Genomic DNA, 143,885 nt, shown 5'->3' with positions numbered 1-143,885 from the left:
GAGACCTCCTGAGCCACAAAATCTCTGCACTTCCTTTCAAGGCTAAATCTGCTTGTCGTAGGAAAAGGGAGTTTATCCCAGAGGAAAAAAAAGACACCCTGTACTGGGAGAGGCGTCGTAAAAACAACGAAGCAGCCAAGCGTTCAAGGGAGAAGCGACGCATAAATGATATGGTGCTAGAGAACAAATTGGTAGCACTTGGCGAGGAAAATGCCTCCCTCAAGGCTGAGCTGCTGTCATTGAAGTTGAAGTTTGGATTGGTGAGCTCGACAGCATATGCCCAAGAAGTCCAACGGTTATCCAGCTCCGCCACTCTTAACCTCCACCAAATGTTTATTCCACCCAATGCTAGCCAGGGTTTTACCAGCAAAGAAAAGGAGCCTGTTCACCTGCGCAGCAGCTGCATATCAGTCATCAGGCATTCACCTCATATGCCCAAGACATTTACCGCAACTCAGGGTAGCTTTACTGTCTGCAGGAATGCAGAGGTCAAGCAGGAACCGGGAGAGAATGGCAGCTATAGACAAGAGCAAGGTAGTCCCTATGAACTCTACAAACCTGGCATAGCCAGCCCTTTGTCTGGAGTCTACACTCAGTCTGCATCATTCATGCAGATCATGAGGTCATCTAGTAACTCACCCAGGAGCTCAGATGATGGCGCAGTTAGCAAATCATCTGATGGTGAGGATGAGCAGCAGGTCCCCAAAGGGTTGATGCCATCTGTAGTAGACCCAAGAAGCATCATTGTCTCCACACATAAAGTGCCAGATGGTAGTTCTTCAGCTTTACCCCATAAACTGCGGATTAAATCCAGAACCGTCCAAATCAAAGTGGAGGCAATCGACCCCGAATACGAATCCTCTGGAAAGTCCTCTTCTCCTGTCAGTATTTCAGAGAGAGAATGCTACCAGGCCACTAAAAACACTTTTGGATGCACACAGGCTTCTCACTGCCCTTTGTCAGTACAGGTCACCAACATGCAAGACTGGAGCCAGCAGTCTGAGCAATGGCATGTAAGCCACACAATGACACTGCAGGGTGGGTGCACGAGTAATGACGAGTCCTCAAGCCCCGTGTCAAACAAAACCATTGTGGATGTAAAAGACTCTTCCTATGCACACTTGCATGCAGAAGACTGGTATGTAAAACAGAGCTTTGGCACCCTGTCTCCCAGAGCAGTCGCTTCAAAAAGAGAACAGGTACCTGGAATAGATTCTACCAAAAGCGTCGCTGATCATCATGAGACATTATCAAAAGGAAGTTTCTCTGAATGACAATTGTATGCTTAGCATTTCCATTATATTTGCTGTTTCACTGTGTGGACATTTGGGTTAAACAATGTTTTCTTTTGGTAAATTTTCAAATAAATGAGTTTTCATAAAATACTAGAGTCACAAATAATAGTTTTTGTGTATCCAGGCTATTTTCCAGTAAAGGCTGAGGAGAGATGGAATTACCCACATTGTCATATGATAAATTTAGTATAATATTCCTGTTCCTCTTACAAAGGTTATTTCACTTAATAATGCCAGTTCATTGTACTTTGGCTTTTTCCAATCCAAACTTAATGAAACCAACACTTTATGGCATTTTTTGTGTTAAATTACATCATTAACAGATGGGTTTTATGTCATTTAACAAAGCAGGAAGCTATTTAATGTGAAGTGAACAGTGGAGAAGACTGGAATGTTGAAGTGGTAATTGGAACTAGTCTATGTAGCAGCAGAGTGGTGAAAACTGATAAAAGTTAAACTGTACATGACAAATTATTCAGCATCATGTCCCTCCATGTTTTGCAAAGTAAAATAGGATCACATGCATAAGTAGCCTACGTAAGGATTTTCTGGGTACTTTGAGAATTTGCTATAGACTGTTAATCAAAGATTTGTTATAGACATTATTGTGTAAAACATTGTGAGTGAAAGGTTTTTTTGGTTTGTTTGTTTTCAAGAGTCCAAACTGTTCATGATTGCTATCATAGAGCGTTGCCTATTGATATGCACCTGCTGTTGCTGAGCGCTGCTTTTTTTTTTTTTTTTTTTTTTTTTTTTTTTGGTAGCGCTGAAAAAATGTTCCAGTTGTTAACAGCAGCCCTCCCCCCTGCTGTCAAATTTGTGGCCAGGAGCAGCCTGGCCATTATTTGCCTTAAAGCTGAAATTCTTAATGTTTTAAGTCATATTATTGGTTTGTATGTTTGTGTAGTGCCAGATTACTTTTCTTTTAAGGAAATTAACAACTTCCTTAAAGTGAATGAAAGTTTTATACTTCTTTTCAGAATTATTTTGAGGAATTGGTTTGAAAGTTACAGATTGTTAAGAGAGCATTTGTGTTCAGCCTTGTTCTTTTGATAATGTAAACCCTGCTTATTGACATTAAATATTCATTTAACAGCACTGGAGGCTTAAACATTTAGTCAATAACATTGTCACAACCTTCCACCAGTGGGCTGAAACACAGCCACATCCCTATTGGAGTTTAAGAAAAGAATGATACAGATTTTGACTCAAACTTTAGTACAACTTTTAAATAGGCTCTGCTTCACTCACTGTTTCACTGTTTGCCAAACTTTGTTTTGCTTTTTCATTATTTTGCTGATTACTTAAACTTTCCAGGCTGCTGGTTAAAGCGAGATTGTGAGTGACATTTGCTGGAGAATTGTAAATTTCCTTAACCTTGACAGGACTGTAGTTGGATTTTACAAAGCTTTGAAATATTTTGAATTACACAATGCTCAGTTTATGGAAGAAAGTATCTCAACCCTAAAGTTTCTGTTACTATGTAGAATCCAGAGCCATCAGTAATCATCATCATCATATATGCCTTGTTTGCTGTTTGTAGCAAATTGGTGTGGTCACATATTACTATGTGACTTTCTATATAGTTAATATAAATGACCAAGTTAAATCAAACATAGCTGGTATCATGTCAAATAATTCACTTTATTTCAAATACATCGTATGTGCATATTATGCCATAGTTGGAAATATACCAACAATGATAATCATAACTCATTTTTTTCCAGCAGCCTCAAGCTTTATTGTAATGTGAGCTCTTATTCACAATAAATGTCCTGTCATTAAATTGCATATGCTTTCTTTCTTTATTTTTCTTTCTTGAAGCTAATACTAAATGTGATATTTGTGAGTGAAAATAATATTTTGGCTATATTTTCAGCTATGTCCATTTTCTTTTATAGTATTAGGTCAATCATTAGGCAGTCATGTTGCCATAAGTCAGATCTCCCAGCATCCAAGTGTGGCTTTCAGTTTTTATTTTTACTCAGTGAGGAAAGACTTTCTAGTTCTTTTCACATAATATGGCTGGATTAGGAAACACACTAGAAAATAATGCTACAGTAGCAAATTCATTTAGATGTAAAACCAACCTCTTCAGTTGTATTAAGAATGCCTAAAATCCATCAGTCCCTTTGTTTTATGACAGAACAGCAAAGAGAAAAATTCTCCAAAAGTTGTTGATTCAAGCTGAAACTGTGTGGATAGCATACCGCCATTGGGAATACAGAACACTCACCAAAAGAAATGGGTTAGTCATGTTTGTAAATCATCATACGATTAAAAACTGTACAGTTAAAATAATCTGAGTTAGGATTTAGCATTTGCTTTTGTTTGTTACTGGTTTAGAGAAATCACTGCAATAAGAAACATAATTGTTACAGCTTTAATGTGTAATTTTATATAAACACTATATAAACACAAAATACGTTTTCAACTTAAGGGACTCTTAAAGTAGAATTTTCAGTTATGAGTTTAACTTTCCAATGAGTTCAAGAACAAGTGTAACTTCACCTACTTTTTCTGACATAACAGACCTTTTTTGGTCCAAGAGTTTTGAACAGGTAGGCAATGTACTACAAGCAGGGTGTGATTTGTGTTCCCAGTGTTCCCATATACTCATAGCCCATATAATTATGAGCTTAAACATAAACACAGCTTTTACAAGAACAAGTAACTATTTTTAATTAAAATTATATGTGCAATATTCCTGGTCTCACATTTTCCTCCTTAAACACAGATGATCTAATCAAACATAAGAACTGTCAAAGAGATTAAGATCCCACGGCTTATCTTTATCCAAAATATAAATAAAAGTACTTAACATCCAGTCTTTTCATCAATAAAGTGATACAGAGTGTTAAAACAGAGTTTATCTGAATGCAGTTTTGCTAATAGTTAATTATGCTTAATTCTAATCATACTATATCCAACTACAAGTTTAATTAATATCCATCCGGGGCATTCACCAGGGCATACCCGGAACACCACACCCAGGAGGCATCCTAGTTAGATGCCCGAACCACCTCCACTAGCTCCTTTCGATGTGGAGGAGCAGCAGCTCTACTCTGAGCCCCTCCTGGATAGCCAAACTCCTCACCCTATCTCTAAGGGAGAGGCCAGCCACCCACGGAGAAAGCTAATTAACGCTGCTTGTATCCACGATCTTGTTCTTTTGGTCACTACCCAAAGCTAATGACCATAGGTGAGGGTAGCAATGTAGATCAATCGGTAAATTTAGAGCTTCGCTTTTACACTCGGCTCTCTCTTCACCCCAATGGACCAATATAGTGTCTGCATCACTGCAGCCACAGCACCAATTCGCCTGTTGATCTCCAACTCCCTTCCCCTCTCACTCGTGAACAAGATCCTGAGATACTTAAAGTCCTCCACTTGGGGGAGGAACGCGTCCCTGACCTGGAGTTGGCACTCCACCCTTTTCGGGCTGAGCACCATAGCCTTTGATTTGGAGGTGCTGATTCTCATTCCCGCTGCTTCACACTAGGCTGTGAACCACTCCAGTGCAAGCTGAAGGCCATCACCTGATGAGGTGAACAGAACGGCACCATCTGCAAAAAGTAGAGATGAGATTCTGAGACCACTCAAGTAAAAGCCTTCTGTCACTTGACTACACCTAGAAATTCTGTCTGTGATAATTATGAACAGAATTGGTGACAAAAGGCAGCCTTGGAGGAGTCCATCACCCACTAGAAACAAGTCTGACTTATTGCTGGCTATGCGGACCGAGCTCCTTCAACTATTGTATGGCCCGTAGCAACGGGCCAGACTTCCCATAATCCCGAAGCATCTCCCACAGGACACCTTGAGGGTCATGGTCGAATGGCTTCTCCAAGTTCACAAAACACATGTAGACGGGCTGGGCAAACTCTAATGCTCCCTCAAGTATCCTCAAGAGGATAAAGATCTGGTACAGTGTTAAGCGACCAGGACGAAAACAGCCTTGTTCCTCCTGTATCTGAGGTTCGGCTAATGGACGGAATCTCCTTTCCAGCACCCTTGCATAGATTTTCGCAGCGAGGCTGAGGATAGTTGGCGCACACCCTCCAGTATCCTTTCCTGAAGATGGGAACTATGGCTGGGCATCGTCACTGATTTCTAGAATCGATTCGATTCCGATTCACAAGGTCCCGAATCAATTTGATCCACGATTCGATTTGATTCGATTCGATTTGAATTGAATACATTTTGCCTCAGACAGTCAGAAATATTATAATTCTGATCACTTATCAGTACATTTCCATATTTTTATGCTTGTGAGACTTTATCAAAGGTGTGAGCATCACAGCAGATGCCTTTGTGTCAAAGTAACTGAGGATAAAACAGAAAAACATGAAGGCAGTTTTCCTGGTCTGGGTTTTTATAGCAGATGACCTTAAAAATATTGTGCAGTCAAAAACGAAGTGAAGCAGAGCAAAGTTACAGAAGTTTGATTAGAGACACAGCTAAGCATTTTGCAATTTTGCATAATTTTAAAAAGTTTAAATTTGTTCAGTATTGAACAGCAGAAATGAGGCTTTCTTGTCAGAAGTAAGTAAAAACAACAACAACAACAACAGACAGCGGCCGACACAGTAGACAGGAGGGTAATAAGTAGGGGTGGGTTTTGATGATCGATTTGGAGAGAGAGAGAGAGAGAGAGAGAGAGCTCTACAAGAAGTGTGATTTTATCGTGGTGGAAGCAAAACAGCAAAAGTAAGAGGAAATTCGTGACAATGTTTATGTGAAGCGAAATGTGAAGTGTAGTTTGGATCGTCTTTGGCTGCTGGTTCAATCAATATTGTTTGGAGAGAGATAAAACCTGCAGCTTCTGAATCTAGCGCAAAAAGGACGTAAACACAAAGGCCCGCCCACCTCTAATGGGAACCACCACTCAGGTCTGCCAATCCAGAGGTACTGCCCCTGATCTCCCATGCAACATTACAGTAGCATGTCAACCAAGACAGCCCTGCAACATCCAGAGTCTTCATGAACTCAGGGCAAACCTTTTAACCAGAAAGCCAGTTCTAGACTTTCCTGGATTGGGGGTATGGGGTTGAATCCACAGAATACGAAAAGTTTAGCATGCAACTTTTCATTCCCCCTTCCACTTAGAGTTATTTGGCCAGCTGTACCATAATGTTAATATTTAATATTAAATAACATCAAGTTTGAACAGCAGAAAATGTTGCCAATTTAAACACCAAACAAAAACAAAAGTCTAAATAAATATTCCACTTATATATTAAATTCCTCCACATCTTCTGCACCTTTTTTTTAAATCAACATCCCCACTGTGAATTAAATGTTTTGTAGAAGCAGGGGTGTCTGGACTGGGGGTGGGGGTAATCCCTGAATGATAATTTGAAGCTGGGGGTCAACATAAAAGGTACTATTTCAATCTGTGAAAATCATAGAATTCAATGCAGTACACATACTGCAACTACCACAGCCATGGCAATCAGGGGCGTAATTTCCAGGGGGGTTAGGGGGGTTATGACCCCACAATAATCAGACCCAACCAATATCACCCCCCCAATAAAATTATGAATTATCTTGCGTAAATAGGCTGTTGATTTTCTTTACTCATTTAACTTATTATGAGCAAAATAGTTGCATATTTAATCATCTGGAAATTTACCCAGATTTATTTATTTATTTAGACAGAGGTCTTGACAACCCCCCCTAATGTTCAGCACAAAGTTGCGCTGATGATGACAAAACAGAAACAGTACAAGTTACAAATGATTTGCTCTCCTGCTTTTGGCAATATCTCTAAAATGAGAAGCATTCTGTCTCAGAGGGGTGATGAAAAACTACTTCATGCATTTTTTAATTTCTAGCCTGGACTATTGTAATTCATTATTATCAGGTTGTTCTAAACCCTCCCTGAACAGCCTTAAGTTGATCCAAAATGCTGTAGCGAGAGATTCCCAGCCAGTCGTGGCAGATGCTGCAAATCCCTGAGCCTGGTTCTACTGGAGACTTCTTCCTTAAAAGGGAGTATTTCCTTCCCACTGTCCCACTGTCACTTAAGGGCCAGGTCTTTCTTGGAGATGAGATTTAAATCTCAATGACACTTTTTACTTAGATAAATAAAGGATACGAAGAATAAAGAGGGATGTCTGACTGCTGGAGTTTTCTCTGTGTTATTGTAATGTCTTTTGCCTTGCAAAATAAAGCACCTTCAGACAACTGTTGTTATCTTCCTCTACAAATAAAACTAAATTGAACTTTTATTGTCTATATAAACAGGGAATCGTATGAATCAAGTGTAATTGTCACGTTCAAAAAGTGAGTAAATATTTTCATCATATGTACTATTGGGTTTTAAAATTAGTGATATATTTTGCACCACATTTATAAATTAAGACAACGCGCGACACGGATAAAATAAAATTAAGAATTAAATTCAATATTTTTATTTTTCTGCCATGCAGACCGCAAATAAGTCATGTGATCTCATCACGTGACTGGGTTCAAAGTTGAAAGTCAAACAGCATTACGGCTCCTCGGTATGGCGGTCTTGGTAGGTTGCAGATCCTTTTGGCAATCTTTTCGCGTACAGTCAGCGCATCGACAAAGTGCGTGTAGGCTAGCCGCTGCCTTCTTCTCCAGACGGTATGTTCTGTCTAACAGAGTCGTGCTTTGTCCTCGCCTGAACGGCCACGGTGCTGTTACGCGATACTACAGCTCCGACTCAAAGGATGACCTGCGCGTTAGATACCTAGACGGAGAAGACAGCGGTAAGTTCTTGTCACAGCCTGCATTACCTGGAATGCGAGTTTGTCAGGAGAAAGCTGGTGTTATTGTCGAAACGGAATTCCAAAAAAGTCAAAGTAAAAGGTGGCATTCACATCACTGTGTAGCATGATGTCATCCTAGACCGTAGCAAAACACCAGAAAAGGTTCAAATTAATTTAATGCAGGTACATTTCCAAAAATTAATTTGATAATCCCTTACCTTTAAGGCGAACAGAATGCAGTTTTGATATTGTTTACTGATAATGTTTAATAATTATGAGGAATTTCAAGTTAGTCGAATTTTCTCGAAAAAATTATCATTGGTAATTAAATAAAAAAAAAAATATGTTCATAAGCTCTCTGACCATCTCGGCTATGTCTGGCAGAACATTTGTCTATTTAAAAATAACAAAAAACAATTAAACTCTGTTTTATTTATTTTGGTATGTTCTTTCTAGTCATTTTATATAGTCCTATGATGCGACTATATACGAGCGATTCTGTTTTGGTGACATAAACGTGTGTGGCCTGGTCAGTCAGCAGGATGTCACATCTATCTTTCAGGTATTGTCGTCGTTGGAATAAATCGACCAAAATCCAAAAATGCCATAAGCAAAAATCTTGTGAAAATGGTATGTATTGCTCTGTGCCTTTTAATCTATTTTTATTTTTTTAAATTATGGTTAGAACTAGGGATGGGTATCGTTTAGGTTTTATCCGATACCAGTACCAAACCGGTGCTTAAACGGTGCTCAAACCGGTGCTTAAAGAATGGAGAACACAAAATTGGTCCAAGAACCTCTCATGTTCAGCTGTTTTTTTTGTAAAAAGATAATAATGTTAGCCTTTTCTGCAGTTATAGGGCATATATGGTATCACTCTTGGCTGGAAGCAGTGCTTAAACAATGGAAAAAACACAAACTTTGTCCAAAAACCTCTCATGTTTAACTGTTTTCCACTTTTTCTTTGGTCATTTTAGCCTTTTTGGCCAGAGTGAAGGGAGTATCTGTCATCAAACAAGAAGACAGCCGCATGTAACTACGACGGTGTTTGCTAGTTCACCTTACATGCATTAATGTAATAACGTGGTTAGCCTACTCAACGTAAATTACACACGAACAACATTAAGCTACTCACGCAGAGAAGAACGGCTGCTGCTGCCATCATCATCCGTCATCATTTCTGCTACACTGGCAGGGCTAGGGGCCAGGACTCTACTCTTCGGGTTCTTGGGGGTTGTTGCTAACTCCGGGTCCGATAACAGGCACCACACCCGCAGTAGATGTGCTCGGTGTGGGGTCTCGCAGCAAGCTATCAAATACGGTGCATTTCTCGGCTTTTAAAAAAACGCTATGCGTCGCCAGGTGTTTCATCAGATTCGAGGTGTTACCTCCTTTGCACAGTATCACAGTATCAGCTTAAAGCACTTGTTGCAGGCTGCTGGGTTTGCATCTTTTGCTGTGAAGTACAGCCAGACTTTTGACCGCTTTGCCTTGGGCATTTTTAATCTGTAGCTCTGCTCTAAAAGAACGTACGTACCTGGGCCCGCCTACTATCTTTGGAAATGTAAAATGATTGGCTAGAATCTAAAGTGTATCACATCTCAGGAAGAAAAAAAAAAAGCACCGAAATAAAGCACCGAAATGTGCGCTGCTTTTCGGTCTGGTTACTACCGTTTATGTCAGAACCGGTGCCATCATGGCACCGGATACCGGTACCCATCCCTAGTTAGAACCAAGCATACAATTCATAAGTTTCATCTAGGATTCTACTTACCTGCACTACACATAGGCTTCTTTGTGCTTAGGTCATTCAGAGAGCTTGGCTATTTGGGTTATACATTATATGTAGTTATAGGTCATTGTGGCTCAGGGGTGGCGATCTTTTTTTCATGTGTGAGTGAATCTAGTGTAAAAAGTTTTCAAGTGGTTAAAGATCTAAATGCCAGTCAATACTACAATTTCCTTTTCCACTCTTAATCTCCTCTAGTCACAACTTCTATAAACCAATTAACTTTCTTGATGTACAGTTTTAAAATTAAACAGGTTTAAGATCTGGAAGGAGTGCACACTTGTCTCTGTTCACCAGTAACAGCTAACTATGACTAAGCTGTCCATGTTGTTTATGTCCTCATATAACCCAGTAACAGAAAAATAGACTTCTGCTCTTTAAATATCTGCTGAGCCTAAGCACTCGGTAGAAACTTAAGAGCTCAAAACTATTTTACTAAACTTTTAATATTTCTTAAGTGTACTAGTTTATCCTGAACTGTGCTTCAAGTTATTTATTTTCAGTTGTCATAATTTATAAAATGTTGACAGACATTTTTTGTTGTTGTTGGAAAACATTTTTGTCTTTCAGATGTTTGAAGCTGTGGAGGACATCAAGAAGAATAAAAAAGTGCGCAGTGTAATTTTATGCAGTTTGGTTCCTGGTATATTTTGTGCAGGTATACTGTCCTTGCTAATTGGGCTATTTTCTTTTTGAACCATAATTGGAATAATAATAATAATAACATTAAAAATGCTCTACGTTTTACTTGTCATTCTTCAGTTGTTGATAAATTCCCACATCACTATGATCCGGAATCTGAAATACCCATCTTGGGTCTTGTGAGCGAAATTCGGCTTTAAATTCAGAAATGGTAGCAGATGCCAAAACTGTGTGTGCTGGTAATGCACTCCTCTGCTGTATGCCTCAGGAAGCCACTTACCTCTGGCTGAACGCTTTTCCTTTGTGTCTATTGGCAGGTGCAGATCTGAAGGAGAGGGCCAAGATGCACCAGAGCGAAGTGGGACCATTTGTATCCAAAGCAAGAGCCCTCATTACAGAGCTAGGTAAAGTCTGAATCATGCAAAATGAACTCGTGAATTGTTTTTTTATTGAGTTGGAAGTGCTTTAATGGTTGTTTGAGGTTCATGCCACACTTGTGGATTTAATGGCTAAGGACTGCATTTACAAATAGCGCTATGCACAAATCTCTACTTAAACTGTGCACACAAATAATTTATGGACAAATCCTACATTCATCAATATTTATTTACCAAAATTTGTAAGTAATGTGAATACATTTTGTTTGAACCAGTACTTTTCTTAAATTCAGTTCACTTTTTGTTATATATGGCAGTTCCCAATGATGGTCAGTCCTGTAATAAATACAGTGTGCATCTCCTTGATTAATAGAAGATCATTCTTTTCATAGGAAGCCTGCCAGTACCAACAATTGCTGCAATTGATGGTGCTGCCTTAGGAGGAGGTTTGGAAATGGCTCTTGCTTGTGACATCAGAATTTCCTGTAAGACTCAGAGGACTTTACTTTAAGCTTATAAATATGTGTGCTTGTGCCTGTGTTTACTAATATGACATTAGTAGCGCCCCATAGTAAACCTAAAAGGGCTACACTCCAAGGAATGTATGGAAATCAAATCAAATATATATTATGAAATGTGTTTGTAGTACATTTTACAACTTTTATCATCTTTGAGGAATAAAGTAAAATTCTTGAGTTTTGTATTTCCAGCATTCCTCTAGCTTTAAAGTAGATTTTTCCTTACTTGTGACAAATGGGTAATCATAGGTGTTGACCTAAAATTCACCAGTAGTATCAGCTCCTTGCTGCTCACTTCTTCCAGGGTGAGTGAGAACCTGAGTTATGGCATGCTGCTGACATGGATGCTAAACATGCAGTAGAACATATTTTAACCAACTTAAAAATCAGTTTAACTGTGGTTTGAATTTAAAGTTTACTTGGCACTTTAAGCTTTACTTTTATGAAGATCTGAAGCACTATTGGTCTCATTAAAAATAAAGATATGAAAAAAAAGTTTAATAAATGCTTTCTTAATCCGATGTGTTTGGGAAATTTTGCTGCACGTTTTCCAAAGCCACTAAATGCTACTAAGAAAAGTAGTAATTCTACCTCAGGATTGACCACTTGTGATTGGTTAGTTTATGTCACTCTTAAAATACATTAATATGCTGAGATGGAACAGAGTTGCAGTTCTCAATGTTCTTCACTTTAGTGGTTTTATTGTTGTGTGTTAAGAGCGTACATCAGTAGTAGTGGTAGTAATAATTTTTCTCTTTAATCTTTCTAGCCAATACTGCCAAAATGGGACTAGTTGAGACTAAACTTGCAATTATTCCTGGAGCAGGTACAGCATGTTTTATTTCATTTCTTTGTAAATTTTGTAGTTTCATTTTAAATTATGTTGTCTATAAAATGTAGTGTGTAGACAGAGCACTTATTAGATTTAGAAACCTTGGGAAAAATAACTTGGGGGATTGTTTCCACAACTTTATTCCTATAGTTTCTCCACAAGGTGCTCATTTTTACATTGAATTGCTACTACAGATGGAGGGCAGTATCAGTGTATCAATGGGTGAGGCCATATCCTATCCAGGTTTCTCCTGTGCCCTGTGCAGGTGGTACACAACGTCTCCCTAGGGTGATTGGTGTCTCTCTTGCCAAGGAGCTCATCTTTGCTGCACGAGTGGTTGATGGAACACAGGCGCAACAAATGGGTCTTGTCAGTCATTCTGTGGAGCAGAATGACAGTGGAGATGCTGCCTACTTGAGGGCTCTGGAGCTTGCACGGGAGATTAACCCCCAGGTAAAAAGATCATGTAACTGATAAGCAGATCTTTGTATCAATAATTTCAAGACCCTATTTTTACAATGCACCCTTACTCAACTGGACGCTACTCCTTCGAGGTCTGCTTGTTGCGAAATGTGAGCACTCCATTGCAACTGTTATTTTTAGCTCTCTTTCAAAATTGCTATTCTAAATACCTGAATATTCACACTTGTGTTGCATGCCAGATTTCATCCTCTCTGAAAACAGAATCTCTCAGCTTGACTTTGGGAAAGTGAACAGTCTCGGTGATTCAGATTACAGATAGTGAGTGGTCATTGTGCTGGTATGCAAAATCTTCTATTTTATTAATGTAGTGAGAGCAGTTCAGTTCAAGCTGTTTCACCCATAGTTGTCCCCTAGAACTCTCATCATGTTGCAGCAGAGCTCTTACAATGCGACCTAGGGGATGAAATTATGGTGCACAACCCTATAAATTTGTAAGAAAACTACAACCCTGGTGCTGGTTGGGCTTCTGCTCAGTTGTACCTTCTTCAGGCTTTGTCCCTGAACACAGCAGTTTAGACGTGGTCAAAAAAGGGCTTGAGGTGTTTAGTGCCAAATTGAAAGGATACATTTTTGTTTCCTTTGATCATTCATATTTTAAAAAATGAACATTTTGTGCAAAACAACCTGACTAAAAAAAACAAAACAGCGAAACATTTTCTCATATTAACCATTTCAACCATAGCATATAAAACTTATATACATTTTTGATTTTTTGACTCCACAGGGCCCAATTGCAATAAGGATGGCAAAGTTGGCAATTAACCAGGGGATAGAGGTAAGTGTGGTCAGTGGATGGGTGCCTTTACGGTTATTTATTTTGTTGTAATTCCGTAATAAAATGTACATTTTCAAAACTTTACACCTTTTAAAGCTCTTCAGTTTAACTCTTTGTGGACAAAGATATTTTTTGGCTGTATTGCAACCCTATCTGAGAATTGCCACATTCCCTTTCAGGTGGATTTATCTACAGGTCTGGCAATAGAAGAGGCTTGTTATTCCCAAGTGAGTAATGAAAAAGTGTGATTGTGCAGGTTGAAGATTGTTGGCATTAACGAAAGGTAGAATGTGAGGGTCAGGAAAACCTTATGTTATTCATCTCAATTATATAAAGTAGAAGAGATCATTTTGAGGCTATATTGCCCACCTCTGACAGAGATGTGTCTTATTTGTTATTACAACCAGCCAGTTTATTTCTTGCAGTAAACTGAGCAGTTGGGAATGTTACAGATTTTTAGTCACATTTGTACCTGGAGATCTGTCCATTTAAAAAAACAAAAACAAAAACAAAAAAAAACAGGAAGGAGCACAGAGGTCTCTGAAACAAGCCATAAGCCAGTCATGGATATAGATGCATGTGTGACCAGTGTGGGCTTGTCCAAAAAAAAAAAAAAACCCACAAGACTTGTGTTTATCTCTTAATCATTGTTTCATCATTGTAACTTTATTGTTATGATACTGTTGGTTTCTCTTACTGACTCTCATCCACCTCTTCATGTTTATGTTGTCTGGTTTCTTTTTCTTTCTTTGCTCTTCTATAAACATACATTACGATAATTCATTTCAGAAGTAGAATTGGGTATCTTTATCAAATGTTGAAATAATTTATTAACTGACCCTAGATCCTCCAATTAATCTTGGATATACAACTGTAGTTAAATAACAGCTTGACTACACAGAAGGCAGATCTGTTGTTTCTGGCAGAGCCATTGTGTCATTCACGTTTTAACCTTTGCAGGTGCAAAGGGTTTTACTTGCATACCTATATGACCCCAACTGCAATTTTTTGTTGTAATTCCTGCAGTTTTACATATTAACAGAGTGATGGTGTATTTGTTCTGAGTGTTGGCTAGGGAAGAAAAAAACCTGTCTAACCAATAGGGTATTGTAAAACCATTGGGAGGGTAATTTGTGTCATGTATATATACAAGAACACAGTAGTGGCCACAGTGCATGGTTTTTACTACTCACATGCTTTTGGTGTGTTTTAAGGTGATACCAACTAAAGACCGTTTGGAAGGCTTGGCTGCTTTCAAGGAGAAGAGGCAGCCTCAGTACAAAGGGGAATGAAGTCATCGTTCCAGAATCGATCAGTTCTGCCTTCAGCTCTGCTACTGTTCCACTGCTTCCAACATAAATTATGGGTCAGACTGAACTCGCCAATACATTAGCCCATACAGTACCCATAGGATAGTTGACAGCTGGACCTTAGGGGTTATTGTGGGCTGATGTTTCAGGCTAAAGCACTTTCTGACTTTGTCGATTCAATTCACTTTTATTTATATAGTGACAGTTTATGACAGCTGTCACCGCAAGGCGCTTTAAATTGTAAGGTAAAGACTTTACAACTAACCACATTAAGATTTGGAGAAACAAAGCAAACTAACCCAGCTAACTTAAATGTGTACTGCTGTGTTCATGTCTGCATAAAACAGTTTTTAATTCACTTTACCAAAATGAAGTGAATGGAGATGGTTTGATTTCTTACTTTTGGGGCCTCAGTGTGCTAGTAACAAAAAATCCTTCAGATCAACTGGTTGAAAATCATTGTTATTTTTCTACAAGTCAGTTTTTGGTGCCAAATTAATCTGATTAATTTTTAAAAAAAAAAACAGATCTGAGCAACTTGATTACTGCTCAGAGCTTGATACGTTTCCCCATTTGTTTCATAGCAAACATAACCTAAACTATTTTGTTTACGTGTCATCTTTACTTTCTGTCCAATTTTGTTACTTAAGACAACATCATATTAAAGTTGTTTTTGTTTTTTTTAATACAAACCTTCTTTAAACACATGAGGGGTGCTTAAAGCTTACACTGTCTGAAACGATCTGAAATCGGCTTGTCGCCCTTTACAGCAACTTTGTTCTGATTGGCTATCCCTTGAACAGGACAACAGTGGGTTGTGCTTCTCTGCTGAAAGCCAGAGCCACACCTGAGATAACGATATTTTGGATATCAGTTTTGACATCATGCAAAGCTAAGAGTTGAGCAAAACGCCTCAAACCAATAGTTTTTAGTAGTCTAAAGCCAGATCTTTTGGCTTATATTGATTAAAATAATGGGATACCTGCTGTCCTCATTATTTGTAACTGGCCATGTTCATTATGACTCCATCATTAATTTAAGTAGTGAATATGACAGAAAAGGAAAAGCAGAGTAAGTCCCGGGGAGACCGGAGAAGCAGCATGTTGAATGTGAATTTAAATGCATCACAGAGCTCACTATGAACTCCAAGTCACTTAATTATTTTTAACGTATACTACATTGAAAGATGAGTGGTTTTTCTTGCAGTATACATCTGTCCATAGTATTGCTGGAAAGGTCAAAAGCGTGGGATTTGAATGACTCTACACACATCACAAGTCAGTTTGGTTTTTAGTGTATCTGCAGAAATTGAATACATTTTCAGTTTGACTTGAGAAATGTGAACTACGCTTAAAACTTTTTTTTAAATTGTATTCTGAAATAAAAAATAAAAAAGGCTTATCAGTGTAACTTGTGTTATTGTGGTTTTTATATAAATGATATTCATTTTAAACGTGCATTAACACAGTTTTGTTAATCATCAACTTTTTGGCTGCTACCTTCAGGAGTTGTCACAGCGGGTCATTTGCTCTCATCTCACCTTATCCCTAGTATCCTTCCTTGTTACACCATCCCTCTTCATACCCGCTGTCACCACATCCATGCATCTTCTCTGTGAGCCCCCCCTCTGCTTGAGCTGTCATATTGATATACTCGCTTTAAATTTTGTAGGCTTTTTACCTTATATAAAGTGAACTAAAGTCAACTGAAAAAAATTGAATTGTCCTGTCCATCTTGATCGCTCACAGTGAGTGTCTTAGCATTTTTAACTCTTGCCTCAAACTCTATCTTCAGACTTTGGGTCAGTGCCACCATCCCCACACCATACATCCCTCCCATCTTGTAAATCTCCCTTTCACACTTGCTGCTATCCTTCTGTTGCAAATCATCCCTACTGTTACTACAAATCAGAGTGGTGCTTATAAACACCTTAGACAATGGAGACTCCTGCCTGAGTTCATCTGTCAGCCTGTCCAACACCTTTGCAAATAAGAAGGGTTGATGATGTAATGTAATACCACCTCCACCCTGAACACTTACGTCACTCCTACCACACACCTCACCACTCTTTCAGTGCTGTCCTCATACAAATTTCTCTGCTACTACTGATTTTCTAATGCACCACTGCAGTTCCTCTCTTGGCACCCTATCATATAGTTTCTCCAGATCAATGATACTACAACTCTTTCTGACCTTCTCTATACTTCTCTATCAACACACTCCACCTTTCTTCTTAACATAGCTTCAACAATGCTTTCCCAAATCTTGATGGTATGGCTCATCAATTTTATAACTCTGACCATCACTAGATCTGCTTTCCGGACCATCGGACGCTGCCTCTCCTATATGGTTTCAGTTTGTGAAATAGTATTTCTTTCTTGATTTTTTTTTTAAACATTTTTTATACTTGCCTGTTTCAGTTTATCAAACAAATTTTAATATTAAACAGAGATAATTTAAGTTAATATAATGCAGATTTTAAATGATGATTTCATACATTAAGGGGAAAAAAACTATCCAAGCCTACTTGGCGATATGTAAAAAGTAATTGGCAACCAAACTAGTTCTGCCATCCTTCTAAGCAAGAACTGCAATCAAATATTTGCTATACCTGGCAATGTGACTTTCACAGTGCTGGTGGGGAATTGTGGCAGACTCTTCTTTATTGAATTTTTTTAGTTGGTGGTGCGTTTCAGATCACTGTCCTGCTAAATAAACGAAGTTCACTTGAGTTACAGGGCATAAACTGCTGGCCAGACATTCTCTTTCAGGATTTTCTGGTAGAGAGGACAATTCATGGGACGATCACTGCAAGTCATCCAGGTCCCATAGCAGCAAAGCATAGACCATCAAACAACCACCGCCATTCATTGGGTATTTTGAAGATGTTTTTGCAGTAGTTGTTGCCTTAAAACTCTCCCATGAATACCATTTCTACCCAGTTTCTTACTTTTGAATCATGAACACGGACCTTAACCTGAGGCCTGCAGTTCTTAAGATGTTGTTCTTAATTCTTTTGTGACCTCCTGGATGAGTCATTGATTACTCTTGAAGTAATTTTGGTAGGTCAGCCACTTGAAGGTTCACCACTGTTCCAAGAATTCTTGATTTGTCCATAATTGATCTCACCTTAGTTCATTGGATTCCAAAGATTTAGAAAGGTTTTGTAAACCTTTCCAGACTTATAGATGTCATTGACTTTGTATCTTATCTGTTCATACCATAATCTAAAGAAACTAATGATGTGTTACTTTGAGATGGCCACTCAGTGTACATCTGTTTTCCTTTCTTCTCATTTATGACCACCAACTTCTCCTAAATATTTTTGTCACTGTTGAAGAGTAGTCCCAACTGGTCCCAGGATATCAGCAATTTTGTATTGAACTTGTACTAGCAACCATACCTATGTGTATTTGCCACAGTCCAGCTTGCCTTTCTTTCTGCAACAAATACAGAAGATGGGGAAAACATTGTGTCATTATCCCCTGAAAGTCCCTGAAACCTAGTTATCAATGGATCCCACCTGTGACTACGCATCTCATTGTCCAGCCTTCACAGTGTTATGTGCAATCTCGTGGTTGTTGGTCTGGTCCCTTGGGGGTTGAAGTCAGGGTTGGCTCGGGTCTCTTTAGCATGGGAGAGGGTGTCTAGTCTGGGTGTTGGGTGGTTCTTGGGCGCCTGGGGTCCTGTGGCCCTGATTTCAGTTCCCACAAAGATGGCTGGCCTGTGGTTCTCTGGTGCTCTTGCCCTTTGGCTGTGAGGGCTCCATCTAGGGCCTCCCTTCCTCTAATGCTGGGGTGGGCATGCAGCTTATATCAATATGTGTGGCCTGGGGTCTTCAGTACTCTGGGGGTGCTGTGGATGGCCCAGGTCTCTGGGGTCTTTTATCTGTCTGCATCTGGCTCCTGGGGGGCATTATTGTGGCCTCACATGTTGGTCAAGTTACTTGAAAAAAGTAATTAGTTACTAATTACTGATTAATTCTCCAAGAAATTAATCCCATTACTTTACCGATGACTCAGTTTCAAAAGTAATTAGTTACTTTATTACTTCCTGACTTTTTAAAAACATGATACACAACCTGAATAAGTTATAAAACAATAGCCCTTTCAGGCCAATTCTATTTTTTCTGCATAATCCATAGGCTAATTATAATTAAGATCAAAGCATTAATTAATGGCAGGACATCTTTGAGCAGTTTTGTAGGAATGGGGGTCTAAAAGACACATTGATGATTTGGAGGAAGTAATTATTGAAGTTAACTCAGAAAGATCAGTTGGAGAAAAAGACTAAATGAATATCAATGGTCCTGAAAGTAGCTGTAGATAATGTTACATCTGTGAGATGATTATGAGTAATTTTTTCTCTAATGGTTAAAATTGTATTTGTGAACAAGTTCATGAAGTCATTCCTAGTTGGTTGGCTCAACAGCCTTCTGACTTTTTTTCAGCCTGGTTACAGTGCTGAATGGAAACCTAGGGTTGTTCTTACTTTCTTCAATCAATAGTAAGATGTTCTAGCCTAAGGGAGGGCTTTCTTATAAAGCAAAATACTATTTCTCCAGGCTAAACGGTCTTCTAAATTTGTGATATGCCATTTCCTCTCTATCTTATGAGTTATCTGCTTTAAGCCACGTGTTTGATATACCAGGGAGTCAAGTACTTGTGATTTGAGGCTCTCTTTTACACAGCTGTGCCACGCAGTGTAAAAACCACGCCTAACCACTGCACCAAGCTATATGTTGCTTTATGAAGAAAAAAACTGGATCATCCCAGCTGTCATAGGGCGAGAGGCGGGGTACACCCTGGCAGGTCGCCAGTCTGTCGCAGGGCTAACACACAGAGACAGACAACCATTCGTGCTCACATTCAGTCCCCCATTCACACCTATGGGCAATTTGGATTAATCGATTAACCTATCCCCACAAATTATGATCATCCTTATTATTACTACTATAGCAAGAGAATTTCCCAAATCTGGAATAAATGAAGTAGATCATATGTTAATTTCAGCTTTTAAAAAGTTCTGTATAACACACACACACACACACACACACACACACACACACACACACACACACACACACACACACACACACACACGATTGTTCATGGTGGGTCTTCCGTTGCCACATGAGTAAAGGTGTACTAATACACTAATATAGATGCATTAATAGCTACAGTTTCATATACGGGGAATAGACATTTTTGTACTGGATTCAACAGAGATAATGCTTGTGGTTTGCACACTGCTGAGAAAAAGACATCTCAGTTTAGTTAACTTCTGCTCTGTTTTATGAAAATACTAGTGCTATTTAGGCGCAATAAGTGGGCCTTGTGTTATGGATTCATCACTCCAGCAGACATCAATTATAACACTCAGTTGCAAACTTTTCAACATAGGAGTACGTTGTACCATAGAACGCCACCACACCCAGAGTGAGGACTGAGTGAAGACTTTTAGGACAGAGAGTTTTGGCACTGAACTCACAGCTCTTATAAATACATATGCCACAAGACCAGCCCCAAAAATACTCCTGCTCAGAAGAGGGGTCGCAAAACTGACACTGTGCCTCTTTAGCAAATCCAAGTAGCTTTTTAAAAAAAGAAGGCTTTGCACTACTGCAGGTGTTAGTAAATCTGGCCCTAAATCTTTGTTTAAAAAAACAAAACAAAACATTGCACACTGTAGTTTCAACATGGCGGCCATCTGGGATTGCATTGTTAAGGAGGCTAGTGCAAGGTTATTTGGATTCTTAGCACACGGCATGTTTGTTTTCCTAAATCCTTATCAGTGTTCTTACCTACCTTTCCTTGATGACATTTTCATTGAAGTCATGGAAAAGAGGTTAGGAAAAGGAAGTAGGAGGGACTTTTGTAACATACCAGACGTTGTTTTACAGACTCTTACAAACATGCTAGACCTGTTTGTGCACCTAATACTCATAGTAGAATAGCCCAACACCACTGCTGTGTTAGGTGAATCTTCTCGCAGCTTCTCAGTAGGGTTTGCCCCCTTCCTGATTTCCTGTTTTTGTTGTCACACTTAAATATTTCAGATCAGCAAACAAAATTAAATATTAGACAAAGATAACAGAAGTAAATTAAAATGCAGTTTCTAAATGAAGGTGTTAAAAGGGGAAAAAACACTTTTGAAAAACTGGAGAAAAAAATTCCAACCCTACATGGCCCTGTGTGAAAATGTGATTGGCTCCTAAACCTAATAATTGGTTGGGCCACACTTAGCACCAACAATAGCAATCAAGCATTTGTGATAATAGGCAGTGAGTCTTTTACAGCCCTGTGGATGATTTTTGTCCCACTCATCTTTGCAGAATTGTTTGAGCATGAACCATCTTTTATATAGTTAAAGGTCATGCCATAGCATCCCAGTTTTATTCACGTCAGGACTGCAACTCATCAGTCCACATTTTCCCAAAAGTCTTGGGGTTCATCAAGATGTTTTCTGGCAAAACTGAGAAGAGCCTTTACATTCCTTTTGTTCAGCAGTGGTTTTTGACTTGGAACTCTGCATCCAGGCCATTTTTGCCCATCTCTGTCTTACGGTGGAGTCATGAACAGTTCAGTTCTCTGGATGTTGTTCTGGGGTCTTTTGTGACCTCATGGATGAGTTGTCACTGTCCTTGCCATTTGTGGATAATGGCTCTCACTGTGTTTGCTGGAGTCCAACAGCTTTGGAAATGACTGTATAACCTTTCCCAGACTGAGAGATTTCAGTTACTTTGTTTCTCATTTGTTCCTGAATTTCCTTGGTTCACCATATGATGTCTGGCTTTCGAGGATCTTTTGGTCCACTGAACTTTGTCATGCAGGTCCTATTTAAGTGATTTCTTTATTGAGAACAGGTGTGACAGTAATCAGGCTTGGGTGATACACCACAGTTCATTTATGTTGGGGGCAGTCACTTTTTCACACAGGACCATGCAGATTCGGACTTTTACCTTTTAATAATAAAGTCCTCCATGTAGAAAATGCATTTTGTGTTTATTTGTGTTATCTTTGTCAATATTTAAATTTGATCTGAAACATTTAAGTGTGGTAAACATACAAAAAAAAATCAGGAAGGGGGCAAACACTTTTTCACACCATTGTATATGGTGGTCTCGCTTTGCACAGCAGAATTTGTCATTTCCGGACCTGTAATCCACAATTATTGCTGTCTGTCATGAAGTGCAGGTAAATTAAAACAGACCAAAACCTCAACAGGAGAACCATATATGAAAATCAAAATGAAAATAAAAATACAAATGTTTTTATTTTTTCCACATTTTTTTAAATTCATCATTTTTATCTTAACCTCAAGAACAATCTACACAATCAATACATTTTTCTAGTACAATGATGGTGATCATCGGGCTTAATCTGGGCCTGACATCACTGCACTTGCAGCCATGTCTTTTTTTCTTTTGCATCCTGTGATTAGGTTTTGTTTTTTAGGGTTAAGTTAGGCTGAAGGTAGACATGCATTGCTTATGATATAGAATAAGGGTAGTCATTTGTGCAAGGCTGTGAACAGACTGTTGAGGCCCTGGCCAGCAGTTATGTGCAGACCTGGCCTGTGGCTTAATGCTGCTTGTTCAGGGCCTGACAACAGACTGAACATCCCCACTGTGGCTGGCCTCCTTCCGGCAGATGTCCCAACTCTAAGCCGGGGGGAATCCCACCACAAGTCAGAGTTGCGTAAAGAAAGACCGGTTCCCCAATACTGGAAACCTGCACCCCAGACGCTTCTCATGGGAAACATAGAAGGTGCAAGTGTAACGGCATCCTTCACAGATTTCTACTTTTTTTTTAAGGAACAATTTTTGTCACCGCAGGACAGTTTGGAAGATGTGGCTCTTCCTCCCTGAGCATGTTTTGTGGGGCTGTTTGCAACTGTTTCTTAACATGTGGTTTGGGCCTCAAATTGTCGAATTGAAGGCCATCTCAACAGTATTTACACTGAGCAAACACTTTAAAATTTTGTACAACCGAAGTAAAGCCAACATTAGAAAATATTTTTAGGTAGAACATAGTTAGGTTTGTGATGTTGAATAAAACTATCTGCACCAAATTTCACTAGAGGGAAACATAATATTTGTAATTTTTAAAAACTGGATGAACTGAGTCCATAAAACTGGATTAACTACAAATTATATCAGTTGCCAAGTTATGAGTCATTAATAGGTGTGTCGTGTATTATAGCTATAAAGGCAATAATAAAGTTATGAGGAGAAGAAATCTGGAGCTCCTATTAGAAGGAATTCAAGAATCAAGGCTCCTCTTTTCTAATAAAACAAAGGTAAACTTTAAAAAGCCATCTGCAGTTATAAAGGGCAACACATTACCTTAAAAGCAGTTATAAATCTTAATTGGGATCAGGAAGCTTCTAGAAGTTCACAGATGAGCTAAAAAGACAAATGAGTACATGAAAACCCTCAGTGACATTCATGGAGAATGAAGCAGTCCTAGTTCACTGGAATTGAAATGGGTCAGCAATCTGAAATGATCGTCATTCCTGATGTGCAGCCCAATGAAGATGTTTAATGTGTGCAAAAACCTACTACTTAACATCCTGCTTTTGAAATCTCTTCGACCAGATTAAGCAACACAAAAACCACTTGATGGATTTTTCAGAATTGCACATTGTACACAAAATCCACACAATCTAGTCTCTCAGTTTAAATTCCTGTCTTCTTTAAGCTCTGTTTAAAATACAGAGTAGATCTGTCTTATCCATTTTTCACCAAGTTTTTGGAACTAAACATAAGTAGCAGTGTCACAACAGATGGAATACCTTTTACTCGCTCCAGCTTTTTTAGTGGAAATGCATAACATTTGTGTGACCTGATCTTCCATTTTACCTCAGGTCATCTTAAATGATCTTACCCATTTTTGTTTCTTTGACAGCTTGCAACAGCTGTGGTGTTCAAGTTGTCAGTTTAATCAAATTTGACTCAAGCATTTACTTGAATGTATATAGTCAATAGAGTTTGACAGTCAGAGATAAGAGACAGTGTGTAACCAATTTCTGTTTCTGACGGAAAATAAAAACAACAGTGTTATATTCTCTCTTATAACTTAACTGGTAAAGTAACAACGCCTTTTCGGTTGTTAGTAACTTACTTTAATAACCATTCTGAGGAAAAGCACAGACATATCAATGCGCACATACACCACACTTGGTGTTCTCTATTTTGCACAGAAAGTAGTACCACAAAACTATAAACTGATTTTACTAAATACATAACAAACAGCAACAAAAACAAACACATAATAATAGGTCCAACAGCTGGGCTACTCTAAACCTACATAGTAAATTAGTTGCATCTCATCACTGGTCATTTTGAATAAGTAGATTGTCAAATTTAAGTACACCATAAAATGTATATGCTTTATCATTTTATTTTACAGTTATTTGCCAGCTTTTCAATTGATGTCCAGTAAAAATGGACATCAATTGAAATGTACCAAAGTGAAAGCTATCTATCTCCTCTCATCTCAAACAGTAGTCTGTCATCAAGCTTTTCGCCTGTTTTGGTCCTTTACATCACTCCATCTTGTGGTCGTAGTTGGCTAGTGCAACTGGAATTACACTTGCCTTGTGTGTTATATAAACAAAATAGAGTGCAGAGTTAAAAAAAATATAGTGATTCTATTAGCATGTTAGCAAGAAAAGTCTTGATGATGAGGAGAAGATGTCAGATCTTTAATAAAGCAGATAAGTGAAACAGGTGCTGGCACACTTGGCCTACTGTACAAGGCGTTGCATCCGAGCAATAGAAACCAGATCCATTTTTGTACCTGTGAGTCTGGGGATGAACTGGCTTTTCTGCCCATCCCCAAGTGTCTACTAGAGAAACTACAGGTTTTGGCCATTTTTCCTTTTTTTAAGTTCTGGAGGTTGACACTTAGTTCTGAGCTGAGTGCCACTTAATGACATTTTTTCAAGAGGAAAAGTGTAAAAAAATAGGAGTAATGTCCTGTAATGTCAGCATATAATCTAACACTTTCCAAAACAAAAACAGTTTTATCTCATGATGCTCATATGGCCAAACAGGAATGTGACTAGGGCAATGTGACTGGTTAAATAATAATGTAACTGACCCGTTTAAGAAGTTCAGCTGCATTGCCTGAAAATTTTAAAAGCTATCAGTGCAGACTACAGCATTCAGGTCATGGTGTTCTGGAAACTAATATTTTAATCCTTCAGAAGTAAGTCAGTGAGAAACTAAGATGTTTGAATGGAAATCAAGCTCATGACAATAACCACTTGATAGCGGGTATGTTACCCAGAATATGTTGTGTGTGTGAGGTGTCCTCAGACACTTTTGTGGCTGCGGTATTATATGTTTCAAGTTGTCTTCACGGCACTTCTCTCTATAGGGTTGAGTGCTGTGTGACTGGATTAACTGTCAAGATCCAGAGATAGATTAACCTCCTAAGAGGTTTCATGTCATGCATTTTTAATTTCTCTTTGCTATTTGGGCTGATTGGGACCTGACGAATGTAAAAACAAAGAATTACCAGATTTTTTTTTACCTGATTTTTGTTTCTGAGAGAAATGAGATCCACATACGAGGACATTCGTTTTAAATTTTGATAGAGCAGCAGCAGTATAATGTCCTTGTAACTGGATATCAGGCACTTGTAAAGCAAAATTTTGTATTTTGGTCTAGACAACCCAAAATGTGATGTCCACATATGTGGACGCCAGGTCCTAGGAGGTTAAAAATTCAAATGAAAAATTGTATAACTAGTGTATTAGCAAAACACTTAATTAAAGTGGGGACATTTGGGCAACCAGGTAGGGCCTGCATCTTTTGAACTTGCCTGTTTGAAAACCAAGCATGAATTGAACGGGAATTGATAAGAATATAGCAATTTAGATTCCATTATCAAGATCACTTATTGATTTGATTCCATTAGTGATTCTCTTATTGATTCTCATTGGGTTCTCATTAGCTCTTGGTTTAAGTCACCACCATCATCATATTAAAGACATTACATTCATGCAAACTAATTACATGCTATGTGGTCAAATGTTTGTGTTGGTAATGGAATGTAGTGTACATATTATACAGAACACCTCTCTTAAAAGTAATGCAGTATGTTACTTAATCACACCCAGGAGACATTAATTCATTGTACAACTTGTTTTGTTACTTTTGCATTACTCTGTAAAATGTCCTGAAATGCACTGTGACATAATTACCATTTACCAATAATATAAAATAACACAAATCCCTATTATAATGAGGACACAGACATGATTTTTCACTCCAGTAGTTAGGTGTGAACACAAAGCTGCCAGAGATGCAAAAAGCAAAGCAAGGATGAAAACATGAACAGGTAGAAACAGAGGCCTGACTGCTCATCAATTTGTTACCTGTCAAGGTCAAGCTCTGCTGCTGGTTTGGCATTTACTCAGCTTTAGCATAGATCTGGCTTCTTGGCTAGCTTAGCGTTAGTATGCAGGTGTCTGTGCAGATGCTTGCAAAGAGCCAAAGTTTTTCTGCTCTGCTTCTGTAATAAAAATGAAATGAATGTCCACATCCATACTCCAGACTGCAGGTGACACGCAAACTGAAATCAGCAGACAGTAGCAAAGTCCAAGAACTGACACGTTTTTTCTGGATGCTTCTGCTATGATCATTTGTAATCTTTGGAGAGCAGCCAAACTGCGCTTTACACTTTGGAGTTGAAAGCACTGGAATCTTTATCTCTAATGGTGCCAGACTAATATAATGTAGTTTTATTATAGCAAAAATACTACTTGGAGTGAATAAAACGAGGTAAGGACTTATATGCCATACATGATTTGGTCAGGTTTAGTTTGTATGTGGATTATGAGCATATGCAGCACTGACTGCAGTTCATTTAGAAGGGGTGTCATAAAGTTTTCTAGAGCCTATACAGAGAGCACTGACAATGTTAAAATGTCCAGAGGTCTTTAAAAAAAACACCCTTTTGTCAGACTATATTGAAAAAATCTCATTGTAGATTTGATCAAACCTTTTGATATAAGCGCAATATTGACTTTTATTTTGACCTGATGGTGGGAGTGTTGCATCACTATTGCATTAGTCCCATCTAAACCCAGAATTCGCCTTTCACTAACAGTGCATATGCACAAATGTGTGTGCAAACTTTACATGTTGCTTTACATGTTTCATGCATAAATGCATGATTTATCAGTATTTTCTTATATTCATTTGTTTGTGCTCTACGAGCAACTCTGGAACTGCATTAGGCCATGTGTGCAAACAAATAATCATCAGCCAAGAGCTTTTTGGAAACAAAATCTCGCAAAGACAAACCATTGCAAATAGACTGCATTAAATTCCCTTCCAGAGTCTCTGTCTGTGTGTTCTGCTGGGTTCCCTTTGTAGTCACAAGTGTTATAGTGGCACGGTTAGCTCCCAGCTGGCACATCCCTTAATTCTGGGAACAGTTTGGCCAACAAGTTAATAATAATTTAATGGGGTATTATTTAGGGATGCGCTCATAACTGCTAAGGACATGTGATGTTTGTGCTGCACTCAGCTGTGACATGGGGTCGTCTGACACTGACTCAGGGGAGGAGGAAACGGTGAGCCCTTCTCAGGAGACCCCTGCTGGTTCACTCCTTGGAAAATATTTTTACTGGACCAATCTCAGGACCATACTCTACACTCAGCCTTTCACTAAGTAATAATGATGGCCAAATAGTGCACCCAAATGTAGCACTGATATTTCCTAATCTCTTAATGACTATATTATATATATTATATTATATAGACTATATTAAGTGAGTCATGACACTCACACAGAGGAAGAGCATACCCAGTTGTTGGTGTCAAAAAGCTGCTGGGAAATTATTTTCCAGTTGGCTCACTAAAACTCAAAAGCAGGGAGCAGGGCATATGGAGTATGACAAAACTCTGGGTGTATGTACCTCATTAGTCCATTTCACCAGAGTGCAAAGGGATATTGCTTTGTATTCTAGTGCATGCAACATGATATCCTGAGGCAGTGCCAGATTAATATTACTGCTTGTTGTGCTATGTTTAAGTTTAATTCCATTTTAAATACTTTATTTCTATTTAATGTTGAGCATCATATTCTATATATCACATTTGTGGTGACTGTCCTGTAAGGACTAAATATCTGTGAAAAAGAATTAGTTGTTCATGAACTCAGAAACACAGGTCTACATCTTGATTTTTCAAAAAGTATATTAATATATAATTTTTAAAAATCAGCTGAATTAAATGGCATGAGAAATGTGTGATGTGGTCAGTATTCACAGGTTAATATTCACAGGGGATTCAAAATATAAATGAAAATTGCCAAAACAGCTGGTTAAGCTTATTACATTCAGTCATTCTCATTAATCTGTTAATCTGAAAGTGCTGATGAGCCTGGACCTACAACAAGTTTTTCATGCTCCATCAATGTGGAGCATGAATGTGTGTTATGATGCCAGATTTCTGAAACTTGTTGAGTTGCTACTGCTACTGTGTTTCCACACTGCTAGTAACTGATGACAGAACAGTGAAAGGAAACAAGCAGCAGCTTGCCTGGTACTCTGTTCTCCCATCAGTCTACCATAAAACACCAGAGGGTTATCCACAATGTGGATGCTCAAACCACCAAAAACAAGCTGCTGATCTCTCAGCTTGCCTAGCTCCAGTTATTGTTAACAGGAGACCGACAGCGAGCCCTCAGAGGCAGAGATAAGATAAGATGACCTTTATTAGTCCCACACGTGGGAAATTTGTTTTGTCACAGCAGGAAGTGGACAGTGCAAAAGTTATGAAGGACAATTAGAATAAAATAAAATAAGAATAAATACAGTACACAACTGTACAGAATAGAATAAAAATAGAATACTATATACAGTAGAATAAAATAGAATAAAATATACAATAGGATAAAAATAGAATACAAATGCTATATACAACAGAGTGAAAAATACAACGGTGCCAGAAAGATTATTGCACATTTGTGTTATTGCACATTTGTGGATGTGTGTGTATGATCAGTTAAAGTCTTTGTTGTGGAGTCTGACAGCAGTGGGGAGGAAAGACCTGCGAAATCTCTCCGTTCCACACCGTGGGTGCCGCAGTCTCCCACTGAAGGAGCTGCTCAGTGCTGTCACAGTCTCATGCATGGGGTGGGAGATGTTGTCCAGCAGGGATGACAGCTTAGCCACCATTCTCCTGTCACTCACAACCTCCACTGGGTCCAGAGGGCATCCTAGAACAGAGCTGGCCCTTCGGATCAGCCTGTTCAGTCTCTTCCTGTCCCCAGCAGAGATGCTGCCACCCCAGCAGACCACACCATAAAAGATGGCTGAGGCCACCACAGAGTCATAGAAGGTCTTCAGGAGTGGGCCCTCCACTCCAAACGACCTGAGTCTCCGCAGCAGGTACAGCCTGCTCTGCCCTTTCCTGTAGAGGGCGTCTGAGTTATGAGTCCAGTCCAGTTTGTTGTTCAGATGAACACCAAGGTACCTGTAGCTGTCCACAGTCTCAATGTCCATACCTTGGATGTTCAGTGGTTGCAGTGGAGGATGTTTGTGCCTGCGGAAGTCTACCACCAGCTCCTTGGTTTTACTGGCATTGATCTGGAGGTAGTTCAGCTGGCACCAGTCCACAAAGTCCTGAGTCAGTCCTCTGTACTCCTTGTCGTCCCCATCAGTGATGAGGCCGACTATAGCAGAGTCATCAGAGAACTTCTGCAGGAAGCACTGGGTGGAGTTGTGGGAGAAGTCTGCAGTGTAGATGGTGAAGAGGAACGGAGCCAGAACCGTTCCCTGTGGGGCCCCCGTACTGCAGACGACCCTGTCCGACACACAGCCCTGAGTCCTCACATACTGTGGTCGGTCGGTGAGGTAGTCCAAAAAAATGATGACAGAGCTATGAGATGAAACGTAAAATAAATGCAGCTTTCAGCGACAATAGCCAACTCTGGAAACAAGATGGCAGTATTGTGCATCCTCTTTAATGTAGTCTCCAGGTTCAAGTGATTTGTCAAGTCACTAACTGGCTGTGGTAGATAGCTGCAACTCCCTGAGCCTGGTTGCCTGTGTAAAATCAAACACCTAGGCATGCAGACTGCTTCCACAAACTCCTGTGTAAGAATAAGTCACTCTCAGGAGCTCAGTGGATTACAACATGGTACACAATAAAGTGTGGTTGCTTACTCATCTACCTTGTCTGACCATCTGAAAACAGTCATCTTTGTTGTTTACAGGAAGATTACTTACCTTGAACCTTGCCAGATGTGATTTTGTAAAGCTATGGTCATATACTTAAGGCACTGCATAATTCAACAAGTAAATGATAAACTGCATACTGCATCTATAACAACAGCATGACTTCATAGTAGAAGAGCCTGGGTACCCAGCTTGCCCACCTGCAGTCCAGACCTTTCACCAGTTGGAAAACATCTGGTGTATCATGAAACAAAAATGGAAGAACTGGGATTGTTGAGCAGCTAGAATCCTATATCAGAACAATATTCCTCTGCCAAAATTCCAGCAACTGGTCTCCTCAGTTCACTGATATTTATAGATCAAGAGGAGGTGGAGCTAAAGATAAACATGTCCTTGACCTAGCTTTTCTCAGTTTAAACATTTGATATAGATAGAGAGCAGATAGTCTGTCTTTCACATTACAGTATGTATCTGTAGGTAATATAAACAGACATTCGTAGCTTTTCAATCCTCTGTTAACCATCTCCCTATGTTGGCTTTTATTGGTGTCATTTGTGTGCGTAATGCTCTAATTCTCTGATTAAAAAGGCCTTTTCACTCAGTAACTTCCAGATTTGAATCTGATGCCATGTCTTTTTCTTTTTGAACTGTTACAGATTTACATATAACTTTACTACCAAAAAATGTACTTGTAACCAAGAAAAAATCATTATCACATCATAAGATGGCATTGTAGTTGCTTCATCATCTTTCTTCACTTCCAATCTCTGTGGTACAGAGACAGTTGTTGATACCTTTGTTATCACCTTGTTTTAAGGGTTGTGTGATGTGTTGCTGCCATGTTTCATTTCCACCAGTTTTTTAAAGTAATTTGTTCTGGTTTGCCACAATCATCCGTACCAGGTATAGAGGCTTAAGTTTTTGGCACCTAAATAGATAGGTTTACTTTTGAAAAAGATTTGTAATGCATTTTTATGAAGCTCTAGCTCTAGTCATTTGTTTGCCACTGTTTTTCTGTTCAGGAAGTGGCTCAACAATCCATTTGAATTGTTCTACTTTATTGCTCTTAGCTGAGGTTTTTGTAAACAGCTAATGTTTCCTGACATCTCAATAACCAAAAGCTCAAAATAGCAGCAAATCCTTTCTCAGATTTTGAGTTACTCTAATGTTTTAAATGTCAACCAACCACTTGGTCACTGACTTTGACAATGTATATATATATAATAATTTGAAGGCACATGAATGTAATTTATTCATCTTAGAATTGTTTATGCAAGTACAGAAACTCAGAGTGCTGAAGATGCTTAAACAAGGTCGGATTGTATGTTTATATGTTTCATTACAATGACAACGTGATCGAACTACATTAAAACAGATAATGCCCTGATATTAGGAAGCTTATAGGAAAACAGTAAGTTATGTAGTTTTTAAGGAATAACATCAGTGGTTGCTCGTGAAATAAGATAGACTTGTAACAGTTTATTATCATTTTCATATGGCTTACATTCAAGAACAAATAAATGTAATAGGAATTATATTTGCATAATCAGAGTTTATATTAAAAGAGAATATATTCCAGTTAAAGTCTATATTTTACAGCATTTATTATCCATAACAATCTCTTAACCAATACGTGTAAAAGCTCATTTTCATCATCAGCCACTAGTTTGCATAGTCTCATAACATTCAAGTGAGCAATCACTGTGCAATGTCGTAGTAATACTCTCGTAGTCTTGGCTCAACAATATTAAATCCAGGCCTCTCATTTGCCCTGGAAGACATGAAAATAACATGCAATAATCACAAAAGATGTCCATAAAACATAAACCGGTTTGCTGTTTGTTCAGCTAATGCCTTGTGATGAACATGTTACTTACTTATATGTCCAGCAGATCTTCATGAGCTCATACATCTCCAGTGGACACTTCTCTGGGGAGTCCATACGCTTACCACTTTCGATCATCTGCAGGACATCATTTCCTTTCATTCCCTGTAAGGAGTTAAAAATTCAGAACAAATAAGATGCCATCGAATAAACTGAAATGTAAAGGCATAGAGATTATCAAAGTCATAATTTTTCATGAAAGTAGTGGCATTTTTTGTTGCAACCATTATTTTTTAATAGCAATAAGAAGGTTAGTACATAATTCTAAAGTCACACACTAAGATCATTATGATACATGCAATTCATAGGTCAAGATTTCATAGGTAGACAATGAGTACACATTACAAAATTATTCTATAAATTACAACTAAACAAATCTGAAACATTTGTTTTGTAGTCATTTAGTTTACATAAAACAGCAACTATAAAGAATAAAAATTAACAAAATAAAGGCTGCAACAGCTTTACATTTTTGCCTGTAGCTGCTAACAGTCTAAACTAATATTCAAACAAAAACACAATGTGTGAGTGAGTGAGGTGACATGTGTCACCATAACTCCTTATATTCAATAATAATAATACCTTGTATGGTTTTTGGCCATAGGAGTAAGCCTCCCACATGAGCACCCCAAAGCTCCACACATCACTTTTGGATGAGAATTTGAAGTAGTTTATACATTCAGGCGCGTACCATTTCACTGGCCACTTCCCATGACCTTTTGCCTAAAGGGAGAGACACACAAACATAACTAGTTGTAATTTCATGCCACACTGGTCATTTTGCAGCTTCAAATAACACAATGATTAGGACTGGTTCCTGGCAGTAGTGTTCACAATATGATAACAGATACAAGTAAGGCAGATTGATTGGTGTTAGTGTTACAGTTATTTTAATGCTTTACAGCAGGGATGGGCAAATCCAGGCCTCGAGTGCCGGTGTCCTGCAGGTTTTAGATCTCACCCTGGGTCAGCACACCTGAATCAAATGATTAGTTCATTACCAGGCCTCTGGAGAACTTCAAGACATGTTGAGGAGGCCATTTAGCAATTTGAATCAGCTGTGTTGGATCAAGGACACATCTAAAACCTGCAGGACAGCCCTTGAGGTCAGGAGTTGCCTACCCCTGCTTTACAGTAACACTTTCATTGAGATTGACTTACTTTTAAACAAAAATCTAAGAGTGTTGATGCATGCTCAATCACGAAGAAGGAAATCCCAAAAAGTTTGTGGGATTCTGTTCATGAGGACAGTATTTTCAGTGGGAGAAATATTTTGTCAGTCATCAAAGTGACTTCTTTAGACAAAATGTTTCTCTCACTGAAAACGCTACGTCCTCATGAACAGAATCAACTTTTTGGGAAAAATCTAAGACATTCATAGAGATGGACCATCAAGGCTTTTTGAGAGTATAAAGACAGATGACGTGTCATCCTATGCCATATGTTACCTTGTAGTAGTTTTGATCCTCAGCAACAGCTTTAGAGAGGCCAAAGTCACTGATCTTGGCATAGTGCTGTGTGACCAGCAGTACATTCCTTGCAGCAAGGTCCCTGTGGACAAAGTTATGCTCCTCCAGGTACTTCATCCCCATAGACACCTGATGGACCAGCTCTGTGATATTCTTTATGCTCGTTTGCCTGGAGATGAGGAGTTGTTGTTACTTTAACTCTAAAAGCCACCGTAAACCTCACACAATATGAGAACTGTATTTTGAAATCTTTGATTTTTTTATATTCTGCTATTTTGAAACTAAAACTTATAAATAACTTCACATTTAGAAAAAAAATCAGAGTGATTTGTCACTTTAATCTCCTAAACTGGAAAGCTTGTGGAAAGATCAAAATTGGATTTTTGATTAGTCAGTTGGATGGGTCCATCCCATTGTAGAATAACTCAAGTAACTTACCACAAAACAGTACCTTTATAAATAAAAATTCAGCCTCTTTCATAATGTACTTGCATTAATGTGAAGGAAAAAAAACAATGTTCAAACAAACCAAATTGAAGAAAGAGCAAGGCCAAGTCGCAGTACATACTTATTTTTCTGCAGGAACTTGTGGAGGGGTCCCAGTTCAGCCAGCTCCATAACTAGCATGAGGTTCTCTGCTTCACAGATACCAATCATCCGGACAATATACGGATTGTCCAGCTGCTGCATTACATTGGCTTCCCGCAGCATTTCGTCACGTACTGACTGGTTGTTATCATCATTCTTCAAGATTTTGACTGCAACTGTCTTCTCTGTCCTAATATGCAACATGGATTAGTTCAAGTATTAATATGTTACTACAACAGAAATGCATTTTTCAGACATTTTGACTCATCCACAGTCAACATTCATCATCAGCAAAACAACATAGTGGTACGGATATCAATAGACACAACTGTCAATAGAGTAAACCAGTAAGACAAAAGCAGTATAGACTTGCATTCTGTATAAAGGGGGTGGGTGGGGGGCTGCTATAATGAAGCCATCTTTTAATGAATGCAGGGACCAAGACTGTGATATTTGTGTCCTGTGGACTTTGCTTGGTTTTGATTTGTATGATATGAGCTGTGTGTTTTTGGAATTTGAATAACTGATTGAATATTTCTTTGGGAAAACAATGAAACAAGATGTGCTGAACTCATATTTTATTTTTTGGGTTATATCAGTGAATCACTGATAATAGAGTTTGCCTGCTGCAGTCAGCAAATCATAAATATCATTTATGATAAGGAGAATATTTTAAATTTGTAAGTCTGATCATTTAACAAAGCATTGTGGTGCAATGTTTGTATGTAGTAATATGATTTAATGTAGCATACTTTCTCATCTTGTAGATGCCTTTCATGACGGTACCAAAATTCCCAGAGCCCAGTTCTCCATCCTCCAAGAAAAGATGTGAGCGATCCACTGTAGAACTCCGCAGTTCATCTGGATCCGCATAAGGACTCTCATATACCCCTGTGTCCATTGGCATGGCCTCTGATGAAGAATTCAACATGTCAAAATTAGGAAGCAGTGAAATATTAAATGAAAACGTGTAAATTTAGATTTTACAAGTTGAGAATGTTCTCTAGTCAAATAATAACTAGATATTCTGGTAGATTTTCCCCATTCAGATTTATCATTGTTGTTAAGTCTATCTGTCTAGTATGTCCCCTATAGGAAAGCACAAAACTGATTTTACTTTCCTTTTGAAAAACTGTAACATTGTCCTGGAAAAAGTATTAAGGGAGGACTGTACCTCTAGCATCACTCATTTGAAAGTGAAAAGAAATGTATTTTTTAAATTAGATTACCATAATCCAAAAAATCTGTCATTCTGACAAGTTAAAGTTCATCCTAATTTTCCTCGAAGACTGGTCATCTCGAGTTACATGTTCAGGGTAAAGGAATAGTCTTGGTCTTTGTTAAACAAACAAAAGTTTACAATATCCCTCGTCCTGTCTCATGGATATGGAGTCTTAGTGAGAGACTTTCCTTTTTTGGTCTGGATCAGGTGACCTGGATGCTCTCTTGGTTAGGTCTAGTCTGCTGACAGCACTGAGTACTTTCCTTTCACTCTCCATAGATTTATATGCCAATATTGCATGTGATTATCTTTTGTCTGCTTGTGTTTTTGTCCTGTTTGTTGTATGCTGTTGTTACACAGTGCTGTATTAACACAGTGCAGAGCAGCTACCTGAATGGTACTCACACAGAGGTCAATTATCTTTTTCGTATCTTTACATCTTCATGATGTACGACTCTGAATACTGTAGCTCCCCAGAAAAAGAAAATCTCAAATATACCAGGGAGTCTGAAATACTTGATCCTGTGGTATAACTCTCAAACACACACCTTTAAAGCAGATAACTAATAAACTAGAGATATTAAAATCATTATGTAGTCTGGAAAAATTGTTTGCTGCATTATTTAAAAAAAAAAGCCCTCATAAAACTGGAACATCTTGATGCATGCTCAATCATCCAGGTAAGTAAATCTCTAAAAGTTGATTCTGTTCATCTGGACGTAGCGTTTTGTGGGAGAAACGTTTCGTCACTCATCCAAGTGACTTCTTCAGTCTCAGAAGAGACTGTGGACCCCTGATTATACATGCTTCCCTTAGGCAGTATCATCAGAAGGCATAGCATACATTTTCTCTGCTATGCAGATGACACCCAACATGATATAGAATCTATGCTAAATAATATGTACAGTCTAGGGCACATGCACAAGCAAGTTCGCAATTGAACAACAGTACAACAATATAGGGTTTGACAAATGCAGTCTAAATAACTTGCCTTTACCGGGTATCCTAGTTTCATAAGGATTGGAGTTACCTTGAGGGCTGGTACGAGGTGGTCGGGGCTGTTATCATCAGAGGAGACAGTGTTAAAGAACATTCATTATGAGAATGCATGAAGTATAGCTAAATAGCACTTACTGCTAAAAGTAATCTGCAACAAGTGAACACATGATTTCATAGAAGGGGTTTAGGTTTGGTAGTTGATTTACTCTCCACATATGACATGTCCCACACACCTGCTTTAAAAGTTTTATAAATATCCCAAATTGACTGTAAGTCAGGGGGTATTTTGACTCTCAAACATCTCAAGAATAAAATCTCAGAAATATTTAGAAAGAAGGCAGAATTCAAAAAGGGAAGAAAAAAAATCTTAAGCCTGACTGTGACAAAGCCAGGCAAAAAAACAAGAATAAAAAAGCAAAAGAAAAGAAAAGAAAAGACAAGACAAGAAAAGATGGCAGAGGGATTTTAAAGGATGGAACATTACATGTGGACAAGACAAGTAGACAATATTATCACAAGCACATATAGAAAGCTACCAAATGGCTGTTTGTGGTTAGTAATGCAATTGCACTTGGTAACCTCTGGATGGTGTTAGAACATAATTACAAATACACCAACTAAGCTGTCACACCAATTCAATAAGCTTGTGTGCACTGACATCCATTATCTACTTGGATGTGAGATCTATCAGAGGGAGTAGAAAGGACATAATTCAAAGGACCAAGAGTGCAAGAAAGAGTTAGTAAATAGCAATCCACATTCCATTAGTAAAGAAGTGCAGAGGGAGAAGGAAGGTGGAGGTTACACACTGCTTTGAGCAACTATGACTGAGGAAACAGGATCTGTGTAATGCACCTTTGTTATGCCAGGTATGTTGATCTTCTCTATTATGTTTTTTGCCGCACTTCCCTGAAAATCAAAATGTCAGAGAGGTTATCATTAATGGTAATATTAAAATCATGCGGGAAATTATTACAATAGGAAAAAGATTTATGGAAAAAATAGCTCCAAACAAGGATGTGTGAAGTTGCCTGACAGATTCATTCCTACACAAATTACAAGAAACATTTCCATGTTTGTTTTACCATACAGGGCTTCCTGAAGAAGCCAAATCATTCTAATAATAAAAAAAAAACAACCCTTGTCGTAATGGTTAATGGTAACCCATACAGACTGACTGCTGAGGCAGATTTAACCTGCGTTTCTGTTTCAGTTGAATGTATTAATGCACATAGACAGAACTTACAATGACAGAACCAAATCTAGGATGGCCCAGTGGAGGAAGAGGCCGTCCTATCAGCCCTGTGAACATGGAATAAGACAAATGTTAATCAGCTGTGTATACAGTGTTATAATTTAGATTATTAGATATTAGTTAACATGCAGTGAAAGTCTAGCTGTAAACACATTTCGATTATTTGTGTTTGTGTTTCTTACCAATATCTCCATCAGGCCTTGGACAGGGTTCTGTTAGCACTCGCAAAAGACCATCTGGTTTGTATGAGTAGTGCTCCACCAGCTGTGTTTAAGCAGAGGTGTAGGCAGAGTAAACACATAAGTTTTACCACCTCACCTTGTAATACATTATACAATTTCTAACAGATTAAGATTGTTGAAATGGTCTAAGTAGCCCATAAATATAAAGCACACTGAGATAACCTGCCACAAGGTGTCAAATTTCTTGCCCTCTGGAATGGAGAGCTTGCCAGCCGAGTCCTTGTCAATACGATAATGCATGACTTGTCCTTCATGCAGTAAACACAGAGCATAGGATCCATTCGCATCTCTCTGCCGAATCCTTCACACAGAAGAAGAAAAAAAAAGGAAGACTCGTTTGAAACAGTTTTTGTTTCTGTAGTTCATTATATACATATATACCATTAAATAACTACAAAAATGTTCACATCTCACTGCAAACTGTGAATCAGTGATTAGTATTCTTTGGTGGTTTTTCAATTCATCTGATAGCTATTATGGAACGCAAAAGCAATGAATATATTTTTTACAGTTTCAAGATATATTAACATTATTCATGCACAATACTTCAAGGTCACAAGAAAAAAATGTCTATAAATGTAAAAAAAAAAAAAAAATCATGTCATTTTCTTTTGAATAGGCTCAGTTCAGAGAAATCTATCTTCAAAATCCTACTTATTATAGAGTCTTTACCTTATAATAGAAAGCACCTTGAGGCAACTGTTGTGATTTGAGGCTATACCAATAATACTAAACTGAATTGACCTAAAATCCTAGTGCTTTAGTGATAAGCACTCCAGTGTTATCACTGGATAACAATTTAGTTTAACTCATGAATTTGTATATTTTTCTGTTTGTTTTCATTTATTTATTTTGCAAATTTACAACTTGAATTCAGAAAAATATGAATATTTTCCACTGCTGCGTCTGTATTGCTTTTTATTTATCTACGATGGCTCACTAAGCACAATGAAACCAAATATTAGCCTGAATTTTCAATTGAGAAATCATGTTGCCCCGCCTATTACCACTTACTGTGTCAGATGTGATAAGTTGTGGCTAAGTGCAACTTTTTTCATAGATTAGCATTTGAAAAAAAAGACTCATCACATGGAGACATTACAGTAAATAAGAAGTAAGGAGAACTAAACAGGAAGTAAAACTAATAGCCTGTGTGCTATTATCAATAACTGTCCTCCAGAATGCTATGTGTGCAGTATGTGATTCACTCTTAACAAAAAGCATAACATGATGATGTGTTTCAGTGGAAAGTAAGTTTCCTGCTAGATGTTACATGAGAAAAGGGACAGAACAGTTACATTTTGCCCTGCTGTTAGTCTCCCTCTTGTTTGGCTACTTCAGGAAGTCCTTTGCAAACTGCCAGAGCGGAAACCACAGTGTGTGTGTGTCTGTGTGTCTGTGTGTGTGTGTGCATGTGCATGTGTATGTTCCTCTCTCTTTCATCAAGCGAGACCACAGCCTCTCAACTGAAGCTTGAGGTTCTATAAATGCTTTACAAACTTTATTCAGTGGTTTCAAAGCAAAAAAGACATTTTACGCATTTGACAAATTAAATGTAATAAGATGGAATGGAAGCAATACAGTGCTAACATAGCTGTGTTTGTTTAGACCGTTGCATTTGTAGGATTTCATTTATTTCACTACTCACACTGTTACTTTATATTTGTAACCTAGAATTCTGAAGTCTCGCTGCGCAGAGGGAACACAACACTGTTCTGCAAGGAGTCTGCTGTTGCCATGGTCTGAATCTCAATAATCTTTGTTGGTCTTGAGTGTGTGTGTGTGTTAGTAACAATCAGCTTAAAACCACTCTTTTCATTTGCAGAACCAGAAAATCAGATTTAAAAAATACTTTAACAACAAACAAATTGACAAAATATGTATCTTTTAGTCTTCATCTGTTCTCCACCTTTTTGAGAATAAAGGCTACATAAGAGAACTAGTCAGTAGGAAATACTTAAGAGTTGTGCCCAAGAGGAAAGGAAATTTCTAAATATCTTCTTTGCCCAACCTATTTCTCAGACAAATAACTGAACTGAGTTTCATGTCATTTTGACAGTTTAATCATTTACTATCTCTGAAAGGCAGAAGCTCCTGGAGGGAAAAAAGCTACTCTCAACTTTAATAATTTCTTTGTTTTTCTTTTTCTCACTTCACTGATCTTGAGTTCACAGCTCTTAAGATAACACTCAGAAAATGCAAAAAAAAAAAAAAAAAGGAATGGCAAAGGATGACACTGCGCAATCTTAGGAGTTTCAGTCCTATACTTTGTGCCCTGCTTGATCTTGTGTTTCTTCAGTATTTCGATGTTGTAAGTTGTCTGAGACTGATTCTTTTGCTCATTAATTTTGTAAAGCCACAGAAAATATTACTATTTTACTTTTACTGCTCACCATAGTCTTTCATTTGTCTCCTCTGAAATAAACATATAGTTAAGTTAGGTAAAGGCAAACCAAAAGCAACATTAAAAAAAACCCTCATAAGGTTATTAAAATGTCAAGTTCTGAGAGGTTTTGGGTTACAGGATATTGTTGGCTTTCTTGAAATAAATCCAGATCACTGTCTTTAAAACTGTTAAATAAAGAACTGACTCACTCTACTTCCAGCTGATGTAGCAGCGTTGTGTGTATAATGAATTTAATTTACTGTTTTGGCCAGACCTCAGCAATATGAATTAAGACAATGAATGTGAATAAGACTTCTACTGTAATTGAAACAGCTGAACTTTTGAGTCTGATTTCACTGTTTTACAGGGTTAAAAAAACAAAAAAACAAAAAAAACCCAAAAACAAAAGCATCCTGTACTGAATGAATTAATACATTAATATTAAATAATAAATTAATTTACTGTGCATGAGCCACTTTTAGGTTTTGTCACATTTCTCCCAATATGGTAATGTTTACTCTAGTTTATTCTATTTAGCAGTTAGGAATGCTATGAACGTTATGAACGTAGTGAACGTTAAACTAAAATATTTTAAAAATGCAAATGTAGTTGAATGCTTTTTTTTTTTTACCAGCTGACTTCTTACAAAGTGAAGCTAAGAGGAACTAAAAGATTAAAACCACATTAAACCAGTATTATTTGTTTGTAAAACAACACCTCATTACATTTTTCAAGGTCTTGCCACATTGTTTCTGTGGATTATGTCTCTCTTTATGTAATCAAAGCTCTAAGCCTTAAGGCTGAGATCAGGGCTTGGTAGGGAGCACTCTGACATAACTTTGGCTAGATGTTTGGTCTTCCTGCTGTAGAATGAGATATCTCTAGGATGTGTGATGTAGACTACTTTAAACATCTAAAGTTTTTCACATAGGTTTAGTCATTAACTGCCTTTGTCCTTGACTTACTCCAAACAGTACCACCATACTTGTGGAACAATGTTATTGTCACATCTCATTTAAATAACTATAATTCTCTTCTCTATGGTCTACCTCATAAATCTTTCCATAAGCTGCAGTTAGCTTGAAATTCAGCTGCTTGTATTATATGCAGAATTAAATCCACTGAACATATAACACATGTTCTTAAATAGCTCCATTGGCTTCGAGTTCACTTACGTGTCAATTTAAAGATCCTGCTTCTTACATTTAAAGCCCTTCATTACCTTGCTCCTCCATATTTATCTGATCTTTTCTTTACATCTGATATGCACTTACCCTCTCATACACTCCGCTCTTCTTCAGGTTTCCTTCTGTCTGTTCCACCTGCTCACCTGATTACCATAGGACTCAGAGCCTGCCCCAAGACTCTGGAATGCACCAGATCACTGGACTACAAACTCTCTCTCTACTTTTAAATCACGTCTTAAAACCCATCTATTCAGATTTGCAAACCCTTCATTATGACTTGGTCTTTGTCTGTTTTTATCTTGATTAGCTTTTATAGTTGTTTCTTATTTGTTTACCTTATGTTATTGTTTTTTTGTACGATTGTAAGGTGATGCTGAGGGTCTTTAAAGGCTCCTATAAATAAACATTTTATTATCATTTTAGGTTAGTTTGATTTTCAAAGGTTTAAGCTTAGTTTTATTGGAATTTCTGTTTTATTTTGCTTTGTTTTTTTGTTTGTTTGCTTTTCTAGTGCCATGAGGGCCATTTTATCAGGGGCAAGAATGTAGAAGTTCAGTACGAGAATCATTGTATGAAAAATGCAAACAAAGCAATTTTAAATCAATTAATCCAGAGTCAGACAGACATTTTAATCTTTTGTTTTCCATCATGGGAGCTGTAGTTAAAGTCTCTTCAGCCGTGTCAATTCAGTGCACACTATCTGCAGGTTTCCCAGCTACACTTAGTTCTTGGCAAGTGATTCATTTCATTGAGTTGAAAAATTATTAATATAAATATGGAATTATAAAGTCCATAAAGAGGTTTTCTTCCAAGCCATAGCTGTAAATGCTCTTCAGTGACATTTTTCTACCCTGTCAGATTGAACTCCATATCAATCCATGTAGTAACAGCAAGAAACCAATTCTTTCTAAAGCCGTTTTAACTGGTTTTCTAAAATTTAAATTGACCAGGACTAACAAAACATGAACAATCCCCTGTGTGAGACAATTACTTTTCAGACCAGAACCAAAAGACGCAGAGTAAAATTTTACCATGAGAGGAATGATAGTATTCTTCTGGCTTTTTATAGGATTTTATACTACTGCCTGTAAACACAGCAAAATTTAATAAAAAGAGAATTAATATAATACTTACAGAAACTTTCCATTTGCACGCGGGCCACTTTGAAGCCTGGGCTCAGAGTCTTCTCGTGTTATTGGTCCATGAAACCAGGGCATTCTTTCATGAGCAGTGGTAGCGATGAGCTTCTCCAGCTGAGGTCGCTGGCTGATGATGGCCTGCTCCAAAGCTGCCCCCTGCAAACAGGCGACACATTTAGCTGTACTTGTAATATAAAGCTAGATTAATGCTGCCTATGTCCACCCAGGGCACACTCACAAAACTCACTTTAACTACAGATTTATCCAGGTATAATGGCTGACTTACATATTGCGCCTGTCTAAGAAGTGGTTTTGTGCATGTGCAATTGAGCACAAGAAGTGATGCACAAGCAGCAGAGTCTGAGGAATAGTTGAGATAACCATTTATGTAATTTTCTGTATTTTCAGTATGGAAGAGACAGATTGGATACCACTAGTGTTGTGGTGGAGATACTAGAACATCAACACAACCTGAGCTATCAGTTGCTATTTGGGCCTCCTGAAGTGAGCAATGCTTAAATGGAAATCTAGTTGATTCCCTTCAACTTTACTGGAAGTCCATGATGGTCTTATCTGGTCTGGTCTACTAATGAGGGCAATTTTTAAAGGTAGCCTTTCGATCATGAAAGGGAACACAGTAGCATTATTTAAAAGAAGTCAAAGTAACATTATTACCAAAATTGGAGACAGACCAAAGTGACTTTCCTCTGACCTTCTTTACTTCCTGCAGTTATATGCTTTTCCTAGGCCTAGGGTTTATTAACGAAATTTAATGTGTGTAAAATGTAAAATATACTTTTAACATCTCAACAATTATGTTGGTGACTTTTATCATAAATGTAAATAAAGTCCAAACTGCAAAAAACCATCATTTAGTTTGCTATGGTATTCCATAGAGTTCTGACTCCTCATTTCAAATATGGTTTTCTTATATTATATAATAGAGCCGAAACTAACCTGCAGGTTCCAGGTCTGCTTTACATACTCCCGTATGAGTTTTTCCTTCAGGTCCTCAAACGGCCCAACTTTCGGCTGCATGTTCTTGGGCCTGTTACAAGGCTTCTTCAGCAGACACACAAGACCGTCTGACTCTTGGGAATGGTAGTCGATCACATCAACGGGACTTCTGTAGCTCTTACCACCAGCAATAGCATACGTGTCATTGGGTTGTCTTTCAATTGTGTAGTGGTAACAACGGCCTGCATTTGACACGGACAGTGCAAAGCCTCCAAGATAGTTTCGGCTTTGCCGTAGGAGGTACAGGCCATTGCTTAGGCCTATCTGCCGCAGGTAGTCCTCTGCCTCTTCCCTGGTAATATTGCCATAAAAGAATGGCAATGAATTTACATTGTCAGCCATACTGGCTTTTGGTGAGTGGCTCCCTTTAAGGAAGTCCCTTCACAAACTTCTTCCACTAGGATGAAATTCACCTAAAAACAAAAATTGGAAACAAATAGGAAATGAGACAGATTTCAAGTAGAATTGCATGACATGATAAATCATTTAGCACTGAATCCCACAATCGAATCACAAACAATAAACAATCCCAGCATATGGTGACTGAAAAGTCAACATGTGTGATGATTTTCTTAGTTTGCAAATGTGTATTCCATTTTGTCTTTTGAGTCTTTCATAATGCAAAAATGGTGATTAGTTTCTGCCTGTTTAAACATAGCAGTATTTTTGTTTCAGGGGAATTTTTGGTTTTGTGTTATTTTTAACTCCATCTAAATTTGCACAGCACAGCTGCTCTTTTGCATGAAAACCAAAATCTGAAAAAACAATAACCTAACCATTTGAAGCACAATATTTAAATGGCTCAAGCTCACTTTAAGTTCCCAGAAGACATGACGTGATAGTGTTTATAAAATTGGGATACTTTTTTGTTTCGTGTAGAAATTTACTGTGAGGTGACAGCCCGCACAGCTGCAGAGCTGCCTACCTGCTTTGCAATGTAAACTAAAGCACATGAAGCAAGTTATCATTGAGTTTCAGCAGCATTGCTTTTTGAACACACAAAGGTCAGAAATAAGTCTGAGCTGTCAAAGGTTTTGACCATGTTTTAGCCATAAAGACACCACATAGATACAGGTTCCTGACTTCTTCACCTATTATTGTCTTCACTGTGTTTTTAGGTTCTTATGTGGAACCAACCTGACCAAGTCATCAAAATATAAGGATTCATTTGCCTTTACTAACATTTAAAAGATACCAAAGTATATCTTGGACACCAACAAGCTATAGATCAACTTTGGGAAGAAAATAACTTTGACAAACCACTTCCTTCTTTGAGAGAAATATGAATCTATTTTAATGCTGAATGCAGACTGCAACTGAAAGTATGAAATATCTTTGCTGGTTAGACAGAACCATTTCAAATTCAACAACCATTAATGTACACATCATGAAAACTAAAACTCAGCTGAAAAATTGCAAGGATGGTGACCTTAAAAACCTGACACACACAAACGATTCTTCCATCATTGGTAGGCCTTTTTTTCAGATCACTGTGCACATGATCAGTTTCAGTAAGATAATTCCAGCTTTTCTTAAAGTAAAGTGACCACAGTGATTATAAAATGAAACCTTAGAGTTTGTCCTTGATTCTGTTTGTAAATCAAATAGATAAAGCACCATAATCCATTTGCTATACATTCATTTTTATTCCTTGATTATTCCTTGGTCCTAATAAACATTTCAGAATTCAAAACAAATTACAATTCCTTGCAATCAGTTCCCAAATTTAAAGCTCCGGGCAACACAAATGTAGTCACAGAAACAATCAATTAATCTACAGTTAAATATATAGAAAAACATGGGCACTGTTTTGTGTAATGCTAAAATTTTGCTCTTCTATTTGTTTTGTGACAGCTTTTTGCTCTTTTTATTTTATCAGTATTATATCATTTAAAAAGTAATTTCATCATTGCTTCACCCATTACCCATGAAGGGACTGATGTCCTCATTTTACTATAATGCACATGCAGTGGGGACCTCTTTTGCAACTGATAGTGTTTTTCTGCATTTGCACAACAGTCTAACATTGAAAATAAAAATTTAAAAGGGAATAAGCTCCACATTTGTGACCTAAAATAAGCAGCTTCTGGTATTTCCTGACAATATCATCACACTACAGACCTCTTGAACTCTGCTCTCCTTGAGAATCTACCTTCCTTTGAGACTGTTTGATGTTATTTTTGATTGAGTTGTACTTTGTATTTTTGTTTTGAATGAAATGCTAGTCACTAGCAGTTAATCCTTTTTAATCATTTTACTTGCTAAGCAGGAATGTACAAATAGCTTTCAATGTGCAGAAAAAAAATAAATCTAGCATCCATAACTTCACACGTACAAAATAGATATATGGTAGAACAGCTACTAAATGGTGTAGGGTTTTCCTTTTCTTTAACGAAACACAAGGACTACAAATAAATTTCCCTCAAAAATAGAGTACTTTTGTATAAAACCTGTCATAAATATGTCACACTAAAATGCTGTCACTGTCCCTGAAGACAGTTGACATAGTTAACTGTAACACTTTTGTTTACAGATAAATTTGATGATTTTTTTTTTTTTTTTAAAATCCAAATTTCAGTACTGGGCATCCTTTAATGTGTCACACCCAAACTCTGTGGTGTCATTCAATGGCTTATGCAGTTGGAAAGAACCCAAAGACACGTGCCAGAAAAAAAATGCTATGCTAGACACAATTATTTTTATTTCTTGATCAGTTTTTAGCTGAGACAGTTGTTTCAATGAAATCATGCTGAGTGTTTGAAATGTCTGGTGGTTTTTTTCTAGGCTCAGAAGTGGAATTAAGCACTTTGGTCAAATGTATTTTATTATTTTCCACAGCTGAAAAAAGATGCTAAAAGTGCCTCCTGATAATCTGACACTGTAGATAACACGAGATCCAGAACATTCTTTTCTCGTTTCTTTAAAAACACTATTAGAATGGTAAAATAAGAAAATAATGGCCTAATCACTTAAATGATTTTAAATGTATTATTCATTGAACATAATTATTACTTCCCAAAACAAGCACAGCAGCAAGGGAAACAAATGAAAATGATCTCACACTGTAGGGCAGATTTTTTTTTCTGATCAAAAACAAGTCAGCAGTTAGTGAGAAATGGTAAGCCTCGATAAGACAGTAAAAAAAAGAGGAAGTATAATTATTGTCGTTAACAAGACAGTTAAACGTAGCTTACTGGTAAATTTTAAATAGTCGTTTTTGAAAGAAGACACAAAGACTACACTTACTGTAGATATTGTTGTGAACTAGTTCCACTGTTCAACTTCAGAGCCCAGTTGAGTTTTTCAGCCCTTCAGTATATCAACTTCCAACAGTCTGAGCAATACATGAACAGGTCATCTTAAATTCAGTCAGCTCCTGACAAACAAAAAAAAAAAAAGTGCTGTCAATATCTCATAAAACCAGGGAGCTTACACTCACGGGTATCCTGGTTGTGTTTTCCAGCCGAAGCAGGTTAACCTTTACTTTAAGTACTGACACACAGTAAAGTGGTGGAGCTCTAAAGCTTCCTCATTTCAACGACTTCCTTGACAATTTAACTCTTATACTTCCCTTTTTTAATCTGCACACTGACCAACAAGACAACAGGAAATTATGTGGCAACACCAAAAACACAAATAAAAAGTGTAATTCAAATTCATCGTTAACTCGGGTGGAACTCTAATTTTGTGGGGAAATTACTGTTTGATATTTTCTTTCTGGCCCGTAAAAAATTTGAGATTATCTGAGAGAATATAATTGTTAATTATAGTTCTTTTTCATTTATTTCTTGTATTTAAAAAAAATGTTAACATTTGGCTTTTTTGGTATGTGCTATGATGTATTTCACATTTTTTATCATATCTTAAAAATTCTAATCGTATAATGTATTTTGCTTATTGCTTATTTAATGCTTATTTAACTGTCTTGATGGGCCTTCAACATGTTTATGTCAGTCATGTTGTTGCATGTTATCTTAAATCTCACCATCTTTAGTTTTAAAAATTATTCTGGATAATATTATATAAATATTTCTTCATAAGTGAGCTAAGCTGTTACCTGCATGTTTTTACTGTTACCTGTGTTCCCAATTGAGAGTTTTATGTATTTTTTTTTAAAAAGGTAATAAACGTGATACTTTGAGTTTTCTGACATCAACACTTTGAAACTCTCGATATGTGAGTGTGTCAGTATAAAATAGCACAGGGTGGTGGAAAGCAGACAGGGACAGTCAGTCACTCGTGTTTACCACTCAGGAAGCGCCAGCTAGCTTTGGTGTGTGTAAAACTCGTCACATACTAAAACAAAGACACACATGCATGCATATGTACATCCTCGAACGTCCTTGAAGCTGCAAGCTCTGGCTGATGTGGTCATGGCCAAAATGTTTCCAATCAGTTGCAAGTAAGCTGAAAATTGCACAAAAATGTAAAATGCATGAACTACAACTGTAAGGAGGTGGTGTGTTTCTGTAACTTTGTCAAGACCGTTTAAAACATTTCCTTTCAGAAGTATAGTGTGATCACACCAAGTTTCTCACCTACTACTTATACTTATATTTCTCTTCATCTCTAAAATGGGCTGGTATAACTATCCTGTTTGACCTGTGGATATTAATTGGAACAGAATGAACTATCCATCTATAGTTTAAAACATTATTAAACAAGGATGTAAATTTATGAGGTTATGAGGTTATAAAACTCTTTGCTATGTAGAGTTATATCACAGACTCTTAATGGGTTATGGTTTACTCACATAATGAAAACTTTACAGTACATTACAGTAAAAACCTTTGCAAACATGACTAAATTCTGAATACATTTAATGCTCTACTAGACTGTAACTGGGTGGTTACCAAAATAATTTGAAAACACAGTTATGCATGAAAATCAAAACACAGAGCTAACTACTGTTTTAGTACTTAGTACCTTTATTTATCATAATAATCTTTATCTCTGCTTCTTTTTTTTCTTTCATTCTTTACAATTTGATAGCACATATCAGAATGTATCTAAGTGAGTACAAAGGAAATTCAAGAGTGTTTTTGAAGTTATTGAAAAAATACCAGCCATGATTAAAATGAACAGACATTATTTTTTTCATCAAGAAAAGGTTCATTTTTGTTTTGTGTTGCTTTTACAATATAGTTATAGCCAAATAAAGAAGGATTTTATTTAAAAATAAAACTGTGATGTTACAAGTATAGAAAAAAACTCTGAATCACTTGATCCTACTGCAGTAATCTCTGTGACTGGGTCTGAGTAAAAGTAAAAGAGAGAAGAGCATGAAAGAGATTGTGTAACACTGACATTTCAAGCTAAAGTTGTTTTATGCAGATTTAACTTTAACTTCGGGGCTAAGGAGGCTAAGGTTTCTTTGGAGTTGATGCTCAGGGGAATGGAAAAAATCTCAACCTATGATGTCAATTGTACATTTAGTGGTCTTTGTACTGTAACCTTATTGCAACTATGTCAAACTTATGTGTCTTGCCACTGTGGAGGAAGTGAACTGACTTCACTTTCTCAGCTGTTTTTACCTAACTTTGAATTGTTGCCTTCTGGGTGTAAATTAAACATTAAATATTAAGAGTAACGTTTAAGTTCTTGCATGTATCCAAAACGGTCAGGTAATACAAACGTGACTTCACCGGTACCTTCTGAAATGCAGTGACATACACATACATAGCTTTAGTATGCATTCTGACCACCTTTAATTTTAGTAACAGTTGGGAGGATTTTTTTTAAAGGTTTTATTTTGAAAGTTTGATTATCAAAATTCTATTAACATAAACATCACTACAGGAAGATTTCATTTACCTATATACCATATGGCTCCACCTTGTGGAGAGCCATACCATCACAACATTGCACAAACCTCATATATACTAGAATAATGATGGATACTCATTAGATTAAAAACCATCATACACCTTAGCACTACACTGAAAAAGTAAGAGTGCACACTCGGTTAGCTTAACATGCTTAACAAAAACTCAGTATTATGGTTATATGATCTATAAATACCACAAACAAAGCTCAGCTTAAACCTTTAAATGTTTAATATCTGTCTAAAATACTAATGTTTTAACCAGTACATCTGAACAGTGACATACTCATATTCTTCAGATTGGTCAGATAAAAATAAAAAGAAATTTAAAATGAACTGGCAGCAGGTCTCTACTTTAAATATAAATAGTGTCTATCACTCGCTTCTTCTGATGGTTTCCTAGTGTACTATCAAGTATCTTGTGTACTTTTCTGTATATCATTTTAAACTGTACTTTCATGGACGAGTGCTAGTGTGGGTGTGCTTAACTTTGTATATGGCATAAATGCTTATTGAGTACTTCAGCCTATGTTCACACTGCAGTAGAGCTGCCTTATTTCATGTTGCAATTATGTTCTCCTTTTTGTTTCCATCAAGTTCGTGTTTTCTATAATTAAACATTCTCAAATGGTGTGTTGCACCATGTCTTAAAGACATTTCTTTCCTTTTCTGTTCAGGCATCAGTATGCTGCATATTTAAATGATCATTATTCACCATATTATTTTTTCTTATAGTCATTTTACTTTCCGAAACAGATCAAAGAACAGTGTTTCTTCAGAGCAGTTTGATCATTTATTCCCAACCTTTTTTTACTGTCTCACAACTTGATTTTAAATGTTTAAAAAAAATTATAGGTGTTAACTGATTTACCTAATCTAACTCCACCTCATCCAAAACTGATCCACACCTTCCATTCCATAGAATAAAAATAAACTGCAAAGACCAGAACATGCAATCGTAAAGGTGAAAGAAAGAATCTTAATTTATTACATCTGTAAGACAAAAAAAACTTGTAACTAAGGCAAAAACAGGAGAAACATGACCAAGTAAAATGGAGAAAAATGACAATTAATGTAAATTGTACCCACAATATGATCAATATCAACATCAATATGATTCTTACCATGCAAGTGTTCTTACTATGACTCTTGTTAGTATTCTCCACAAAATTCCCCTTAATTTTGTTACTTCTGTATCTGTAACACACACACACACACACACACACACACACACACAACAGAACAGAAAAAAACCCAAGTGGGCCATTAAGACACAACTGTGCCATACTGTGGTATAAACGGATTACAGAAAGAGAATACAGAGAAGCAGCAAATCATGCGCAGTGGAGGAGCCCACAGTTCACTTCTGTGTTACTGCTGAACACAAGCTCCATTTTTGCATTTGTAACGTGTGTTCTGCTAAAGCTAAACTGTGATCCGTGCCTTTTAATCATAAAAATATCCTTACATGTGCGACAGAACATAACGAATAATATGCTTGCCCCTGCAACAGAAGGGTTCACGCCAGTGATCTTTTGGGACACGCCTCTGTGTCACATTTTATCCGCATCATTTGCACGGTTTAATCCCTGTCCTGGGACATTATCATCAGGTCAACTCATGTTTTTTCTGTCATATAAATTCTATCTAAATGAAGCTGTTACAAATATGCGGCCAAATGAATCGATATTTGCGGTCATATACTCACCCTCTGGAGCACAGTCCGTTTATCTTATCCATCAGTCACCCCATTGCTTTTATTCTGTTTGGTCGCCTATAATTTTAACATTACTATGCTGGATAAATTTGATGGCGATCTGTGGACACAAATGTGGTATCCTCGGAGCTCATCAGTAGCATCCTTACTGCTTTGAAATATTTACAGATGCAGAATATGAGCTTCCGGAGCTTCGCCATCCCTGGATCACCTCCTATTGGTCCATACCCACAAACACATGCAGTGATTCTGCCGACCTAATGCCCCCTTATTCCCTGAAGCAGATCATCTTGTTGTCAGAGTTAACAGGCATATCCGTCATATTTCTATCAGTGTATGCACTATCGACCAATTCATATCTGTTTATGTCAAATTTTTTACAGAAGTAAAATGAGGTCCATTCAGCATGCAGTAGACAATGTCGCCAGCAGGTGGTGATGTTGCTACATAAGGGTTTAATTTTCTGCTGCTTGCGGATAGTTTTTCAGATAGCGCGCGTGCGGCTGTCACTGCCTCTAAAACAGGCATGCTTATTTAAAATAATCTCTGTTCTAAATAGCTATTGTTTCTGAAAGCCAAGGTGACTGTACGTGTGAGTTTGTATTGGATTCATGTACTTGTTTTTCAAAATGCATATTTATATATAAGGAACACTCGCCAAGAGCAGAGAAAGCACGTTAAGTGGACCAAACACACACACACACACACACGGTCTGGAGAAGACCACAAACCGGCAAGTGAAGGGTTGTACGTTTCAAACTACAGAAACTATGGTTGACGGCTATCGTAATTCCTTAAACAAGACGGACTTTTATGTACGACCTTGTATATGTATAACCTTGTTGTTGTGATGACCTAAATTATCAGACTAGTTTTATTTCCATTTGTTCCGATAAAGATAAAGACGACTTATGAGAAACCGACGTTTCCTGCTGCTACAGTGGAGGAGTAAGGAGCAGAGTCGTTACGTCACTGTCCGGGGTTTCCTGGAGAAGTGAACCCTACGGCGTCATGGCGGAGGCCGGTTGTGGAAAGACACTGGATTGAAATGCTAGCTTTCTACAGTCGCTGCTTATCAACGGGCACTGTATTTTGTAACTTCTAAAACGGCAAACGGGACTTTGGTTAAGAAGAGGAAAACCGACATTCTACCAGTTCTATCGACCGGAGTCTTTCGGGCTGCGCTCCCTAACCGGGAGATAGCTAGCAAGTTTACGGTAGCATTAGCTACCAGCAGCTGCTAGCTCGCCAGTTAAATAAAAGAAGAAAGGACCCCTGGACTGGAAAGGTTGGTTTAGACAAATATTTTATCGGAGTTTCACGAGTAACATAAACTAAAGACAGGTAATACACATCATTGAGTTACTTAGTCCTTACGCTAGCGAAAAGTAAGCTAACATTGCATGTTGATGTTGTAAAAGCCGCGAGAAGTGAACAGCGAATGAAAACAAGATGGGAGAGGGTGAAGTTGGTTAGCTAATTTGGTTTTGTGGGTTTAATGATGAATACTAAATTTGTTTAACTGTTCATCCCAATCCACTGATTGTGCATATATTTACATAGTTAAATATTATTGATGATTAACTTTGAGTATCATCTGTAACTCTAAAGTTATCATTCTAGTGGTTTCCTATTAGAGCAAAGTTTTCTCATTTTGTTAGCTTCTGTGCTAGCCTCGTGCTTCATAGCGTTAGCTAATGCTGTTTGCCTTGACAGCCCTTGTGATGGCCTGTGAGCCAGCTCTCCTCATGTTTATTTCACCCACATTGACACAAAATGAAACAAAGTACCAAACGCACGTACAGTTTGAGCTACTTGGTTGCGGTGCATACCGTAAAGGTATAAAGTTCACAGTTGTCACGTGTAGGATTTTAAATCCAGAAAACAATAGCACAGCATAAAGCGGCTAGCAAACTGCAACTAGATAAACATAGCAAAGTGGTTACAGGTAATCAGGTGGTTGCAGGTTTTGTGCTGAATCTTATTCTGTATATTTGTTCTTTATAGCTAGCTATGTCTGCATACGCTACTCCTACCCGCCAGTCGCTAATACTGCCATCGTTAGCCGGTAATAGCTAGTTAGCTTGAGCTACTTGCTAAACTGTAACCATAGTGATAGTGTACCCAAGTGATGACTTGAGGGTGTCCTGAAACTATTTATTCTGATTTTATTTTTATTGATTTATTTAGTTTTTCATCTTCTTCGGGTACACACGGAGCTTCATGTGTACATGAAAACACGCTGGTATAGTGCAGGCCTGATAGGCCTCTGCGGTGTGGGATAAATGACGTTCAGCCAAGTAGCATGTAGTGACAGCCATCCACACAGATCAGTTTTCTAGTTTTAACTTGAAATAGTCATATCTCAACACGTTTATCCGTGTTTCAGACGCGGTTCACTTCTCTCAGGATGAAACCACAGACCTGATAGATGACTTGAAATGGTTTCAATTGAAACTAATTTAGCGAAAGTATATTTGCGTCCCTACTTGCATGGTTCACAGGACAAGCTTTGATGCATTGGTTGTAGTCAGTCACGGATGGTACACTAAGCTCTGTTGTACTTTGCCATGTGGATCTGAGTTTTATCAAGCTCCACCTAATCAGATATTTTAATGCATGTTGTTGTGAAATTCTATTCCTGATATTATTCTTGTTTCAACAAGTAATAATATAACCCCAAGTATTTGTAGCATTTGTAGCATACAGTTCTTTTTAAACTTATGTGTATTTTTGCTCACAGGTTAAACACGTGGACCATAATACTACAGGTTGCCAGGTTGAAGTCTATATATTTTTGACTTCAGCATGGCTGGACGCAGTGAGGATGAAAGTGTAAGCAACAGCAGTGGAGAATCCAGGTATTGATTATTTATTTATTATTGTGTTATTTCTCACAAATAGAAATAACAGTTTGTTGTTTACTTATTTAGAACATCATCTCATACCTTACATACTAGATTGTCACCATACACCTGACCGATAGTAACAACCGTCAGAAGGTGTCTGTGATGGAGAGATCTAATTTTGGTTGTTCCCTTGTGACAAGGGGTTGCCACAGAAGGTAGCAGCACATGCTTGATTTGGCACAGTTTTTTCTGGATGCAACGCCAATCAAATCGAAAGCAATTTTTTGCTTGTCAGGCAAATGTGTCAAATGCTACACCATCGGAGGCCCTTTGTCAGTAGCCAATACAAATGTTTATGTCATTTGTTATGCATTTTATATTTTTTACTTGTTAACTGAAAAATATGTACACAATTACACATTTATTATAATTCAGTTTTATAAAATACTGTATATGTGAGTGTAGAAAGTAGTAGAGAAATGAATACCTGAAACCTAGCTAGCTTTAGCTGCAGTGAAGCACTTAAAGCTACATAGAGACAGTGTAGCATTTCCCTAATACTAATCTACAACTGTTGGTTATAGATTGCTTGTTAAAGGTACCACATGTTATACTCATCCCTCAGCATCCAAACTCAGAAACCTTGGTGTTATTTTTTTTTTTATTTAGCCATGTCTTTGGAGAGCCATTCTCGTGGATTAATTTGAAACTGTTTTGTTTTTTCAACTAAGAAATATTTCTAAGCTTTGAATTCTTCTGTCAAAAGCTGAATTAAGGATGATTACCCATGCCTTTATTTCAGCTTGTCTTGGTTAGTGTGACAGTCTGTTTACGTGTTTACGTGACCGTCTCCAGTCGGTACAGAATGCTGCTGCTAGGCTTTAAACCAACACATGAAAGAGACTGCACATTACTCTAGTTTTAATCTCTTTACATTGGCTACTGGTTCGTTTTAGAATTCATTTAAACATTTTAGTCCTTACTCTTCTTGCAGTCTGAGATCTTCCAGTCAAAGATTGTTAATGATCCCACAAACTCACTTTAAGACCAGAGGGGATAAATCCTCTAGAGCTGTGGCCCCTGGATTGTGGAATGCCTTACCTCCGTGTTTGTGCTGTTTTGTTGATTCTTTTAAGAAGCAGCTGAAGACTGATTTATTTAGACTGGCTTTTAACTAGTTTCAGGTTGTATGCTGTTTTATGTTTTAATCTTCTGTGTTTTTGTTCATGCCTGTTTTTATTGTAAAGCATTTTGTGGTTTTTGACCTGTGAAAGGTGCTGTATAAAAAAGGTTTATTTACTTGCATTACATTACAAATTCCCCACAGCTCTCGTCTATAGGTGTAGGATTGACTGAGTTCCTGTTTAACATAGTAATTAATCAAGGTAACAGTAAAAAAACAAAAAAAAACCCAACTTTGTATATTCTGTCTATTTATATTGTTTATTCTGACCAAAAAAAAGTTTTTGTCTAAGTCCGTTGGTTTTGACAAGTCCATGAGAATCCATCAGGGCTGTCTCATAGCAGTTCATTTTTGTGTTCTTGGCCATTGTCCTGTCCCCATTCACATCATTACATTCAGTGTCCATGTTAGCAGCATGCTATGATACTTTTGCCCTGGAAATGGAATCGTGTGCTTTCCTGGGTATTGGTATCGAACTTTAAATTCTAATAATGTGACAACCCAGATAAATTGTATTGATAATGATAAAGTCCTGATGCCCATCCCTGTCACAGGCAGGATTTCTTGTATTGCTCCACTGTTGTCACTAATGGCTCTCTAAAGCTGCAGATATGAGTGATGCAGTTGGCTTCATATTGTGACATGATATATTTACTAGAGAAGCAGTTGATTATTGCTGTTTATGACAAAGTAGTCTTATTTATATTTGCATAGAAAAGCATTCATGGTATAGCAAGAATTCTTAAATATAGAATTCTTTGGAAGGCATTGCTGCACCTCTTTTTGATTCCATACACCTATGTGTCATGTGTCAAACTCCACCTTCAGGCTGAGCAGGAGAGGGGTTGGAGAGTGAGCAGTTGAGACTCCAAGGGGTTAAATGATTTCTGTTTCTGATATGGGAAACCCAACTTTTGTTATGTTATTTCTGCTCAAGTATGTAAAACCTGTTGTAATGTTTTGCTTTGAGAATTTGATTCATCTAGTAATTACTAATGTCTTTGTATGTAACAGTAATTCTGATGATGAATCCGGTTCTGGATCGGGCTCAGCTTCAGGATCTGGCTCAGGCTCGAGTTCCAGCTCTTCCAGCAGCAGCAGCCAATCAGGGAGCAGTGACTCAGGAAGTGGCTCAGACTCTGGCAGCCAATCCGATTCTGACACAGAAAAGTCAAAGGAGAAGATTGAACCACCAAATAAGTCAAACATTGATGGAGCTGAGGTAAAAATAAAGTTTTAAATTCCCAAAAGGTGGGCTGCTATTTTCTATTGCATATGTACAAACATGATATTATTTAGACAAGCACTTGTAAAAATGTTGTCTAAATATATCAAGCATCTCATTACGTTGTGCTTAGTTTAGAGTACCCGGTAGCTTTTTGGTTCCCACTGTCAAGTTTACTTAAAAGTGAAAACACTGCAGGCCACATTAGTCTCAGAGAATTTGAGACAACTTTGTTTTTGCTGTCACTATAGCCAGGTTGGCAAATAGCTAGAACTCTGTTGATCACTATTTATTGAGTTTTAAGAATTATCAGTTTAATAGATGGCTGCAATTAAAGCATTACTTGAAAAGGCAAATCATCCAGCTGTCTTTGTTAATTAAAAATCATTTTAATAGCACATAAACAGTACTAGTGAAGGTCTTACTGCCATACTATCATACAGTGCTAGTATGATCTTTTTATGGTCGTTGACAGTGGACTTGTCTCTGTGCTTGTCCTACTAGAGGTTAGTGCAGCATTGGGCTAGGCGATAAAATGATAAAGATAATTATCACTAAACAGGGCTCTAGACTAACTTGTTGACATGGGCGCACCGGTGCGCCTAACTTTAAAAATTTAGGCGCACCGGCACAAAAGTTAGGTGCACTCAAATTTTTCAACCGCATCGCTTAACACCGCAATTTTACATGTGCACTTTCTTTGGGGGGAAGTTGCAGTCCATACAGACAATATTCATTTCTAAATTATTAACTAACAAACTTGTGCTTAAAGTGCTTTGTCAATATTGTAGAAAATGTTAAACTTAATCATCATCTTGGCCTGACGACCTGTTTGCTGTTGCATGCTGCTGAAAGGCAGTGGGGAGAGGGGACACTTGGACAGTGCATTTATTGCAGCATATAATGTGTTTTCTGGATACACTGTGCTTTTTCAGCATTCAAAGATTGATGGCACCGTGTCAGAGCTGGCTATGAATTTCAAACGGATCAGGCCTTAACTTAACACAAAAGTTATCAATAGTTCTTTTCATCTTTTCTTATTACCCACAGCTACATCCACTTCTGTCGGGCCTAGGCTACTCACTAGGGCTGGGTATCATCACTGATTTCTATAATCCATTCGATTCAGTTTAACCTCAGACAGTCAGAAATATTATAATTCTGATCATTTATTAGTACTGATACATGTGAGACTTCATCGGAATTGTGAACATCACAGCAGATGCCTTTGTGTCAAAGTAACTGAGAATAAAACACAGAAAAACATGAAGGAGATTTTCCTGGCCTGGCTTTTTATAGCAGATAACCTTAAAAATATTCTGTAATTTTGCACAATTTTACAAAGTTTAAATTTCTTCAGTATTGAACAGCAGAAATTAGGCTTTCTTGTCCGAGTTCATTTAAGTGAAAAAAGAAAAAGAAAAGAAAAAGACAGCGGCCGACAGCGCTGTAAACAACGGTAGACTGGTGGGTAATAAGCGAATGAATAATGCAGAAAACAGAGATTTGAGACGGGAAACTGTTCTTGAAGTACAGAGAGAGAGAGAGCTGTGCATGAAGTGTGATTTTTATCGTGATGGAAGCAAAACAGCAAAACTCAGAGCGAATTCATGACGACATTGATCAAATGTGAAGCGCAATTTGCTGCTTCTTTTGCTGCTGGCTCGGCGAATTTTGGTTGGAGAGAGACAAAACCTGCAGCTCAGAATCAGCGCAAAAAGACGTAAACACAGCGCGGACCCGACGCATCAGAATAGGTGAGCTCCGACAGCGTGTCCGTCTACGTGCCATCGGGTGAGAAAGCCGAGAAAGAGAAAGCTGATTCTGATGCGTCGGGTCCGCTCTGTGTTTACGTCTTTGTGTGGAATCCGTGTAGCTGCTCTCATTTGCTGTTTGGTGGTTGTTGAAATAGTTTTGTGAGCTTTAACCTGAGAATCTGGTGTTTCTCGCAAAACACAGTTATATTTAAAAGTCAATTCAGGATTTAATGAATCGATATCGCTTTATTCAAGCTACTCACCTCCCTCTTCCAACTGCACTTTCAACTGGACCACAGCCGATCAGAGAGGTCCCGCCCCTGACTATCTCTGATTGATTTAGTCCACAATAGGGGCATAATGTGTGTCTGTTGTTGACCACACGGAGAGTTGCAGAGATTTTTTTTTGTTTTGTTACCTGAACAGTTGGTCGCACCGGTGCGACCAAATATTTTTTTTTAGTCGCACCACTGAAAAATTTGGTCGCATTTGCGACCAAATTGGTCGCACTCTAGAGCCCTGCTAAATAACTTTTCCTTGATATAAATCTGAGACGTGATCAATATAATCTGGACAGAACTCAATCTATTCATGTTTTGACAGACGACATGACAGGCCTGTAAAATAGTGATGAAAATAGTGCTGCAGGCACTTGATGACATGTAATTTTCTACTTTTAAAATTTGAAGAAAACTGAGGTTGTTATATTTGGCCCTAGCATTACCTTGGCCTGTTCTACTACTGGGAGGAACCTTGAAGTCATTTTTGGCTAAGATATCTCCTTTAACCTGCACATAAAACAAACTAGGACTGTCTTCTTATTGTTAAAAGCATCCGGTCTCAAAACTATTTAATAATGGTGTGTTAATAACAAAGTTACTAACACACTGTTCTAAAAACTCCCTGAAAAGCATTCAGTGGGTTTAAAAGGCCTGTGCTAGGGTGCTATTGGATTTTTCCCATATTCTTTTCATTTTCTCCACGTTAAACCCAAAATTAATATCACAAACAAAGTCTTGATTAGAAGGTTTTATCATATCTTAAGGATCTCATACAACTTGCCTTGTTGATGTGGTTTATAGTTGTACTCTACTCCCCTATTAGTACATTAATGGCCCTTTTCCATTAGTACCTATTCGGCTCGACTCCATTAGGTGATGGTACCTGGTACCAGTTTTGTCGTCCTTTTTTGTTTGTTTGTTTATTTTGTTTTGTTTGTTTGTTTTTAAACAACTACCCGGCGGGTTCCGAAGAGTCTGAGGCAATCTGAAAATTTGACATCAACAGACTGCATGCTATAGATTGGCCAGTCAATGGCGTAACTTGATGCGTCATTAAAGTGACTCCTTCACTAAAATTAAACTTGCAATTCTTAAAACCCAACAATGAGGACAAAACACACCCCTGTGGTCCTTGGGTCTGACAAAAAGCCATACGCCAAGTAGTGTATACTATTGCCTTGACATGCATGTGTTTGTGTACCATATAAATGATACCCTGAGACTTCTGGCCACATTGCTATATTGACCCTGCTCACATTAGCTGATAATGAAAAACGAGTCACGCTGAGTCAATCCGAGTAGGTACTCATAGAAAAGGGCTATAGCTGTATATCACCACACTCTGACCCTTGCATTACACATTAGCTTAGAACAGCAGGGTTGGGCAAAACCCTGGAACATTCAGTAAAACGTAGATTTTATTTAACCGGTCTGGCACATTTGCAGTGTACTGTTCCTGTTTTTGCTAATCTTTGACTGCATTCATTGGTTGCAGTTCTGGAAGTCAAACCCAAGTATCCTAGCAGTGCAAAGATCTGCTATGCTCAGGAAACAGCAGCTTCAGCAGCAGCAGCAGCAACAACAACAGAGGCAAAGCTCATCAAATAGTGGATCGGATGAGGTTTGTTTTATACTCTTATAGACCCTAAGCCTTCCCCCCCAAAATTTTTCTTGCTATTTGAGTGGAAGCTAGTCAACAATTAGATATTGCATAAGTGTACTTAAGTCAAATGATCATAATCTGACTTTTCATGAATTTTGTTGTTGTTGTTTTTTATCTTTTGTGGTATGTTTTTCCAGGACTCTTCAAGTAGTGATGAATCTGACTCATCCAGTGGATCCAAAATGAGAAGAAAATCAGGTTCTTCTGACTCTGGATCAGGTTCAGAATCTGGTAGTGGTTCTGGGTCAGACTCATCAGCAGAAGAGTCTGAAACGGCATCAGACTATGAGCCAAGTCACAAAATCAAAAGCAGGAAGCCTCCAACCAAGTGAGTTGATAGATGGTCTTTAATTATTGCTTAGATACGCTATCTTATACTATTCTTTTAACTATTTCATCACAGTAACTCACTTCAGCTGTTTAGCTCTGGATTTGATGTTTTGTGAAGGAATGTACAGCGTTAAACTTCACTGCCTCTTTATCTATTATTCATGTCTCAGGATGAACTTTCGAAATGGAAAAAAAAGCAACACCCAGAGAAAAAAAGCCCAGAAAAGTTCATCATCTGACGATGAGGATGATAACTTTAAGAAAATTACATCTGGAGGGCCACGGCGGCAAGCCACAGTCAACATTAGCTATAAGGAGGATGAGGAGCTGAAGACTGACTCAGATGATCTGGTTGAAGTTATGGGTGAAGATGTTCCACAGCCTGAAGAAGATGAGTTTGAAACACTGGAGAGAGTAATGGACAGCAGGATAGGGAGGAAAAAAGGTAAGAAACACAGTCAAGATCAAATATGTCATACATTCTGGTTAAATTGACACTGAAATAGGAATCGCCCAGAATTATCACAGTGGTTTTAAAGGTGCAAAGTCAATGAGGTAAATTTTATTATTTTGATCTTTTGTGTGACACATACAGCTCAACATTCCTTATGGTCTATTCAAGTCTTTAAGTAAATACATTTTAAGCACTATTTCTTTATTTTTCCTAACAGCAACAGGCAGTGCAACAACTGTATACGCTATCGAGGCAGATGGAGAGCCAAATGCGAATTTTGATCCCAACAAAGAAGCTGGTGAGATCCAGTATTTGATAAAGTGGAAGAACTGGGCCCATATCCATAACACCTGGGAGACTGAGGAGACACTCAAGTTACAGAATGTCAAGGGCATGAAGAAATTGGATAATTTTAAGAAGAAGGAGCAGGAGAAGAAAAAATGGTAAGTGTTTTAACTTGGCACTGCTGATTTAAGAAAGCTTTTAAAGAGCTCTTTGCTTGCTAAAGTGTTTTAAACACTGAGCAGCAGGAAATGTCATAATCATATTATTGAATAAAAGACAATAATGTAAGTGAAAGAAACTGTTATTGGACTGAAAATTCAAAATAAACCTGTCAGAAAGATGGCATAAATCCCCAAAAGAAAGAAATACAAACACTTTAGCACTAACTAGGATGAGAAGAAAAAGAAAATTAGTTACAGTCTTGTTCTGGAAACTATTAGAAATAACAGTAATCCACCAGGTCTGCAGATTGTGGGGGTTGTCACAGCACTATATCAACTTTCTAAAGTTTCTTATTTTTTCTATGGGGATTAACACTGCTCACATAAATTTGCGGTCTTTTATTTTGCTACTTTCTGAAAAATAAAAAATGGAGTAGTGGTTATTGTTAAATTCAATTCAGTTTTATTTATACAGCGCCAAATCATAACAACAGTCACCTCAAGGCGCTTTATATTGTAAGGTAGACCCTACAATAATACATAAAACGCAGGGCGATCGTGGCTCAAGAGTTGGGAGTTCGCCTTGTAATCAGAAGGTTGCTGGATCGAGCCCCGGCTTGGACAGTCTCAGTCATTGTGTCCTTCGGCAAGACACTTCACCCGTTGCCTACTGGTGGTGGTCAGAGGGCCCGGTGGCGCCAGTGTCCGGCAGCCTCGCCTCTGTCAGTGCGCCCCAGGGCAGCTGTGGCTACAATGTAGCTTGCCATCACATGTGTGAATGGGTGGATGACTGGATGTGTAAAGCGCTTTGGGGTCCTTAGGGACTAGTAAAGCGCTATACAAATACAGGCCATTTACCATAAAACAATACATACATTGTTAAATTTCAGTTTTATTTTTTTCCGTGTCACCAGGTTGAAGGCAGCATCTCCAGAGGATATTGAATATTTCAATTGTCAAGAAGAATTAATGGATGACCTGCGTTCTCAGTACCAGCTTGTAGAGCGAATAATAGGTATTTTTTGCATATATAAAGCACTCTGCTCTCAATATAATCGGCAACACTGGATGTGTATAGCTTAATAAGTCTGATTTTATTTTGACCAGGACATTCAAACCAGAAGTCAGCAGCTGGTTATCCAGACTACCTGTGCAAATGGCAGGGCTTACCATACTCGGAGTGTAGTTGGGAAGATGGTTGTCTGATTGCTAAAAAATTCCAGAAATGCATAGATGATTACATGAGCAGAAACCAATCTAAGACCATTCCATTCAGAGACTGCAAGGTAACTTACTCCAAACTTTATTCTCTTACATTTTCTGATTTGAAATATACTGAGCTTTGAGTTTTGGTTCAGAAAGGAATTCTCCAACTTCTTTTCTGTCATTTAGGTGCTGAAACAGAGACCTAGATTTGTGCCCATGAAGAAGCAACCAGCTTACATAGGAGGTGATGGTTTGGAGCTCAGAGACTACCAGTTAGACAGCTTGAACTGGATGGCCCACTCCTGGTGCAAGTATGACAAATATCCAAGAAAACATTGTCATTATTTGGATTTTGGGGTTTCCCCTAGATCCCCACCAAATTTTATTGGGTTATGTTCTGTTCTTACATGCTGAATGTTCTATTGGTCTGCTCTGTCTTAATTCATAGAAGCAACAGTTGCATCCTTGCTGATGAGATGGGGTTAGGGAAGACGATCCAGACCATCTGCTTCCTGAACTACCTGTTTAATGAGCACCAACTGTATGGGCCCTTCCTGCTGGTTGTGCCTCTTTCAACACTAACGTCTTGGCAGAGAGAAATCCATCTGTGGGCCCCTCAAATGAATGTTGTGGTCTACCTGGGAGACATCAGCAGCAGGAATATGGTATTGTGGTTTTAAACACCTGTTAAACGGGTCTTATCAGAGAAAAGCAATTGTTGTTGTTGTTGTTTTTTTAAATTCTACAATTTAATGTTAATGTCTTCCTTTTCATTTGTGAATAGATCAGAACACATGAGTGGATGCATTCTCACAGCAAGAGACTGAAATTTAACATCCTCCTTACAACATATGAGATTCTCCTCAAAGACAAGGTCAGCTGGCTTACTTCATTATAGATCCTAGGTTGTGTATTTTGCCCATTTTTATAGTTATAACACATGAAATGATAGAGCTCGACTCAGAAGATGTTAAAATTACTTACTTTCTTTTTTTAAACAACTTTTGTCTCCAGTCATTTTTGGGCAGTGTTAATTGGGCCTTCATTGGTGTGGATGAGGCGCACAGACTGAAAAATGATGACTCCCTCCTCTACAAGACAATGATCGACTTCAAGTCCAATCACAGGCTTCTGATAACGGGAACACCACTGCAAAATTCCCTGAAAGAGCTCTGGTCCCTGCTGCACTTCATTATGCCTGAAAAGTAGGCCATGGCTAATGTTACTTTTAAGCAATAACTCTTAGTATGTTAAGTATTTCTCGCTACATGTAGTCCTTTTTGATGCCACTGTAAGCACTTTTTTGTAAGTCCTAAAGCTCTACTAATTTAAGAACGATCTAAGTTGAAATTAGAGTATTGAATTAGTATGTCAGTACCAGTAAATTTGTTCATGTACATTAACTGCATAGGCAAAGGTGTGAGTTATATGTGCAGATAATGTTTATGCACTTTTTTCTTTGTTTACATTAAAGCAAAATAGTGGATAATGGTGACAGACAGGGCAAAATAGTTTTGACAGTGGTATAATAAAATAACAAAAACACAATAGATACAAATTTAAAGGCATTTAGAAATGAAGAATAATCACACCTAACCAGTTTGTTCCTGTTTTTCTTTGGCTATATTACTACAAGTCAATTGATTTGTGTAAAATTTGTCATTTCAAAAGGTTTCATTCGTGGGAGCTGTTTGAGGATGAACATGGCAAAGGTAGAGACTCTGGCTACACCAGTCTTCACAAAGAGCTGGAACCTTTTCTACTGCGCCGTGTCAAGAAGGATGTGGAGAAATCTCTTCCAGCTAAAGTGGAGCAGATCCTCAGAGTGGAAATGAGTGCCATTCAGAAACAGTATTACAAGTAAGAGCTGGATGGTGCCTGCGTTTCAAGAAACATAGGCAGGGATGTCAAATGTGTAGCCTGGGGTCGGGGGCTCAAAGTTTAAGCATCATTAAAAATATTATAGCATTAGTAATATATGCATGTGTCCTGTTTGCCTGTTTGTATTCAGGTGGATCCTAACAAGGAACTACAAGGCTCTGAGTAAAGGTACCAAAGGCAGCACGTCAGGTTTCCTCAACATCATGATGGAGTTGAAGAAGTGCTGTAATCACTGTTACCTTATTAAACCTCCAGAGGACAATGAGTTCCTTAACAGAGCTGAAGCTTTACAGGTATGTTTTAGTAACAATAATATTGATACAGAGGTTTTACTCATTAAAAATAAATACGTTTAACATATTTAAAATGTATTTAATTTTCCTAAATGTGTTACCACATTTAATCATTCTATTCTTGGTTTTTGAAACCCAAATAAGAATCATGCTTACTGCAATAAATGTTAGCTGTGCATTTCATACGATAAATTCTATTCAAAACCAGATTTAGATCTGGTCTAAATGTCTGCAAAAGTGAAGAAGAAATGGACACGCTGCTCTAATTTAACACTATATGCTTTGTCAGCGGTGCAGAAAAACATTTTTGCCATTTGAGGGTTTACTGGTTATCTCTATAAACTAATTCTCTAACATTTATATTATATGTTAGATATATAAATTATATCTAATTATATTTGCATGTGTATAACTGGAAAATATCATACTACACATTTTCTTTTGCTTTCTTAAAAACTGAGGTAAAAATTCTGCAACTTACCATAATACCTTTTTTTAAGTTATTATTGTATGGAACAGTATGCATTTTAAATTATTTTTAAGGTGATCATGTTAGAATAAAAGTAACAACTATTTTGTGTTGTGTGCTCCAGAAGTATATCAGGTAAACCGTTACCTACCATATATTCAGTTTATGTCATGACTGTTGAGCACTGTTGTCCTCCTACAGCATCTGATCCGCAGCAGTGGAAAGCTGGTTCTCTTGGACAAACTGTTGGTGCGTTTGAAAGAACGGGGACACAGAGTTCTCATCTTCTCCCAGATGGTACGAATGCTTGATATCCTGGCTGAATATCTGAGGAGCAGACAGTTCCTGTTTCAGGTAAATACATGCTGTTTTTCCAGTACCACAATAAATATTGTACATACAGTTGTGGTCAGAACTTTACATCAGTGACATATCATGTCATTAATCGTGTCATGGTAATTTGGTAATTTGCTTTTAATGCTTTCTTTAAACGGTTCTCTTTCCAAGATGGAATGATTGCACAGCATGCATCTTTAAAGACTTTTTTTTTTTTTTTTTAACAAGATTTACGTGAACAAGTTTCAATATTTTTGGCTTTTCTCTAACCCACACAAAGTCAAAAGTATACATACATGCTCAAATATATACATGCATTCACTTAAATCTTTCAATAAGTGGTGCTGAATGTTCCACAGTGTCATTTTTTTTTCCCCTTCTCGACAGAGACATGGTGGGTTAACGTAATTAGTAATCATGATTGACTGCAACTGGTAGTCTCTTTGCCAGCATAAACATGATTTTATTAAAAGCACTCATTTGATTGACCAGCAGTCAGAATAATGGGAAAGATCAAGGAGAACTGTAGATTCACACAAGTTTGGAAGGTCTTTTGGTGCCATTTCCAAACAACTGCAGATTCCAAGATCATCAGCTCATACAGTTGTGGCAAAGCCTAAAAATTTTCCAGACTTTGCCAAGGTCTGAAAAAAGACCTAAACTGTCAACCTCAGATGAGAGGACAGTTCATGGTCAGATAAGACTTAGACTAGTGGAGTAAAGGTGAGGCTTTTAAACCTAAGAAGTAAGAACACTGTACTGTCAAACACGGTAGCAATATCATGCTTTGAGGATGTTTTGCTGCCGCTGGTTCTGGTACATTGCACAAAGATACTGAATGATGGAGCACTATGCCAAAATTCTTCAACATCACTTCAAATCAACAGCTAGATTTTTAAAACATAAACACAGCTTGGTGTTCAGCAGGACAAGGACCCCAAGCACATATCAAAACTGGTTTTGCAATGGCTAAAACAGACCAGTATTATGCTTCTGGAATGCCTAAAGCCCTGAGCTTAACCCTGAACTCGGCACCACTGCTACCAAGAAGACTGATCAAATATTCAGTCATAATTGTGCCAGAATATTGTTGAAGACTACCAAAAGTGTCTGGTCAAGGTGCAATATGTAACCAAGAGTAATAGAGGTATATATTTGAACCTGCATGTATACTTTTTACCCTGTGTGGATTAGAAATTAGTTTATTTTATGTGTACATTTATTTTTGAATTATGCACCCATGTATATTGTACAAAAATTAGTCTACGGTCGAATTCGGTTCAACTTCAATTCAATTTTTTTTATATGGCGCCAGGTCACAACAACAGTTGCCATAAGGCACTTGAGGCCATGGCTTGACCTCCATTCCCATGATTAATGTATAGAAACTTCTGACCACAACTCTACATACACATAAAAATTGTGAATAAAATTTGTATTTCCATTCTAAATATATTAATAATTTTGAATGTTGTAAATTTGTCTAGCGATTAGATGGCTCCATCAAAGGGGAGATGAGGAAGCAAGCATTGGACCACTTTAATGCTGAGGGTTCAGAGGTACAGTAACTCTTAATTATTTTAGATGCTGTTTAGGAAGACCTGTACCTAATATCAGTTTCTATGCACAGGATTTCTGCTTCTTGTTATCTACACGTGCTGGAGGTCTGGGCATCAATCTGGCTTCAGCTGACACAGTGGTCATCTTTGATTCAGACTGGAACCCCCAAAATGACCTGCAGGCGCAAGCCAGAGCCCACAGGATTGGACAGAAAAGACAGGTAAGAAGAAACTTAAATAATTCAAATTCATTATAATTTTAAAACTGTATTTACATTTGTAGAGTTTCGTACACTCTCACTAGTATTAATCAGTCTTAATGGACCTAAGTCTACACCAAGCTGCAGCTGCTGAAAATTTACCAGTGAATTAAAAACAGTGTTCATTGATTCGTGCAGTATATGAATCAGTGAACTCGGGAGGTACAGTAGGTCATCTGCTAATCAGAAGGTTGTTGGTTTGATGCCTGGCTGCTCCAGTCCGTTTGCCAAATATCCTTGGGCAAGATTGTGACCCCAAGTTACTCTCTGTGTCCAGAATGTGAATGTGTGTGAATGTTTGATGGCTACTTAAGCATAGAAAAAAAGTGTTTGTGGGGCATGTTATATAGAGCGTAGGCGAGCGCAATACAAAATCAGTCCACTTAGGCAAGATAATGATAAAGAATATCTTACCAATTGTTGTGGACCGGCAGGTGAATATCTACCGACTGGTAACAAAGGGTTCAGTGGAGGAGGACATCATTGAGAGGGCAAAAAAGAAAATGGTGCTAGACCATCTTGTTATTCAGAGGATGGATACGACTGGGAAAACTGTCCTCCATACAGGATCTGCTCCGTCCAGGTAAGTAACTTTATGTGCTTGTTCCCATATTGTTTCTGGCAGCGCTGCCAAGTCCATTTCACCCCAAAATTTGAGTGACTTAATCTCACATAAGTGTGTGTGTGTGTGTGTGTGTGTGTGTGTGTGTGTGTGTGTGTGTGTGTGTGTGTTACTGCATACAGTTCAGCACCATTCAACAAGGAGGAGCTCTCTGCAATCCTGAAGTTTGGGGCTGAGGAGCTTTTCAAAGAGCAAGAGGGGGAGGAGCAAGAGCCTCAGGTTTGTACCACAGTGCAAATGTCTAAATGTATTTAAAAAGCATTGCATGAAACAAATTTTTCATCAAAAAGAGAAAAAATATTTCAAAAGTATGTTAACACTCTTTGCCTTTAAAATAACATTTAATTAATTAATTTAATTTAATAAAACAAATTTCCCATGTGTGGGACTACTAAAGTTTATCTTATCTTATCTTAATTGCCCCAGTACACTTGTACATTGACCTACTCCAACTATCAACTGGCCAGAGGCCAGAATTAGTCGATGTTCGACTTGGTCCATTTTTTTACGATTTACGTTAATTTACGATTCCAAACTGGTCCATTATACACATGCACAGCACTTTATGATCCATTCTTGATCATGCTGCAGCAAGAGTACCTGACATGGACTAGAAAGAGAGAGCCTATTTCTCTTATATTGGCTTTCCTTCATTGGCTCCCTGTTAAATCCAGAATTGAATTCAAAATCCTGCTCCTCACATACAAGGTCTTGAATAATCAGGCCCCATCTTATCTTAATGACCCTATAGTACCGTATCACCCCATTAGAGCACATCGCTCTCGCACTGCAGGCTTACTTGTTGTTCCTAGAGTATTTAAAAGTAGAATGGGAGGCAGAGCTTTTAGTTTTCAGACCCCTCTTCTGTGGAACCAGCTTCCAGTTTGGATTCAGGAGACAGACACCATCTTTACTTTTAAGATTAGGCATAAAGCTTTCCTTTTTGCTAAAGCATATAGTTAGGGTTGGATCAGGTGACCCTGAATCCTCCCTTAGTTATGCTGCAATAGGTGTAGGCTGCTGGGGGATTCCCATGATGCATTGAGTATTTCTTCTTCAGTCTCCTTTCTCACTCACTGTGGTTTTATATATCCCTCTGCATTCAGACACAGTGTATTATTAATATCTGGCTCCCTTCCAAAGTGTGTCATTACCTTACAATATAATACACCTTGAGGCAACTGTTGTTGTGATTTGGTGCTATATAAATTCATTTGAATTGAAGTCTCTTGTAATCAACTCTCTAGGAAATGGACATTGATGAGATCCTCAAAAGAGCTGAGACCAGGGAAAATGACCCCGGACCTTCAACAGTGGGAGAAGAACTGTTGTCTCAGTTTAAGGTTGGGGGGAGGTTGTCTTTCTCCTTTCAGAAACTTGATAACTAGTATTCAATATGTTACATTATTAAAGTGGTGCGTGTATTTAGTTTGTGCAAATCTATGCAGGTGGCCAACTTCTCCATGATGGAGGATGAGGAAATAGACATCGACTCTGAGCGGAGTCAGCGGAGTTGGGATGATATCATTCCAGAGGAGCAAAGGAGGAGAATGGAAGAGGAGGAAAGACAGAAAGAGCTGGAAGAAATCTATATGCTACCACGCATGAGGAATTGTGCCAAACAGGTACCCAAGGAGTCACAACAAATACGCTACATACTGCTGGAGAGAGAAAAAATTAAGGGATCACATAAGATGCTCAATGTTTTATCTTGAGCAGAAGTTAAAATGCGTTTACGCTGAAATCTTTCAGACATGCTTGTATCGAATCTGATCAAACTGTCAAGAACTGTTATGCTTGCAATATGAGACTGTAAATGAAATTCCAGGTGATTTTTATTGGCTTGTTTGAACAGATTTATCAGAATGCAAATGAGGGCCGGCAAAGTAGAAACAGGAGATACTCTGGTTCTGACAGTGACTCCACATCTGATCGAAAGAGGCCAAAGAAACGAGGGCGGCCCAGAACCATTCCAAGGGAAAATATCAAAGGTTTTAGTGATGCTGAGATCCGGAGGTAACTCTGTTAACTATGTTTTTTGTGTGTGTGTGTGTGTGTGTGTACATCTAATCAGCCTGACACATTCCTTTTTTGACATATCTGTAAACTATTGACAGGTTTGTCAAGAGTTACAAAAAATTTGGAGGACCACTGGAAAGGTAGAGTGCGCTACACTTTCATCTTGTTGTTTACATAAATGGCAGTCTGCTCAACATGTGCTGTCTTTAGGTTGGACGCGATTGCTCGTGATGCTGAACTTGTGGATAAGTCTGAGCATGACCTGAAACGCTTGGCAGAGACTGTTCACAATGGATGTTTGAGAACACTACGAGAAAACCCCTGTGGGCCAGAGAAAAATTCAGGTAACTAAAATAAACTTTTTATCCTTCTTATCATAATGTGTATTCCTCTTGTTGACATGTGGCATCTGTATTCTTTTAAAACAAGACCCTTATATGAAAAAAGTATATTAGAATACAAATTAAAATACTTAAATTCACCAAAAAAGGAGTCATTTCAAAGACTAAACAAATCAGTATTGTGTGGTTTACAAAAAAGACAATTATTCTGTTTCGAAATAATTTCAAGTTCTAAAGTGGTTTATTTCTCTCTACAGGAAGATTTAAATCTGAAAACTAACATTTGTTGTGTGTGTTTTCCTAGATATAAACTAAATAAGTAGCTTTGGTTTGAGTGAATTTCATTTAAAATATCTGTGCTGGGGATGTTCCTGCCAACAAATTTCTTGGTTGACTAATTGGGGTTGAAAAAATGAGACTAATTGACTAGTCTAAAAATAACACTCAGATTGCATTTGGTGCCCCTATAATGGACAATCTTCAAAGCTGCATGAACAACAGCATGATGTGGTCATTTTGAGCCCTGGAATCGTGTATTCAGGCTCAATATATATATTTCTGCCTTCAGCAAAACTCAAATATCTTCTGCATTGCTGTCATGAGCTGTTTGTTTTTGTTTGTTTGTTTGTTTGTTTGTCTTAAACTGAGACATAACACCTTTGAGTAAATGATGTCATACTGGTTTGCTGAGGTGGCTAACATTAGCATCAGAAGTCTTCTTTCCATGCAAATTAACATCCACATGCCTGTTGAGTGGTTATATGCCAGTTTATTCTGCTGTTTCCCGGACTGCCACTCCATCTAGTGGTAGATGGCTGCATGACATTTAGAACACAATACTTTACAACTACATTCATTGACTAGTGCGGGTTGTGCCAACTAGCAACATCAGCATCATTTAGTTGATTAATCGCGCAAATCCCTAATCTGTGCATTTAATGCATATATGTGTGGTATATTTTTATTGTAATGATAACATGGCTTGTGTTTCTATTAATTTCCAGTCATTTGTTGAGATTTCAGTTTGTTCCAAGCAATAAGGTTATAATTTGAAGTCTGTGTCAAGTGTCAATACTAGTCTTGGGAGTTGTGTTGTGGTTTTAAATTACAGCTATGCTGTAATAATTTAAGAAAATATTTGCATTCAGATTAAATTTGCACAGTATGCATTGCTGGGCTATGCGGGATCTTTCAGATATTTTTGTATTTGACAAGTTATTTTGAAATTGCTATGCTAGGATTACAGTACAAGTTATGATTTTGTTTAGCCACAGTTTCATTTCTTGTCATTGAAATTACATGGCATCACACAGGATTAGATGAAGAAATCATGAAATAGTTTCTGTTCCGCTTCTTTGATTATCAGGGGGCAGAAGAGGGAAGGTGAAAGGCCCTACGTTCAGGATCTCTGGAGTCCAGGTGAATGCCAAGCTTGTGATCTCCCATGAGGAAGAGCTGGCTCCACTGCACAAGGCTATTCCTGCTGACCCAGAGGAGAGAAAGAAGTAAGACTGATTATTTATTTAATTTTATTTATTAATTTTTTTGCTCACTGTATCTTTTAACCATTTTCTGTCACACTCACTCCTGATGCAAACATCAGGGTTTACAACCTTGGGGCTCAGTATCTTTCCCAAAAACATTTCATATATGGACTGGAAGACCAGGGCTTCAGTCATTAACCTCCTGATTAGTGCATGACTTATCAAAAGACAGAGCAAGAGAAACTGAGAAGTTCTTCCGACTTTACTATAGTCAAGTCTGCAATGCTTCGTCCACTAGAGAAGCCATAATAAAGATGGAGGAGCAGGCAGCTAAGCTTAAAAAAAATTATTTTCTGCAAAGTGTGTACGTATGTGTCACATATCAGTATGTATTATTGTCCAGTGTGGAGTCAGTGCAGTATGCAGTCAGTCTTCAACTGAAAATGTTAAAGGTATTAACCTCCAGGGCATCAGCATTAAGATGTGATTAATAGATAATTGAAATCAACTATGATCAGCAGGATTGATCATAACTGATTTTAGTTTTGAGAGCGTTCTTCTCTCCACCACCTGCCTTCTTCATAAGTTTGTCTACGCTGTTCTTGTCTTCTGTGTAGACACCTTCTCCTCAACAGGCCACAGCAAAAAACAGAGCCCTAGCCACCACTGTATGGTTGAGTGACCCATAAAGAAATAAGAATGGATTTATTACTACAATAGTGCTGCCAAAATCACGTTGTTGTTTTTCTAAAAATAAAAACAGGTTTAAATCTTTCAGATCTCTAATGTCACATTACAGTTCACTTAACCAATCCAACTAGATACAAACTGCCTGTATAGGTTTTTTCTTTTCATAAAAGGTCCCATTTAAAAGATCTACATACTTATGGATTTCAAAAAATAAGTTAAATATTTCTATACTTTATTTAATAACTGTAATGTTTGCGTTCGTAAAGCACTTTATAAAAGAGAACAATGACCAACGAGTCTGACACTCCGGATTTTCCTCATCTGGCCGATTGTACCGAGCCACGCAATCAGCTGGCAGAGCCGATGCTTGTAAAATGCAATCAGTGCTATTTCAATAAAACAGTCTCTCATTTCCTAAGCACAACCAAACAGTTTACAACATCTCAGTACTACATGCGCATCACACCGCAAACTTAACTGTTTCTTACTGAAACACGACAGAAAATTCTGACATCCATCTGCATGTCCTCAGGGGGGAAAAAATCTCCATGTTGCGCATTTGGGCAGTTTTACTGTCAAACCAGAAGTATTACCAAACATGGCTCAGTCTGATTTGCTGTCTCTAAGCTGTTGGTCTTTTAAACATGAAAAATAAATCCGTAACACACAAATTCTCTAAGGTTTTTCTGCATACACCAACCCTGCCCCTAGAGGTGACTAACTGTATATTTGTATGAATTTGTATATTTCTGTTTCTGTAGATTTTAATTTTATATTTTTGAATAGGTATGTCATTCCATGTCACTCAAAGGCAGCACATTTTGACATTGAGTGGGGGAAGGAAGACGACTCCAGCCTCCTCATAGGAATCTATGAGTATGGTTATGGCAGCTGGGAGATGATTAAGATGGACCCAGACCTTAATCTCACACACAAGGTCAGTCCATGCACAATAAATGTCTAATCTCATGTATATAATTATTTATTAATACATAGATGCTCAGGAATAAGTGTATTGGGGTATTAATTAAGACCGCAATGATTCAAGTAATTAAAATTATTCAATTATAAAAAAAATTCTTGACACAAAATTTTTGCTTCGATGCTTCATTTAATACACAGCTTTGCAACGTGCAAAGTGTTTCACCCACATTTGCTTCTAAAAACAGACCTGCAATACAAACATATTTAGAAGGAGCATGTGTTTAAAAAGTGTGACAACAGGAACACAGCCCCCATACATCAGCAACAATGTAGAATTTCATTACATGCATACTTTGACTTCTTAGTAGTGTGCAGTTTTCACTGGGGATATTTAACTGTGTCCATTGTTGAACAGCTCCTGCCAGATGACCCTGACAAGAAACCACAAGCCAAACAGTTACAGACCAGAGCAGACTACCTCATCAAGTTACTGAGCAAGGACTTGGCCAAAAAAGAAGCACAGAAACAAGCAGGAAATGTAAGTCTTCATATAACTTTACATGTCATCTGTGTATCTTGATATTTATTTATTTTTTTGTAATTGTTTTATAGATTAATTATATCTATCTCTAAGTAGTCTGACTTTCTCACACAGTCCAAAGACATGTTAACTTGGATCAGGGCAATTGGTGAGTCTAAATTAGTGCACCTGTCCAGAGTGTACCTTGCCCTATGGCAGCTGGGATGGGCTCAATGCCCCCCAACCCCTCAGGATGGATGGAAGGATAATTAAGTTTTCCAGAATCTATAATGCTTCTTTGTATTTAGGCCAGCTCACGAAAGAGGAAACCCAGAAGTAAAAAGAGCAAAACTCAAAAGTCAACAAAGACAGATGAGATGGTTAAGAGCCCATCCTCAGATCTCCCATCAGACAAGAGGTCAGATGATGAGGATGAAATGGAGGCAGACAAGGTACATTTATTAATTTATCTATTTTGCTTTTTTTGTGCGCTGTGCCTAAGATGAATATATTGAATTTTCAGTTTGAAAGTAAGTTGCTAACATGCTTTAATGATCAGGATCTGGCACCTGTGAAGCTACCAAACCGACGAAGCCGAGCAGACAGGTTGGTGGTTAAAGAGGAGGATGACGAGGAAGACGACGAGGAAGAGAACTATGATGAGGAATGCGAGCAGGACGCTTCCTCATCAGGGGAGCAGGAAGTCAAAGAGAGGGAGATAAAAAAAGAAATCAAAAAGGAGAAGAAGGAGGAAAGCTTTGAGATTAAGGACACAAAGGAGCTAAAAGAGAAAAAAGAAACAAAACCTCTTGAGGTTGTACATAAACAAGAGGAAAGCAAAGAAAAGGTGATTGATATTTTAATGACTGATAATTATACTAAGAATAGAATTGTAATTTAGTCAAGAATTAACTCTCAGAACCTTTTTACATCAGAATGAAGCCAAAAATGAGGTACGAGAACGGACAAAGAAAACTTATGACACGCCGGTCCATATAACGGCTAGTGGAGAGAATGTGCAAGCAGCTGAAGATTCTGAGGAACTGGATCAGAGGACCTTTAGTGTGGTATGTTGGGCTAATAATCAAATCTCTAAATAGAAAATAGTTTCATGATTAATGTCATGGATTAACAGATGAGCATAATTCAATTCCAGCAACAACATGGATTTCACTTCCTGAAGTGCATATTTGCTTTTGTGTTGCAGTGTAAAGAGAGGATGCGCCCAGTGAAAGCAGCTCTGAAGCAGCTGGACAGACCGGAGAAAGGACTGTCGGAGCGCGAGCAGCTCGAACACACACGGCAGTGCCTCATAAAGATAGGAGACCACATAACCGAGTGTTTGAAGGAGTATTCAAATCCGGACCTGATCAAACAGTGGAGAAAGTTAGTTTACGTGGCCTGTTCTAGTGAAAGTCTTGATTAACATGTCAAGTTAAGCAGCTGACTAATGCCATTTGAACCTTGGACACTTTGTCATGAATGTATAAATCTACCATGTGGGTCTGTTCACTAAGTAACATGCCCGCATGGTAGATTTGTAGCTTTGAATAGATTTGGATGTGTTTCTTCTTTTTTAAATAAATGAGGCATCTTTGTACATTTTAAGACTGTCATAAACACTGTTACACTCAATGTCTCACACAAGTGTTATTTGAGTAATTTATATTTGCTAAGCAGATGGAAATGTTTTTTGTTTTTATTCTAGAAACTTGTGGATATTTGTTTCCAAATTCACTGAGTTTGATGCAAGAAAACTACACAAACTTTATAAGCATGCAGTAAAGAAAAGGCAAGAGAATGCCCAGGTATGTAAAAGCACTGTGATTTCTAATAATTATAATCTCTACTGACGTTAGAGATCCACAGTGATGATGGTGATGATTTTTCTTAGGCATTGGAGCAGAACACTAGAAGTATAAACGCCCATGGCTACAGACACGCAGGTATAGTCTATTGTCTCTCACTCTCTCTCACACACACACACACACACACACACACACACACACAGAGAATAGGATGAACAGGTTGTCACAGCTGTCACTTTTTCCCTTATTTGTCTTCAGATATTGAAAGGCTGAAGGACAGCTCTCACCAGGACGAGAGCAGCAGGGACAGCTACAGCTCTGACAGGCATCAGCCTTCAGGAAGACACTTTGAGAGCAGCACTAGTAAGGAGAGACACAGCTCTGACTCCCACAGGAAATCTACAGCTGGAGAGTCCCGAAAAAGACCGTATTCCTCTTTCAGCAATGGAAAAGACCACAGAGACCACTACAGACCAGACAGCAGGGATAGAGACAAACAGGACAGGTGAGGGATGAGAACTGCTCAAAGTGCTTCTTCCAGAGATAGAAATGTCCTCAGTTGATTTTTACAGGCTGCACAAGTTCTTTAAGGGCCAAACATGAAATGCTCCACAAGTGAGCTCTCATTAAGTAGGTTTTAAAGAATTCAGAATTGCTTTTGCAAGACCTTCATATTCAGGGAGGAAGAGAGCCAGGTGGAAAACACCACTAAAATGCTTTGATTTGTATTGGAATTAGACTGAAGTTAAGGTCATAGTGAAAGAAGTGGCCGTTTGTGTTGTTTAGCCATACTGACACTAATGTGTATGTATGCGCAGATACTATGACGACAGCAAGCACAGGAAGTTAGAGGAATTCCGCAGTAGCAGAGACCACCGGCTGGACATGAAGGATCATCACTCAGACCACCGCTCTTCCTACCGCTACCACTCGGAATGGCAGACAGAGCAGCGAGGCTCAGCCAGTGGGCAGCGCTCACCCTACGACTCCCGGTCACCACTGGGGCACCGCTCACCTTTTGACTACTCATCAGACCACAAGAGCACACCAGAGCAGATTTGGAGCAGCCGCAAAACATAACAGGAGTTGCCCAGGTCTGCAAGTAGCAGCCATAAACTCGGAAACACAGCAAATGCCTTACACAGACTGTGGACTCCAACCTGAAGCTGTTTGAAGCACTGCGTATCAGTCAGTTCAGCATGACTGTCATCTCCTCGCTTCAGCAGCAGCTCATCTCGGGAACCCGGCAGGGAGCGGCTCAAAGCAGGCAACAGATTAGAAAAATAAATAAATCAAAGCTTATTTTTGTATTTAAGAGTTTAAAGCTGTAGTGTCGTGTATGCTCAACAGCATGCACCACAATTTTTGTTATTTTTATAAAACGTTTTTTTTACACAAATGGACACAATTGACCCTGAGTGCTGCCTCATATGTCACCAACCTATGACACTGGATCCTGTATTTGACTGTTAGTTGTCTCTGTGTCTCAATCATTCTTAATGTGATTATCTACCTTATTTAAGTGTTAACTGAACAAGAAGTTGGTTGTCACATGAATAATGTTATAAGGTGATTTTTAAGGTGTCTGGACTCAGGCTCACCACCTGAAGTACCTCATTTACAGCATTTGTCATTTCCTCAGCAGTTTTCTTTTTGTGTGTGTTTGTTTTGTAATTCCCCCACACAAGGCATGCATTATTTAATAACACATCTTAGCTGTAAAAAAAACAAACAAACAAAAAAAACACCTGGATTCTTTTTTTCTCTTTTTTTTAGCTATCATGTTTGTTTTCCTTAAATACTACTATTGTAAATTTTTTGTAAAATAGTAAATCGATGGTCTTTTTCCTCAGGCTCTTTGAATTTATTATGACTTGGCTTACCCCATCAACTCAGGCTTTTTGTCATTCTATAAATGAGTTTCTGTATATTTCTTTAAGAATGTAACTTTTGGTAAAGGGAAAGTTCTTTAAGCATACCCAGTGTTCATTCACTAGTGCTTAGTTCTTTGATCTCTGTTGTGAAATGAGTGAGTTGGCAGGAACTGACTTGTCACAGTCTGGAAAATAGAAGCATCTGTTAGATGTTAAATAAAATATGCTTTTTACATGACTTTTTTTTCTTTACCTTTCATAGTTTATTTGTAGGCAATAATAATCTTTCTATGCAGCCAAGTATATTTGTGGTGAACCACCCAACTGAATGAAGTCACTGTTACAGTTCGCTCTGTTGTAGATAAATTTTCTCTATATTTCCAAAAGAATTTACACTGAAAATGCATGAATTTTTATGGACTGTTTTATATAGTTGTTTATGAAGCCATTAAAATCAATCACTGTACTCCCTCCTACCACCTCAACAGTGTGTTACATTTTTGGTTTTGCCACAAGTTAACCTTTTTTGGAACACACTATTACAAGACGTTGCTCAAAAAAAAATAAATGAACACTTTGAAAATATCAAATCTCAATAGGGGGGAAAATTGCTTAATATCTATGTTGATATGGACTGAATAGTGCTTTAGGAATGGATGCCTGTCATGGTGACTGGTGGAAATTTAAATTACCAAACTACACATAGCTGAATTTAAATACAACCTGAAACCCAAAGAATGAAAAGATTATGCGGCAGACTAGTCCATTTTGCTAGAATTTCGTTGTACAAACTTAAACTGGTACTCAGTATGGACCCCATATATAAGCCTAACAACACTGGAGCATGCTCCTAACGACATAACAGATGGTTTCCTGGGGGGATCACCTCCCAGACCTGGATCAGAGCATCACTGAGCTTGGTGGCGTCAGATGGACCAAGACGTGATATATCTCAGATGTGTTCTGTTGGTCAGGTGTGGGGGCAGTTAATGGTGTCAATTCCTTCATCCTCCAGGAACTGCCTGCATACTCTTGCCACATGAGGCTGGGCATTGTGGTGCACCAGGAGGAAGTCAGGTACCACTGCACCAGTGTTGGTCTAGCGCTGGATCCAAGGACTTCATCCTGATATCTAGTTAGTGTCCCATTGCCTAGCCTGTAGAAGTCTGTTCATTTCTCCCCCAGAACATTACTAACCCACCACCAGTGGGTCAGTCATGTAATATGAGTGATGTTACGCAGCATAATGTTCTCCACAGCTTCTCACATCTATCACTGCTGCAGAACCTGCCAGTTCGAGTATTCTATACGAGGACCTTCTATAGCCCAGTCCACCACTCTTAGAGTAACTAATTTCAGCAAACCTTATCGCAGTGGCACATATTGCTATGGTAAATGGACTGATTCTTATATAGCACATTTCTACTCTCCTGGAGCATTCAAAGCACTTTATACAACATGCCACACTCACCCATTCAGCACTTTCTTCTATGCTTTTCAGTGCTTCCTAGCTAACATTCACTTCGATGGATGCATCAGAAAGCACACTGGTATCTTATCGAAGTAACCTGTAGGGTCCAAGTATCCCCTCATGCTACAAGTAGTGACTCGGACTCTGGACTTCTACACAAAAGCAAAACTAGTGAAAAACAGAAAAGAGGTAAAAAGTCAGTGGCCTGTAACACCATTCCTGTTTTGGGGGTCGTTTCATTGTTCCACCTGTAGTGCACCTATTGTTAATTTTGTTAACATCAAAGCAGCTGAAACTGAATAACAACCCCTTCTGCCCCTTAACTGACAAGCTAAATAACCAAGAAGTTTAATTGACTTGAAGCTACACTCTGATTAATGCAATTCAGTTTTATTTATACAGCGCCAAATCACAAAAGCAGTCACCTTGAGGTGCTTTATATTGTAAGGTAGACCTTACAATAATACATACAGAGAGAAAAAACAACAATCATAAGACCCCTCTATGAGCAAGCACTTCAGCGACAGTGGGAAGGGAAAACTCCCTTTTAACAGGAAGAAACTTCCAGCAGAACCTGGCTCAGGGAGGGGCGGCCATCTGCTGCGACCGGTTGGGGTGAGAGAAGGAAGATGGGATAAAAGACATGCTTTTCAAGAGAGCCAGAGATTAATAACAAGTATGATTCAATGCAGAGGAGTCTATTAACACATTTTGAGTGAGAAGGGTGAATGAAGAAGAAATACTAAATGTATCATGGGAATCCCCCAGCAGAGCAAAGAACCTATTGCAGCATAACTAAGGGAGGATTCAGGGTAACCTGATCCAGCTCTAACTATATGCTTTAACACAAAGGAAAGTTTTAAGCCTAATCTTAAAAGCAGAGATAGTGTCTGTTTCCCGAATCCAAACTGGAAGCTGGTTCCACTGAAGAGGGGCCTGAAAACTGAAGGCTCTGCCTCCCATTCTACTTTTAAATACTCTAGGAACAACAAGTAAACCTGCAGTGTGAGAGTGAAGTGCTCTAATGTGGTGATATGGTACTATAAGGTCATTAAGATACAATGAGAACTAGTTTCTCAGCGTGGATATGGAACAAATGGAAAAAGTAGTCGTAAATATTTGTTTAATATGTGCACTGAAGGACATATCCTGGTCAAAAATGACTCCAAGGTTCCTCACAGTGTTACTGGAGGCCAAGGTAATGCCATCCAGAGTAAGAATCCGGTTAGATACCATATTTCTAAGATTTTCAGGGCCGAGTACAATAACCTCTGTTTTATCTAAATTTAGAAGCAGAAAATTTAGAGGTCATCCAGGTCTTTAAGTCTTTAAAACATTCCTGCAGTTTAACTAATTGGTGTGTGTTCTCTGGCTTCATGGATAGATAAAGCTGTGTGTCATCTGCATAGGAGTGAAAATGTACGCAATGCCTTCTGATGATACTGCCTAAGGCAAGCATGTATAATGTAAACAGAATTGGTCCTAGCACTGAACCACGTGGAACTCCATAATTAACCTTAGTGTATGAAGAGGACTCTCCATTTACATGAAGAAATTGGAGTCTATTAGATAGATCTGAAACCACTGCAGCGTAGTACCTGCAATACCTGCAGCACTCACTCTAATAGGATATTTTGGTCAACAGTATCGAACGCCGTAACAAAATCATTTGTAACCTTCACTAAAGCTGTTTCTGTACTTGTGATGAGCACAGATTAAAATCTGTTCCTTTTGTGAGTATTGTATATTAAAAAATTATCATTGTTGTATTTTTACATCCCTGTACAGGGACAGCTAAAAACACACTAGTAAATGAACTGGTTCTTATATAGCACTTTTCTAGTCTAACTGAGACCTTAAAGCACTTACAGAACCTGTCCTCATTCACCCCCATTTATACAAGCACTTTTTTCCCTCTATGCGTTTCCTACATAAGTGCTCTTTATCAGAGTATAAAGCAACCTGGGGTTACTATCTTGCCCAAGGATATTTGGCATACAGGCTGGAGCAGACAGGGATCAAACCAACAACCTTCCAATTATTAGGTGACCTGTTCAACCTCCTCACATCCCAGCTGGATTTACACTATATATTAGGACAGACCCAAAGTGAATAGTTTTAACCTTCTTTTTTTTTTTTCAAAACATTTCATTAAGGGGATATAGAACACACAATTTGTTCCATTTGAAGTCTCTTACTAGTTAACTTAACATCTTTTCAGTGAGCTGATCAAACTGGCACCAAATATTACTTAGGCAGCGATAAAGGAAAAACAAAAGAACAGCAAAGTACATGAGTTATCAGTAAGACCTGAGTCATATCAACTCCTCAACAGCAAACTGAATAATCTCCATCAAATCTGTTGTACGATCATTAACATTAGGAAATGGTTTTAGTAAAGTAGTTTTTATTTGGTTCAAGAAGCATACCAGGACTACCATACAGTTAAACTGAGAGCCTTCCAGAAAAACAAAACAAAACATGGAGCGGCTTTGACTGCTACAGTTTTACATTTAATATCACAGGCAGGAAGCTTACAGTTGTGTTCTGAATGGGTGCTGTAAAAACTGACATTTTCAAGGCAAAATTTCTTCAGTGAGTCAGCTACAGAGCTGGCACTGTGGACAGACTTCATTCTTAGGAGCTCTTCTTCTCCTCAAATATGAGGTTTGCTGTGGCTTTCTTAGCTGTGGACAAATCACAAACAAATATAAAGATACTGTCAGTGAAACTTAGTACATCGGTACTGCAGATGTTTGACTTTAGAAACCTGCAAAACAGAATCCAAGATCAACTTAATTTTAATTTACAACTACAAAATATAAACATGTCTACTATGAAACTATTTTAAATTATGGCCCACCCCTAGTAGGAGAATTTGGACCGTGTTGTGCTGTTGTTGTGTACGTTTGGTACAGTGGATGATATGTGAGAATCTTCTGTTTTTCACTGAAAATGTTTCAATCCTTTTTTCTGTTTTTGGCTGATTGTATTATTGGCAGTCAGCATTTTTTTAAATAACTGAAATGTATACAAATTCACAAAATTACTCCCAAGCTAGAGAGAGAACTCAAGTTGGAGTATTGTCTGAGGTTTGCTGTTCTTACATTTAGAACACAACTTGTCTCACTTCAGGGATGCTCTCACAACTGGAAATACTGTTTAGTAGCTGCCTATCCAGGCAATGTGGGAAGCAGGACACATGTTTCTTCCCTCTTGTAAGAGGGAGACCATTATTTGCATTACACTCACATGAATACAAAGTGGTCTCTGCACCAGGTGCTAGGAGGTTTAAGTCTGTTTAATATCTAAGGAGTCAAAGGAGTTTGCAAAGAAAAGCGTCTGGACTTCTTTAAGTTGCTTGAAGACGTTTCACCTCTCATCCGAGAAGCTTCTTCAGTTCTAAGGTCAAATGGCCGAGAGTCCCAGATTTAAACCCTGTGGGAATATCCCCCCAAAGAGGGACAAAGGACCCCCTGGTGATCCTCTAATCACATGAACCAAGGTGTGAAAGCGGGTGTGGGACCTAATCAGCCAGGGTTTCGGGTGAGCTCATTGTGAAACCTGGCCCCACCTTGTCATGTGAATTCCTGAGGTCAGATGGCCCAGGATGTGAGTGGGCATTAAGGCGTCTGGGGAGGGAACTCAAAACTGGATTATAGATGGCAGACAGTTGGTGTCGTAAACCACCCGAAACCCTGGCTGATTAGGTCCCACACCCGCTTTCACACCTTGGCTCATGTGATTAGAGGATCACCAGGGGGTCCTTTGTCCCTCTTTGGGGGGACACTCCCACAGGGTTTAAATCTGGGACTCTCGGCCATTTGACCTTAGAACTGAAGAAGCTTCTCGGATGAGAGGTGAAACGTCTTCAAGCAACTTAAAGAAGTCCAGACGCTTTTCTTTGCAAACTCCTTTGACTACGATGACCTGGATGACTGAGAACCTTCACAGAAATATCTAAGGAGCTTGAAAGGAAAGGCAAGTAGACTTTTTGAGTTTCTTGAAGACGTTTCACCTCTTATCCGAGCTTAGCTAGCTGAAGATAGAAGAGATTTAACTGTGGCTGCTCCACAGTTAAATCTCTTGAAGGCAATTTTTCATTGCATCTTAAATAGTATCTGATATATCAGTTAGGCTCTTTTAGCAAACACTACAAAATTATGATGATTTAGTCACCCTCATCCTTGAACTTGTCTGCAGCTTCTGACGCCTTGTCCTTGATGTTCTTCACTACATCATCGATCTTGGCCTCGTTCTTGATGAAGAATGGTCGAATGATGCGGTTATATATCTGAACCGATCCATTAGAAGGAGTTGGAGCCATACACCACACCAAGAAGGCACACTGGGGAAGAAAACAAAATTTCTCTCAAAAAATTAAAACAGGTATAGAATTTGGCACTAAACACAATAATAATAATATAACTTTCAGGCATTATCACCACCTGCCTAAATTGCTAGTCCCCCTTTTGCTGCCAAACCAGCCCCGAGTCATTGAGGCATGGACTCCACTAGACCCCTGTAATCATTTTGTTGTATCTAGCAGCAAGATATTAGTAACAGGACTTTTAAGTCCTGTAGGTTGGGAGGTGGGGCCTACATGGATCGGGCTCGTTTATACATTACATTCTACAGATGCCCGACTGGACGTGGGGAATTTTGAATCCAGGTCAGCACCTCAAAGTCATTGTTGTGCTCCCAACCATTTCTGCTTTGTTGCAGTGTACATTATCCTGCTGAAAGAGGCCCACCCATCAGGGACTACCGCTTCGATTAAAGGATGCACACGGTCTCGCACAACGCTTAGGTAGGTGATATGTGTCATGGTAACATTCACATGGATTTCAGGACTCAAGGATTCCCAGCAGGGAATTGCCCAAAGGATCATACTGTCTCTGCCGACTTGCCTTCTTCCTATAGTGCACCCTGGTGCCAGGTGTTCCCCAGGTAAGCAACACACACACACACACACACTAGGCCATCCACGTGATGTAAAAGAAAATATGATTTTTCAGGCCAAACCACCTTCTTACATTGCTCTGTGGTCCAGTTATGATGCTCACATCCCTACTACTGGTGCGTTGGGTAGCGGACAACATTCAACATGACCCTGACTGGTTTGTGGCTCTGCAGCCCGATGAACAACAAACTGCTATGCACAGTATCCTGACACCTTTCTATCATAACCAGCATTAACAGCAATTTGAGGTACAGAAACTCATCTGTTGAATTGGACCACATGGGCCAGCCTTTACACGTGCATGAATGAGCCTTGGATGCTTGTGACCCTGTTGCTGGTTCACTACTGTTCTGTCTTTGAACCATTTTTGATCGACACTGACAACTGCAGACTGGGAACATCCTACCAGAGCTGCAGTTTTGTAGATACTTTGACATAGTTGTCTAGCCATCAGAATTTGGCCTTTGTCAAACTCGCTCGAATCCTTACACTTGTAACAGATCAACTTTAAGGGCAAAATTTTAATTTGCTCCCAAGAGATTCTCTGTGTTATTTACTTCTCCTGTCAGTGGTCAAAATGTTATGCCTTATCAATGTAAGTGCCAGGAGCTTGTTTACTGTAGCCTGGAGAAACAATGGCTGCACAGCAAAGGCATTTAGCTTGGTCTTTTAGGCAGTTTCTTTTGGACTTTTGTCCAACTCTCTCTGCAAGCTTGAAGATGATCAAATATTGTATATTGCACATCCCCTAAAGCAGCGGTCCCTGGGCCACGGACCGTGAGTCATTTGGTACCGGGCCACGAGAGTTGAGACTCGGGTGTGAAATGTATGGTTTTCAGGGTTTTTATCGTTTTTTAGCGTTATTTTGTTATCGTTTTTTTCGTTAACTCGGTTTTCCTGGGTCTTTTCACGTGTGTTATGAATAAATCTTGTTTTTTTCGGTACCGGTACTGGTTTTATTTTGTTGTATTTATCCGCGACACCTTAAAGGCCGGTCCGTGAAAACATTGTTGGGCACAAACCGGTCTGTGGCGCAAAAAAGGTTGGGGACCGCTGCCCTAAAGCCAACATAGCCCCTTTACATTAGGCCTACTGGCTGCTGGTAAAACAGACCCCCAGAATAAGGAGCTTTGTTTACTCTAAGATCAAACACATACAGGTGAGATTTAACCCTGACTGAGTTTTTTCTTTTTAATTAATAAAAGTTTTAACACTAATTAAAATAAATAAGGACAGGCACAAAGACCAACTGGATTACCTTTCCAATATAGTAGAATGGGAACCAGGAAAGGAAGATGTCAGCAAAAAACTCTGCCACACTGAAGACTCCATACACCACCCAGTAGGTCAGCCACTTAGTATCATCATCTTTGTTGGGACTTTCAATGGCTTTAATCCTGGGAAGAACAAAGACATGTTTGGTACTTCTTTTACACATACCTGTAAGCACTGTTCTGTAAGGACCATGAATGTGCACATGGATCAGGCTCATGTACTGCTTTTAATATGAAACATGTATTGATGTATTCAAGCATCAATAATAAATTGAACAGATAATACCACTTTGAATACACAGAAACCGGCCTGTTAATCAATGGGTCATGGATGTTCATTTTCCTCCAGTAGTACCAACACATCCATTATATGTCATTAATACTTTAACTCGCTTAGTCTATATGGCCATTTGGTGAAGACGTGCATGGTGAGGTGATCACAGAATTAATACATTTATACATCACAGGGCTCTAGAGTGCGACCAAATTTTTCAGTGGCGCGACTAAAACAAAAATTTTCGGGTAACAAAAAAAAAAAAATCTCTGCAACTCTCCGTGTGGTCAACAACAGACACACATTATGCCCTATCGTGGACTAAACCAATCAGAGATGGTCAGGGGCGGGACCTCCCTGATTGGCCGTGGTCCAGTTGGAAGTGCAGGTAGAAGAGAGAGGTGAGTAGCTTGAATAAAGCAATATCAATTCATTAACGGATTCCACACAAAGACGTAAACACAGAGCGGACCCGACGCATCAGAATCAGCTTTGTCTTTCTCGGCTTTCTCACCCGACGGCCCGTAGACGGACACGCTGTCGGAGCTCACCGAGCCCACCGTCCGCGCTGTGTTTCCGTCTTTTTTGCGCTGATTCTGAGCTGCAGGTTTTGTCTCTCTCCAACCAAAATTCGCCGAGCCAGCAGCAAAAGAAGCAGCAAACTACGCTTCACATTTGATCAATGTCATCATGAATTCCCTCTTACTTTTGCTGTTTTGCTTCCATCACGATAAAAATCACACTTCATGCACAGCTCTCTCTCCCTCTCTCTCCCTCTCGCTGTACTTCAAGAACAGTTTCCCGTCTCAAATCTCTGTTTTCTACATTATCCATTCGCTTATTACCCACCAGTCTACCGTTGTTTACAGCGCTGTCGGCCGCTGTCTTTTTCTTTTTTTCACTTAAATGACCTCGGACAAGAAAGCCTAGTTTCTGCTGTTCAATACTGAAGAAATGTAAACTTTTTAAAATTGTGCAAAATTACAGAATATTGCAGAATATTTTTAAGGTCATCTGCTATAAAAAGCCAGGCCAGAAAAATCTCCTTCATGTTTTTCTGTGTTTTATTCTCAGTTACTTTCACACAAAGGCATCTGCTGTGATGTTCACAATTCTGATGAAGTCTCATGTGTATCAGTACTGATAAATGATCAGAATTATAATATTTCTGACTGTCTGAGGCTAAATTGAATCGAATCAGGTCTTTGAGAACCGGAATCGAATGGATTATAGAAATCAGTGATGATACGCAGCCCTAGTGAGCAGCCTAGGCCTGACAGAAGTGGATGTAGCTGTGGGTAATAAGAAAAGATGAAAAGAACTATTGATAACTTTTTTTGTTAAGTTAAGGCCTGATCCGTCTGAAATTCATAGCCAGTGCTCTGACACAAAGCCATCAATCTTTGAATGCTGAAAAAGCACAGTGTATCCAGAAAACACATTATATGCTGTGATAAATGCACTGCCCAAGTGTCCCCTCTCCCCACTGTCTTTCAGCAGCAGGCAGCAGCAAACAGGTCATCAGGCCAAGATGATGATTAAGTTTAACATTTTCTACAATATTGACAAAGCACTTTAAGCACAAGTTTGTTAGTTAATAATTTAGAAATGAATATTGTCTGTATGGACTCCCCCCCCCCCCCCCAAAGAAAGTGCACATGTAAAACTGCGGTGTTAAGCGATGCGGTTGAAAAATTTGAGTGCGCCTAACTTTTGTGCCGGTACGCCTAAATTTTTAAAGTTAGGCGCACCGGTGCGCCCATGTCAAAAAGTTAGTCTAGAGCCCTGCATCACAACAGTGTGAAGAGTACACACCATTAAGAATTTATCAGACAAATAAGGGGTTCCTAAATCTTACAGCAGTGGTTTGATTTATTTGCGTGATTAGCAGGCATGGCATGGTGCGTGGCACACAGACCATGCCATGCCTTCCAATATTACAGCCATACTCATCATTTTCATGGGAGACTAATGTTACAATCAATTTAACACATATGTGAAAAGGGTCAACTCTGAAACAAGTTTTTTTTAAATTCGATTATCGAAAAGCACCAAAACTTTACAATGATGAAACAGAAGCTACAACATTTTGATCATGCTGTTGATACAGATTTTGTCTAATTTAGACATTTTCATTGCCATTTAAAATTATTAAAATGAAGCACAGCTACCATGCTCCACCTGCAAGGAGTCACCTGCCATAGGTAGTAATTTGGGATTCACAGTATTCATTAGTAGACAGCCTGAACTACAGCCTTTTCCAATTCTAATCCTAGCTAATCAATCAACCAACCAAACTTTTTTTAACTCTGCTGCTCAACCCACAAATGCATTTTCCTTACAAATGTAGTACTCTTTAAGGGTAAATAGACAGGATTTACAACACCATAAGATTTATTGCCGAGAAACACTGTTACACAACTAAGAAATAATCACGCAAACACCCAGGCAACCATGTTGCAAGTAATGGCTTAACTTTTAAAGAGCTGCTAGCTCTAGAGATTTCAGTATAGTTTCGAAAGGATGAGTCATTTCAAATAAGAGATTTACAATGTCAGGACAAAATAACCTGCTATAAACAGAGGAGTTACAGTGAAGATAACATATGTTTGTACAAATAAACCTATGCAGATTATTAGCTCCACTCTGAGCTTATTGTTTAACTTTATCACTCTTTTCTTCTCTTGTACCAAATAATGTAACATCCATAATTTTAACTTGAGAAAATACTGATATCTTAAGATTAAAAAAATGTATCAAATGTTATACTACATCAGTCTCAGTAGCTGAGGACAATTCTGGTCCCTTTCTATCAAGCTGTTTCTCAAAAATCTTGAGACAAGAAAAACATTCATAGTGACGGCAGCAGGCCTACATGTGACACTATGCTGACTGCATGTAGTATTAGCCCTGAGATTTTACTAGATAATATCATAATGATAAGAACTGTTTTAAAACTTTTGATGACAAAATTATTTAAATGCTTTCTTTGTAAGTCACAGGGGAAATCCACTAACTTTATAGATGAAGTTCAGTTTACAATTAATAGATGATAAATCTGTGTAGGTTCTCAGTCATCCAGATCATGGTAATCTTTCAGTTCCCAGAACTGATGAAGCTTCAGAACTGAAGAGTCTCGGATGAGAGGTGAAGCTTCTTCAAGAATCTCAAAGTAGTCGGGTCGCTTTTCTTTCCAACTGCCTTAGATTAGTAGCCCATTAAACATTTTTGTAACTCTGTGCAAGAATTCCTATAAAAAAAGGCAAAACCTTACATCACTGATACCCCGTTTTGATGAATTATTTCCATGGGTCAAATGAAAATAGATCAACACTTGGACCATCTATATCTATCTAGCAATGTTCCCCTGTGTTAGCAGATGTTAAATCAAAAAGCTAGAAGCCAGGGGCTAATTAAGGGCTAACTAGCTAACATCTCCTTATAATTTCCTTAAATAACAGCACAAATTAGAAAATGGTCAGTATTCATAATCAGTGTTACTACTTCCTAAAAGAGAGAAGTAAAGTTTTTGGTAGCTATAATTTGGTAAATTGCAGCCAGATAACTCATACTATTTGGTGGAGTGCACTAAATTAAAGGTTGACAAAGCCAAAGTAGGTGGTGCAGAAAGATAGAAGTATTATATTTCTGTACAGGCAGCAAATTGGCTTGTTTAACATTCAGCTATTTCTAGCCATCTGTAATTATTTACAGAAAATACATGGATAAATATATTTCAATCTAATCGAATAAACAGGTACCATTTAAAAGAAAATTAAATTAAAAAAAAATTCTTCCATACAAACGTCCACATAAATCCAAAATCAGGTGTGTAAGTTATCTTTTTTTTTGCTAGGTTTTTACTTGTTCAGACTTCTGATTGAGTTATGAGCAGCACCTACTTTTTTTCTGTAAAACTTAATATTTTGATTTATCCTTTACATTTCTTTAAAGCTAGGCCACCCATTTCTTTAAATTTTGCATAGGAGAGGCCAGACTTTCACTGTAATGCTCTTATTTCTTTAAAGTGCTCCCTAGGTCTTTCAAGTGTCCTGAATTTGTATGGAGAAGGTGAGCAAAGGGTTACAACAGAGAGCCATCTGTAAAACACAGTGGAAACTGATTGTTCCAGGCTTCTTTTCAGCCAGTGTTGTTGGGGATCTATTCAAAATGTCCTAAATACTTTTAACGATTCCTCCAAAGAGAACCAAGTACTGTGTCAATATCACAGCTGGGCACATGCAGTGATTTGGGGGCTGGAAGCTGCTGGCCTTCGCTGAGGGTTGGAAATCTGTTTGTCACCTTATGTGTGACAAAAGAATCCACTGTAATTACACTGATGATAGAGCTATATAAGATTTTTGCCCTTAAAATTACTATAGCGTTTTATCTGAGATGTGCAGGCTTTCAGCATTTTCCCATAAAGTTGCGTGTTTTATTCCCTACATTCAGGCTCAGGGGTCATGTGGTGATGTTGCTTTGACTGCATAATCACAAGACACGATATAGAAAATTTTAAAAATAGATATTAGTTGTCAATAATCTGTTGATTGTCAGAAATATTATATTCTGATCATTTATCAGAACATATCCATATTTTTATATCTATGTGGGCTATAAAAACAAAGCTGACACTTGTGAGACTTCATCAGAGGTCTAAGCATCACAGCAGATGTACTTGTGATTGTGGAATTTCTTTATTAGAGGAGCTACAGTATCTAGAGTCGTACCCAGTGAAGATGTAAAATTATTAACAAGAAAATCAACCTCTGTGGGAGTAGAGTTCAGGTAGCTACTCTGCGCTATGTTGGCACATGGCATTGAAGACGAGAACAGTGGATAATTTAAATCCTTAAACTTCGTTACAACACCTTTAGAGAAACACCTACTGTGATGAAATCCACTCCCCACTGCTGTGTAATGCATTATTGTAAATTGAAATGTTATTAGGAAATGATCAGACAAAACTGGATTTTCTGGTAATACTGGTAAATGTTCAGTTTCTATGCCAGATCTAGAGTGTAATTAACAGGTTAGGTTGGTTCTTTTACATTTTGAGATAAGGGTTGAGTATAAATAAATTAAATGCCATCAATGAATCATTCGTTTACTAATAGGGACTTAGAAGACAAAGACCTAATGTTCAATAATCCACAGTTCACTGTTTTACTCTTTGGTGCAGTTGTGGATATTATATTGTTCTCCCTTTGTGATTTTTTTTATGTTTAAATTGTTCTTTTTCTTACCACTAACATTTTTGTAGGTGCTTATTTTATATATTTTATTGTCATTGTTTGTTTGAGGAAAATGATAATTAAAGACTGGTGGAGGGCAAACGCACTCAAAAATTAAAAACTTTGCACAAAAAAGAAGCTTAAATATTAAGTAAGCCTACACACCTATATCCATTTGGAGCTTAAGCGCTACAATACCCTAAATAAATCTCACAGGTGTGGTCATCTCGATTAAAGGTTAGCGCTGACATGAACACAGGCTTTTTTATAGATTCAGTGACTTGAAAGCACAACAACAGGAGCGAATAACACCGTGTTTAGGCGATTAAGGCCATTTCCAAGTGTTCTGAGAATAACATATACTTACGATATGTAGGCTGGATACAGAAACCCGATGAGGTTACATAGCAGGGAGGCTCCGTATCCAATGACCAAGTAAACTGCGATTACACCGATGACAGCTGAAACAAATCACACCACACATTTGTCAAGATTTTCTTCCCACGAATACATTAACCGGATCATACCTATATACCTATGTTACAACCAGTAACTACATTATGGAGACTACTTTTATAGTATAGAGCTGGTGATGTAAAATAAACACAATTTCTTTTGTTAGCTTATGGCTAAAGGAAACTGCAGCTAAACGTGAGTCTGTCCATCGGGCTTTTATTTCTTTTATCTATGCGTCCCTCAGTGATGCGGACAGCCTCTGCCTCTCTTTCCACCCGTCAACACTCACCGAGAGCAATGTAGGTCCTGCTTACTCCGATTTTTGTTTCCACCTTTGCCAGGACATCTGTCATCAGATTCTTTTCATGGAGAAAATTTTCAAATCTTTCTCTCAGTCCCTGCGCCATGGCTGCACTTCCTGCTTAGCGATGATGAATTACGAAACGATCAGAATCAAACTGCGCCACGCCTGTAACCTGACACGCCACTGTTCTCAGACCCACGGGCGTCAAAGTCAGAAGGGATGTGTGGCACATGCATCAGATCATATCCTTCAAAATAAAAGCAATGGCGCTGTAACGCAAACAACCACTTGGTACAAAAAACAATAATATAGACAACTGCTAGTAGGTCGATGTTTTGTGTATGTGTGTGCTGCGCGTTTAAAATAAAAACAACTGGCACTGTTCGCGTGCTCTGTTAATTATATGCGGTATTAATCAAGGATCAAATGTGTATTTCCCACTATTGCATTTCCAATTCTAGATTTTTTTTATGACAATTGTAGGTAGCATACATATTTACTTGAACAGTAAGCGGAAGTAAATGTGGTTACATGTACTAACTGTAGTGAACTTGATGCAGCTGGTAGCAACCAAAAAAAAGGATGCGGGTTGTTTCCACCAGTCTGTAGTCTTACAGGCACTGCAATAGTGTTATATACTCGGTAGAACGCTCAGAAACCTTTAGTTTATGGATTACAGACTTAGATATACGTCAGATATAGGTTAAGTCAGAAATTGCTGTTGCTGCTGAAGAACTACTTAAATTAGAGAAATAGTGCCTAAAACGCTAAAGTCAGGGCGCAGATACAATAGTAACTGCAGCCACACCCTTCCCTGCTTTGATGACATTGCAAAATACAAATTGGGACCTATTCCAAGAAGCATGTTCAACAAATTCTGAATTTTAAAAAATAAACTCAGAGTTGATTAAATCTGAGTTTGGCCAGTCTAGAAAGCTGATCAGTGTTATGTCAGTGAGCTCTCCTTGAGGTTGTATGGTCTCCTTGAGGTTAGCGATTGTGTGATAGAGAAAGACATCCATCATCAACAGAACTCCATTGTCAGATTCACCAAGGCAAGGGGTGAATAAAGACTAGTGCATCCATTTTAATCCAATAGACACGTGAATATTAAAATCTGCTAATGTCGGCCTTTTGATAACAGCAACTTTTTAAAGTTATTTAGTATATTTCATAGTAAAATTAATAAATAAAATGTCCAAAATTATACCAAAAGGTTGAAGTCACAGAATGATAATCAAATAAACCATCAGTGCAATTTGAGTTATTGTGTGCTGCTGTTTTTTATATTAAGCAGAATGAGTAAAATTTCAAGAAAAAGAAATTGAAATCCTGAGGACATATTTATTTAGAAGAGAGTATGGAGACAGTCCCAAATTTTGCCAGCCCTGGCTTCTTAGTTTCTGCTTTTATTGTTCCATAATGGTTCCTTTTAAATTGTGTGCCCTCTTACTAGTCTTTTTGATGCTCACCGCTTCTTCACCTTTTCTGCTCTTTTGGTGTCTCACCAACCTGCTGCACTCTTCATCTCCTCTTCTCTCATCTGTCCTGGTTATAATAAGAATGCAGTCAGCATTTGCCATTCAAACTCCATCCAAACCTGTGAGTAATTAAATAATGTAAGAAAAATATTCTGTGTAATATGCATAATACATGATTTTTATTTTTATTTTTTATTTTTGGAATGACTGCAAAACTTGTCACAACAAAGATGGGAAACAACTCCAACATGCACAAATATTTGATCACACAGCATGCAATTAATTTGCACGAAATGTAATGTCCATTGTAATATCTGCTACTCAGAGATGGTGATTACTCTCAAAGCGGTGCCAATGAGAATGGATAAGAGAACTGATAAGGAATTAAATCAATAAGCGATAGTGATAGTGGAATCGGAATTGCTAAGTTCTTATAAATTCTTATCTTAAAGACCTCATAGTACTGTATCACCCCAATAGATACCTCACTTTCAGACTGCTGGCTTACTTGTGGTTCCTGGGATAATTAAAAGCGGAATGGGAGACAGATCTTCAGCTTTCGGGCATCTTTTCTTTGTAGCTGATTGTTTTTCCCCTGCAGAGAGAAATTACAAAGTTGGAAGCTGGGAGCTACATGCACAAAGCTGACGCTAAAAGGTTAACAAGAGATTGGCTGGAGGGTAAAGATCATCCACTAGTAGTTTGGACAGATCATAAAAAGCCTTGCTTATCAGCAAAGTGGGCACTTTTCTTCACTTTCTTTAATCTGACCATAACCTACAGCATTGGTTCATGCACCATGAAACCCAAAGCCATTTCCCACTGTGGTGGTGTGGTGGCGCTGCTGGTCCAGGAGGCCCACCGTGAGGTCCCACCAACCAACCCCTACTGTGACTATCACCGAAACCAAACAGCTCATCTACACCACAGCAGCAGTTATTAGTGAGATGCTTGGCTACAAGATGAACAGCCACAGCCACAAGGAGCAGTACCCTTCATGAAGAAGGAGACTAGAGGCCAAGATCAAGGTAGCGCAGAGGGAAGTTAGGCACCTTCTTCATCACATCTTTGTGCAGTTCTGATAGTAAGCTACGAAGTACAGCAAGCTGCCCATACCTGAGGCCTTGGAAACTGCCAAAAAAACTCATAGCCTTGGCCATCTGCTTGAAGAGGTATACCAGGGAGCTAGAAGGCAGGAGAAACCAGCTGTGCTCCACAGAACCGTCTGAGGTATACTACCATTGTCAGGGGAATGAGAACAGCCCCACCAAAGCTGGAGACGAAACAGTACTGGAAGAGTATATGGGAGAAGGACGCAACCCATAACAGTAATGCACACTGACCGAAGAAGCTGACTGTACTGAACTAAAACAGGTATTTTGTAAATTCAGTCAAACAGAATAAAGAACAAACAACAAAAACAGTTCCAAACTAGAATTTTACTTAGATTATCAATCAAATACCTCACTAAATTAAAGCCTCCATTTAATCCAAAATGCTGTAGCAGGAGTACTGACATGGACTACACTGTAAAATCTAATTAGTTCCCAGGACTCAAAAAAATTATGGAAACTCGTTGCCTCAAAAAAATTGAGTAAAGCTTAGCTAAAAATGACTAAGTTAGGACAACGTATTTATTTTGAGTACTCTGTACAAGCTCATTTGTTCCCAGAACTCAAAAAAAATTGGATCAAGTTTACGTAAGATGACCAAGTTAGGGCAACTTACTCATTTTGAGTACACTGTACTCAAAATGTACACAGCCGTGTTAGTTCCCAGAACTCAAAAAAATTATGGAAACTCGTTGCCTCAAAAAAACTAAGTAAAGCTTACTTAGGATGACTGTTAGGACAACTTATACATTGCAAGTCTGCAGTATTAAGAATAACTTGATATTTCTGACTTTCTGACAATACTAATTGTTAACCTACTGACAAACATTTCAAGTTCAACTAAATGAAAAAACAATTTGTGGTAACCTGATTATGACTAAAAATAATTAACAACACTTTTTGTAATGATGTTAAAATGAGCACAAGTTTTATTTTCAAACACAACAAAGTACAACAGCCAACATACTGGACACTGTTCTGCTGAATAAAAATTATATTGCCATCACTGTTATAATCTTACAATGAAACAAAGTCTCAGATGTAATTATTCTGAAAATAAGTTTAGGCCTACCACAAGCTTGTTTTGTACTTACATTACTTATATAATCAACATAAAATATTTATTGTTCTGTCACAAGTGCAGTCTCTAATTTAAACAACACATTCGTTTTTCATTCCAACACAGGAGCTGGAATGTTGTAATATTTTAAGGATGGCTTGTTTCCAGTCTAGGCATTACTGCCTGAATGACTGTCATGGATCGAGGTGATCCAAATGTAGGTGCAGAAGAAAGTCTTTAACTTCCCTTAAGTACAGTGGCAGTGGATGTGGGTTGGAGATGCAATGAGCTTGAACCTGCAGGTGACCACCTTCACTGACCACACCATCTGTGATGGAGGACTCATCTCTCCTGGTGTCCTGCAAGCAAACAATCATATTTTTTGGAACATGAACTTAATTGCTTTCTTAAAACATTTTTTTCTGCATTTGGTATAAAACAGACTCCAATTTAGACAATCTCAGGCTCCCTCCCCGCCGGAGAGGTGACCCAATGTCCCAAATTCTCAGTCTGGATAGCCGTGACCACCACGCAACACACAATATTGTCATGAAAGCATCATTTTAAAAAGGGCTATGCAAACATGGGCAATAACTTTCATTCTAATGATGTGCAAAATGATTTGGGCACAAAACAAATTTTGCTGTTAGAAAACTTGCAGACTTCACTATATACAGTGTAGACCCTCTAAACTAAGTTTGGGGGATGTGAACTTTCAAGAAATGCAGACCAAACTGTTGTTGTTTGTTTACTTACACAGCATGTCTTGTAGAATTAACTGGAGTCACAGCAACAGCACAGTGCAGTCATATCTCAAGTCTAATAACAGACAGGAAAAGATCAGTAAAGAAACAACTTCCCCAAACCAAAGCACAAACAAAACAATAAGTAAAACAGGCTGATCTAAAGTATGATTAAAGTTCAGCCTGATTAATATAAATGTCACTGACAGTTGCTAATATATTGGAAAACCAAAATACTTACCACTGAGTTGATGTCTTCCTGTCCAACAACAGGAGTGCTGGTCCCGAGCCTCAAAGACAGAAAGAAGCAAGCAGAGGGAGAAAAAACAGAACATTTTTCAGAAACTGATTTGATCCTTAATGGCTGTGCAATCATTGTAACATAGAGTTTGCTTATTTTGTTAAATAAAGGCTAGATTTGACATTAATAGATGCCACAGATGTTCTAAAGCTGCCACAAAGCATGAAAACGTCGGAGCATTTTTGCAAATATGTGATGTCTTGATAAATCGAGCAGATATTTGAAATTCACACAGCTACATTCTCGCCTGAAAATATCTTAAAAGTTTATTTTGTGACCCAGAAAAAGTAATACGTTTTTCAGCAGTGCTCCTCCGCCATTGCCGCGCTTACAAGTGCGCACAGGCTCCGACAACCATGGCCGACAAATGCGATCCTCCTTTTCACCAGACTACCCTTTCTGGGTCACAAAATAACCTTTTAAGATATTTTCAGGCGAGAATGTAGCTGAGTAATGCTCAAATATCTACTTGATTTATCAAAATATCACATATTTGCAAAAGTGCTTCCACGTTTTCGGAGAGCTCCGTTATCCACCCCCCACACCCACCCCACCCCTAACGGCTGCACCTCCCAAAGAATTTTGTCTGGGCTCTTATCTCACTTATTTATTTCAAACAATCAACAAAAAAATTCACCGACATAGTTTTATGTAAGGTTTTTAAGGCTGTGGTGTTAATTTTTAAGTAACATGAGCACAGCGGCAGCAGCAACGCTAGGCTAACACTAACTAGCTAGCAAGATTATAAACCTGGTGCTAAACTAAGAGAAGCCACAAAATCAGTTTGAATAAGAGTAAACATTTACTCACCAAGTCAGTAAAGATCCACAGCAATGACAACAATAATATCTCCAGGTTTGCTCAATATATTCCATAACAAATGCTGGCGCCATGAACATGCGGACTGATCCGGGAGGGAGGAGGATGGTAGTCACGTGGCATTTTCAAAACACATCTTTCATCCTTCTGCCCTGAGAAGCAAAACTTCCAGCTTACTTAGTTTTTCTAAGTTAGGACAGCTCAAATTAATCGAGTTTATCAGCATTTTTGCATAAAAAGTACTGGTAACTTATTTAAATTGAGTTCTAATAACAAATTGATAAAAATTGAGTTCAGCCTATTTAATATTTTTAATTAAACACAATATTACATTTTACAGTGTAGAAAGAGAAAGCATATTTTTCCTATATTGGGTTCCCTTCACTGGCTCCGTGTTAAATCCAGAATTGAATTCAAAATCCTGTTTTCACTCAGGTGTTTATGCACCTCTCTACATTTAATTGTTAGTTATTAGTTATTATCTCTGGCTCTCTTCCACAGTGTGTCTTTGTCCTGTCTTCCTTCCCTCAACCCCAACAGTTGTTGTGATTTGCCATTATATGAATAAAATTGAATTGAATTGAAATGAATTGAATGGCTTGCTAGAGTACTCCCACTCAAATTCAAATTTAATTAGTATGCATCTATTGGCTGATCATGTAGGTCAGTCACACCCCAGGGATCATTACAAAAGGGCAGCTTGACCAGCTGTGGCTGCATCTTACTCTCTCTCTCTGACCTTTTGTTTTGCACTTTCTGTATGTGAATAGAGTGTTTGTGGTGGAAGGCTGGACAGGTAACTGTGGGTACCCAGTATACACGCGACAATATAGTTTCTTGCGACAACTGCTAGAAATTAGTGATAGCTAAATGAAGTTTTCTGAAGCATTGTATAGGAAAAAAGGGTTCATTACTTGAAGCTTTTAAACAAAGTCCTTTTTGGTGACATCTGGTGGCCAAAAATATGAAGTGCAACTTCTACAACTTGAAATGAACCGCTCCAGTATGATTGCCCACTCTACACAGCTGGGTGTTCAGCTTCTGCTTAATATCATGTGAGAGTTCAATGAAATATCAGGGTACTTTTGTGTTGCTTTGAACTTCTTTTTTTGTGTGGAAAAAATACACATATCAATTTGATTAGTAAATAATTTTGACGATTAACATGTTTAATCATCAAATCAAAATCAAATCAAATCACTTTTATTGTCACGTCACATGTGCAGGTACACTGGTACAGTACATGAGAGTGAAATTCTTGTGTGCGAGCTTCACAAGCAACAGAGTTGTGCAAAATACAATAACGTAAAACAAGCAAAATATAAGAATGGCTAAATCTGAAAGTAATAAATATATGTACAATATATAAGAGTATATGCATTACTGGATGTGTATACTAAATATGTTTTTCTACCTGTGTGTGTGTGTGTGTGTGAGTGTGTATATACATATTTTACAAATGAAATAGAGTAAACAATAAAATAAGATATATAAAATATACAGAGGTTGGTAGTTGACATGTGCAAAACAGTGGCATTAATGTACAGTATGGAGTGCATAATGTTGAAGTTCCAGTAGTGAAGGTGAGGTGTCTATGACGTGTTCAGCAGTCTGATGGCCTGGTGGAAAAAGCTGTCTCTCAGTCTGCTGGTACGGGACCGGATGCTGCAGAACCTCCTTCCTGATGGAAGTAGTCTGAAGAGTTTATGGCTGGGGTGACTGGAGTCCTTGATGATCCTCCCCGCTTTCCTCAGGCACCGCTTCCTGTAGATGTCTTGGAGGGAGGGAAGCTCACCTCCAATTATCCGTTCAGCACACCGCACTACTCTCTGGAGAGCTTTGCGGTTGTAAGCGGTGCTGTTGCCGTACCAGGTGGTGATGCATCCAGTGAGGATGCTCTCAATGGCACAGCGATAGAAGGTCCTGAGGATGCGGGGGCTCATGCCGAATCTTTTCAGTCTCCTGAGAAAGAAGAGGCGCTGCTGCGCCTTCTTCACTGTTTTTTTTATGTGTACTGACCACGTAAGATCCTCAGCCAGATGTACACCAAGGAAGCGGAAGCTGCTCACTCTCTCCACAGCAGCGCCGTTGATGGTGATGGGGGTGTGTACTTCTCTGCACCTCCGGAAGTCCACTATCAACTCCTTTGTCTTTGCGACGTTGAGGGTGAGATGGTTGTCTTGACACCAGTGGGTCAGGGCGCTGACCTCCTCCCTGTAGGCCGTCTCATCACCGTTGGTGATAAGACCCACCACTGTAGTGTCGTCCGCAAACTTCACAATGATGTTGGAGTTGTTAGTGGCCGTGCAGTCATAGGTGTAGAGTGAGTACAGGAGAGGGCTCAGTACACACCCCTGTGGAGCACCAGTGTTCAGTGTGATGGGGGATGAGGTGGTGCTGCCCAGCCTGACCACTTGGCGTCTGTCAGACAGGAAGTTAAGGATCCAGCTGCAGAGGGAGCTGCTCAGTCCTAGATCCTGCAGTTTCCTGTCCAGCTTCGAGGGAACGATGGTGTTGAATGCTGAGCTGTAATCTACAAACAGCATTCTCACATACGTGTCTCTCTTCTCCAGGTGTGACAGGGCAGCATGGAGTGTCAGGGCTATGGCATCATCAGTGGACCTGTTGTGGCGGTATGCGAACTGTAGAGGGTCCAGTGAGTCGGGTAGTGAAGAGCAGATGAAGTCCCTGACCAGCTTCTCGAAGCATTTGCTCACGATGGGGGTCAGGGCTACGGGTCGCCAGTCGTTCAGTGAGGAGATGGTGGAGGATTTGGGTACAGGGACGATGGTGGCCATTTTGAAGCAGGCTGGGACTACAGACAGGGAGAGGGAAAGGTTGAAGATGTGTGTAAACACTCCAGCCAGCTGAGCCGCGCATGACTTGAGGATGCGGCCGGGAATCCCGTCCGGACCAGTAGCTTTGCGTGCGTTCACCCTCCTGAAGCACTTCCGCACATCCTCCTCAGACACAGTGTGCGCACTGACGTCATCCGCGGTGCGCACACTGTCCGGTCTCGTGGTGTTCGCTGTGTCGAATCTAGCGTAGAATACGTTTAGATCCTCACACAGAGAGGCCGTGGTCTGCGGTGTGCTGGTTTTCCCTCTAAAGTCTGTGATCGTGTTTAGTCCCTGCCACATACTCCGAGGGTTGTCAAACTGTTGCTCCACCCTGTCCCTGTACTCACGTTTGGCTGCTTTGATCGTCTTCCGGAGTTGGTAATGTGCGTGTTTGTAGTCCGATGTGTTCGCGAGGCAAAAGCGGTGCTCCGTGCCGCCAGTGCCGTGCGAACATCTCCGTTAATCCAGGGTTTTTGATTTGGGAAGGATTTAACTGTTCTGGATGGGACGACATCTTCCACGCATTTTCTGATAAATCCGCAGACTGAGTCTGTGTACTCATCAATGTCATTAGCAGCCACATGAAACATTTCCCAGTCCGCGTGATCAAAACAGTCCCGCAGCATAGACTCCGATTGGTCCGACCAACGATGCACCGCCCTCAGGGTTGGAGCTTCCTGTTTCAGCTTCTGCCTGTAGGCGGGCAGGAGCAGGATGGAGCGGTGATCTGATTGGCCGAATGGTGCGCGGGGGAGGGCTTTGTACGCATCCCGGAAAGAGGTGTAGCAGTGGTCAAGAAGCCGGTCTCCACGAGTGTTGAAATGGATGTGTTGGTGGAGTTTTGGTGAAACTTTCTTCAGGTTACTGAAGCCATTCTGTGTTTGCGTGTGACTTTGTTTTTTTTTGTTGTTTTTTTTGTCAATAGATAAAATAAAGAAGACATTATATAGACAACACAATCTTTTAATAGGTTGGCACCAAGTATTTGCGATCACTACAAACTTTCAATACCAAAATATGGTGTAAAAAAAAGAAAAGAAAAAAAGACAGTGAGCAGGTGTTGCTGGAAAGACTAATCGAGTTAGATGTCTTTATTGACCCTGCTGTGACTGTGATTGATGTCTCCTTCCTTTCAGGAAGCTTCAGCTCCTCCTGGAAGCAGTGCTTATCTTGTTTCACTTGATAGAACTGAACACCATGCTGTACTTGCTACACCTCCAGGTGCCCAAATCAAGCCCAATGCAGCTCCAGCAACCCTGCCTCACTTTAAGCCTTTGTTTCCAGAATCCCATGGATCTAGCAGTGATGCAAAACTTGAAGTTTGTTTACAGTAGGAGACTCAGGAGAAGGATAAGCTGTGTGAAGCAGATTATGATCTCTGGCTGCAGATCCATAGGCTTGAGATAGAAGCTGTAAAAGCAGATGTGTTAGCTGCACACAAAAGTACAGTCCCGATTGAAAGTTTAAGATCATTTAATAAAGTGGCAAAAAATATATATATATATCTTGCATGGCTGGATCTTAACAAGGTTACAAGTAGAGCTTCGGCATGCAACAAGAAGAAATGGGAGTGAGACAAAACATTTTATTGAGCTTGCAATTTATTGAAAACAACGCTTAACCCTGGAGAACCCATGGGTTCCCTAGAAAACCAATGGGGTCGACTCTGACCCCATGGGTTCTCCAGGGTTAAACTGAAACAGGCTGTTTTACAGCTGATCAAAAGTTTAGGACCACACCTCCAGTGCCAGGATGATTGCCATGATATATGCATCAGGGACACCAAACAACTTCTGAAGAAGTGGATGGCACAACACAGAAGAGATAACTCGTCCAGCCAGGACTCCACAGTCTATTTACACAGGCCATTGGACACTCTTTCAATGTTGAGGATGTACACATCCTGGACAGTAAGGAATGCTGGTTTGAGTGGGGAGTCAAGGAGGCCATTTATGTGAAAAGGGAAAGACCATCTCTGAATTGAGGAGGCGTTCATCTTTCACCATCTTACAATGCTGTGATTGCATCCATTCCCCAACTCTCTGTGAACGGTACTCATGGCCATTGATCAGTGGTCATCGATCATTGGTTGTGTCATAGTCTGTGGTGGCAGGCTGTGGGGGTGTGGGGAAGAAGGACCCAAATGCAGAACTCTTGTGATGAAAGCAGTGCGTTTATTTACAGTGCTGTAAATATTACACAATAAATCCCCATGCACTCCTGTGTCGTGTGTTCTGCTCCCGAAGTCCGTGCTTTGTGTTCTCCACTTGTGTGTCCGCACACCCCGTGCTCGCTGCCTCATGGAGGGGGGGATAACATAGGCAGCTGTCAGGACACTCAACTACAGCAGGCATACACTCACTAAACTTGGCTCACTAGGAAAACTTACGTGGAGTTTCACACAATGATCCAACGTCGATGGGAGCTCAATCACACTCTTAAATAGCTCCCCCTACAAGGCTGATCAGCTGCAGGTGCGTGGCATGATCTTCAGGTTTGGCCAGCCACCTGGCAGGGCCACACCCACCAGGTCTGAAGGTGCCTGTCACCCAGCCTATCAGACACAGCCGCACCCACACACACACACACACACACACACACACACACACACACACACACACACACACACAAACCTGCCCCTACATACAAACATGGGAACACAGGAACAGCAGCACAGTGCAGCAAAAACACATGCAATATAATATGAGTCCACACTGCTCATGGACCCTGGGTCCCTGGAACTGACCTCACAGCCCATTGTTCATTCCATGGACTGGTTTCAGTCATTATGCAAATGTACTGTTTATAAGATTGGGGAAACCTGCAGTCAGCTGAGACGGAAGAAGTCACTTGGATGAGTGACAAAACGTTTTTCCCACTGAAAATGTTACGTCCAGATGAACAGAATCAACCTTTTGGGATTCACTTACCTGGATGATTCAGCATGCATTTTAACCTTAGTAATAAAATGTTATACCTGAGTTTTGATCTCCTGATATTTTACTGTGATTTAGGGTGAGGGTGTGTGTGTGTGTGTGTGTGTGTGTGTGTGTGTGTTCTTCTTTGCTGGGATTTTTTGTACCAAAGGAGAATGCACACATGGCACACAGCCCAGATCTTGTGTGTGGGGGGGAAAGCCTTCAGTGTTTGGTCAGGATGACTAAGCAAAGTCATCCTTAGTCATCCTGCGGTGTGGCTTGTAGCTGCAAGGGAAGGGTGGAGCAGTGTGTTCAAGGAACAGCATCAGGGGAGGCTGGCTGCCATCCATCATGGTAACCATCAGTGTTGACTGACTTTAACATGCATGATTTAAAAAGAAGTTAAATTGAGTATATTATGATTGACAAGGACAGAGTCATGAAGAGAAAAAGTTCCTATGGACTGAGTTAAAAGGAGATCATGCTGAAATGAATATTCAGGAATATGTGAAATGGCAGAGGCCAGAGGCAGTGGCGGGACTTGAGACCACTGGCTTAAGCTGTGAAACATGGAAAGTCGGATGGATTCGTAGTGAGGCAGTCAACTTCAATCCGACTGCCGAGGGGCTATTTGCTCTGTCAGTCTCAAATGGACCAATACACTGTCGTGACAGTTTGCATGACTCAGTCCTGAGTGGAATGTCCTTGGCCACCAGCCATACCTTCGGTCCTTGTGTGCGGTTCAGCGGCACTGTTTGACATCCTGACGCGGGTGGTTGACTGACCTGAGTAGTGCTTGCCTTGTCCAAGCCCATGCCTGTCTGTGATGTTGGACGGAGGGTATGTCGAGCTCTGCCTCCTGCTCCGGGAACAGCAGGGGCTGATAACCTAGGGAGGTTTTAAAAGGAGAGACCAGGGCAGGCCAGGGCAAGAAGGTGGACCAGGTAGCTGAGTTATGTGTAGTCATGCAACGGAGTGTGGTTTCTAGTTCTTGGTTCAGCTGTTCAGTTTGACCGTGTGTTTGGGGATGATAACCAGAACTTAGGCAAGGTTTGGCTCCAAGAGCAGTGCAGAATGCCTTCCAGGCCTGTGACATGAACCGAGGACTGCGGTCAGAGACAATTTCTACAGGGAGTCCGTGTAATCTGAAGATGTGTTCGACCAGGATTGAGCAGTTTCAGAAGCGGTGGGAAGTTTGTCTAAGGCATTGAAATGGGTGACTTTGGAGAACCTGCCAATGATGGTGAGTATGGTGGTTTTGCCAGCTGACACTGGTAGCCCTGTGACAAAATCGAGAGTGATGTGTGACCAGGGGCGTTGTGGTATGGGGAGCAGTTGAAATATCCCGCTGGGCGTTGAGTACTAACTATTTGCGCAGCAGCCACGTACTCTCTGACATCTTTCTCCAGGGTGTCCCACCAGAAATACCTCTTAGTTAATAAACTGGTCCTACCTCTTCCCAGATGGCACGCAAACCTCGCCTTATGAAGCCAGTCCAGTACCTTGGAGTGGGCTGCAGCCTTAATGAACCACCGGTTTGTGGGCCGCTCTGCCTGGGTCGGGCTCTGTCTCCAGGGCCCGATTGATCTCCTCCTCCACCTCCCAAATGACTGCCCCCACTTTGCAGCTGGCAGGAAGGATGGAAGGGACCTCCTCCGGTTCAGTGCTGGGAGCAAACTACCGGGAGAGCACATCTGGTTTGATGTTGCATGAACCTGGTTGATACGAATGAGAAAAGTTGAGCCAGTTAAAGAATAACGAGCATTGTGCTTGACGAGCATTTAACTTCTTAGCCAAATGGAGGTACGTGAGGGTTTTTGATCAGTCCAAAAAAAGGGATGCTCACCTCCTTCCAGCAGGTGTTCCAAAGCGAGTTTCACTACCACGAGCTCCCTGTCCCCCACATTGTAATTTCTCTCTGTGGAGGAAAGGCGGCGAGAAAAAAAGGCACATGGCTGGAGTTTGGAGGGTGAGCAGATGCTCTGTGACAGCACCGCTCCGACCCATATACCAGAAGCATCAACTTCTATGATAAACGGCTTTTGGACATACAGATGGACCAGGACTGGAGTCGTAGAAAACAAGTCTTTGAGTTTAGTAAAGGCTGTATTAGCCTCAGGGTGAATGAGAGTTTTGTGTAGGTTAGATGTGTGAGAGACGCTGCTACCTGGCTGTAGTTGCAGATGAAGCGACGGTAGAAGTTAGCAAAGCTGAGGAATCGCTGCAGGTGCTTCCTGGAGGTGGGAATCAGGCATTCCATAACCGCCTTCACCTTCGCGGGGTCCGTCTTCACCTGGCCCTTGCTAGGATGTAGCTGTTGGAGTGTTGGAATTCTTTCAGTTGACAAATGGTTCAGGATTTAGGCAAATTACAGATGTTTAAAAAAAAACCATAGCAAAACACCTGACTGACACAGGACAGATTAGGCTTTAGAGGGTTAAATCATGTTGAAGTAATGTCACAGAAAGAGACAGAGAGAGAGGAAGAGGATGATAAGTTGTGACTGGACATCCAGTGATTAACTGTCAACAATGTTGATTGGGTGTCACAGTCACAGTGAGGACAGATGTCATCTCAGAAGATGTATTGTCCAGAAAGAGAGGGGGAGAAGACCAGGTTTCAAAGTTTTGTGAAGAAGAGATAAGTTGTTCATCCTTTGTCTCCTACAGAGATGTCAGAGGGATCATCTGCTGCATGAACTGTGGATTTATAATTTGGTTTGATATTTTTTTTTGGCTTTTTCTTTGCTCATTTTTGTCATGTTAGATTATAAATTCAAAATGATTTGTATTTTCATTGATTTCCCGCTGGATTAGAACTTCCACTGTTTTCCTGTGGATTTTAACGTTGAGAATATTGAAAATTTTACTCTGTTCCTGGGGAATTAATTTCCAAGGGATATTGCTTTTCTGTTAGAACGCAGAGTCAGTGGAATTATCCGAGTGAGATACCAAGATGTTCATCCTGTCTTTAGAATCAATGGGATGTGAATGTCAGCTGGCAGGACAGCAGGTAAGTGAGAACTTTAATGCTTTTCAGATTTCAAGTGAGTAGTGAATTGGCAGCAGAGGGCAGCAGGTGAGCAGTAACAAATAGGGGAATAGCTTTAGAAAATCTGAGGAAGTAACAGGTTAGCGTGAGGAGTAATCCAAAAGCACCAGTGACTGGGGATACAAGGAAAAGCCAGTTAGCAGAGGAAATTCAATTCAATTTTATTTATACAGCACCAAATCACAACAACAATACTACAATAATACATACAGAGAGAAACCCAATAATCATATGACCCTATGAGCAAGCACTTTGGCGAAAGTGGGAAGGAAAAACTCCCTTTTAACAGGAAGAAACCTCCAGCAGAACCAGGCTCAGGGAGGGGTGCCATGTGACGCGACCGGTTGGGGTGACAGAAGGAATACAGGATAAAAGACATGCTGTGGAAGAAATACTCAGTAAATCATGGGAATCCCCCAGCAGCCTACACCTATTGCAGCATAACTAAGGGTAGCCCTAACTATATACTTTAGCAAAAAGGAAAGTTTTAAGCCTAATCTTAAAAGTAGAGATAGTGTCTGTCTCCCGAATCCAAACTGGAAGCTGGTTCCACAGAAGAGGGGCCTGAAAATTGAAAGCTCTGCCTCCCATTCTACTTTTAAATACTCTAGGAACAACAAGTAAGCCTGCAGTGTGAGAGCGAAGTGCTCTAATGTGGTGATATGGTACTATAAGGTCATTAAGATAAGATGGGGCCTGATTATTTAAGCCCTTGTATGTGAGGAGCAGGATTTTGAATTCAATTCTGGATTTAACAGGAAGCCAATGAAGGGAAGCCAAGATTGGAGAAATATGCTCTCTCTTTCTAGTTCTTGTCAGTACTCTTGCTGCAGCAGTTTGGATTAACTGAAGGCTTTTGGGGGAGTTTTGAGGACATCCTGTTTATTGTAATGATCTGTCTTCCTTGTTTACTTTCAGGAGCAGCTTGTGTGGGTCATTAGAAGTGGCCAAGGGCAAAAAGCCTGCTCTTGGTTTATTCGCTCTCTCTGGGCGCCATCTACCACTCCACCATTGTGCTGGTTTGTTAGATTGCATGTTTGATTCAGATTGTTCACCTTTTGCAAGAATGACGGAGAGTAGCAGTTGCCCCTGCGATCTTTAGTACTCCCCAGTAAAGACATGGGAGAACACAAAGTTCCCCACACAGTTTTTATTTCCCACGCATATCCACAATCTTGTGCTTCACTTCTTTATGGCTGGTTGTGGAGTGCTCTCTGCCAAGCTCACCGCTGGGCAACTTGTCACACTCTTGTCTATGGATCCACACCTACTATCAGAGGACAGGTAATTATTTATTTCTGACAGATGTACCACCCTCCTAATTGGCACTGCTCCCCCAAAACAGACCACCGCTCCTGCTCTATCTCCTAAGCCACAGCTACCCAGATCAAGTGGACAAGTGGGAAGTAGATACAGTCCCAATCAAAAGTTTAAGACCACTTGAAAAATGGCAACAACAACAACAAAAAATAATCATATTTTGGAGCGTTGGATCTTAACAATGTTCCAAGTAGAGCTTCAACATGTAACAAGAAGAAATGGGAGTGAGACAAAACATTTTTTTGAGCATGCAATTTATTGAAAACAACAACTTAGGCCAGGGAGCCCAACATATTATTTGAAATCTGAAGACAAGGCACTCTAACAGTAGCTCTTGGTAATATCTAAAAGGTTCGGTGCCTAATTTGTCAAGGAGTAGCTACAAGACACAGTGCACACTGTGTCGTCAGTGCGCACACTGTGTCTGAGGAGGATGTGAGGAAGTGCTTCAGGAAGGTGAACGCACGCAAAGCTACTGGTCCGGACGGGATTCCCGGCCGCGTCCTCAAGTCATGCGCGGCTCAGCTGGCTGGAGTGTTTACACACATCTTCAACCTTTCCCTCTCTCTATCTGTAGTCCCAGCCTGCTTCAAAATGGCCACCATCGTCCCTGTACCCAAATCCTCCACCATCTCCTCATTGAACGACTGGCGACCTGTAGCCCTGACCCCCATCGTGAGCAAATGCTTCGAGAAGCTGGTCAGGGACTTAGTTTGCTCTGCACTACCCGACTCACTGGACCCTCTACAGTTCGCATACCGCCACAACAGGTCCACTGATGATGCCATAGCCCTGACACTCCATGCTGCCCTGTCACACCTGGAGAAGAGAGACACGTATGTGAGAATGCTGTTTGTAGATTACAGCTCAGCATTCAACACCATCGTTCCCTCGAAGCTGGACAGGAAACTGCAGGATCTAGGACTGAGCAGCTCCCTCTCCTGTCTGACAGACGCCAAGTGGTCAGACTGGGCAGCATCACCTCATCCCCCATCACACTGAACACTGGTGCTCCACAGGGGTGTGTACTGAGCCCTCTCCTGTACTCACTCTACACCTATGACTGCACGGCCACTAACAACTCCAACATCATTGTGAAGTTTGCGGACGACACTACAGTGGTGGGTCTTATCACCAACGGTGATGAGACGGCCTACAGGGAGGAGGTCAGCGCCCTGACCCACTGGTGTCAAGACAACCATCTCACCCTCAACGTCGCAAAGACAAAGGAGTTGATAGTGGACTTCCGGAGGTGCAGAGAAGTACACACCCCCATCACCATCAACGGCGCTGCTGTGGAGAGAGTGAGCAGCTTCCGGTTCCTTGGTGTACATCTGGCTGAGGATCTTACGTGGTCAGTACACATAAACAAAACAGTGAAGAAGGCGCAGCAGCGCCTCTTCTTTCTCAGAAGACTGAAAAGATTTGGCATGAGCCCCCGCATCCTCAGGACCTTCTATCGCTGTGCCATTGAGAGCATCCTCACTGGATGCATTACCACCTGGTATGGCAATAGCACCGCTTACAACCGCAAAGCTCTCCAGAGAGTAGTGCGGTGCTCTGAACGGATAATTGGAGGTGAGCTTCCCTCCCTCCAAGACATCTACAGGAAGCGGTGCCTGAGGAAAGCGGGGAGGATCATCAAGGACTCCAGTCACCCCAGCCATAAACTCTTCAGACTACTTCCATCAGGAAGGAGGTTCTGCAGCATCCGGTCCCGTACCAGCAGACTGAGAGACAGCTTTTTCCACCAGGCCATCAGACTGCTGAACACGTCATAGACACCTCACCCTCACTACTGGAACTTCAACATTATGCACTCCATACTGCCACTGCCATTAATGCCACTGTTTTGCACATGTCAACTACCAACCTCTGTATATTTCATATATTTATTTTATTGTTTACTCTATTTAATTTGTAAAATATGTATACACACACACACACACACACACACACACACACACACACACACACACACACACACACAGGTAGAAAAACATATTTAGTATACACATCCAGTAATGCATATACTCTTATACATTGTACATATATTTATTACTCTCAGATTTAGCCATTCTTATATTTGCTTGTTTACGTTATTGTATTTTTTGCACAACTCTGTTGCTTGTGAAGCCCGCACACAAGAATTTCACTCTCATGTACTGTACCAGTGTACCTGCACATGTGATGTGACAATAAAAGTGATTTGATTTGATTTGATTTGATTTGATTTGATTTGATTTGACAAGAAGGCAGAGGAGACGGGCACATCAGCAAAGCAACACTGCAGCTCAGCAATAGCTGCACTCTGAGCTGGTGAGAGATGGTTATCAGAAAGGAGCAGAGAAGGATTGGTGGATTTTGGTACTACCGGCCCAATAATTATGTTTTCCTTTTAATTTATTATGTTCAAGATTTATATTAAGTCTTATGAGTTCGATATTGCTTCCATAGTACCCTTGAGTTTGTTATCTTAGCTTCTACTCCTCTTCTTGGTTAGTCTGCTTGCTTTTGTTAGGTTTATTTTGGATTCCCACTCTCTTCCTGTAGTCTGGTTTTAGGACAGGCTGATAATAATAAATTACAATATTCCAGTCTATAAGTAATAAATGCATGAACTAGTTTTTGATCATCACTCTGAGAGAGGATGTTTTCTTGCACAAAATCAAGAAAGCAGTCCTACAGTGTTTGTTTAATAATGTGGAATTTTGACCAGGCACCCCCAAATAGAGCAAGGTCCAGAACCAGCTCTCCATTTAAATAGGGAGCTGGATAAGCTCGCTACTGGAAGTAATTCTATCCAGATTAAGCATCTGGTTAGACATAATATTTCTAATATTTTTAGGGCAGACTACAATAATTTCAGTTTTATTTAAATTTAGAAGAAGGAGATTAGAGGTAAGTCAGGTGTAATGTCATTAAGACATTCCTGCACTTTAAGTAATTGGTCTGTGTCATCTAGCTTCATTGACAGAGAGAGCTTCATCTACAACTGCCTAAGGGAAACACATAATCTAAACAGAATTGTAAACCTGTGGATCCTGAGGAATTCCATAATTAACCTTTATGTGTGACGAAGGCTCCGTACTTTTTCAGTCCATCGATCCATTCTCTTCTGCTTATCCTTCAAGGTCACGGGGGGCTACAACAGGATGAGAGGCAGGGTACACCCCAGACAGGTCACTAATCTGACCCAGGGCTAACAAAGAGAGACAGCCAATTATTCACACTCACATTCACACTTTTGGACACTTAGAATAACCAATTAACCTAACCCCACTAATTCCATGTCTGTGTAAGGAAGCCAGATTTACCTTTTGGAATGTTTTATAAAGTAAAAAGCAAAGGTTGCATGCTTGCATTGTCTGGTCTCCTTACCCGAAGTGGAAGCTGCTCTGACCTGGTTCCTTTCTCTCTAACTGATCTAAAATCTGTATCCCGTCTTCAGTTTGTTTAGAATGCAGCAACTAAGGTCTAAGGTCACCATTCTTGTTGAAATTCAGAATTGAATTTAAAATTCTTTTAATTACAACTAATGTCCTACATGACTCCTGCTAATATAACTGTTCTGTTATGATCCTGTTTCTCTTTAGAGGCATCCATACTTATGAGGTTTAGCACCTTCCTCAAAAAGGCAATAGTCTTTTTAGTGAAACTCAACATTTTGTTTTGGCTCTGCAAAGTGTAATATAAACATTAAAAGAAAGTAAATAATTGCAGGAATCGTTGAGCAAAAGGGAGGTAGTTATTCACAGTTGGTATTGTGAAAAAAGGACATAGAGAGATAAGGGTGAATGCTTTTTAAACATGTAGGAAAAAATGTACATCATGTGCTTCATCTGCTTTCATTGACCAGTGAAAAAGTATAGCTGAATAAGCAGGCTTAGTACTGCATCATCAGTGGCTGACAAGATTAAGCGTAATAAGCTGCTTAGTATCAAGAATAGAAACAATAAGAACTGGAACAGTCTGAGAGACACAGACAATGTAGACAGTGGAAAAGAAGCAGCTGTTCGCCGGCTGTCTGTCTATCTTTTCATGTCTGCCACATAAAGGTTTGATAGCAGTCATCAGGATATCACATCAATAGGTAAGTCAGATGTTTTTCTATTTTTTAAAGAAATTGTGGAAATAAGTTTACTTGGTCAACATGATCCCTATAGGGCAAAGCTTTCTAACATTAAACATAGTAACCTAACAGCTCTAATTTTCACATTTGAATAAGTCACATGTCTGACTTTACTGACATTATTGTCTTTTATTGAAAATCATCTCTTGTCTTTCTCAGAAAAACAAAACAAAAAGACAAAAAAACAAAACAAAACCAGGTGTCAGCTCTAACTTGTTAACACAATTTGATGTTTTATCTGTTTATAGATGGTGCTCATTCAGACAAAAGGAGTTTTTTTGTCTTGTTTTTTTTTTTTTTGCTTCTGACCAGCCCCTTAAGCAGGAAATTGTTTGATGCACATGTTAACTGAGTTGCACAGGATTATGTACCAGTGCATAAACTGTCTGTACATAACTGGATATTGCCAGGTTATAATTTTTCCTTTTGTATCAGTTTGTTCAACAGAAATTAGACATTTCAATAATTACTAGTGTTTGTATTTTTTAAAAATGGTGATAAATACTGAGAATTAAACATCTTAATGATTTACATTTTCTGTTTCTTTAATAATTGCTTCCATGTCAGTGTAAAAAAAATTGCAATTGTAAAAAAAACAAAAAAAAAAACAGCAAAAAATTCATTAAAAACAGTCAGAGCAAACTGACATATGATTTGCTTAGTCTGGAATCTAAAAATGTATTGAGCCAAAATGTGTACATATACCCATAAATAATACAACACTTGTTCGTCTTCGTTCAGTGTTTTGTTTCCCAGCGGATGTGAGACTGTGGTGGATTTCAGAATGAGCAAGAGGGGGAGAAGGAGAAATAGCAAGAGGAGGAAGAGCTCCAGCAGCAACAAACGTGAGTTGGAGCTTTGGGCGGAGGGGAGGACGCAGTGAGGTTAATCTTGTGCTTAGCTGAATCACATTTTTCCCCACACGTGCATACAATGTGCAAGTACTTCTTGAGACCGGACTAATAACACCTTCATAATAGTGGGTTTTATGGCATAACTAGTATAATGTTGAATCCTAATGGGCTTTTAACTTTATGGAGAAAAAGTTAAAATAAACAAGCAAAAGTACTGATCAGTACTTAAACCTCAATGCACAAGGTAACCAACAATCAAGCAACCCCAGAATGAAATTCACCAATTCCAAACTAATTTTGTAGTGTTGGGAAAATTGTGTTATATCCTTTTATTTATGTAGCACTAACTCACAACAACATTTGAATTTAGGAGCTTTATATTGTTACGGTAAAGGGCCTACAATATTAGAAAGAAACCAGAACAAACCCCGTATGAGTAAGCACTATAATACTTGTACTGTCAAACATCCTCTAATATAATTATTTCACTATTTTGCTTTTTCTTTCAGAGAGTATCTCACCATACATCTTTAAAAATCAGAATAAAAGCACTGTCTGCACCAAAGATGACATTGTTGAAAAGGGAGAAACAGACTCTTTTCGAAAGGAAAATGTACTGTCAAGATCTGAAGATGAGGAAAAATACAACAATCCTGAACCCAAGGAGAAAAGATTTAAGCAAGATTATCACTTGAATTCATTTGCACACCAAAAGAGTATTTATACCAAAACAACAAAGGATGAGAAGAACGGAGTGAAAATAGTAACCTCAGTTTCTGTAACAGGAGATTCATCACCAAATATTAAGTTTCAGCAGTCACAAGAACCCTTATCTGAAAATCAAATCCACTCACCAATTCCAGTTACTAACATCCTGAATATTAACTGCACTGGATCACATTTAAAACTTCAGCTTAATACATCTGGCAACAAGACCACACTTGTTTTCATGAATAAAAGCTGGTCCAATACTGAGCTTTTTAAGAGCAAATGTGAGGAGACATGGATGCCAGACAATGAGTCTTCTGAACAACCATTGGATAATGTCACTGATGAGAAAAAAAATCACAACAATAATGACAAAGATCACACTGGAACCACAAGTAAACAAACTGAGCCTTATTGTGATTCAAAATGTGCCAGATCTGCAAATATATGGGACAATCCAGACTGCAGTCAATGCTGTAGTGATGACAAACAACAAGGATCGGGAGACTTTAAACTGGTAGATCATCTATCAAGCCCACTGCTGCTGTTAAATATTAAACCTCAAGGAAAGAGGCAAAGTTTTCATGCAAGTCTCAGTTCTGGTGATGAGTTCTGGCACATCCCCCCGCCCCAAGAGTTTGCAGATATTAAAAACAATAGTTTAGAAGGTCTGACACAAGACTTAGCTTCTTGTAGAATCAACACTTCTAGTCCAGCTGTTGATAAACGCGGAGACTTGCATTTGACCTCCACTGAGGAACTTAAATGTCTATATTGTGCACAAGAACAAGAAAGAGGGGATCTGCCACCTTCTTTTGATGAGTTATCACAATCTGACAATTATGACCCCATGTTCATGAGACCCTTGATGTCTACCAACAGGTCTAGCTTCATGAAAGACTTCATCAATAGTCAGAAAAGAAAATCCTGGATTAGAAATAATAGTATTGCCACCGTCGAACACAAAGTATGTTCATTACCCAAGAAAAGACGTCAAACATTTCCTGGGATGTCACAGGGTCTAGGACTGATGCAAGAAGATCTCCAGCTACCCTACAGAGAATCTTTTTCCTCTTTGGTCATGTGCTCACTTCCCCTCCTGACAGAGAGGCTGGAAAGGGCTGAAAAGGGCGATGACAGGTTATCTGCATTTGGAATAGAAAATGATACATTTTCACAAACCAAAGGGAGTTTAAAACAAATCTCAGAAATTCTAGACAGCCATGACAGAGCACAGCCATTGCTCAGTCCATTCTATGTGACTGGTTCTGAGATTAATCCTGAAATCATCATGAACACTGAACACTGTCAGAGACATGACTTCAACAGTCAACATGATACTAACTTGAGCATTTATAAGGATACGGAAAGTCTAGACACTGATGATTGTGAATATACTGTTGATCAATGTGAAGTAGCAGACAGTGGATTTGACCAAGAATTTGGAGAAGGAGAATATCACAGTCCAGAGCCCCTTACAGAAGAGCTAAGTAGAAGAGACTTTTCTATACAAGTCATCCCTCCATCCTGCAGTGGCTCAGAGGAACATATGCTACAGAGTCACCCAGAAATACTATCTGCAAACAATGAGGTTAAAAACGCAAACCAGAAGGATTCAGTCTCTTTTTTACCTGGATATAGCAAGTTCTCAGTTCAGAGAACCATAACAGATGGTGCATTTGAGCCAAGTCTCTTGCAGAGGGACTCACAATTATCCCTGGATAGTTGTCTAAATAGGGATTTTAGAAATGCTGTGGATGACCCATGCATGTCCGTCTTGCAGGACTTAGATGTAGAATCATTAAACTTAAATGAGGTTACAGAGGACATTAAACCTAAACCAACTAGTGAAAACATGGAAGGTACCGACCCTATTCTCCCACTGATAAATGAGGGGACAGATTATCTGGAACTCGACACAGAAAATTCAAGACAACCTGCAAGCATATCATTAGGTCCAGTAAAAGATTTTAAAGACACAGAGGTCCTTGCAAAAGAGACGCTTAGTAAAACTAACAGGACCGAAAAACAGATTGTATCTAAATGTAAGTTATTTCAATTCATTTAAATTCATTTCAGCCAATTAGTTATGTAAAACTCACCTATTTGTGATTCTTCATGACCATTCCCAGCTTCTTTAGAGATCAAGGAACACCTGAAGCCTGCGATTCATAAAGATCCAGAAACAAGTGGCTCTGAACACTTGGCTAAAAGGCGAAAGCTCTTCAAAGAGAGCAAGCAGTGGAGCTCTGTTGGAGGAAGCTCAATCACCAGTGACATCACAGAGGAATCAGGTGACTTTGATGGAAAGCTTGAACAAATGTCAGGGAAGAAATGTCATAAAGAGTAAGTTTAGTGATTAAATTTGATCTGCCAGTCCAGTAAGTGGTGCCAACAGAGTGCTGTATTATCTGTTTATTATCCATAAAAAGTGACTGGACTTCTTTAAGTTTTGTGAAGATGTTTCACGTCTCATCTGCGAGGTTTCTTCAGTTCTATACAACCAAATGGTGGACAGGTATTCAAACCCTTAAGTCGCTTTCTTTCCAAGCTCCTTACACTTCTTTGCTGATTTGACAACTGCAGATATAGAAAGGCATCTATATGTAATGGATTGTGCTGTTTAGTGGTTTATTTGTTTGATTTGTGTCTTTCTTTGTTTTGCTAGTATCAGAGGACACGCCTTCTATGGACATAGCATTTCAAGAAAATGAAGACAGGGGCTTTTATACAGAAACATTCCACTCATCAGCATGGATTTTTCAAGGAGATAATGTAGGCTCTGGGGGAATTCGTACCAGCCTAACCACCAGAACTCGTGCTGTCTCAAGTAAGCTGTAGCTTTTGTGTCTTTACAAAAAAGTTAACTTTATTTTATTTAACAACAGTAACAGGTCATTTAGTACTGAATCCTAGTTGTTACTGAGAATTACTGAGAAACTCTTGAGTACTGCAGAGATATTACTGTGAATTTAACTTAGCACTACCAGTCATTGGTTTTAGAACACCCCAATTTTTCCAGTTATTTATTGCAGTTCAACTAGTTCTACTCCAATGAATAGCTTGAAATGGTACAAAGGTACGTGGCGAACTGCCAGAGGTTAAAAAAAGGTAAGGTTACCCAAAACTGAAAAAATTACAGATGTTCGGCAGCAATGGAGGTTGATCAAGCCTTGAAAGCTGGTGCAACTAATTCCTACAGGTGTTCCAACTTTTCTGGATTACTTACAACCCCCTCTGTCTGCATAAAAGCAGTTTTGGAACACACTGTGGTACCATACCCTCGTGAGCATCAGTTGAACAGCACTGTACTGCAGAAAGTAGTGTGTTGCTAAAAAAAAACAGTGCAAAAAACAAAATTGACAATGGAAGAGAGACACACCATCATAACACTTACAAATGTACGTCTTCCTAAAAGTCCAAGCAATGCCAGAACTACCTCAGGAAAAAGGAACAAGATGGTAAGCTTGAAAACATGGAGTGACCAGCACAGTCTCCAGACTTACTATCCATCAAGCTAGTTTGGGATGAACTGGACAGAAGAGCGAAAGCAAAGCAACCTACAAGTGCCACACATTTATGGGAACTTCTGCAAAAGATATGGGAAGAACTTTTTGAAGAATATTTGATTGCTATTGTAGAAAGAATGCCACAGTTGTGTTCAGCTGTTATATCTGCCAAAGGTGGCTACTTTGATGAGTCAGTTAGAATACATTTTGGTCTATAAATTGATTCCACGATTCCTTTGCTTTGCATTGCTTATTTGTAATATGCTTTCATTTCAGAGTGCAATGAGACATTGAACTGCATAATTTTCAGTAGAAAACTTGAAAAATTGGGGTGCTCTAAAATGTTTGACCGGTAGTGTACATACAGCGGGTAAAATAAGTATTGAACAAACTAATAGTTCTCTAAGTAAATATATTTCTTTCTTTTTAGTAACCTGTCCTGTCTGGCAGTTTTAGCAACCAGAATCATGATCTAAATGCTTTGTTGTGCCAAACTCATTTGCTTTGCCAAGAGGAACATACAATTTTGCGTGTGTGTGAGTGTCTGTGTGAAACAGAAAGAGAAAGAGAGAGAAAAGAAAGAATGTTAGTGCCTGTGCATGGGTGTTTGTCATGAAACATACTTGATAATGAGGGTGAGAGACTGCAACAAAGTCCTTTGGGGACGAGAGACAGACAGACAGGCAGACCCCACCCAGTCCCCCACGAGTGTTGAAAATCCGAGTGTGTCCCCGCCGGTTTAAGGAAGAGGGAGGCCCACAGCTAAAAGGCAGGAGCGCTAAAGAACCAGAGGCACTAGGCAGCTGACCCTGGCAGAGGCCGGCCATCCCAGCACAATCCGAGGAAAAGGCCTGGGCACAATTGGTGGAGCCCCAATGCAACAAAGACGTCCAAGCCAACCACAGACCACAGCCCCAAGGCAGCAGGTCAGCAATCACACCAAATCGCCCAGCCAGGCACCCCAGAGCCAGCAAATGCCCATATCCTGTGGGTGGGGCAGCAACAACCAGTGGATAGCAGCAGGGACAGGAATACCCCCCCCCCACTCATGAAGCTGCACAAAGACAGATAACCATCCACATCCACCCTGCCCTTCGAAGTGCGGATGAATGGATAATCCCCAGAGCCAACAGCAACCCTGGGATGCAGTTTGCTTGACCCTGGATCACCAGCCAACCTCTGCCCCAGACAAGGTGCAGGAAACAGGGGTGTATGAAGACCTGCCTGCTCCTATCTCTGCTTGTCAGTGTTAAACGTGGCCCGTTGGGTGTATGCGTTGGGGTGTAAATTGTAAATAGTGAGTTTGACTGTGTAAAAACTAGAGTGCTATTAAAATGAGGATTTTGTGTCATTTTCTCATTATTACACATAAATTAATTTATATACATATTTGCTTTGATTGTGTGCATTGGATATTTACCTAGAAAATTGGTGAGGAGTTCAATACCTTTTTTACCTGCTGTACATATGTACATTTTGCTGCTCTTGTTAAACATCTCTTTCATCATCTTCAAACATCTTCCAGTTCGAGAAAGGACTGTTAAGATCAGCAAAGGGACAGGAGAATATCCCTGGGGCTTTCGAATACAGTTTTCTAAACCCATTGTGGTCACAGAGGTTGACACAAGTAAGTAAATTTCTATATCACAGTGCTGACTCAACAGGGTGTTCAACTGCTTTGTAGTTGTTGTTTTGCGTGTTTTTTTTTTATTTGCTGGAAATTAAGCATTGCAAAAGTAACCATGATGCAAATGTAATTGCACATTTCGTGGACCCCCTCTTTATCCTCTACCTAATCACATGAGCCAAGGTGTGAAAATAGGTGTGGGCCACAATCAGCCAAGGTTTCAGGTGAATCCATTGTGAGATCTAGCCCCACCCTATCATGTGATTTACTGAGGTCAAATGGCCCAGGATGTGAGTGGGCGTTTAGGCATCTGGGAAGGGATCTTGAAACTGGATTGTAAATGGCAGAAAGTTGGTGTTGTAAGGCACCGCCTCTGTTCAAAGAGGGTCGTTTACAGTGGACATAGATGGCTTCTTTCACTCCTCATTCAAACCATCTGTCTTCTCTGTCCAAAATGTGAACATTGGCATCTTCAAAAGAGTGACCTTTGTCCTTCAGATGCAGATGGACTGCTGAGTCTTGTCCCGTGGAGGTGGCTCTTCTATGTTGTGCCATGCGTTTATGGAGTAGCTGTTTGGTTTCTTCAATGTAGAGGTCTGAGCATTCCTTGCTGCACTGTACTGCATACACTACATTGTTATGGTTGTGTATGGGAGTTTTGTCTTTGGAATGACTCAGTTTTTGTCTGAGTGTGAGGCTGGTTCTGAAGTACACTGGGATGACGTGCTTGGAGAAGACTCTAATGAGTTTCTCTGATAAACCTGCTACATAAGAGATGACAATATTGTTCTGCTTGTCCTGATTCTCCCTAGTTGTGTCTGACCTTCTGTTCTGTGCATCTTTGCTGATTTGACGAAAGCCCAATTAGGAGAACCACATGTTTTAAGAGCTTTCATTACATGTGTTCTTTACTCCCTTTTCCCTTCTGGCTTAGAGGGAACATTTTCTGCCCAGTGTTGTAGGGTCCTGATTACTCCAAGTTTGTGTTCCAGAGGGTTTAAGTTTAAAGATATAATTCATCCCTGTTATCTTCTTCAATGCCATGTGGCAACAGTGCAGAGCAGCTACCTGAACTCTAGTCTTGTTACTTCTTGGTGGGCTCTTTAACATTTTGAAAAGAACCCAATTGAGTCTAATAATAGATTAAATGTCATGTTGGCACTCATTTTTAGTATCTACTTGGGTGTTAAGACCACCCATAATAATTATTTTATCTGAACTGAGCTCTAAATCAGATAAAAAGGCAGAGAAATCATCAACTCTGAGTGAGATTGGACAATAGACAACAACAAATATCATTGATTTTTTTATGTTTAAATATTTTTTTTTGTTTTCAGTATCAGTTTTGGTTTGTTTTTTGTCTGTTTGGGAGCTGACACAGTCTCTAAGTCTACACAGCCAGTGATGAGAGGTGTGTAAGATTGCAACTCTGCTTCCTGGTCCCAACTCTGGATAGTCACGTTTTGCTATTGTAACAACAACAACAACAACAACATTAATAAAAATAATAATAACAACAACAACAATATTGTTGCAATTACAGCATGGTGTAAGAATTACAGGTACTGCGCTGCAGTGGTTTGAACTGTATCTATCTAATACATTTCAATGTGTTCAGGTAAATGGAGAGACCTCACCACACACTAAGATTACTTTTAATTCTGCTATAGTTTAGTGTATAGTTTAGCCCTAAAAATCTTAGAAATATTAAATCCAACTGGATGTTTACTCTTGATGACATTACCTTGGCCTCCAGTAGCACTGTGAGGAGTTTTAGAGTCAATTTTGACCACGATATGTCCTTCAATGCACATATAAAACATCACTCTGCAGTTAATCATAATTTATTATTATTCTCAGACTCTCTTGCACTACTTGTCTTTGTCCTGTATTCCTCCCCTCACCACCAAATGGTCATGGCAGATGGCTGCCCCTTGCTGAGGCTGGTTCTGCTGGCGGTTTCTCACTATTAAAAGGGCGTTTTACCTTCCCACTGTCACCAAAGCACTTGCTCATGTAGGGCCATTAGATTGTTGGGGTTTCTCTGTTTTCTCTGTATTATTTTAGGGTCCTTACCTCACAGTATAGAGTGCCCTAAGGCAACTGTTGTTGTGATTTGGCACTAAATAAATAAAACTGAATTGAATTGAATCAAGAATTAGGTATAAAACACGAGTTAGTAAAAAAAATGCAAATTAATACTTTACTTCTTGTTTAATATATTCTATATATCAAGTATTTACTCACCCATCCAAATCATTGAATTCCTGTGTTCTGCAATCATCTGTAAAATAATGGCTTGCTTCGTGAACTTCGGTGTAGTACCCTGATAGGATCCAACCTGTGCAACAAGTTCAGTTGTGAAATTTCATTGTTACTAAATATTATACATTCAACTGTTAGTGGTATTATAATGAGTGGAATGGACTGGAAACGGCAGTAACAGAACGGGGCCAGTGGATGCTGAGGCACATGGTGCACAGAGATCACAACTTTCTGTAGAGTTAGTCACTACAGTCCTCCAAGCATCATGTGACCTTTGGATTAGCTCAAGAGCAGTCGTATAGAGAGCTCATAGAATGGGTGCCCAAGCAGCTACATCCAAGCCTCACAAGACTGTTGTCAATACAAAGCATAAAGCATGGGAATCTGTCATATAAAGACTACAGAGCAGTGGAGACATGTTCCCTGGAGTGACTAACCACGATTCTCCTTCTGGCATTCCAATAGACAAGTCTTGGGTTCGGTGGTTGCCAGGAGAAAGTTCCTTGTCTGACTGCATTGTGCCAAGTGCAAAGTTTGTTAGAAGGGGGATTATGGTGTGGGGCTGTTTTTCAAGAGCTATGCTCAGCCCCTTTGTTCCAATGAAAGGGACTCTTAATTCTTCAGCATGGCAAGACATTTTGGACAATTTCATGCTCTGAACTTTTTGTAAACAGTTGGCCCTTTCCTGTTCCAACATGAATCAGTGTACAAAGTAAGGTCCATAAAGACACAGATGAGCCAGTTTGGTGTGATAAAACTTGACTGACCTGCACAGAGTCCTAAAACACCTTTGGGAGGGAAGACTGTGTGCCAGGTGTTCTCGTCTATATCAGTGTAAAACCTAACAAATATACTTCTAGTAGAGTGGTTAAAAAAATTCCCTGCCAGATTTGAAGCTGTTGTAGCCCCAAATGGGCTCAGCCCTATGTATTTAGAATGGGAAGGCAGATAAGCAAAAATCTAACTCCACAAAAAGGCTGTGTCATACTTGAAAAAATTTCTGTGCAATTATGTACTGTAAGGACTGTGTTTGCTTTTCTGCTTGTCATTTGTTTTGATAACTTACATTGTGTTGTTTCCTTGTTAGTTTAACATTTATTTATTTATGTTTCAGATGGAGCTGCAGAGGAAGCTGGGTTGATGGTAGGAGACTATGTCCTAGCTGTCAATGGTATTGATGTCACCAGCATTCCTCATTCTGAAGCTGCTGATTTAGCCAGACAAGGTGTGCTGTGCTATAAACAATAAAGCACATTTGTGGAATGGACTCATAAAGAACCAATATGGAAGCCAGAAGGCTAAATTAGATGGTAACTGTAATATTGTTAATATTATAGGTCCAGATGTTCTGACATTGACTGTTGGTTCGGACATTGCTCGTGGTCCTAACACACCAAGACCAGCCTGTCGTGGTTACCTTCATAAGCGTACTCAGTCTGGTCTGATTAAAGGATGGAGAAAGAGGTGGTTTGTACTGACGCATGACTGCTGCCTTTACTACTACAGACACAAACGGGTAAGCATGATAGAGGTCATCAAAATCAAACAGTCCACAAAGAAATTTTTGTGTGCTTTTGGCGCTACTTCATGGTCATTACAGGATGAAGGCAAAAGGCAGGCACTTTCAGCAATAAAGATGGAAGGGGCTGAGGTGGGACCAGACACTTCTCTTGGAAAACCATTTGTGTTTAAGTGTCACCCTCAGTCTGGTTTTCGAGTTTACTTCTTCTGTGCCACTTCCAACCAGGAAATGAAAAGGTAGAAGGACAGATATAACTTTCCAAACCAAACATATTTAAAATATTTTTATGTACCATTTTCTTTTTCTGTATTCTAAATTCTAATTGCAGTTCTTTAAACTGCAGTCTATATTCTTTATTTCTTCAAAAAGCGAAAGAGGGAATTGAAATAAAAACCATGTTTAAAATCTTATTTGTCTTGTTGGATTCCAGATGGCTGGAAGCTATGGAGAAAGCTACTCATACCATTACACAAGTAAGTTCTATATTTTCATAAATCAAAGAGGGCTTGTTACAGAAAATGTTCATTTAATTGCATATAACATTTACCTGAGATTGGAGTAAATAGGTCATGTTGTTGACTGTGGTGGCTTACTACCAGTTTAAGCTTAAACTGATCTCAAATAACTCTTATGTTTTAGAACCATGTTTGGGTGGATGTCACTAAACACAACTCTAATCTGCCCCCGCTGGCTGTAAAAAATCCAGACTGTCTTGGATTGCTTCATAAAATGGATAAAAGCAAGGATTCCTGGGTACAGCACTACTGCATTCTGAAGGATGGGTGCCTCTACTTGTACAGTGGCATCCGTGCAACCCATGCACAAGGTACAGCTCTACATCATGTTTTAAACACTGACATGGAACATAGCAGTGGCAGTTCCAGAATTATAGGAAGGGAAAAATATTTCTGAGAAAAATAATGACAGGACTGGTGTTTTATTGATTTCTTTTTTTTTTTTTAGCATTTGGCAGGTGGTGCTGTGATGTCTGTCTTTGGTGACAGGGGTTGCTGCAGCACCCGCAGCACCCCTGCTTCCCACAGCCTTGGACAGTTCTGTTAAAATGTTTAATGTTGAAGAAAAAAGGCTGCAAAAAATTGACTGTAATTATAAAAAGCTATTTGATGTCATATAAATGTCGCAAGCAGAAAATGCCAGAAAGTACCAGTGCTGGGCTCTCAACAATAAAACTGAAGCTTGCAATAAGATGTTAACAATCAGTAAAAATTAAAGGTGTACTATCAACTATATCATTTTCAAAGTCAAGATTCCAGAGTTTAAGCTGGTCTTACTTATACAGTGTTGATCAAAAGCTTCAGACCACTTGAAAAATGGAAAAAAACATCATATTTTTTATGATTGGATCTTAACAAGGTTCCAAGTAAAGCTTCAACATGCAACAAGAAGAAATGGGAGTGAGACAAAACATTTTTCTGAGCATTCAATTTATTGAAAACAATGCTTAAACTGAAACTGGCTGTTTTACATCAAAAGTTCAGGACCACACCTTCAAAAAACCCATAACCCCCCAAAAAACAGAAATCAAAGATCCAGACATGAACTCAGTAGTAGCTCCGTTATTGTTGATCACTGCAAGAATTTGTTGCGGAATGCTTGATGCAAGCGTTTCCATGAGGTGAGTGGGAACATTTCTCCAAGTGGTGAAGACGGCCGCACAAAGCATCGGCATCTACTGTCTGGAACTGTTGTCCATTTTTGTAAACTTCTCTTGCCATCCATCCCCAAAGGTTCTCAGTTGGATTTAGATCAAGGGAACACGCAGGATGGTCCAAAAATGTGATGGTATTCTCAACGCCATTAACGTTGGAAACATCCCATGTTTGGTGCTCTATTGCAAAGTCCAAACAGTCAGTTCTGTGGTGTTCAAGGAGACAAGGTCTTTGAAGATGTTTTTTATTTTTGAAGCCCTTCAGTGTCAGATGCCATCTGATGATTATCAGGCTGCCGTTGGCACCAGTAATGGCCTTAATTTCGGTCAAGAATTGTCCAGTGTCTTTTTTGCATCCTCCGGCTCAGTGCTGGTGAAATATTTTTCTGTCTTCCACTTGACTTTTTTGTTCCATAACCCTCAGGATCATTTAAGAAATTCCAAATAACTGTTTTACTGCATCCCACCTCAGCTGTGATGGTGCGCTGGGAGAGACCCTGCTTATGCAGTTCAACTTACTGACCAAGTTCAAAAAGGGAAAGTTTTTTTTTGCCTTTGCCATCAAAAAGTCATGACAGACAGACTGACAGAAAATGAAATTAAATCCATATTTAATTGCACAGATTTGACCTTTTAATGGTACGTGGTCCTAAATTTTGATCGACTGTAAAACAGCCTGTTTCAGTTTAAGCGTTGTTTTCAATAAATTGTATGCTCAAAAAATGTTTTGTCTCACTCCCATTTCTTCTTCTTCCATGTTGAAGCTCTGCTTGGAACCATGCAAAATATGATTTTTTTGCCATTTTTCAAGGGGTCTTAAACTTTTGATCGAGACTGTACTACAGGTGATTTTAGAAAGCTTTTTACCCGTCTCACTGTCAGAGCTGGAAAAAATAGTTAATGCAACAAAAGCATCATCATGTTCACTCGACATTATACCCGGGTCGTTATTCAAAAATGTCTTTCACTCTATTGGTCCCTGTGTGCTCACCATAGTTAACACCTCACTGGGATCTGGTAAAGTCCCTGCTTATTTTAAAACTGCTGTTATACACCCCCTGTTAAAAAAGCCTATGCTGGACCCATCTCTCACTAGCAATTACAGACCAATCTCAAAAATACCGTTAATTGCTAAGATATTAGAGAAGGTTGTGGCTAAGCAGCTTACAGCAGTTTTAGACAAACATAATCTCTTTGACAAATTTCAGTCTGGCTTTCGTAGAGCTCATTCTACTGAAACAGCCCTTCTTAGAGTTTCCAGTGACATTCTGATGCAAAACGATGCGGGAAAGTGTTCTGTACTCCTAATGTTGGACCTCACGTCAGCCTTTGACACCGTTGACCATTACATGTTGCTTGAAAGGCTGAAATACTGGGTTGGTGTATCTGGGTCTGCCTTAGAGTGGTTCTCCTCGTATCTCTATGAACGATACTTTTCTGTGGCGGTCTCTAAGTTCAGGTCTTCTTCTACGTCCCTGTCCTATGGTGTGCCACAAGGTTCTGTGCTGGGGCCTTTATTGTTTTTAATATATTTACTTCCTCTCCAGCATGTTTTGAGCCCTTTTGAGGACATTCGCTACCACTGCTATGCAGACGACATCCAGCTATATATGTCTTTTAAACCAGAAGATGTTTCTAAGCTGCAGATTCTAAATGTGTGCTTAAAAACCATCAAAGGTTGGATGGCTGACAACTTCCTCCAACTTAATGAAGAAAAGACTGAAGTCCTTGTATGTGCTCCAGACAGACATGTACCTAACATAATGAATGCTCTTGGTCCTCTTTCAACATTTGTGAAATCGTCTATCAGGAACCTAGGAGTAACCTTTGATTCTGCTCTTACCCTGGACGTTCACGTCAAATCTCTGGTTCGGTCCTGCTTCTATCATTTAAGAAACATTTCTAAACTGAGCCCCATAGTATCTCATACTGAACTGGAGATTGTTATTCATGCATTCGTTTCATCACGATTGGACTACTGTAATTCACTGTTTACATGTCTAAACAAAAACTCGCTGGAGCGCCTGCAGATTGTCCAAAATGCTGCAGCAAGGCTTCTGACAAGAACATCTAAGTACTCTCATGTGACACCGTTGCTTAGACAGCTGCACTGGCTCCCCGTTGAATTCAGAGTCCATTTTAAGATACTGGTTCTGACATTTAAAGCTCTTCAAGGACAAGCACCAGCCTATATCATTGAACTGTTACAGCCCTATGTCCCTAGTAGGTCCCTGAGGTCTTGTGATCAGGGCCTACTTGTTATTCAGCATACTAGGCTGAAAACCAAGGGTGATAGAGCTTTTGCCACTGTGGCCGCCAGACTGTGGAACTGTCGTCCTCAGAACTTAAGATCTGCAGACTCATTGATTACTTTTAAAAAACAGCTAAAAACACATCTTTTTAGAATTGCATTTTGTTAACTTTGGACTGCTTCTGTTTTATACCTTGTGAAGCACTTTGTGATCTTTTATCTAGAAATGTGCTATATAAATAAAATTTTACTTACTTACTTACTTACTTAACAACTTACTGAGCTTCATGCAATAGCAACACATATTGTGGGGGAATATTTTAGTCTCTGTACACTAAAGGTAATAGAAATAGAAATAGAAATTCAACTTTTTTCTCAAAATAGAATTACTTTTGTCAAAATTTTTACTTTATTCTTAAAATGATCAATAATATTATTTTTTCTTAATGTGGCTCTAGTACTCGTCTGTACATTTAGAGTGATGTTATTATTACTATTTTATGGTTTTTATCAAATAGCTTCTGTCTTTCTGTCTTATCTGCTCCTCTGTGTATTAGCAATTCAATCGATGTTTTTTAGCCACACTGCTACTGCCCTTGTTTTTAAATTCCAAGCAAATCTCATAGCAAATCTTGGTATATTCATTAGAAAAGCAAACTATATTGCTCAGTTTCATGAATAGGTTTATTTGTGTCAGTTAGTGTGACTTTATAACCTATACATTTCTATAGGAGTAAATAAACTGCCACAGGTCCTATTTTATTCCTCTTTTATGTTGGGGAAACAAATAAATCTTGCTGATATATATATATATAGAATAAGGATCTAAGAAAGGCTCAAAGGAATTCTGTAGATTAAATAATGGATCTCTGTGGGTTTGTTAGACCCATGTTCAACATGATACAGATGTTCTAAAAAATGTCTGTGTGCAATGGTGAGAAACAATTTATTGTATACACTCTTCTCTAATTGGCCAGAAACTGTGGGATAGAAACATATTTTTTCACCTTGATCTTATATAAATTAATGTAACAGCCACAGTGGAGCTTTTTACTTTCTGTTTCATATTAGTTTTATGCCTTACCAGCATGAATGTAATGACATAAATACAATGTAAAATGTCACTAATGTTTATTCCCATTTTTATTTTTTAGGTAAGGACAAGTAAGCCAATCACTCAAACCTACTGGTTATGTCTCACAGTGTTTTGTCCCTTAAAATCTCACTTCAAGTGTCTGCATAACTACTTACCAGTTAAATGAAATTCTTTTTATAATAAATGCTGAATGCTGGCTTTGCTCTTTTGATTGACAAAGGAAAGCAAATACATGACCTGCTGCTGCGAATGAATGATCTGGTCTGGTGACCTTCCATAGTGACTACATTTGTGAAATAAATGGAACATATATTCATCTTATCGTCATTTCTTCAGGTGGCATCTACCTTCAGGGTTACATGGTGCGAGAGCAGTCTTATGGAGCCAAGAATTCAATCATTGAGCTGAAACCTCCATCTGATGAGTTCAGAACTTTCTACCTGTGTGCTGAAAACGCAAATGAAAATAAACGGTGAGGAGCTGACTCTTGTTTTAGTCACAGGCTTAGTATGTTAGCTTGCTGGCTGACTAGCATGTCTTCTTAGTACTAGGAACAGCAACCCCTGTGATCTTGCACTTAGTACACCTGTGTCAGTATAAGAGAGCTTTGTATGAGTGTGGTTTAGGTATCAAAAGTGACTGACTTGTAACACCGTCTTCTATTTGACCCAACAACGCCAGGGACTGTGGTGACGTTCTGTTACTCTATTTGTACACAAAGACATCTTTCTAGTGTGTTTTTGTTGCGTCTGCTTCTCAGTGTGCTGCTGCTGCTTCTGCCCTCCGACTCTCCACTCTCTATCCCAGCGTGCTGCTTAAATTAGACGACAATTCCAGGATTTATCAAACTATCTCGTACATAAGCCCATGTAGTTGGAAGAGCTTTTTTAAATATATTTTTAAAAAAAACAAAAAAACAACAACAGTTGAAAGATGTTGTCATGTTGACGTTTCTGTTTTTCTTTACAGATGGATTATAGCTATCAAAGCTTCAATAAAGAAGTGGCTGCCTTTACACCAGGCACTTCAGCACTACATGAATGGACCACCAGAAGAGACCAGAATGTGAATGAACATGTGTCTGTAAATACTGACAGAATCTTGTGGATCACTGATTAAGCCTCCTGTTTGCAGACTGCTATACTTTCCATATGTGAGGGACAAGATTATTTATTTGATTTTTCTTTCTTCTCTTTTTTACACTGCTTACTTTCAGCCTGGTTCATTTTTTATAATTCATTGTGGATTTTTGCAATGGGTTCTAATTTTTCAAGGTTGTATACGCAAACAAATGAGGCGTAAAATTTATACTCTATAAATAAATTTTATTATGATTAAAAAACAGTCACATGGGAAAAGTCAGTACATCGCTAAACTGTTCAAATATCACATTGATCACCTTCATCTGTGTAGACTGTATAAAAAGGATTACATGTTTGTTTCCATTTCCTGTGATGTATTATTTTACCTAACTAATCTTATACCTAAAAATACCTTATACCTTTTCATTGTTTTTAAACAACCATGTTCTATTCCTTTGAAACCATCCTTTACACGTCCTGTATGCCTGTCTCTATAGACAGCACCAACTACTTAAGAATGCTGTGGATTTTGCAGGATGGTGACATCAGACTTATAGGCAAAATAATATTTGGATATTAATAAAATTACTTCTGATATTTTTCATTTTCTCAAAGGAAATGTAAGTCATTTTATTGTTTTCTATTTGCACGTATTTCAGTTAAAAAAAATATTTAGATAGCTTCCTAAAACAATTCAGAAAATTAACAACAGACTCAGTGAAAACAAATAGATATTGATTACATCAGTTTAGCTAATTGCCCTCTAACCTTTAACCATGTTGTTCTGTACTTCATTTATACTGTGTTATGAATTCCAAAAACTCATGGGGCAGTTTTCATTTTTTTTAATTTTTTATATCAAATGTTGACATTTCTATGCTTTTATATTAATATGGTGTTTTTATACCAGTTTTCCTTTTGATACTTTCCCCCCACTGTAGAACAGACAGAAATGTATTACTGTCACTGTAATAAATTCTACAATCAATTCCTGAGATTTTGCTTCTTACATTTAATTACCATCCATTTCTTACAAATGTTATGATTCAAATTAAATTAATTTATGCACTCTTTCTGCATTCAGTATCTTCCTCAAGGACACTTTGGCATGCAGGGATTGAACCACCAAACCTCGGATTAGAAGATGTGCTACTAATAGAGTTTCTTGAATCAGTGATAAATAGTAAGATATTCCTGCTTTACGGAGGGCTTTTTGTAGAACAACAGAATAGAGTAGAATTTTTTCCAGCCTAAATGACGATCCTCTAATATAGTGAGATGCAATTTCCTCTCCAATTTGCAAGTTTTCTGCTTGTATTTTATTGTCTTGTATTATGTGTTGTATTACTGGCCTTTGAACATTTTGTTCCTTCTACTATAGGCACTCTGAGCTGTGTGTCTTCTACATGGTAGTCTAGCTGACAGTGAGCTGTTCATGCCCCTTGCACACAACCTTCTATTAAAGTGACTGCATGCAGTTCAGAATTGAGACTTAATGCGCAACTAAGTAAGATAGTGGGATGACTTTTTTTTTTTTTTTTAAGTGACCCAATAATGACTGAATATGATGATATTCAGTCATTATTGGGGTGTCTCCAAAAGCAGCTTTCAATACAGCCACATTGTCAAATAATTTTTTACTGCAACGTTTACAGTGATCTCCATCACGCTCAATAGATAAAAACTTTAGAAAACTTCTTTTTTTATCAGCTGAAAGAAATAGGAACATTTTAAAAAGTGATAACAATAAAGTACAAAAAAGAACTTGGCTACACAGGAGATCTACATTACCTTTCACAGCATATCACAGACTGTCTGGCTATTTAAACTGTTGTATAAACTACTGAATTTCACATCCTCTACTGCCAAAAGTTTTTATTTTAGGTAGAAAATTTTACCTAACTTAAGTCACTCATATTGCTAATTAATATTTGTTCCCATCAAGATAAACATTAAAGTTCATAGAGGAAGGTGTAGTGTAACATGTTAAGAGATCACTAGTGTCAGCTCACACAACATTAAAAATGTGAAAGTCTTTTTTATTATTATTATTATACTGTTATATTATCATAACACTGCATTATTATTTTGTTTCCACCAAGTATTTGTGGATAAAGTGAAATGCACTTAAAAAAGAAATGAAAATACACTTGTTGAAAGAACGTTTTGCAGACTACCCAATTTGAATTTGCTTTATCTGAGTCTGGGCCAAGTTGAGAATATTCGTATTATAAATATTCAGAAAGAACTAACTCAAAATTCTATTTCTTTACACAGCTTTTTAGACAAAAACAGCACTTTCTAAAAGCTAAATTCATTTAGAAATGTGCTTGTTTTGATCATTACATAATTAATATTACATTATTTATGATGTTTTAAATGGCAATAATTATTGTTCATCATAATTCATAATTTCTGGCTCTCAGATTGTATTAGAAAGTTACAGTGGCATACAGCAATGCAACTGACATGCTCTATGGCTCTGTCCTGAGAATGTTGAGATAAACGGTCTCACAGATTGCACCTCAGATTATTTCATTTTATGCAACAGAACTTGGGAGATGCCATTGTAACATAAAATTTAGATTTCACAAAGGCTTGTTACAGCTTAAATTAATACATTTTACACTGATAAATGTAACAAAAAACACAAGTTCTGAGACAAGAATTCACAATTTCAATTCTTTCAAAGAAGCATGTCCAACGGTGCATACTCAAGGGGTGTACAGATCTGTAAGTGTTTAATGGCTTACTCATATATACAATACTGTCGTTGTAGTGTTTTCTATAGGAACACATAATTAGTGCCATGGTGATGACAGAAGCAGAGAATTCCAGAGACAGTCTGTAGCACATATTCAACAGTGCAATATGTACAGAAAAAAAGTGTTCTGGAACAGATGGACCGAAAACTCAACCATTATGAGCTGTAAGGGAAATCTACACACTTATTAAAAACACATCTCACATCTCTACATACTGCCGTCATGAACAATGTAGAAAACAAATGATGCACTGATACATATTTGCTACAATAAGCAATAAAGATTTACAAGAAGTGAAGTGACACTCTCTCACACTCTATCTGTAGTGGAAGACACATGGTCATTTGGTTGAATTTAATCAAACTACACGATAATCCTTCATTCTGTCCAGTGTGGCTGCAAATTGAGTCTCTTAAAGAAGCATGGCAAACTCTGCATCCCTCTAAAATTCTTTCTCATGCCTTTCATAGTCACATTAGTAAGCGATTGTTTGGAAGCATTCTTGTTACCAGCGGTCTAAGGAGATGACCAAATAATTGAAGCATCCTTAGTTAAAGTCTGACTGGAGATGTTTTACATGTCTTTCCTCTGTCATTTATATTTACCACCTTTCATCAGTTATTGGATTCAATCAAAAGTGAAAGTACATACACTACCAGTCAAAAGTTTGGACACACCTTCTGATTCAATGGTTTTTCTTTATTTTCATGAACATTTATATTGTAGATTCTCACTGAGGGCATCATAACTGTGAATGAACACATGTAGAATTATGTAGTAAACAAAAATTTGTGAAATGACTCAGAACATGTTTTATATTTTAGATTCTTCAAAAGAGCCACCTTTTGCTTTGATTACTGCTTTGCACACGCTTGGCATTCTCTCGATGAGCTTCATGAGGTCGTCACCTGAAATGGTTTTCCAACAGTCTTGAAGAAGTTCCCAGAGATGCTGAGCACCTGTTGGCCCTTTGCCTTCACTCTCATCCCAAATGATCTTGGTTTAGGTCAGGTGACTGTGGAGGCCAGGCCATCTGGCACTCCATCTCTCTCCTTCTTGGTCAAATAGCCCTTGTACAACCTGAAGGTGTGTTTGGGGTCGTTGTACTGTTGAAAAATAAATGATTGTTCAACTAAACACAAACCGGATGAGATGGCGTGTTGCTGCAGGATGCTGTGGTAGCCATGCTGGTTCAGTGTGCCTTCAACGTCACCAGGAAAGCAGCCCCACACAAAGACACGGCGAGTGGAACCAAAGATCTCAAATTTGGACTCATCAGACCAAAGCACAGATTTCCACGGGTCTAATGTCTATTCCTTGTGTTTCTTGGCCCAAATAAATCTCTTCTGCTTGTTACTTTTCCTTAGTATTGGTTTCTTAGCTATTTGACCATAAAAGCCTAATTTGAACATAGATGTGTCTGCTACTGGGACTCTGTGTGGCATTTATCTGGGCTCTAATCTGAGGTGCTGTTAACTTGCCTAACTAACTCGGATCAACTTATCCTCAGCAGCAAAGGTCACTTCCTGGGGCGGTCCTCATGTGAGCCAGTTTCATAGTAGTGCTTAGTGATTTTTGCGGCTTCACTTGGGCACATATTGGAAGTTTTAGCAATTTTCCATCTGACTGACTTTCAGTTCTTAAAGTAATGATGGACTGTTGTTTCTCTTTACTTAGCTGATTGGTTCTTGCCATAATATGAATTCTAACAGTTGTCAAACAGGGCTCTCAGCTGTGTACCAACCTGACTTCTGCACAACACAACTCGTCCTATAATGTGGATTAAATCAGAAGGTGTGTCAAAACGTTTAAATGGTAGTGTAAGCACTGATAATTATTATATTTGTGCATCATTATGGACAGAGGAAAAAATATATATACCTCTTAAAAGCACATGGCATATCTTATATTACGACAAACTTCAAGTGGCATGTTTTTTTTGTTTTTAATTGATTTACTTACATTACTGTAAATTAGAGCGTGGAAATCATATTGACATCTAAACCAACAGTACTACATCAATAAATAAATACGTAAATAAATGTGCAACATACAATAACATTATATTGTTAATTTGACAACTCCAAATGCAGTTCCTTAATGTCAAAAAAACAAGAACAGTCACAGTAAAACTATTGTACTGATGTCAACGGTGCATTTTAAAGCTGATACTGTATGTGATATGTGCTTTCTCAGCTATAAGCTGGTATAATAGTGTGTATCCAACCATTACAAACACACAACAATACCAATAAAATTGTCAATAAATAGGTCCATCAGTTATTGCTAAATTTATATAATTCAATTTTTTAACCTCAAAAACCTCATAATGTTAAGCATACAGAACAAGGTAAACCTCCCAACTAATAATAGAACAAGATTATCATCAGACTGTCTCCTTAAAGAACTGTTTATAATCATAGTAGAAAGAAACAAGTCTTGAAATAGCACCTAAATACCCCAGAGGATGAAACACATCTAAAAAAGTTTCACTGTGCTTTCATGTCTTGTTTCTGGTAAACACACGCTCCCCTCGTAGGTTGAGGTGCTGCAGTTGGTACTGTAGCACTTCAGTGTCTGATGACTCTTTGATACTTATTTTGTCCAGATTAAGGTAGTCAAGAGACTTGGACTGGGCACCTTTACTTTTAAGCAAACAGAGTGGTAGTGGAGCATGCAGAGCCCTCCCAGACTCGCCGTGGGCCAGAGATCTGAGGAAGGTGTCGCTCGAACTGGGCATACGCCTTCGTCTTCGTCCATTAGTAGCAGGAATGTCGTATGGTTGGTAGTACCGGCCTTTGGCTTTGAAAATACGTGAAGACCGGTGGATGCCCAGGTCCACAGACTTAGGGACAGTGCTCTTGATGGAGCTGGACACTGGATCTGATACACGGGCCTTCTCAGGATTACCTTCTGACCACTTGTGGGCCAGTTTGAGCAGCTCCTCACCAGTGGTGAAGCCCACCAAATAGTTTGAGTCCATGTGGAGAATCTGGTATCCTGCAACAGTACCTCTGATTGGTGAACATGGGGTGCTGGCACAGCGAGGTCTCTCTGCTTCTGGTTTCAATGTGGCTTTTATGTCAGTTGTAGGAAGAATGGAGACACGTGTCCTGGATACTCCACTTATATCCATTTCCATCGTTACAGATATCCTGACTGATCAAAAGGTTAAAAAAAGAAAGAAAAAAATATCAGCCATGAGAATTGAGACACACACACACACACCACTTTATTTTTTATAAAGCATAAGACAACAGAGCTGACCAAGGTGCTGTACAATAACATCAAACAGAGGGTAGACATAGCTGGTGGTGGGAAGTTGGCCGGTCCCAGCACCAAGAAGGAGGCTCCAGGCACATCACCACTGAGAATATTGTACTATATCTACCCTCATTAGTATTTACATTTTCCAAAACACTGGTGCCTTCACTTGGATTTAATCTATTAGAAATATGTAAAAGTGGGCAAAGATTTGTGCAAGCAGCCAAGCTGACTTGCTGTCTTGAATACAGCGGGTGAGCTGACAATTGCCATTCATGGCAGCTTGAAGTTGCTCTATAGCACCGGCCCTATCCAGATCAGTCAAACATGGCATGCTTGAAGCAGACACCAACTGGCGATTGTAGCAGGTGCTGACAATCAGCTAGCTCCCATGCTCCCTGTTTCTCATGAAAATGCAACAAAATGTCAACAATTGGAGGAAAAAGAAGAAAAGAGATGAGAAGAAAATAAAACAAATAGTTATTTTGTCATATATTTAAAATACACTAATAATATTCTGGTTATATGCTAATAACAACAGCTGCCATCCTTTCAACAAAGAATATAAATGGTTGCCAGGTACCATACAATTTTCCAACAGGTCCTCTAATGGCGTATCTGATCTTTTCTAGATGAATATGACACATAATTGTTCTAACATAATGGAAAGAATAAGCCTTCTGGCCAAGAAGAGAAAGCTATCATGTTCACAGCTTTGGGCATAGCCAAACCAGTTTCCCACTTATTTTTAAGGTACTCTAAACTGGTGAGCTGATGTGTACTGAGGAAGGTATAGATTCTGTTCATAATCTGTTTGAAATTAATCTTCAGATAATTGTTCGACGGAGGCAGACCCTTTCTTTTGCATGCAAATCGTACAGTGACCTTATCCCAGGTTTTAGCTAGATGTTAATCTCGAAGGTTCAAGTGCCCCCACCCCCCCCCCAAAAAAATAAACAAAAACCCAAAACAAACAAACAAAACAAAATCAGAAAAAAGAATCACTTTCCCTCTGATAAACAGTTTCCTTACATTCTGACTAGAGCTGGGCGATAGAACGATAACAATATGTATTGCGAAATAACTTTTTCTCGATAGAAAAATTAAACTATTGCGATAGACCTCATCTCGCTTGCTCTCTTAAAAAAAAAAAAGAAGAAATCAGCCAATCCAAATTAAGTAGCGCAGAGCCGAACCAATCACAGCCGCAGCGTCACGTCACGTGACTTGTTACGTACAGCACAAGTGCCAAGCCGCACATGTGTATTTGTTTGGGAAGCAGCCAGCTGCCGTGCCGCCCCGGTAATGGAGGAAATGAGTGTGCCGACTAGAGAAAAATCAACCGAGAGCGTGACCGAGGTTACCGAAGAGAAAACAGATGATGGTTCCAATGCCGGAGAGATTGTCGAACGGAAGGGCCATAGAAGTTCCGTAGTGTGAAGGTATTTCGGCTATTTCAAGTCTGACAAAAAACAGAGTAGCGCGCACTGTAAATTGTGCCGAAAGCAAGTCTGGAAATACAATAAACCGGTGCATGCTCAATCTCTGACTGAAAGCGCTAATTCGTCATTCGGCTTTTGTCAGACTAAAGTCACTGTTAAAACTGTTTGAAAAGCTAAGCTATACAACAAGGAGAGATTGAGAATTTCCTTTTAGTTCTCAGTTTATTTGATATTGACAAAAGTTAGTCAATTTTGTCTGTTCTTCTGTAAAACAAACTAAGATTTATTTTTAGAATTAATATTTTGTTTCTAAGTGGAATTGACAATTTAGTAGTCTGTTTTGTTTGTTCTATTTTGAAACTTAAACGCTGCCTTTTGTGTAGTTTGCAATATTTGCCTTTATTTATCTGAAAAAGTCTCATGTTCCTTAAGTACATCTACCCTGTTGAACTTATTATGGGAAATAAATATTAAAATCAAGACAAGCTGCTGATTATTTCACATTTTACTTGTGAGCAACGGCACATTTAAATCTTACAAATATAGTTATCTGGCTTATATCGTTAAGGGGGGAGGTACGTGTTGTAAACTATTGTGTGAACTGTAACAGTTTGTCAATAAATAGCTGCAAGGGAAGCTGCTCTTTGAAGGACTTTGGGCTGGAGACAGGTTAGGAGCGTGAGCTCCAAGAGCTGGTTCTTGACCAAAGGCCTCCCTTGCGCAAGTAAAAACGATCGATCGCTGTTGCCTTGTTTTTCTTTCATGGGAATAAGTCCTGGATACAGCGGGGTCTGAGTTTAGACCCAACACATATCGTGATATGAAAAAAAATCTTATATCGCCCAGCTCTAATTCTGACATCACACAAAAGTTTAATTGGCTAAGTGTCATAATCCAACAAAGTTAGATCCACTTCTGGGAAAGTTTTACTAATGCCAGCTACCAGAAACTAACACTGGCGAAAACAACAACTCAGCATCAAAAACGCAGTATCGTCACTTCTAATACCTGTTGACTGATTGGCGTGTATTAGACTCCTTTCACAAAGTTTTACGATTTATGATTCTCTTATACATTCTCATTAGGTTCTCAATGGCTACACTTTGACAGTTACCACCATTGTTAAGGAGCATGTTAAACACAGTACACTTGTGCATATTAATTACATGCAATGCGGTCAATGTGGTATGTTGGCGGTGTTTCCCTTCTTTGTTGTGATCAGTGCTGGGGTCATTATTCAAAAAGTAATCAATACATATATTACACATAACGCTTTTCTTAAAAGTCATGCAGTATGTTACTTGTTATACTATAACAAGTATAAAATAAAATGGCCTACAAAATGACCTCCAGCAGGCCATTGGTGTGAATTTAAGCTGCAGCGATTCATTTTATTCTAAACACAAATTCTTTGCGTTGATGCATCATTTAAGGCACGGCTCTGTAACCATGGGAAGGCAAAAGCGAGCGTTTTAGCCACATTTGCGACTAAAAACAGACGAGCAATAGAAACGTATCTAAGAGCAGTGTGTGACTAAAAGGTTTGGCAACATTAAGCCCACACAGCCCCCAGTTTTAAACAGAAACACTGATAACGCAACAGCAGCAGTGACGATGACACAGCCACAGTTTAACGTGAAACTGGAGTCCATTTACACACACACAATACACAAGAGCAAAGAGGCAGAGCCATTACCAAGAGCGCAGGTAGAGTGAAAGAGAACGTGTTCCTAACATCCAAAATAGCAGCCATCCTTTGGAGAAAGCTTTTTTTTAATTACAATTAAAGCATTTACTTTGAAAAAACCTCCAGAAGTTGTATTAAAATATCCAGACAAATGTTTTTGTTTTTTGGACAAATAAAACAGATGATGAATGAAACAAAAAAAATGTTGCAGTTTCTAAAATGGAAGCCAATGAGCAGTTCATTTTGAAAGACCTGTATTTTTTCTCTTTTGACTATATATATTTGCTCATTAATAAGACAAAAGCATTTTTTTATCTGATTACTCAAAGAATCAATGAAATAATCAATAGATTAATCAGTTGCTAAAACAATCAATAGCTGCGGGCCTGTGTGAATGTCTCAGACCAAACAATCACAGACTTCAAGAGGGTCGTCCTGAGTTCAGTGCCTGGCACTGTGAAGCCAGACTGTCATTTACCATAGAATACCAGAATTGGTAAGGTGTCAGGTGCAGTGTGTGCTGAGCGGCAGCCAAGGGCAAAGACCCTGGCCAACTGTTCCCATGCTACCAAGGGTGGCTAATGGGAAGAAAGCTGAGATAGTGTGGGAGTTTGAGAAATACCTTGATATAGTCAGGTTCACCACAACACACAGCCAGGGCTCTGGAACAAGTCTCCTTGGAAAGGGGATGGACTATATCTATCTATCTATTACTATATACAGATATATATATATATGTATGTGTGTGTGTGTGTGTGTGTGTGTGTGTGTGTGTGTAATGTACTCAGCTCTGAGGGACACATTATCCTGTCAGCTACTAAAGGGAAAGTTAGCCATCAGATCAGATGCATGGCATGACTTTGCCGTAATCTCTACTAATGTATACATGAAACATAAACATTGCTCTATGTAAGACATTAAGCAGCATGAACAAAGAGACACTAAATCAGGTTAAAGCTAACCTGCAAGACCACCGTGATACATGGCAAAAATAGTGTACATTAAAAGTATTATTATTATCATTATTATTATTATAAAGGATTAGTTATTAGTGACTTGAAATTAGGGACAAGCTTGTACTGCTAGATCAGCTACTGCATATAGCATATAAGCTATCTCATGGTAAAGAGCTGAAACTCATCTTACAAACTCACCAGATTAATCAGGTAATGGCATTTACCAGTCCTTTTGGGGTCTAGCAGCCCAGCTATATTAATATTTCTTCCACTTGAAAAAGCAGCCCTAGTTGTAACTTGAATTTATTTAATGCTTAATTTAAGCCACTGGAAAAAAAAATGATGCAATGTTCCATCCTAAGCTAAGCTTGCAAAAATGCAGTAAACTTTTCAGTATAAAACGTCAATAATTACTGAAGAATAACACATGACCACTCAGAAAAGAAAAAACATACTGCTAACTTACACAGGAAACAGCAATCTTATAGTGCAGTGAAAATGGGAGAAAAAGGGAGGAAAGCCAATACCGGTAGCAATACTGTAAAAACACCAGAAAATCAGTCATTAATTTGTGTGAATAAAGGGTGCTGGCTATTTTTTTTCTTTCCATGAAACAATTATAAACCAAGATATTTTATGTTTCCAGAGTTTAATTTTAAAGAGAAATGGAAGTATTTAAACACAGAGGACCCGCACCCATAAAAATAGGACTAATAGCCGCAGCGCCTGCAGGCGCCATGGCGAGGCTAGTCGTGCCATACGAAGGGAGCCTGGAAAAGCAGCAGCAACGAAAAGCATTGTTATTATACCAGTGCTATTGGCTTCACACCAACACACGTACATCTCAAGCGTGATATAATTGATAACCTTAATATTAATGTCGTATTTTCGAAGGAAGTGAGATAGCGCAGGTGGAAGAAATGGCTGTTACACCAAACGACAGGCCTGATTCATTCTGTTCCTTGCTGAATCAGATGGCTCACCGCGCTAGTGAGAGCAAAAACCTCTTACATACAAAACGTTAGTACACTCAACACACATTATCTACATTTCTGTAGAACTGTAGTTTAAACGCGACGTATCGCAGCGTTTTAAACACTGGCTCAGCACCGCACTTGAAACACACCGATGCTGACCACTGGACTGTCGTTATATGGCCTGGAGAAGCTAGCTCATCATCAGTAATGTTCACCGGAGATTTTCTGGCTTCATAGCCTATTAACCGACAGCAGAAGGAAGAATAAATACTAATAATAATAATAAGAAAGAAAGAAGGAATTATAACACGAACCCTCGAAATCTCCGCACTCCGTTATCTCACGCCCGTGCTCGTCAACAGCAACAGGAACACTTCCTGTCTTCTTCTTCTTCTTCTTCTTCTTCTTTTTTCCAGGAAGAAGAAAGCATAGGATGACGAGGCTGGAATTTACACACCTGTGTAATTACGAGCAAAATCAAATTCAGTGAAATGTAATTACATCAATTATTCCCAACGAAACATTTTCATGAACAAATTCAAAAATACGAGCTTAAAAAAGGAAACATTTTGATAGTAAATTGAACTACAAAAGTCACTCCTTTTTATTGCTGGAAAATAAAAAGGAGTGCGTCTTTTTTTTAGGAACTAGATGCAGCAATTTATTGACACATATTCAAACATACATAGAAATGCAGCAGCACATAAGGCAAAGGCAGAGTTTGTGCCATTCTGATAAGCCTGAAGTAAAGATTTAGCACAACCAACTTTGATTATTCTTTAATCAGATTCAGAATCAGAAATACTTTATTAACACAGCCTTAACTCTCTTCGGCAGCTCTCTTCTTTAAGTAGGATTCAGGAGTAGTTGTAGGCATATTGAAGGACATTAAAAAGCTGCTATTCAGCTGCTGTAGATAGTGTTTTGTTTAGTTTGGGTTTTTTTTTTAGGTTTACCACTTCTTTATCTTTTACTTGTCCAGTTTCCTCAAAATATCTAACTACACTGTAAACATCACTGGGTAATAGAGCTTTGTGAATCACTTTGTTGGTGCAAAAATATTGTTTTATGCTGGTCAAACTGTGTTATCATTTGCATATTCTCTACATTCAGTTAATGAAATGGAAACAAGTTATGTGTATTTGTGACATGCTGCTAGTAACAAAAAGTAAAGACATTTTAAAAAAAAAATGCAAAAACCTTCCTGGATACAAACCATGTTGGAAATGTCTAAATAACACTAAACAGCTTGTGTGCTGTATCTTGCAAAGGTAACACATGAACATTTCACAGCAAATGGAAATTGGGCCTTGAGAAGCTCGTCAGGGCTGCAACCCCAGTCTACATCTCTATTCTGTGTCTCATTGTACATCTGTATAGTGAAAATAAAGGCATTCTATTATATTCTATGGATCACACAGGGAATGACCTTTTGATTTCTTCATTGTCTTAACAATGTAGAAATTCTGGATGTTGTTCTTTCTTTCTCCAACACACAGGAGGAAGAGCTGAGCAGCCAGTTTCCTTGTGAAAAGTCTTCATGCTACCCACCACTTGAGAAAGAAACCAAGTGAATTACGTTAAAGAAAACTGGGAGTCTGATTTTGAGTGCCAATATTAAAATGTTTAACTCCTGGTGCACAATTATTTTTGTTCTGATGTGCACATTTAGTTATAATAGAAATAATCCTGTGTCTGTGCTGCAACACCAAGCTTATCTGGAATAGATAAATCTGCTGCATGTTGGGTCTCCTTGCCATCTTAAAACATCAGTCCTTGATAATCCACATCTGTTCACATCAAAAGTGAACTTCTACTTCAATACAATTCTAAAAATCATATCTTCAGCAGCCAACCCAACACAAATTTTGGGTCCCTCACTTGAGCAAGCGGTGAGCGCAGCGCATGCCGTGTCCGGTGTGAAAGGGCCTTGAAGCAGATTTGGCTTCCTTGAAAAATGTTGGCCACTTTGGAAGGAATTTACCAGACACCTTCTTCCTAAACATTGTGAAGACTGGCTACCTGGCTTTGAATACAAAGAAATCTGAAATAACAATAGCAAGAAATTAATATAGAGCATCTACCAGTAGATTCCTTCAGGACCAAATAAGTCCAACCTGGCAAACTCAATTTCACAAGTACAAGTAAATCAAAACTATACTTATATGAATAGTAGACGAATAAATTGACTTAGTTACATTCCATCACTCCACTCAAATTGCCCCCTTGTAAAAATTGTAGAAATCCTGTACATAAATCCTATACATGTCTGGGGCCCGGGTCTCCTCCAGTCGCTGATGACCTGGGGGGCAGTGTTATGGCTCCCCGTACCCACTATTAGACACTTACATGCAGGGGCGGATCTAGAAGGGTGGCATGGGGTGGCAAGTGCCACCCTAAAATGATCCCTTGCCACCCCAAGTGCCACCCCAGTCTTGCATATGACAGTGTTGTTTATTAAAATAAGATAGCATTAACACTTTGAGCGTAGTTACAGTCAACAGTGAATATAAACGCTAAAACTGAATAAATTGCAGAGTGTTCCCCCCCTCCACCGTTAACAAATGGTTCAGCCCATAGCAGGACCGGCTTTTTTCTTGTTTTCAGTAGCAAGCGATGCTTATGATTGTGCCAGAGCACATTTTGAACAACATCATGGGAATTACGGATTTTACACAGGTGGTTGGATGTTACACTCTGGAAATGGAAGGAAGATGAGTGTTATTAACCCTCCGTGGTCCACGGACACGCTGCACCTCCAAATCACATGACTATGTTAAGCTGACATAGCAACAAGCTGCAGCCACGCTGAGTCTCTATTTCAGCTCACATTGAAAATTCAGACTTCAAAGTTTTTAAATTTTAATTGCAGGCCAGTAAATCCACGCTTTTTTCTAAATACTGTCGTCACGTTTTTGTGTGTGTGTGTTTTAAGCGTTTTCTAAGGACAGCGCGAAAACAGTAAAGAAAGAGGAAAAAAAGCCACCTCTTTCCTATCGGTGGAAAATGCACCATGTCGACCAATTAAAAAAAAGTCAACACGTGGGATTTGTTTGTTTAGGAAGAGGGAAAAGTTTTGGGAGTGACGGTAACAGCAGCGAGACAGAGCGAGCGAGTGAGAGAGAGAGCGAGAGAGTTTTTAGATGTGGGAGATTTGTGATGTTTAGTGTGGAGTGTTTACTTAGTGTGTTGTGTTGTGTAGTTGTTCTGTTGTGTAGTCGTTTTGTTTTGTGTGTCAGTGAGGGCACTAATGAATGTCACAAAGGCACATTTGCAACGTAAACACTGTCACTAAGTAGAAAACCAGCGGAGTGATACACCTCCTGTTGTCAGGCCTGCAGGTTTATCCCTGTGCTGGTCTCCTCTGTCTTTTGATGGACAAGCTTTTTTTTTACTGGCACACATCATTTGTGGGGCATCTTATTGCGAAACCTGATTGTTCTCTCATTTTAGTTTTAGTAATATTTTTAAATGGTTGCATAAAATGAAAAAACGGCAGGTGTATTGGCTGCATTTTTAGACAAATAGTTGTATATGTTTACAAAATGTACAATTTATATTTACTCAACATGTCTGTTTGTTTTTTTTTACAGTAAAAAATACTACTAAGATTTTAAGTTCTTTGTGTGATTTCAGATCAGTAATAGTACTATTAATAGTAATAGTAGTACTAATGCAGTATGTCAGTGAAAAAAAACAACTAAATTCAGTCGAGCTGAAAAGAATGACACCAAACAAGGCAAGGGGGAAAAAATAAAATGAAACAATTTGAGGGTGAAATACAAACGTAAACTCAAAAGGAGTCAAAGATGGTCGGTTGCATTTCAGACCTCAGAGGGTTAATCCAACAAATCATGAAAAATTAGGTTTAAATTTTTGTTCATGACAGTGCAGATTTCTGACATTTTGTGTAATTTAAGAATCTAACAATGTGATTTTCTAAGTGTGAAACTTAAGTTAGACTTGTGTTTGTAAATGAACCACCCCATGTTGTGTAGCTTTCTGAATTTTATACTTATTGGGCTACATATTTATTATACAGGCTATACAGTACACAAATCAAAACTCACATGTTTTATGTAACTAAAGTGTGTAATTATGTGGGCTACAGACAATAATTACGTTATAGACTATATTTATATGAAAAACATGCATACTTACTGCATTTGAATCATTTTAACCATATTTAACCACCTGCATATGTATTTGGGGGAAAAAAAAGGCTTTGATTTTGCCACCCCATTTGATTTCTTTGCCAACCTCATGCCACCCTAGGAAAATTTCTCTAGATCCGCCCCTGCTTACATGGAGAAATCTTATAAACATAAGCACACCCACACACACAGGTGTATACACAAGTGTTCAGACAGGTGTACAAACAGATACTCACAGGTACACACACACTTTCTTGGTTGGCTGCTGCCTCTAAACATATAATGTATTATTAGTACTGTATGCTGTTCACTCAATATTTATTACTTACTATTACTGATGCTTATTTTTGTTGCTGTTGTTTCCCTGCTATGTTATCTGCTTTTTGCTTTTTTTTCTCTCTCTCTCAGCAGGCGATCAAGCAGATTTTCAGTGTCTGTTCTCTCTCATTTCCTCTTCTCCTCTATTTTTCTTCCCGTTTCCTTCTGTTAAATGTCTTCCCAGCCTCTCTTTCTTCCTCTATCCTGTTCCCCGGTCCCGTCCGTTCTGATTGTAATAACTAAAGATGGAAAAAAAAATAAAAATGAAATAATAATAATAAAGGTCAAACAAAAGGCCAGACAGGACATTCCAAAAAAAAAAAAAAAAAAAAAATCGCCCCCTGCGGACGGACTATTCTTCAAGCTCGGGTCCTCTACCAGAGGCCTGGGAGCTTAAGAGTCCTGCACAGTATCTTTGCTGTTCCTAGGACTGCACTCTTCTGGACAAAGATCTCGGATGTTGTTCCTGGGATCTGCTGGAGCCACTCACCTAGCTTGGGAGTCACTGCACCTAGTGCTAAAATTTACATTGGATTTATTAAATTCAGTGCATCATAAATAAACAAAGTAAGTTTAACTTTTCAGATTTTATTTCACTTTTCCTGTGTAAAGTTTGAATC

The 143,885-nt window shown here is 39.0% G+C and overlaps 7 protein-coding genes and 1 long non-coding RNA gene across 13 annotated transcripts in view; 4 read left to right on the top strand and 4 right to left on the bottom strand.

Annotated features, from left to right (window-relative positions):
* Positions 1-2,016, top strand: part of nfil3 (nuclear factor, interleukin 3 regulated) — a 4,487-nt gene extending 2,471 nt beyond the window's left edge. For both annotated transcript variants that reach the window (XM_063480517.1, XM_063480516.1), the window contains exon 2: positions 1-2,016. This exon is cut by the window's left edge and continues 206 nt beyond it. In XM_063480517.1, the coding sequence (XP_063336587.1) occupies positions 1-1,274 (1,274 nt within the window). In that variant the 3' untranslated portion in view covers positions 1,275-2,016.
* Positions 2,017-7,773: 5,757 nt separating this feature from the next.
* auh (AU RNA binding protein/enoyl-CoA hydratase) lies at positions 7,774-16,171 on the top strand. Its single transcript, XM_063477750.1, has 10 exons — positions 7,774-8,035; positions 8,598-8,665; positions 10,395-10,482; positions 10,784-10,870; positions 11,236-11,328; positions 12,131-12,187; positions 12,459-12,646; positions 13,401-13,451; positions 13,631-13,678; positions 14,666-16,171. Exons 1-10 carry the CDS (start codon positions 7,807-7,809, stop codon positions 14,741-14,743), a joined length of 987 nt encoding a protein of 328 aa, XP_063333820.1. The 5' UTR covers positions 7,774-7,806; the 3' UTR covers positions 14,744-16,171.
* A 15,111-nt stretch (positions 16,172-31,282) lies between these two features.
* syk (spleen tyrosine kinase) lies at positions 31,283-51,065 on the bottom strand. Of its 4 annotated transcripts, none has more exons than XM_063477749.1 (16): positions 50,884-51,065; positions 50,300-50,372; positions 46,598-46,727; positions 43,292-43,764; positions 42,330-42,490; positions 37,785-37,923; positions 37,563-37,644; positions 37,372-37,427; positions 36,981-37,034; positions 36,157-36,184; positions 34,657-34,816; positions 33,885-34,094; positions 33,296-33,485; positions 32,430-32,570; positions 31,840-31,952; positions 31,283-31,733 (listed from the first exon to the last, which is right to left on the bottom strand). In XM_063477749.1, the coding sequence occupies exons 4-16, from the start codon at positions 43,691-43,693 to the stop codon at positions 31,661-31,663; spliced, it is 1,809 nt and encodes a 602-aa protein (XP_063333819.1). In that variant the 5' UTR covers positions 43,694-43,764; positions 46,598-46,727; positions 50,300-50,372; positions 50,884-51,065; the 3' UTR covers positions 31,283-31,660. The 4 variants fall into 4 exon arrangements, with proteins under 4 accessions (XP_063333819.1, XP_063333815.1, XP_063333816.1 ...); XM_063477745.1 differs by having other exon boundaries at positions 36,118-36,184; positions 50,884-51,064; XM_063477746.1 differs by lacking the exon at positions 50,300-50,372 and having other exon boundaries at positions 36,118-36,184; positions 50,884-51,064.
* Positions 51,066-51,884: 819 nt separating this feature from the next.
* Positions 51,885-77,306, top strand: chd1 (chromodomain helicase DNA binding protein 1). Its single transcript, XM_063477744.1, has 36 exons — positions 51,885-52,180; positions 53,636-53,753; positions 55,939-56,146; positions 59,683-59,808; positions 59,988-60,178; positions 60,351-60,625; positions 60,852-61,077; positions 61,995-62,095; positions 62,188-62,366; positions 62,473-62,597; positions 62,735-62,951; positions 63,071-63,160; positions 63,301-63,491; positions 63,958-64,146; positions 64,298-64,460; positions 65,131-65,283; positions 66,753-66,824; positions 66,896-67,045; positions 67,519-67,667; positions 67,829-67,925; positions 68,954-69,049; positions 69,155-69,331; positions 69,562-69,722; positions 69,824-69,865; positions 69,936-70,069; positions 71,433-71,571; positions 73,027-73,177; positions 73,580-73,702; positions 73,993-74,136; positions 74,244-74,531; positions 74,620-74,751; positions 74,892-75,070; positions 75,393-75,492; positions 75,579-75,630; positions 75,751-75,997; positions 76,311-77,306. The coding sequence occupies exons 2-36, from the start codon at positions 53,701-53,703 to the stop codon at positions 76,570-76,572; spliced, it is 5,382 nt and encodes a 1,793-aa protein (XP_063333814.1). The 5' UTR covers positions 51,885-52,180; positions 53,636-53,700; the 3' UTR covers positions 76,573-77,306.
* A 1,905-nt stretch (positions 77,307-79,211) lies between these two features.
* On the bottom strand, positions 79,212-91,548 carry reep5 (receptor accessory protein 5). The gene is made up of 5 exons (XM_063477743.1): positions 91,328-91,548; positions 90,950-91,043; positions 85,059-85,197; positions 83,017-83,185; positions 79,212-81,524 (listed from the first exon to the last, which is right to left on the bottom strand). Exons 1-5 carry the CDS (start codon positions 91,443-91,445, stop codon positions 81,475-81,477), a joined length of 570 nt encoding a protein of 189 aa, XP_063333813.1. The 5' UTR covers positions 91,446-91,548; the 3' UTR covers positions 79,212-81,474.
* A 3,582-nt stretch (positions 91,549-95,130) lies between these two features.
* LOC134632107 (uncharacterized) lies at positions 95,131-96,991 on the bottom strand. The gene is made up of 4 exons (XR_010094444.1): positions 96,850-96,991; positions 95,980-96,028; positions 95,752-95,814; positions 95,131-95,354 (listed from the first exon to the last, which is right to left on the bottom strand). It is a non-coding gene; the product is annotated as an uncharacterized LOC134632107 (long non-coding RNA).
* A 13,973-nt stretch (positions 96,992-110,964) lies between these two features.
* On the top strand, positions 110,965-128,690 carry pdzph1 (PDZ and pleckstrin homology domains 1). Its single transcript, XM_063477740.1, has 13 exons — positions 110,965-111,080; positions 111,861-111,964; positions 112,483-114,726; positions 114,814-114,975; positions 115,350-115,511; positions 117,716-117,817; positions 121,197-121,307; positions 121,420-121,598; positions 121,683-121,840; positions 122,035-122,077; positions 122,244-122,430; positions 126,957-127,092; positions 127,590-128,690. The coding sequence occupies exons 2-13, from the start codon at positions 111,904-111,906 to the stop codon at positions 127,687-127,689; spliced, it is 3,645 nt and encodes a 1,214-aa protein (XP_063333810.1). The 5' UTR covers positions 110,965-111,080; positions 111,861-111,903; the 3' UTR covers positions 127,690-128,690.
* On the bottom strand, positions 128,536-139,197 carry macir (macrophage immunometabolism regulator). 2 transcript variants are annotated; one of them, XM_063477741.1, is made up of 2 exons: positions 139,108-139,197; positions 128,536-133,626 (listed from the first exon to the last, which is right to left on the bottom strand). In XM_063477741.1, the coding sequence occupies exon 2, from the start codon at positions 133,607-133,609 to the stop codon at positions 132,968-132,970; it is 642 nt and encodes a 213-aa protein (XP_063333811.1). In that variant the 5' UTR covers positions 133,610-133,626; positions 139,108-139,197; the 3' UTR covers positions 128,536-132,967. The 2 variants fall into 2 exon arrangements, with proteins under 2 accessions (XP_063333811.1, XP_063333812.1); XM_063477742.1 differs by having other exon boundaries at positions 128,536-133,622; positions 139,108-139,173.
* Positions 139,198-143,885: the final 4,688 nt, after the last annotated feature.

Source organism: Pelmatolapia mariae, linkage group LG7, assembly GCF_036321145.2.
Source record: "Pelmatolapia mariae isolate MD_Pm_ZW linkage group LG7, Pm_UMD_F_2, whole genome shotgun sequence".
Classification (NCBI taxonomy): Eukaryota; Metazoa; Chordata; class Actinopteri; order Cichliformes; family Cichlidae; genus Pelmatolapia; species Pelmatolapia mariae.
The sequence above is the reverse complement of the archived record's forward strand: the minus strand, read 5'-3'. Positions and strand labels throughout refer to the sequence as shown.

What these genes read in the sequence shown, in the direction of transcription:
- auh (XM_063477750.1), top strand. Translation starts at nt 7,807, where the DNA reads ATGGCGGTCTTGGTAGGTTGCAGATCCTTTTGGCAATCTTTTCGCGTA. An exon ending in CCTAGACGGAGAAGACAGCG is followed by an intron (nt 8,036 to 8,597) that starts GTAAGTTCTTGT and finishes TCTATCTTTCAG; the next exon opens with GTATTGTCGTCGTTGGAATA. An exon ending in TCCTGGTATATTTTGTGCAG is followed by an intron (nt 10,483 to 10,783) that starts GTATACTGTCCT and finishes GTCTATTGGCAG; the next exon opens with GTGCAGATCTGAAGGAGAGG.
- syk (XM_063477745.1), bottom strand. Translation starts at nt 43,693, where the DNA reads ATGGCTGACAATGTAAATTCATTGCCATTCTTTTATGGCAATATTACC. An exon ending in CGTGCAAATGGAAAGTTTCT is followed by an intron (nt 37,924 to 42,329) that starts GTAAGTATTATA and finishes TTCTGTGTGAAG; the next exon opens with GATTCGGCAGAGAGATGCGA. An exon ending in AGGATCAAAACTACTACAAG is followed by an intron (nt 32,571 to 33,295) that starts GTAACATATGGC and finishes CTCTCCCTTTAG; the next exon opens with GCAAAAGGTCATGGGAAGTG.
- chd1 (XM_063477744.1), top strand. Translation starts at nt 53,701, where the DNA reads ATGGCTGGACGCAGTGAGGATGAAAGTGTAAGCAACAGCAGTGGAGAA. An exon ending in GCAGACAGTTCCTGTTTCAG is followed by an intron (nt 65,284 to 66,752) that starts GTAAATACATGC and finishes AAATTTGTCTAG; the next exon opens with CGATTAGATGGCTCCATCAA. An exon ending in GATAGAGACAAACAGGACAG is followed by an intron (nt 75,998 to 76,310) that starts GTGAGGGATGAG and finishes ATGTATGCGCAG; the next exon opens with ATACTATGACGACAGCAAGC.
- reep5 (XM_063477743.1), bottom strand. Translation starts at nt 91,445, where the DNA reads ATGGCGCAGGGACTGAGAGAAAGATTTGAAAATTTTCTCCATGAAAAG. An exon ending in CATTCTACTATATTGGAAAG is followed by an intron (nt 83,186 to 85,058) that starts GTAATCCAGTTG and finishes TTTCTTCCCCAG; the next exon opens with TGTGCCTTCTTGGTGTGGTG. An exon ending in AGACAAGTTCAAGGATGAGG is followed by an intron (nt 81,525 to 83,016) that starts GTGACTAAATCA and finishes ATTTGTCCACAG; the next exon opens with CTAAGAAAGCCACAGCAAAC.
- pdzph1 (XM_063477740.1), top strand. Translation starts at nt 111,904, where the DNA reads ATGAGCAAGAGGGGGAGAAGGAGAAATAGCAAGAGGAGGAAGAGCTCC. An exon ending in CAGAACTCGTGCTGTCTCAA is followed by an intron (nt 115,512 to 117,715) that starts GTAAGCTGTAGC and finishes AACATCTTCCAG; the next exon opens with TTCGAGAAAGGACTGTTAAG. An exon ending in ACTACTACAGACACAAACGG is followed by an intron (nt 121,599 to 121,682) that starts GTAAGCATGATA and finishes TGGTCATTACAG; the next exon opens with GATGAAGGCAAAAGGCAGGC.
- macir (XM_063477741.1), bottom strand. Translation starts at nt 133,609, where the DNA reads ATGGAAATGGATATAAGTGGAGTATCCAGGACACGTGTCTCCATTCTT.